The 140,971-nt window shown below is 42.3% G+C and overlaps 11 protein-coding genes across 19 annotated transcripts in view; 7 read left to right on the forward strand and 4 right to left on the reverse strand.

Moving 5' to 3' along the window:
* Positions 1-9,488: 9,488 nt before the first annotated feature.
* nubpl (nucleotide binding protein-like) lies at positions 9,489-13,311 on the reverse strand. The gene is made up of 11 exons (XM_076146618.1): positions 13,143-13,311; positions 11,835-11,979; positions 11,704-11,738; positions 11,481-11,571; positions 11,263-11,302; positions 11,077-11,167; positions 10,865-10,958; positions 10,702-10,787; positions 10,432-10,552; positions 10,213-10,295; positions 9,489-9,855 (listed from the first exon to the last, which is right to left on the reverse strand). Exons 1-11 carry the CDS (start codon positions 13,269-13,271, stop codon positions 9,793-9,795), a joined length of 978 nt encoding a protein of 325 aa, XP_076002733.1. The 5' UTR covers positions 13,272-13,311; the 3' UTR covers positions 9,489-9,792.
* A 969-nt stretch (positions 13,312-14,280) lies between these two features.
* On the reverse strand, positions 14,281-15,898 carry slirp (SRA stem-loop interacting RNA binding protein). Its single transcript, XM_076146705.1, has 4 exons — positions 15,742-15,898; positions 15,266-15,324; positions 15,000-15,107; positions 14,281-14,552 (listed from the first exon to the last, which is right to left on the reverse strand). The coding sequence occupies exons 1-4, from the start codon at positions 15,806-15,808 to the stop codon at positions 14,484-14,486; spliced, it is 303 nt and encodes a 100-aa protein (XP_076002820.1). The 5' UTR covers positions 15,809-15,898; the 3' UTR covers positions 14,281-14,483.
* Positions 15,899-16,008: 110 nt separating this feature from the next.
* dtd2 (D-aminoacyl-tRNA deacylase 2) lies at positions 16,009-17,193 on the forward strand. Its single transcript, XM_076146703.1, has 3 exons — positions 16,009-16,302; positions 16,550-16,619; positions 16,796-17,193. The coding sequence occupies exons 1-3, from the start codon at positions 16,189-16,191 to the stop codon at positions 17,122-17,124; spliced, it is 513 nt and encodes a 170-aa protein (XP_076002818.1). The 5' UTR covers positions 16,009-16,188; the 3' UTR covers positions 17,125-17,193.
* A 114-nt stretch (positions 17,194-17,307) lies between these two features.
* LOC142995593 (uncharacterized) lies at positions 17,308-25,928 on the forward strand. 3 transcript variants are annotated; one of them, XM_076146701.1, is made up of 19 exons: positions 17,308-17,524; positions 18,709-18,832; positions 18,962-19,098; positions 19,176-19,345; positions 19,563-19,755; positions 19,871-20,112; positions 20,296-20,381; positions 20,770-20,831; positions 21,132-21,370; positions 21,456-21,645; positions 22,030-22,089; positions 22,182-22,302; positions 22,471-22,612; positions 22,766-22,930; positions 23,170-23,263; positions 23,760-24,415; positions 24,768-24,885; positions 25,036-25,105; positions 25,204-25,928. In XM_076146701.1, the coding sequence occupies exons 2-19, from the start codon at positions 18,709-18,711 to the stop codon at positions 25,527-25,529; spliced, it is 3,195 nt and encodes a 1,064-aa protein (XP_076002816.1). In that variant the 5' UTR covers positions 17,308-17,524; the 3' UTR covers positions 25,530-25,928. The 3 variants fall into 3 exon arrangements, with proteins under 3 accessions (XP_076002816.1, XP_076002815.1, XP_076002817.1); XM_076146700.1 differs by lacking the exon at positions 17,308-17,524 and adding an exon at positions 17,531-18,015; XM_076146702.1 differs by lacking the exons at positions 17,308-17,524; positions 25,036-25,105; positions 25,204-25,928 and adding an exon at positions 17,531-18,015 and having other exon boundaries at positions 24,694-24,860.
* Positions 25,929-26,652: 724 nt separating this feature from the next.
* LOC142995543 (uncharacterized) lies at positions 26,653-29,877 on the reverse strand. Its single transcript, XM_076146619.1, has 4 exons — positions 28,960-29,877; positions 28,314-28,517; positions 28,023-28,233; positions 26,653-27,928 (listed from the first exon to the last, which is right to left on the reverse strand). Exons 1-4 carry the CDS (start codon positions 29,672-29,674, stop codon positions 27,676-27,678), a joined length of 1,383 nt encoding a protein of 460 aa, XP_076002734.1. The 5' UTR covers positions 29,675-29,877; the 3' UTR covers positions 26,653-27,675.
* A 439-nt stretch (positions 29,878-30,316) lies between these two features.
* yipf6 (Yip1 domain family, member 6) lies at positions 30,317-33,818 on the reverse strand. The gene is made up of 2 exons (XM_076146646.1): positions 33,262-33,818; positions 30,317-31,946 (listed from the first exon to the last, which is right to left on the reverse strand). The coding sequence occupies exons 1-2, from the start codon at positions 33,598-33,600 to the stop codon at positions 31,599-31,601; spliced, it is 687 nt and encodes a 228-aa protein (XP_076002761.1). The 5' UTR covers positions 33,601-33,818; the 3' UTR covers positions 30,317-31,598.
* Positions 33,819-34,164: 346 nt separating this feature from the next.
* snapc1b (small nuclear RNA activating complex, polypeptide 1b) lies at positions 34,165-38,196 on the forward strand. The gene is made up of 10 exons (XM_076146689.1): positions 34,165-34,331; positions 34,799-34,955; positions 35,138-35,278; positions 35,410-35,511; positions 35,659-35,814; positions 36,912-36,965; positions 37,086-37,148; positions 37,315-37,450; positions 37,775-37,843; positions 38,071-38,196. Exons 1-10 carry the CDS (start codon positions 34,168-34,170, stop codon positions 38,103-38,105), a joined length of 1,077 nt encoding a protein of 358 aa, XP_076002804.1. The 5' UTR covers positions 34,165-34,167; the 3' UTR covers positions 38,106-38,196.
* Positions 38,197-39,945: 1,749 nt separating this feature from the next.
* On the forward strand, positions 39,946-69,825 carry syt16 (synaptotagmin XVI). 2 transcript variants are annotated; one of them, XM_076146644.1, is made up of 7 exons: positions 39,946-40,017; positions 49,061-49,234; positions 55,022-55,237; positions 60,720-60,967; positions 62,738-63,196; positions 64,876-65,065; positions 65,175-69,825. In XM_076146644.1, the coding sequence occupies exons 1-7, from the start codon at positions 40,005-40,007 to the stop codon at positions 65,486-65,488; spliced, it is 1,614 nt and encodes a 537-aa protein (XP_076002759.1). In that variant the 5' UTR covers positions 39,946-40,004; the 3' UTR covers positions 65,489-69,825. The 2 variants fall into 2 exon arrangements, with proteins under 2 accessions (XP_076002759.1, XP_076002760.1); XM_076146645.1 differs by lacking the exons at positions 39,946-40,017; positions 49,061-49,234 and adding an exon at positions 54,413-54,521.
* Positions 69,826-78,839: 9,014 nt separating this feature from the next.
* On the forward strand, positions 78,840-94,130 carry LOC142995552 (sphingosine-1-phosphate phosphatase 1-like). The gene is made up of 4 exons (XM_076146636.1): positions 78,840-79,646; positions 80,155-80,562; positions 88,686-88,775; positions 92,583-94,130. The coding sequence occupies exons 1-4, from the start codon at positions 79,164-79,166 to the stop codon at positions 93,132-93,134; spliced, it is 1,533 nt and encodes a 510-aa protein (XP_076002751.1). The 5' UTR covers positions 78,840-79,163; the 3' UTR covers positions 93,135-94,130.
* Positions 94,131-102,875: 8,745 nt separating this feature from the next.
* Positions 102,876-105,506, forward strand: wdr89 (WD repeat domain 89). 2 transcript variants are annotated; one of them, XM_076146766.1, is made up of 2 exons: positions 102,876-103,080; positions 103,603-105,506. In XM_076146766.1, exon 2 carries the CDS (start codon positions 103,628-103,630, stop codon positions 104,777-104,779), a length of 1,152 nt encoding a protein of 383 aa, XP_076002881.1. In that variant the 5' UTR covers positions 102,876-103,080; positions 103,603-103,627; the 3' UTR covers positions 104,780-105,506. The 2 variants fall into 2 exon arrangements, with proteins under 2 accessions (XP_076002881.1, XP_076002880.1); XM_076146765.1 differs by lacking the exon at positions 102,876-103,080 and adding an exon at positions 103,087-103,308 and having other exon boundaries at positions 103,603-105,505.
* A 2,225-nt stretch (positions 105,507-107,731) lies between these two features.
* The window catches only part of ppp2r5eb (protein phosphatase 2, regulatory subunit B', epsilon isoform b), a 36,242-nt gene continuing 3,002 nt past the window's right edge, over positions 107,732-140,971 (forward strand). The window contains exons 1-13 of one of the 5 annotated variants that reach the window (XM_076146661.1): positions 107,732-108,132; positions 116,717-116,880; positions 134,328-134,524; positions 135,310-135,411; positions 136,652-136,744; positions 137,027-137,157; positions 137,329-137,388; positions 138,108-138,216; positions 138,721-138,774; positions 139,423-139,473; positions 139,570-139,689; positions 139,888-140,015; positions 140,434-140,535. In XM_076146661.1, the coding sequence (XP_076002776.1) occupies positions 116,724-116,880; positions 134,328-134,524; positions 135,310-135,411; positions 136,652-136,744; positions 137,027-137,157; positions 137,329-137,388; positions 138,108-138,216; positions 138,721-138,774; positions 139,423-139,473; positions 139,570-139,689; positions 139,888-140,015; positions 140,434-140,535 (1,304 nt within the window). In that variant the 5' untranslated portion in view covers positions 107,732-108,132; positions 116,717-116,723. The other 4 variants (XM_076146662.1, XM_076146659.1, XM_076146660.1 and 1 more) reach the window with 4 other exon arrangements.

Here is a 140,971-nt window from a genome sequence, read left to right on the forward strand (position 1 = left end):
AACACATTTCTGTTTTCACAAACCAGTGGCATGTACTAGGCTGTTGTCGAGGAGGGGGTGGGGGGAGAATATGGGGTAGCAGTATTAAAAAATACCCTTTTTGTCTTGTTTCCACTCAGTATGCATGGCTGTGTTGCAGGAAGGCATAGTTGATTTATATGTTTTTTGCACATTAAAGCATTGCAAAGGATTCAAATGAGGGATAAGAAAATAATAGATGGGGATGTGATGCTTCCAGTGTTGGGGAAACCTGATGCTTCCCAAGCAATCTGGAAACAAGCCCAGGCTGTTTTCAGATGAGGATACTAAGTGACAATAGTGTGTATAGATAGTGAGGAGAGTGTGTATAGCTAGGGAAGACAGTGTGTATAGTTAGAGAGGATAATTAGTGGCATTGTGAGGTCCTGAGGGAGTCCAGTGATGTAGTGGTGCTGTGTGACCGATGCATCAGTTGCGTCACCATTGGTCTCTGTTCTCCTGAGCAGGCCATTTCTCCTCCCCTGTAAATGATTTCACCTTGTTGAGTGTTTGTGGAAAGCTTGTACAAAATTGTGCAAATGAGGCGTTTTTTTTTTTTTTTCATTTCTAAGGCACTGACAAAATCTGACATTTTCACTGATCTTTCAGACAGCTAGAAATGGTCTTTCTTGACATATGGAAATGTTGTCATTATTTGATTCACATCTCCCTCTAACTGCAAGGATGAGAGAAAAACACCTACGACAACACTGATCCAGGAATGCAGTGAAACAACATCACAATAGTCGTGTTTAACAGTGTTAAGATGTTTCAGTGTGTTTAATAGGGGTGCCCTGTGTAAATGAAGCTCATAGACTTGTTCAGCACCTGAAAAATGCACATAATATCCCACTTATGACAGCAGATGGGAGGCAGATCCATGTCTTCTCCTGGCTTTTAGAGATTTCGTCAGCAGAAAAGGATGCACCTCATACATTGTACAAGCACTTGTAAATGACAGATATTTTTCTAGTGCGGTGCAGTCTGCACTTCCCCTCGGCCTCTACATAATGAGCTGGGCACGTTGCAATCCCAGAAATGTGACTCTTGTGTCCTAATTATGTCTTGTAACCTCCCTTACTAAAATAAATGCTGAGTATTTGGAGGAACCAAAATATCCAGATTTTACCCCAGTTAATAAAATATTCTAAGAAGCTAAAAAACATTTTCTAAATAACATAATTAAGGTCACAACCAATCTATGCTCAGCATAGTGAATTAAGCACAATCAAATTAGTCAATCAGAGTGTTTTGCGAGATTTCGTAGCACATAAGAGTCTTTTGTGACTTCATAGTAATCATGGCATTTTATTATTGCTTCCCCTCAAAAACAGCATGTGTGTTATTTTAATGAATGAATTTTGATTAACTAATCTCCCACACACAAACATCTGATGGTATTTTTCTGCTGCTTTTTTAATCTCCATTTTTGAGTATTTGCCACAGAGGAAGTAAAAAAAAGAAAGAGCAGCAATAGTGCAGCATCTACACTTCTATAATTACTTAAGTCATTCATCTGGCTGGGCAACAGTCTAAACAGAATCATTAGTTTACCCATCTAAGCTGCTTAACTTTTTCAGAATAAAATCAGAGTGCTGCAGGACATGTAAACATAGAGAGAAGGGAAAGACACATTTGTGTGTCTGACCTGTATTAAGCTCCCATGGAGGCTTACATTTCCTCCCCCTGGTGGTGTCCATCTGCTGCCAGAGTGAACCAGGTGTGTGAGTGAGCACACAGCATCACCTGAATCCATTCAAACAGCAGGTGGAGCAGGACTTGACTTTAACCCTGCAGTCTAAAATCTATACAGGTCACAGGTTGAAAATATAAGGATCAGACTTCTTAAGTTATTTCATTCACGTTCATCTTCTTGGAATGACCAGTGTTCTTTTCAAAACATGTTACTAGGAACTACAGAGCATTAAACATTGGAGCAGAATTAGAATTAACATTACTAATTAAATTACTAATGAAACATGAATGAATGTATGAAATGCATCCATCTGATCCACAGCAGGGTCAGCTTGTGTTCCTACATCTGCAGGTGAACCGGTTTCTCAGGTCTTTGTCCATCTTCATGGTACGATGATGACATTTCTGAGCTAAATAGCTTATTTGAACATCTTAAATGTGCTTACAGGAGTTATAGTATGTGTTCATAACAGTTAGGCACAGTTCTTCATTACATTGGAATATATTTCAAGGTGACAAAAATAAATAACTAATCTTATTGTTATTCACCCTTAGATTCAAAATTGGATACTTGATGGTTCGCTGATACACATGCTAAAAGTAAATAAGGGAAATACTGGCACTAATGGTTTTTTCCTCATCAAGCCCAGGACATGGCTCATTTGCATATTGTTAACGCCCACCTGAAACAGCTCCTTCTAGAAAATGACAGACTGGAGGGAAGGGAACACGCTGCAAAAGCTGTTTGGATGGACTTCTTTTTTAATCAATAAACTCCATGAACTCTATGTGCAGATCAAGGGGAGCTCTACACATTTTCTCATATGGGCCCCTACTTTTTGAATCCTTTATTGATCCCTATGTAACTGAACACCAGTCTGGATCACTGGATTGATAAATACGTTCACATTATGAGGTGAAATTCTCAATTGTGATATTGCAACATTTGTCATCGTTATGAACAGACATCTGCTCCAAACTGTCCAACTATGTCACGTCTTCAGAACAAAACACATCATATTTGTGCAACAATCCAGACTATCATATCAGCATTCCGCCATTTCGTTGGCTTTCTAATACTAAATAGTTGGGATTGAACAGAAGCATCTCCCTAAATATTAATTAACAATTGGACATTGGGCTGTTGACTCACTGAATGATAATGTCAGGAGTCAACCCCTGCACACTGAAGCACAACATGTGAACAACCCAACGTAATAATTGGTTCTGACTGTTCTCACTTAAGACACATGGCCCCCAAAAAATGAACATGAACTCGAGGCAATCCTGCAAAAACTACACAGAATCAGCCCCTCTTACTAACCTCGCTTTCCCCTGAACTGCCCAGCCACTCACCCCAAATACCAAGGGGGATGGTTGTATCAGATCCTGTGTAGCAATACATTTATGATAACATTCTGAGCTTTGAAACGAGTGCCTCCAAATATTGTGCTTGATGCTAAACACAGCCTCATCCAGTCTGATATATTCAATTTCCTGCCCCGTACCTCTTCCTCCTGTCACAGAGATGCGTTTTGTTTGCGACGACAGGGCGGAGCACAGAGTCTCGCCAGATTCTGCTGCTCGTTCTGCACGTCACATTCGATCACAGTTGCTGTCATCTTCATCTCTGAAGATAGGAGCAGTATGATGGAATTATGGTTTGAAAGGGTAGATGGACAGAAGTGAAGAGACTTCAAATATACAGGAATGGGGCAAGAAGTAATGCGTTAAAGGAGAGGGAGAGTATTTACCCACGGTGGTATTACTGCCTTTTCATCTCAGAAGAATACTATCAGAGTACTTTGTAAATGCAAAAGTATTATAAATCTATGTGTAACAGAGTCATATATGTATTGTATATATTATATTTTTCTATTAATGTTGTTCAGACCTGACTTTAAGCCTCCATATGTTCCACAAATTGTGTGAACACTGTTTTTCGGGAACCTATTGACCTCCCTGACATTTTCTTATTTCCTGTGTATTCCTGTGGCAGAGGAGTTGATGGTGGTGGGATTTTTTGGGTTAGGGTTTGTTTGTTTAATTCAGAAATACACTGAGCTCCTCTCTAAGAAATGCCAAAGTCCAGTCTGTTTTTCTACGGAACATCACACAACCCAGATGCATAAAGTCCACTGGCTCCATATGTGTGTCCTGTATCATGTTTTATGTATTCAGCTTAAGTGGAGTTTGACATCACAGGTCTTCTTTCAGAGACGTGTTGCCTGTTTAGAGGTTGAACCGCCTTGCTGTTGCGTGGTGCAAACATCAAACATATGTTCAGTCTCAGATGTATTTTTATTCCTCCCCAGCACACACACACACACACACACACACACACACACACTCACTCCCCTTGTGTACAGTGAATAGACCCTTTTAAGGGATTGTGTCTGACCACTTCCTTTATTCTCCCCACTGAAGGCTAATTGAGGTTGTGCAAATTAACAGAGGGAACTGTCAGACAGCATGAGAGGAGGGGGCTGTGGGAGGGGTGGGGGTGGGTCTATGGCGGTGAAAATAAGTGCTTCCTCCTCAGTGGTTCCCAAAATAACCGGCGCCCCCGTGGCTTGATCGCCCCACTCCTGAGGACCGGGTATCCCAGCTGTGAGACTGGCTGTCATTGTCACACCAAACACACACACGCAAACACACAATCCCTCCTCTTCTATTATGTATAGATAATATTATATACTAATATTCCACACACAGACACATCCAGCAAAGACACACACACACTCATTCCTCTTTGGTTTCTTTGCTTAATTGCTTCATTTCCATCTATCCTTCCAGTCCTCTTCTTCAAACAGGGTTTTGGCGTGGATGTTTTGTGTACAAATGAAATGCTTTGCTGTGTCTTGAATCTGTGAAAAGCACATTAAAATCAGAGGATTATTAATGCATTCTGGAGCCAAACATGCCGTCCAGTGTCAAAGCTCCGTCTCAGGCGCAGGTCAGGACTCCTCCACCGGGATGTTAACGCTGAGAATGGAGCAAACTATCAGCTGAGAAGTCTCATTCAGAGCTACAGAGAGAGCTTGATTGCCCTCAAAGGAAGCTACAACATATTGGGTTAAGGGTCCCACACACAGTGATACCAGACAGTGCAGGAAGAACGTTTCTCTATTCAATTAGGCTAAATGATTGATTACAAGATTGAAGACACCTGTGACATTTATTAAAGAAAATACATTGCTTGACTACAATCACTACAACGATCACTACAATCCCAATATTAAATATCACTTCTAAGGGATATCAATAATTTTGTCCAGGGTTGATTTGATTTGTTTTATTATTTAAAATAATATTCTGACATGAGCTTCCATACAGTGGGATTAAATATGTTCAAAATCATACTAATTTTTTTTATTGGTACTGTAACACTCTTAGCCATATCTGTAGCATATCTGCAGATATGGCATTCACTTATAAGGTATGTAGAATTAAACCATATGGACCCCTGTACTAAATATGTATCTTTAATCTACTCAACATGACGTTATAGGTTTAGCTTAATATAAATGTGGTCACCGTGGCCTCAGAAAGTGTTTCAAACATCTGTATTGTTTCATGGATTGCTATCCTATAGGAACTTCTGTAATCAAAATTCAAGTTAAAAAGGAGAGGACAACTATTTGACTTCACAGCCATACTGTATGTTGTCATGGTGACCAGTCTCCCAATTCTGTTCTTTTACTTAGTTAGGTTATCTTAGGCTCAATAATGCCATGCTTTGTTCTGCTATGTTGTGTTAGGTTGCAGTTTGTTAACAGAAATTGTCTATGTCACTTCTTTTTTTGCCGCTGTTTCATCTATTTTGCCTGTCAGAATGATTGAGTCCTAGTTGTATACCCTATCTCTCTCTCTTTCTCTATATATATCTATATCTATCTATTACTGTCCCCTTGTACCCATGAGCAGCCCTGGAGAAAAGTAGTACCTGCAATTCTCATTTACATGCACTGACACTGACAGCTTGTTACTGGTAAAGCTTTAAGATTGACACCAATAAAGTATTATACAGCCCTGTTACTTAGTCTCATATTCAGTTTGCAACAATGTAATAGTACACAAAGAAATGTATTCAATGGCCGTGTTGTCGGTCACTGTCTGTCAGGTGACCCAGGGAGCGAAGATGTTTTTCTTCCTGTCAATCACTCAGTCATATGGAAGCCTGGAAATGAGCGGATGGAGCTGCACAGCCATGGTTGGTGAGCGCGCTCAGGGCTCATCCCTGCTTCAGTGCAGACAGAGTCCTGAAATGAGCCAATAAGACAAGTCTAAACCAAGAGAAAACAACCTAACAAAGCTGCACACGGTTTTTCAATGCACACTGTCCATTAAAGACACAACGAGTGCATCTTAACCTTTGCCTCTGATGTAATGTTTTGGTTAGGGTTAGGGTTAGGGTTAGGGTTAGGGTTAGGGTTGGGGTTAGGGTTAGGCTTTGTAAGTTTGTTTGAGTGATAAAAGGATAACTCCAAATGTTTTCAACCTGTTTTTTTTATGACATTTGTGGTAGAGCTGGGACTATTTTGATCCACATCAGGCTCCAGATGCAGATAGTGCATAAATGTGGGCATGATCAGAAACCATGAGATCAGCTGTGTCTCAATTCAGGTTACGGAGCCTCCACAGTCCACATTTCTAGACAGAATAAAGAAAAGCAGCCTCCTCTGACCAAACTCCTTTGCAGCTCCCTTTGTGAACCAATCAGTTGTATATTGGAGCGCTTGGGCAAAGCTCATCAGCTCATGAAGTCTCAGGAAATATTACTCAACCATTTTATTACCATATCTTACACTGTATTTGTATTCAGGTCATCGCGTCAAGTTGTTCTCTACTAAATACACATCACTTGAAGTGCAGCATGGCAATGTTTGGATTTCTTGTCCACCATGTGTCAAATTAAATATCGCAACTCATATCATATATCACAATGAACATAATGTGACTTTAAGGCTTGAGGAGGACTTGCCCAAATACACCATTAGCGATCCCTTACCCACATTCAGTATCCCTAAATAAGGAGACTGATTAGTTATTTACCTCATGTGTCAGTCATAGTGTAGACAGCCCGTTTTTGCAGTTTGTATAGATGTCTGCAAATAGCGATTTGGACACAACCACAGCATTTGGGAAAAGGAAATAAAGTTTTTACCTGATCACCTGAACACACAATATCAGCTATGACAACTATCGGCTGGGTCCATAGTTTTATATGATGGGAGGAGTTGCACCTGACATGCCTGAATCTACCATCATGGGTTTTCTACTGCAAAACCAAATACTGCAGTCATTAGTTGAGTAAAACACTATTTTGTAGCCTTCAAGCCTTCATGGCAGGTGAATCTGTTGTCACATCAGGTTCACATCCATCAATTTATCTGGATTTGCCCAAATTGTATATGTTGTACATTCAATAGAATAGTGTGTTTAAACGCAGATTCAGTTTGAATCTCAAAATTGTGCCCGGCTTTCCAGCACCATTTATGTTTGTTTCTTTTTTTCGCAGCATGTTGATGCTAGATGTGACAAATAGAAAAAAAGCCTCCCTGTCTCCTATCAGCTTGCTCTGGGTGGATTTCAGCTCAGTTCAAGCTGTCATTCTGTCTGTCTGTCTGCTGCAGAGGCTGGTTATCCTTTTACTTTCTGTCACAGTCACTGACTCTGTGTTGCTGCGCCTCTCAGTCAAGCTGCCATCACCATCAACCTGACACCCAAGGGTGAGGGGTCATTATCATCAATGCTCCCAAGGATCACTTAAATGAACTAATCAACTCCCTATAATTCAGTCAATTGCAAAAACTCTGGCATTTTGGTCAAGAAATGACTGAGTTTGTGGTATTTATCAAGTTTCCATCAACTGGTGGTCTAAACAATTAAATATTAATCATAATTCTTATTGGGATCCTCAAGAGGCGTCATAGAAATGTGGCTCATCTTATCTTTTATTTTATTATTTATTTATTCATTATTAAAATTCTTAATTTGACACAGGCTTTCATACAGTGGGATGAAATATTATCAAAATCCTAATATGGGGGGATGTGAGACCTGAAGAGTGTTTAGGAATCACTGTGTCAGATTGCAGGATAAAAAAAACAATAAATAACAAAAAAAAAAAAAAAAGTCAAGAAGGCAATGACAGCAGAGTGTCAGCTAACCCAGAGTGTGTTTTTGTCTTGTAAAGATCCCTCTAATTGGATTTCTGCTCTGTGACTCAGATTTTTTTTTTTTTCCTCAGGGGAATATAGAGAAGGTGAGATCTTTTTTTTTTTTATTATCATTGCTGTCAGAAATGGTTTTATGGAAATAGGTTGTGGGATCAGGAACATCGGGAAAGAAAGAAACAATGAGACATGGACTTACGGGAAGGTAGAGCGACAGAGAGAGTGAGAGGGGAAAGTCAAAAGGTGAAGGGAAGGCATGAAAATGAAAAGACAACAGGCGGAACGAGAGGACGTAGATTTATGAAAATGGACTACAGAGGAAAAATAGGAAAAGAAAGAGAAATAATCTAATTGATGGCTTTACTCCATCATTTATGTAGAATATACTGTAGCCTACATTTAATACCATATCTCCATTTGTAACATATTGATATTATTGTTCCAATTTTCTGGGAACAATATTATTTTCTGTTCACCCGTATCTTCGCACACATTCACACATGGGATTTGAACAAGTATTGGCCACACCTAAAAGGGATAAGAACGCAACAAAAAGTATTATGTAATAAATCCTGGTTGGGATTAGATATCGGTTCAGTTTGTACACCTGTTAAATAAATCCAGCATAAACTAAACACTCCTGATGATCCCTGTGTTATGTCAAGGTTTCTGTTCTAGTCCTCTTGTTGTGTTCCAATGATGATGATGAGTCATACAACACAATAGTGTGGGCTACACTGAATTAATTACAGCTTGCTCCAAGGTTTTGGTATCCATCACCATTAACCTAAAAATGTGTCTTAATTAACTAAACAAAACGTATACGTGCTAAATGTGTTCAGATGAACCCTTGTGCGCGTCAAAGCAAATGGAAGCAGGATCGGACAGCAGACACGGACACGTCATTTAGAATGAATGGAAAAGCACATTTACATAATAGATCAGTGTCTCTGCCCTGTTGGACTGAAGCCTGAAGTGAAAAGGGTAATATTATGCAGCTCAGAACGCCACTGAACAAGGATGAAGACATGACACATTAGTGCCCTCTAGTGGCAGCACAGTTCACTCCTCTCTCAATGCAGCTGTCTGATGATGGGTTTTACTTTTCTTTGCAACTCATCAGGAGACTGGCTTGTTTTATGGTTCATTAATTACAAGTATGCCAGCAGATGAAAGGTCACAGGGTCATTCAAATCCTATGAGGTCATCCCATGAGGTCATCCTATGAGGAGCAGCATGGCGCATGAATACATTTATTGAATTTTGTGGCGGTCTGCATCGTCACTTTTGAATTCAAAATCAGTTGGAAATTCTAACTTTGGTCGACTGACCTTCACACATCATGAACACCGGGATGAATCCAGGACTCCATGATTCATTAAGTGCCAAAATAGAATTTCGCAGATCATTACAGACTGATTCATTAACATACTACATATCAACAAACTAACTCCCCAGTAATGAATCATAATCTAGCATTTGATTGTTAGTTATTCAGGAGTGATATGTATTCAATTCATTCATGACCAGCAGTTATTTCCTGACTCTTGTTTTTAATAAAAGGAGAGGGCAAATTATTTTCAGACACACAACTCATAATTAAAGATATGCGCTTTAATTGAGACTTTTGGTTCAATTACATATATCACAGAACAAAAGCAGTGTCATTTATTAATGTACTGTAATACTGCATTGTGCGTTTAAGAGAGAGGACGTTTGTGCGTGTGAGATTATCATACTTGTTTAGATCACAAGTATCTAAGTGTAAATATGTATTACAAGTCCATGTCAGTGTTTCAGACAGTGTGACCATGTGGGTTCTCCCAGTTTGCTTCCTGTTCGTCACAATGATCACTGTCTTTTCGTTGGAAGCTAGCTAACAACTGCTAGAAGCTGAAGGTCAAGAGTGGACTTCTTCTAATCTTTGAACCACCATGGATGCCACCTTCCTGTACGCCTCGGCCTGAAGGAGGAACACACAAACACAATGTATTGGATTATAATTTAACACTTGTGCTGTCACTCATAATCCAGTTCAAGAAAATTTGCAGTTTCTATCAGATGATCTCGGGTTCTTCTTTCTTTTCTTGTTTGCGTTTTCTCTCTATGTACGAGTGGAAACATAGACCGACACACACACACAAAGTCTCTCTGCTCTTTAAACTCACCTACGCTCCATCAAACCTCTCATTTTCTGTCTTCCTGTCTGTTGTTGTTACTAGACTCTTAGCACTGTGACCTTGAGTATACATATAAATGATGATGACTGTGATTCGATTGGAATAGAATAGAATGTAATTGAACAAAAGAGGACAGAAACCTCTGGGCTGTCAGGAGAGGAGATGACCACAGGCTGTCCTCTGTCTGATGTCTCTCTGATGTTCAGATGGAGAGGAATGTCACCTAAAAGTCAAAACAGGCAGAGCAAATAGAACATTGAAGGTCCCACAAATCAAACATTCCCTGCACAACCTTCCCCTTCCATCTTTGTATCTTTAATAACAACCCAGCTGAGTGATACCGGTTCTGATCCTGTTACCTAAGAATCTGACTCCCAGGGTGTCAGCCAACCGTCGGGCCCCGTCTGAGCCAAATATGTGAGTCTGGTGGTTACAGTTGGGACACTGGAAGACACTCATGTTCTGCACCAGACCCAACACCTACAGAACCAGAAGACCAACACAAACAGAACCAGCACAACACCAACAGGAAGGAACAAGTGTGAGAACAAGTTTCACCGTTCATTAAAATGAATTTGATGCATAAAAACAAACACACACACACACACACACACACACACACACATTACCGGCACATTGACTTTCTTGAACATCTCAGCTCCTCTGCGAGCATCAAGCAGGGCGATGTCTTGCGGCGTTGACACAATGACTGCACCTAAACCACAAAAACTCATTTTTACTCAACAGTTGTATCGTTTTCTCTCTCTCTCTCTCTCTCTGTGGGATACTGACCGGCGACTGGGATGTTCTGGCTGATTGACAGCTGGACATCCCCGGTGCCAGGAGGCATGTCAATCACCAGATAGTCCAAGGAGCCCCAGTCCACCTAGAACACACACACACACACACACACACAATCTGTAATATCTTCAACTTAACATTAAAGATTAGACGAAAAATCATCAGCGTCCTCATCTACAGCCACAGTTTGGCAAAGTCCTGACCTGTCTGAGCATTTTTTCTATCGCTGACATCACCATTAGCCCCCTCCACACGATAGGAGCCACGTCCTCCACCAGGAAACCCATAGACATACTGGAAAAGAGAGAAAACAAAGGAACAACCTAACATAAACTTTCTTCTGATTTTTTTTCTGCACCAAAAACTGTCATATGATGTCGTGGCCTCACCAGGGAACCCCGTAGTTAGTGAGCGGTCTCATCAGATTGTCTAGAAAGATAAAAAAACAGTTCAGTGAGCCGTTCTTTGACAGACTCAGTGGCTTTGAAGCATTTTGTGTGCTGCTCTGTTTCTGCTCATTTTTGAAAAAAAAGGAGATTTGAGTGTTTAATAGCTGATCGGGTTAGAGGTGTGAGAACATCTGAGAGGGATAAGTGATTGATCCTACTGTCAGTCAGCTCGGGGTTTCCTTTGAGATTCATCAGCTTTGGAATCGATGGACCGTAGATGTCAGCATCCAGCAGTCCCACAGATTTAGACTGAGAGAGAGAGAGAGAGAGAGAGAGTGAGAGAGAGAGAGAGAGAGAGACGGAAGGACAGATAAGGACATTCCTGTCTTTGACCGGTCAAAATAACTGAAAAAAGGAAGATGAAGTTAAAGACTCACTCACCGGGTCATTGGCTGAGAGTCCAAGAGCTAAATTCACTGCAGAGACGTGAGACATGAATGTTTTAATCTCTGACTTTCCCGTGACTTTCTGAGTTGTACCTTCACATGAACAGGACACATCACGTTGCATACCTGCAGTGGTGGACTTTCCCACGCCGCCTTTACCCGAAGCCACGACCACAACCTGTTTGACCCCTAAGATGGGCTTCTGTTTGGGGAGACCTTTGGCCATCTGCTGCTTCTGTCTCTCCTGCAACGCCTTCTTGTCCACTGTCCTCTGGTATACAAAATACAAGTAAATTCACGTCCCAATTCACCGTTTAACTTGTATTTTAAGAATGAAATCATTGTATCAGCGAATGAGCCAACGCCACCAAGATGAAAAGTTGATGGATCATTGTGTACAGCCAAGATATCAAAATGTTTAGAATATTGTCCATATGGGAAATGTAACCTGTATGGATTATTCTGCCATGGTTTAATGCATGACACACATTAAACAACTATTGCACCCAGAACATGTCTTCCTCTTTGCCCTGTAGTTGCCATGGATCCTTACTTCTCCTATTTCGCAGTATGTCCACAACTCATCCATGTTCAGATATTGTAGAAGTCATGACTTAACTGTGTACTTGCTATATAAATATGTTTAACAATTCCTACATATTCGCCAATTTCACCTGTGAAAGTATTTGACAGTTGGACAATTAAAGACGTTCTACCTTCATAAGTACAATGTGAGAGCTGCCTGACAAGAAGATTATCAGTTAAGCAGCCATCACAGTCATACCACATCAATACAACTCTTGTAATATGTACAAATAATAATAAGTATGTTTGAAATATTTTAACAATTGAAAGAACCATTTTATATATGTTGATTTACACAATAATTAGACGTCTGCATGCATTACATAGTAAAACTATTCAACTGGGAAGCAATATAACCTATTGTATTTAGATAATTTTATTATTGTGCTGATGATATAGTAAAATGGGCAATTGACCTGATGAGGTGGAGATTTTTCACGTGTAGTTTTGAGAACGTCAATTGTCCTTCGAGAATTGATCCAAAGCATTTGAGAAATATTATAAAATAACAATAATAAAGCAACAACTATTAGGTACAAGAAGTAATACAAAACGTCCGGTGTACAATTTCAAAATAAGTAGCCAAGTAATTATGATTACTTTCGTGTGTGTTGAAACGACGAAAGTGGAGACTAGTGATTTAGTACAGAATCTGTATTTTAATTATACCCTGCACAACGTAATAAGAAAGACATTCATAACAGCTGATTCAATTAATTTTGATACACATTGTTTTCTTTTGTATGAAACATAACCTCCGGTCTTGTACTCGCTTTCTGCTCTTGACGCATCAAACAACATGTCGCCCTCGGATACACTAACAGTTACGGAGGAATTGTGTGTTCTCACCTGCCAGCGTTTAAACTGTAGCTGACACGCATATCCGCTCTGCGTGTCTGTGCCTGATCGCAGCACTGAAGGTTTATTCATGTATTTCCTCAGTAAATGCGACAGTCTGCTGTAAGTAAACTGAGCCATGGTTATGTATTCTTCTTCGTCTCCTGAATATGTAAACGGTAAAAAATAGCTTTGGGTGCATTAGCGCCTACTGTTGGAGTGGAGTGTAAGGGTACTTTCCTTTTTTAAGCACTTATTGAGTCGATATGTATGTCAAGTCTTTAATCCTGAGCTGATAAGAGTAACTGATATTGGTTTTTATACGTTGTACCATTCTTGCCATATTCTGCCATCATTTCCCAGGTCCTTAGGCTTTTGAATGGACTCTAATGGAACCCTGTGCTTATTACTTTGCTATTTGCTAAACTCACCTTACAGTCTTGTGACCCAGTTCATTTATCTGTCTCTTGTCTGGTGTGTCTTCAACCACATGTATTGACATAGTGACAGAATATAAAGCAGGACATAGACAAACTTTAACAATCATAGGCACAGTACACAATACATTCTGCAGTCCTGGGCATAATAAAGACATCATGGATGCTCATATAAGAGACTAAGACAGTTTACGTTTACAAGTATTACTGCAAACACATGGGAATCACTGTTCTCAAAACGACCAGAATAGCGGCACAATCACGTACAAAAAGGTTCAATATCTTACCTGCCTTGTTTTGTTTATTTTAAAGGACAAACCCTAATTGACCCTTTAACATGTTTTCCTGTCTTTTCAAGGAAACTCTCATAAGGTTCTTGTACTGGTTACTAGAAACATCCATTTGTTCTAGTGACCAGTCCTCTGCACTGCTACAATATGTACCAGTTCCTAAACATTGAATGTACAGTAGACACATTTGGAAAACTAACAACACAACAAGTCACATCGTGATCACAGGAAGAGTGAACTGCAGTGCTGCCGAGGTGATGGAACTTTGAAGATCCACGCTCTGATTGGTTTAGACTCAAAGAAGTGACAGTGCTCTAAACAAATGTGTAGCCGACTCATTTCTCATTTTTTTTGTTTTTATTGGCTCAACAATGCAAACATATTTAGATTGTATTGTGTGTGACAAGATATACAGCAGTACAGCATCAGATATACTGTTTATATGGATTCTGTCATTACTGTTATTGATGACAACTTGACATGCTGAAAATTAGGCCCAACTGACTGAGCGTGCACAATATAAAAAATAGAGAGGAAGAAAAAAGCAATCCAAGTGAACATGGATGTGAAAAAGAGTTCACATTGACGTTGTTCCCATACACAAAAAGAAACAATACGACACAACTTCAGTCCACTTCACTTTCTTTGTTGTCCCTCTGCTCGGCAAAAGGTTTTCTGTTCCTCTGAACCTGCAACTGAAAACAAAAACAACCCGTCAGCACATCTTATCATATTTTGTATTAGTTTCAAAACAAAACAAAAATTCAGAAATGGATCATTTCAAGAAAAAACATTTGTTGAATTTATTTTCTCAGGTGTGAGATTGTAATAGTTTATTTTAGTTTTATATGAATTGAATTGCTTTGAGTTCTAGACAAAGGTAATTTTGAAGTGAGACCTGGGACCCTCAGACGGCAAAGGGTTACTTTTATATAGTTAACAACTAATGGAAGATGATTGATGAATAATCAATAAAGGTAGCTTTACTCCACATTTAGCATTATTATTACTTTTACTATAAGTATTAGATATTTTGAATTATTTTTGAGAAGTGTGCAAAACCAAACATGTGTTCCAGGCCTCCATCATGCCCCTATCAAAGTATAAATAGTAAACGATGGTGTGTGTGTGAGATGGTTTACCATGGCCCCCTCGAGGACATGAGGGTCTTTCTGCAGTGCATTGCTCACACCTTCCTCATTTGAGAACCCAATCCAGCAGCAGCCTCTGTGGAAGCCTGTCTGCTTATTCTGACAACACAAAAACAGTCACACACACACACACACTCAGCATTAAAGGCCCACACCATAAATTGATTATCAAGATAACAGTGATTATATATGCTACAGACGTGTAAGAAGGTAAAGAAAAAGCCTTTAAAACATTATAAGTGTGACATTGTACTTACAAATGGCAGTGCACACTTCTTGACTTGTCCAAACTGTCCAAAGTATTCCCTCACCTCCTCTGAAAGATGCAGATTAAAGTAGTTAATACGCTGTTGCAGCCTGTCACGTATAAACAAACAGTGTTTCCATGATGTTTAGTAGAACTTTAATGTTTTGTGTGCACATGAACATAGTGTGTCCTGGATGACCTATAGCGACCATGTTGACTTGTGACTGAAGCCCATAACACTTCGCTTGTTGATTTGGTGATGACTATGTTGTATATATGCCGTAATATCGGTGTGAACCCCGCTTAATTTATTTAAATAAATTGCAATATCCGTCACAATATCATTCAGGCAAAAGGAAGCAGCTCACGTGCTGACTGGTCCTTCTACTCCATCGGTATCCTCATATCACGACATCTTTTCGGTAGTGTGTGTGTGAGTCTTACAGCCCCAAAGAACGTGTAAAAACGTCATAAATGTGGACTTACTTGCCGCTAAGGTCCAAGGGATTTTAGACACATACAGCTCGAACACCTTCTTAGCCGGCGCCGCCATGTTTCCTTCTGCGATGCGCACTCTGACCTTCACTATGACGCGACGTTCACGCACAGATTGGGATATGAATGTTTATAATAATCTATAACTAAATTCTATATGACAGTAGTAATGATGTAAACATAGGCACCGTTTCTAATATATATGCTTTTCCTATTAAAAGATAGAAATATAAACATAAAACAAAAAATACGATAGAGTCCTCGCTTAAATTTTGCGCAGCCTTAAGCGCAGGGATATGACGTGAGGCGGAAGTAAGGTTGGAAGGGTTTGTCGCGCTTCCTTCTGTTTTCCGACCGAATTTATTCTCTTTTTAACCTGAATGGTTTCGCTTTTGTCGTTTTAAAGGATAACACACACATTAAAAGACTGAAAACTAAATGACGGATAAAGACTCCTTTACTCCCGTGGCTCGGACGGTGCTGCAGCAGTGTTTACATGGCAGACTGCAGGTGAAGCCGGCGGAGGAAGGAGAGGAGGCTACATGGGTCCAGGTAACACACACACACACACACGCACACACACACACACGCACACACAAAGTAAAAGTTAATTATTACTTAAAGATAAAGATAAAATATCATATATCTAGACAAAAAATAGTACAACACACAAATGACAACGTATGCAATTAAAACAAAATTAGAGCAAACAACCAAACTTAAATGTCAATCTTTTACATACAGTGGATGCGGTAGTTTTTAAAATTATATTTATACTCTGGTGTTTTTCTGTCCTCAGATCAACAGAGGGATGGTGATCTATATCTGCTTCTTTAAAGGAGCAACTGATGACACCCTGCCAAAGATGGGTTAGTGACCTTTGAACCTTTTTACGTGGACATTTTAACTCTTAACTGCTCTGCCATTAAGACCTCCATTAATGAGATTATTGTTTGTTTTTAAGGAACAAGTTATCAGTGGTACAGCAAAATATGATACCATCTCACCTATATGTGATGCTGAGTCTTCTCCTTCTTCTCTGCAGTGTCCACACTTTTGAACCAGCGGCTGTGCGAGTCAGACTCAGGAAAGATGGTTTCTGTTTTGGATCTACCCGGCAGCCTGCTGATTGTTCCTCAGGCCACTCTAGGCGGGAAGGCTAAAGGAAAAGGGATGCAGTATCACGGAAACATTGGCAAAGAGGACGGACTGAGACTCTATCAAACCTTTGTGTCTCTATGTGAGAAAGAACTGCTGGCCGCTGCGTCGGCTCAAACTGACACTGAAGTGATGGTGAAGCATGGGACGTATGGAAACAGACAAGTGCTGAAGCTGGACACCAATGGCCCATACACACATTTAATGGAGTTCTAAATACAACTGGAGTGATGGTGTAAAACACATGGATATATAGAATAAACATTATGTGCAAGGATCCTCAAATTTGGTTATTAACCCTTTGTATAAAATGTCACACACAGAAAATACTTTTTATTTTGACACATGAAAGATGCTGGTGTCATTTTCTGATAGTTTTGACAATAAAAAATCTCTTCAATGTAGGGATATTATTTGAATGTGTTTCTGATACAAATCCACTGGGATGCGAATCAGCGCCTGACAGCCTAAAAAAGTATGAGAGGCGTTGTACTCCGATCCAGCAGGGGGCGCCGAAGCGTGTTTTATTTTGCGGAAGCTGAGCATTCAGTCAGCTTGGGTTACTGCAGCCTTTACAACCTGCTCCAAGAAAGAGTCTGTCAAGTTAACGGAAGATGTAAGTGATTACTTTTCCGGTTTAGCTATTTTATCTCAGAATACAAACAATTTGGCAGTTAGCCCACAACGGGACTGTGCCGTCTCTGCGTAATGTAAACATATCATACTATTAACTTCGTGTATTTAACAATTACGTCTATAGACTTTACTCTATTCTATGGGCATAAGTCTTAAACGTGCATTTTTCCACTTGGCCGCGCGATAGTCAAACTTGTTTTGAAAAATCCTCTACCGGAAAATAAAAATATTGTCCTGCTAGCTTGAATTTCCTTTCGGACAAATGCTACATTTAGCCACCGATTTGTTCTGAAATGCAATAATTTGGAGAGTTAATCCTTGAATGACAGTGAAAGAAATAAACTGATCGATTTTCCTCCAAAAGATTCAGTGGAGCACAACGTTTATTAGCTGGAGCTTTGTGGAAAGTTGTTGACGGTGTAACGTGGATTTTTGTTCACCGACGCAAGTTGTTCTGATGTTTGCTGAAAGGTAGGAACAGTTTAACCAACGACTGTCAAATTGCTAACAGTATAATCGTAATCCATGTGTGAGAGAGACTTTGTATTTAATGTATGTTATTAAAATGTTTCGGTCAGGAATTTGTTCTGCTATCGATTTTGTTTTCCCATTTGAAATGAGAAATGGAATTTGAGAGGGTCTAATCACAACTAATGAAGTTGTGATTAGACCCTCTCAAATTATAGTAAAGGCGTAAATTATTAAAAATGAATGCCTGTTGGTTTAACATCTAAAAGCTTTGTATTCTTACCTCATCATTTCAGTTTTTTTTGTAAAATAAATCTGTTCTCTGATAATTTCGAAATTCAGTATAGAAAGCTCTAAATCATGCTTATTGTTATTGTTATTATTCATTTTCCATTATAATTTCCTTCCAACTTCACACGCATTGCCATCCAATTATGCTGGTGGAATTTGACCTCCAGCTACGTTAAAAGTTCTTTTTACTTTTTGAAGTTGTATTTGCCCTCACTCACGTCCTGAATTGTCAGTCTCAGAACTTATCAATCAACCCTTGTATACTGTCACCTCTCTCTCTCTCTCTCTCTCTCTCTCTCTCTCTCTCTCTCTCTCTCTCTCTCTCTCTCTCTCTCTCTCTCTCTCTCTCTCTCTCTCTCTCTCTCTCTCTCTCTCTCTCTGTCTCTCTCTGTATGTATGTAACAGATGCCGGGGTTTGACATTGTGAACAGAGTGGAGGTTTTCATGCGCACAGGCACTTTTCCCTCCGATGCATCGAAAACCTCAAAGAAAGTGACCAGAGCTGCCAGCAAACACTTCATCTACAAAGGTTACTTTCTATTTATGTTTAATTTAGCTTATTCATCCCTTATTGAATCAAGCAAGACAATCAGGTTATCAGTTAAAGAAGCAAACAGACAAGATGCTGAGTGTTGTTGCTTCCCCCTTTCTGACACAGATGGCTGTTTGTGGCGTAAGTACCGCGGCCGTCTCCTCAATGTTGTCAGGAGCGACGAAGAGGTGCGCGAGATCATGACCCGTTACCATGAGAACAACGACCACGCTGGCCGGGTTAAGATGGTGAAGCAGATAATGGTGAGTTAAAAACCAAGCATAAGCTTAAAATACCCCTCATTATAAATGTGACGTTACAAACACGTTCTTCTCTACAGTCCATGTATTACTGGGTGGGCGTCACGGAAGCGGTGAAGATCTGGATCAAAGCCTGTCCCGTGTGTGAGGGCCGCAGCACCGCAGAGCCGCAACCGCCGCCCGTCCACTTCTGCCTGGCGTATGGCTGCGACTCCTCCAGTTACGTCCACACGCAGCTCAGCTTCCACAGGTCAGACTCACACAGCTGAACTGAGGCAGTAACTGAACTGTGACCTCATGAATAGAATACAGATCCCCTAATTTGAGTTCACGTCTCCAACTCAACACTGAGATTGAAATGTTTGTTTTCCTTCTACATGTCCTGTCTAGTAGAGCCTGACTGGTACATACAGTATGTTAGGTGATGTACAGTCAGGAGGCAAACCCCGTCTTCCTCTGTCCTGCAGGTTTCCAAAGGAGCCTGAGAGGAGGAGGAGGTGGCTGGCGGTGGCTCAGAGGGACGAAGGCTCGCTGCGTACCAACTCCTACCTCTGCTCCCGACACTTTGAGCCATCCTGCTTCACCCTGAAAGACGGCCAGTTGGCCCTGACGCAAGATGCCGTTCCCACCATCATCCCTGTTACTGCTCAGGAGGAAGAGGTGACCAAAAAACATATACTTCATAAATGAAGATCAAGCTCTCCATCTTAGCCTCTTTAAACTGTTACATGTATTCCCAGCCAAGTCCAGATTTCCATTGTGGGGCTTTTTCCAGGTGACTGATAAAGATTTCCTTCACCCCACCACACTGGAGGATCTCATTTCAACATCCGCCGCTTCCGAAATCACGGAAACGTCTGCGTTTGAATCCTCTGAAACTAGCACGCAGCTGCTGGAGCATCAGTACTGCCTCCCGTCCTCCGATCCCGAATCTAGAAGCTTCCACACAGAGAGGGAGAACAGGAAGAGGAAGTCTCCTATTGAGCCCAGTTTCACAGTTTATAACCACATCGCCAGGTACGCAAGCACTCATCAGACATTTTCAATCCTTGTGGTTTAGAATAGCTCAAGAGTGCGTCATTGTACAAAATATTGTCACAGGGAAGATAAGCTTATGGCGTTATAATATACAAGGTGTAAGATGTTTTGCAGATTAGTGTTCTTGCTGTTTTCAGTAAAGTGATGTTGATGTTGTCGCAGGTATCTGAGCCACAGAATCTTACCCATGCACAGCAAGAAAAGCAGATTCACCCTGAAGAGGATGTCCAAGCGCTTCACCCTGATAGGTGAGAGAAGACAGAGACGGCTTCCCTCCTCTTTTTAGGAACCTTGACCTTTAATTCTCCTTGGCATCGAAGGCGTCGGGAAAAAAAAAGATTGAATAAGAGAGACAGCGGTAGTTTTGGCACATTCCGCATTTGTCTGCCGGAACACGAGGAAGCTCCATTCTACTTGTTTTATATCTGTTTTGTTTGTGTGTATTTGTGTATTTGTCCTCTCCTTGTGGCTAATTCTGTTGCGTGTATTGTAATCTTTACTGTCAACTTGAAGGAACATGGAAAAATACTTGGTTTCGTTTTTGAGGGGACGGAAAGTAGCTCTGCTCTAATTAGCTCTAAGGTTTGGACTTCATTGTGTTGAAATCACTCGGAAACCTTCTCTTGTCTTTTTCAGATGGAGTGTTGATGTACGCTCGGGTCTCTCCTCCTGTCAGAGTCCCACGCAGCAGAGAGGAAGTATGGAGTGAAGCCGTACTCTGGCCATTTGACAATTTCCAAATGTCACTATTGTCAGAACCTTTACTTTCTGAATTCGGTCACTGACATTGTTTTTTGTAACATGTAACAAATTGTTTCCCAAATAAAACTCTACTAACTGTTAGGTTATCATGATGGCAACACCAATTTTTGTAAAACAAGAGCTTTAAGTGAGTTTATTAAATTGTAATTGAGCATCTGTGAGCATTGTGCAGCTGCAGCATCGTCAAGTTTGCAACAGTTACATCCAAAACCGCCCATGTTTCCTTTTAATCGCAGGTGAACTCCATCCTGCAGCAGTTCCATGACAACCAGGGTCACTACGGCCACGGCATCTGCCAGCGGGCCATCACCAAACACTTCTACTGGGCCAACCTGAGCCGGGACCTGGCCCGCTGGATTTCCAACTGCCTCACCTGCGTCAACAAAACCAAGAGGAAGTGGCTCCGCTGCAGCGTCTACAACTGCACCAACTGCTGCGGGCCGGTGGAGAGAGGCCTGGGCCTCACCTTTCACAAGTACGAGTCCATTACAGCAAAACCGTGTCGAGGACTGTGTACGTATATCTATCTGTGTATCCGTCCAACTGTGTCTCACCTACAGGTTCCCTCTCCATAACCCTGCCCTGTTGGCTCAGTGGTTGAAGAATGTCGGGCGAAGCAGCTGGCACCCTCGGCTCTGGTCGTCCGTGTGTTCGGCTCATTTCACGGACGACTGCTTCGACCGCAGCGCAGACAAGGCGGCCCTCTGCCCGGACGCCGTGCCCTCACTCTTTGTCTACAGTGACCCCGGGGTAAAGATCCACAGCTCTTTCTGGTCTTGCGGGTTTGTTGTGTCGATGTGACAGTCTGAGTATTGAATAGAAAGTTTCAAAGGTGTGCAGGACGTAGTTTTAGTCGTCGTCGTACAAAAGAGAGTCTGAAATTGAGTAGAAGCGCTTTTCTGACTCAAGAGCTTTCAATTCTTTACACGCTACGACAAACATCTCTCACGCCTGTTTTCAGATTAGTGTGAAGATGGTGACAGCTCAGAGGTTCAACCAAACTCTTGACAGTGGAGGTGTTGTCCGGATCAAATAACATATAGACTATAAACAATACAATTTGGCTCTCTTGATGAAGTGAATGTTCTATTTTCGAACCCGACCCAACTTGATTTCTGTCCTTCCCCCACACAGGCTCAGTCCAGGAGTTCGGCCCACCCTGCTGTGGTTGAAGAGGTGGGCACTCAGGAGCAGGTACTGATATTCCGGATCTCGTTGAAAAGCCAAACATTTGCTTTTACTGCTATGCTTTTATAATGGAATCATCTCTCTTCCTGTACGAGCAGATCTATTTTGCCAAGTACGACGCGGTGGAGCTTTACCTCCGCAGACGCACTTACCCTCCAGGACTGAGCTACGTGGAGAAAAACACCTTCAGGAGATTCTGCAAGAACTTCACCATTAAAGGTTTGAAGGTCAAATACTTCTCCACACTCTAAACAAACTACTTGAATCAACCCCTGGACAAATAAGGAGCTCTGCGTCCATTTGACTGACGAATACAGAAGAGTTTGCAGAGGCAGGGTGGAGATGTTCAAACTCCAGCACCTGACAGCGTTTTCCCTCTTTTGCCAGATGACCAGTTGCACATGGTGAGGGGAGATCGGGTTCGTCTGGTGCTGAGGAACAGACAGCAGGTGGAAGGCGCCATGGTGGATTACCACAACGAACTCAACCACCTGGACGTCAACAAGTGTCTCCGACTGCTCAACGAAAGGTGAGTGGAGGGGAAGTTGGTTTCAATCGACGTTAGAGTGGAGGGGACTAGAACGATCCCACACGCCTGGACTCTGCACTGTCCTGTGTTTAATGGAGCACACCCACACACCCACACACACACTCTGATCCTTCGGCTGACCGACGTCAACAGATTCTTCTGGAAAACCATGAGGCCTGATGTGGTGCGGTGGATCGAAAGCTGCTTGCAGTGCAGCAGGAACAGGAAGAAGAAAACGGAGGAGCAATCTGAACCGGGAGGACCACAGCCGCTGCTGGAGGCTCTGGGATCCCCACAGATACACAACGATGTAGACAGGTGTGTGTGTGTGTGTGTGTGTGTGTGTGTGTGTGTGTGTGTGTGTGTGTGTGTGTGTGTGTGTGTGTGTGTGTGTGTGTGTGTGTGTGTGTGTGTGTGTGTGTGTGTGTGTGTGTGTGTGTGTGTGTGTGTGTGGAGAAGGAAGAGTAATGGAAGTAATTGCAGTCCTAACTCATAACCCAGTTGGAGCAGGAGTTGTGATTTCATTCATCTCTCCCTCTCCTTCTCTGTCTGGCCAGTGAGAATGAGGATTATGGTGATGAAGACAATGAAGATGGCGGGAGTGATGGTGACGAAGAGCAGCAGTCAGTATTGCATTGCAGAGACAGAATGGTATGTTTGTTTAGCCAGCTAGTCGAGGCGCGTGCGCACACACACACACACACACACACAAAAACACACACACACACACACACACACACACACACGCACACTTACATTACATTTTGCCAAGACACAATTTAAAAAGAGGGCATTCACCAACTTTGTACTTTCAGCTGCTATGGTTTCATCCATTACTGTTAGATGTGTGTGTGTGTGTGTGTGTGTGTGTGTGTGTGTGTGTGTGTGTGTGTGTGTGTGTGTGTGTGTGTGTGTGTGTGTGTGTATTTCTCTCTGCTATGCTTCCATATATGAGATGTAGCAGGCACACAATAGCACATACAAAAATGGACACAAGCTCTATTCAAGCCTAATAATGAACATAATAAATAACTAGATTTCAAAGCGGGTGAACAAAACAACAGAAATAATGATATTCAGTTAATGCCGTGTTGTTTCTGAGTGCTTTATTGACATTCTATCTTCTTTTTTCTATCCTGTCCTCTAGCCTGTAACTACCATCATCCCCCAGACCAGAGATCACAACTCCCAGCCCAGAATTCCCATCCTAATTCATCTAAAACCTCCGATCAAAGCTCATTCCCGAACTGCCTTCATTCCTCAGCCCAGAGCTCCTAACAGTCCCATCATGGCCCGGTTCTGGCCTCTCAGAAGTGTCCCCATCCAGACTTTTAACCCCCAACAGTCCCAAATCCAGGAGACAAACTGCTCTCATGTTCAGCTCGAGGACCAGCCGGAGGAGGAAGAGGCCCAGTCTCAGGTCCAGACCGAAGCAAACAGCTGTCAGAACCTGCAGGGCAGCGCCAGAACACACGTCAAACTCAAGGACGTACCCAAACAGCCCAATAACCAAACTCGCCTCAAAACCAAACTCTCACAAGAAGCCGCCGAGTCTCAGCTTCGACCTCCGAGTCCAGACAGCGAAACGCAGCCGAGGCCGAGTCAACCTCAGGGCCGTCGTAGGAGCCAGCGCTCCCTGAAGAAGAGGAAGAGGAGCGACCCGGAGGTGGATCCTCCCGTCAAGAAGAGCGCCAGCAGTGGCCTGGAGCCCGTGGAGGCCCCGAGCACCAAACAGTGGCCCATCTTCACCTTCGCTGGCTCTGCCTCATCTCAGACGACCAAACCCTGCCCCAAGGCGGACAGGTGGGTGCTTTTGAAGTCACTGCTTGTTTACGCACGATGTCATAAAATGATCAGATGATGTTATGATCGTTCCTGGGTTGATGCTTGGACCTGTTTCATATAATTATTCTGTGTGTTATTGTATGATGAGAGGTTAAAATGGACAGCTTGTTAAACCGTAAGGGCTTGATTGATAAGTTCTGCACCTGATGCAAGAGAAAGAGAGCAAAGGCTTTTAATCGTTTTTTCTGGAAGTATTGAAATTCTCTTTGTTTCATGGCTCCACTCTGCGGTTTTAGCCGTAAACCATCGCACCAGTGGTAGTTTTGGTTGTTACTGCACATTAATACCGTGTCCGTGCCCGTATGAGCAGCTGTGCTCCCTGTCGACGGCCCAGCAGGCTGCAGGCCCGCGTCGTCATCCAGCAGTGCAGCCAGGCTAAGGTGAAACTCAGACCTGCCCTGGATGGAGCAGAGGCCCAGTGGGCAGAGGTGGGTCTGTCTTGATGTGCATGTTCATTGTTTTGGTTTCTGAATCTGTTTCTTTTGATGGAAACCTTTTGTTAAAATGTATGTGGATCTTCAATGTAGCATCCCAGCGAAGACAGACATTTTGTCCTTCACCGTCTTTGTCGTCCTCAGATCCAGGAAGGAATGGTGGTGTACGTTTGTTTTTTCCGTGGAGCCACACAAGACACAACTCAGAACATTGGTAAGGTGGCATTCTCTGGTGAAGTCCTATGTTAAGATGAAATAAAAGCTAAATCTTCATAATCTAAACTCTTTACATCATCATCTCCTCCTCCGCAGCTCACACTCTGCTGAACTCCAGACTTTTCCGGAAAGCCGCCAGGCAGATTTCACTCCTCGACCTTCCCGGGAGCATTTTATTCGTCCCGCAGGACTCCCTGCTCGGGGAGTTTGTACCAGAGAAGCGGATGCAGTACAAAGGGGGATGTGAACCCTGGTGGGGGGCCCAGCTGTACTCCGGCCTGGTGTCCGCCTGCCGCGAGCTCATGGCCATGTCGGCTAAGTGCAGCGAGGCGTGTGTGAAGGTGGAGCAGGGAATCTACGGCCAGAAACAAGAGATCGTCCTGAATTCTCTAGAACCCCTGACACACCTGCTGGAGTTCTGAGGTACAGCAGAACTTTGTGTGTGTGTTAAAATCATTGTCACCATCATTGATCACAGCCCACAGAGACGACTCGTGGTTTACGGAGCCGACTGGTCAACTAGTCTGTTACACTCCTACTTGGTGGGGAGGCTACAAAACGTTTCATCAGTGTGAAGATTTGTTTCTGCGGTTAGGGAAACTTGTACACTGCTTATTTTGGCTTTTGTTTAATGACTTAGAACTTCAAAACAAGCGGCAGTTGTACAGTCCACGTTTTAGAGGAGCAAACTGATCCATACGATGTATTATTTCTACGTTTTATCTACATTGCATTCATTCAGATGTTATAGAGACGAGGAGAATTGTTTGACCTACAATGCGACATTTTCATGACTACTTAAGTAAAGGATTACTTACGTTTTGAATGAGTCATACTTATTTGTTTCGCCCAATATCACATCCAGTTACTGACAAGGTTTCTAGGCCCACACATCAGAGGTTCCTGCCCCACTCCTAAGCTCTCTCAAAGCGTCACATATAAGGAGAAAAGCACCCAGGTATGCTACAAGGAGACGTGGGTGGGGATACAAACAACTTCCAAAAGGACCGAAGAAATTCATTAATACATTATAATAAGTAATAAGTTAATTTATTCACATATTGTCCGATTGACCAATTAGTTTCGCTCTTCGACCAAGAAGCCTTTGAACACTTCGTCTGTGACCAAACCTTCATGCTGCCACCACAGTACAGCTCACATCAATATGTCTGTAAACACACCTCAGGGCTGGAGATGGCGCCCCACCTTTCCACAGTGCAAACTCAACAAGACATTAACAAATCAAATCTTTCATTGGACAGAAAATGTCCAAGAGCACTTTAGAGAAGCTACAACATCCGTAAATGACTGTTTTGTATGGTCGTCTCTCTCTCTCTCTCTCTCTCTCTCTCTCTCTCTCTCTCTCTCTCTCTCTCTCTCTCTCTCTCTCTCTCTCTCTCTCTCTCTCTCTCTCCTCTCTCTCTCTCTCTCTCTCTCTCTCTCTCTCTCTCTCTCTCTCTCTCTCTCTCTCCTCTCTCTCTCTCTCTCTCTCTCTCTCTCTCTCTCTCTCTCTCTCTCTCTCTCTCTCTCTCTCTCTCTCTCTCACACACACAGACAGACAGACAGAAAATGTTGAAGCTGCTGACTCAAAGCAATCAGCTCCAAATAGAGGCTAACTGGGCTCTGTTGGAGGAGCAAAGAAGAGCCAATGTGTTTAAGGAGGAGGAACTCAAGTTACAGAGAATACAGCTTCGAGGAGCAGGGCCAAAGAGCGAGGGCTCCTTAAAGCAACAAGGAGTGACGTGCAGCTTATTGACGTCCGGAGACGAAGATGAGACGACGTCGGGAAGCAAACCAGACGGGTGTCGAGTCTCCCAAGCATGTAATTGCTTAATTGTTCACAGGTGTGGCCAGAGGGCAGTCAGGACAAAGGTTGCTGCCCAGCTGAACCAGATGAGCTGATTGCCCCAGTGAGGGAGCTGAGAGTGAAGTGAACAGTGTGTGTGTGTGTGTGTGTGTGTGTGTGAAAGAGAGACGAGCATTGAGGTGCATGGTGTTTGTCTTCTGACTGTAAGTATTAAGTTGACCTGTTAAGAGAAGACGGAATACACTGAATTTAAGTTGGAAAGCAAAGCCTGTGTCTTCAGTTCCTGCACCCCCTCTTGAGACATCACCGTATCAAAGTGATATTTTCCGCAAAACTGATCGGAAAACACTTAAACTCAGATTTATCTTCACTTAGTTTGGCCTTAAGCTCAGCTCAACTTTGAGCCACGCCTTTTCCCTAATCAGGCCTCTGAAATGATTCAAAAGAAATGATTTGCGATAATAAACAACTCACTCACTCTGTGGTTGAAATGACTTAAGTCGGCCTTAAGTGAGGGAAAACTAGGAGAAATCTTCTTAGCCAATAAGAACCACTGCTCCAGTTTGATATCTCTTCTATATTTGAACGGAACACGTTTTCCTGTCGTGTGTGTGTCTCAGTGAAGTCACTCTGAGGTTTGACATCATTTTGGTTTCACAGTGTGACCTTGCCTCTGGCCCGGGCTTTGGTTGTGACTCCATCTTACATCAGAGAGTACAAAGACCAGTACCTTTCCCTGTTCTCAGATCCCCCCCACCTCATCAGTCTCCCTCCCACACACAGTCACACTCGCGCAGATGGTTTCTCTGCCGCATCGTGGTGATGACGGAGAACCTGTTCTCCGACAGTTCCCTTAGTTGGTTGATCAGTGCCAACACGGCCGGGCTGGGCCAGGGGTGACTGTTCAGGTAATGCCTCAGGATGTAAGAGCGTTCCACCAGAAGCTCCAGCCGCACCAGGTAGCGCAGCCGGTGGAGGTTTAGGAGGTCCTTTTCTGGTTCTCTGCGGAAGAATCTGAGGGGAAAAAACGAGAGAAGCAATCAATGTAAATAAAGGAAAAACATTTAAACTAAAAAGGAAAGTCAATTCCCAGTCTGATTCTGCTTACCGTATCCTCAGTGTCCTCAGCTCAGGGAAAAGCATGGGGATTCTCCGGCACAGGCTGCCACAGGAGCGGTTCTGCTCAATGTCAAGGTGCTGCAGCGCCGGGACCTTTGGGGCGATGGTGTCCATGTCTTTCAGTGTTATGGCAACGCGCAGTGTGAGCCGGGTCACACTAGACGGGATGGTGGTTGTGTAGACAGCAAGAGAATTACCGCCTAAGAAGAAGAGAATACAACCAGAGTACATGGGGGGGGGGATAATCCAGATCTTAAGGAAAGGATGACGATGGACTCACCAATGATGCTGAGTGTTTCCAACTGGTTAAGAGAACTCAACCAGGACTTGAGGCGACACTGGATGCCTTCTCTGATGTATCTGTATCTGACAGTGAGCGACCTGAGGGAGGTCAGGCTCTTCAGGGCGGTTTCAGGCAGGATGGTCTCCGGATAATCCACCAGCTCCAGATTGATCAGCACTGGGCCGCCATAACGGGACGCTCCTGAGGGACAGAGCAGCCAGAGACATTCATCATATTATTTCATCTACACCTGGCATTTTTTGCGGTTATCACATTGAAATCTATGCAGTTTGAATTCTGCTCTTAAAGGTGACTGTTATCAATACAGCAGTACAGTAGAGAGTTGATCCTCATGGTTTAGCCTCAGAATTCAGTTAAGAGTTAACTGGAATCTGACAATAAATAATATGATAATTATTAGAAGAGCACGCTGCATTTGGAAAGGATGAATTCGTTTTGGTGAATCAAACTCCTTTTCATTTTATAATAAATACATTTTACAATATTATCACAACAACTACAAATGTCATTTTTAAGTCATACACACAATAATATACAATTACACCATCGTTTGCATTTTGTTTTCGTAATGAAACTGTCGCCCCAGGGTCAGTCATGGTTTAGATGAGGAGTGTCGGCTCACCTGGATGATCCGGGTCCGGGGGGCTCATGTAGTCCTCCGGCAGCGGCACATGCGGCTCCCCCCTCATCCCCCAGGAGAGGTGCTTGAGCTTCTTCAGTTTGAGCAGCAGGTTGTGGAAGACTCCGCGGGGCACCGGCCGCACCGTGTCCAGCCCGTACCCTTGGCCCTGCGGGTGGAACAGCAGGTACCGCAGGTTGACCAGCTCAGACACGCGGGTGAGGAACTCCTCCGCGCAGGGGAGCCGCACGTTGCACACGCTCAGGTGGGTCAGTCCGTCCCGCAGCTGCTCGGTCAGGCTCGGCCCCACCATGGGCTCTTCCCAGGTGGCGTCGCGCACTCCGACCTCCCTCAGCTCGGGCAACCTAGCCAGGTTCTTAAAGTATTTCTCCTTGTATTGTCGCCCGCCGTCCACGAATACAATGGCGGTGAGCGACGGCAGGAAGGTGACGAGCCGCCTCCACTCTTTACGCCGGAGGTGTCTCACCATCACCCGTGTGAGCTTACGGTCGCGCAGCATGTACCAGAAGCCGTACGTGTAGCGGCGGAGGTCCGAGAGCACCACCGTGTAGTTCCTCCACAGGGACGGGTGGTCGACCAGCTTCTTCATGGACCTGCAGCAGGTGCGGACTATGTGTTTGTCCTCCATGGAGAGAAAGCTGAAGATATAAACCCAAATTTCTACCGGCAGCTGCGGGAGCTCCTCCGACACAAACATGCTAAGACGACTACGGCTATCAGCTAACACTCCGTCCGCTTCATGAGAAGGGGGCAGCGGGTAAACGACACTGTCTTTCTGGAGACACTTACAGAGCCTCCACGCTGTGTGACATCCGTGCAAACAAACACCACCTAAGCGATTCCGTCCATCTCTGAAACGCTTCGCGCGGATGTAAACACAGCTGCACCGTTCCACGTAATTTTGACGTCGCATTGAAATGACGTCAGTTTTTTTGAACATTTTGTTAAAGCAAAACTTTATTCAGAATCCGAATCGTTTTTCATTGCCTGGTAGGTTTTCACTTACAAGGACTTTGCTTTGGTGTATGCAATAAAGATATGAAGAGAAAAATTAATAAATTAAATAAAATAAATATTAATTTGACCGTACTATATAGAATAAAAATAAAGAGCTTAGCAATTTAATTCAAACAACTGTGTGATGTTTACATTATAATCAATTCAATTATGTGTGTATCTTACATGACCTGTCAGTAAAATAGTGAACAAATACAGGACACCGGTTATTTCATGTGAAAATGCTTATTGTCAAACTCATACAACATTGACACAAAATTCATTGATAGTAAAACGGGACTAAAGCCTGGAGGTGTCCAGAATAAAACCAAAACAGTTCATATCGCTGTTGATGAAATAAATTTTATTTCTTAGTGTATTTCAGTATCATTCTTTCCTTTAAAGTAAAGTGTTACATATAAATAAAATAAATCAGCAAGAATTGTCCCATGTGTTTAGGGAAGAGGACAACGATTGGAAAAGAAGTTGATTTCATGGAAAGAGAAACCTTGAACATTAACACCATCTATCTACAGAGCAGGGGTCAAAGGTCATCAGCCTGGTTTGATTCTGGTGGGAAATGGTCACCTGGTCTCGTGATTAGCAGCCTGAGAAAAAAAAGGTAGTGAGAGATATCACAGACTAGGATGTCTCTCAAAATAAAGACCAGCTTTTGCCAGGATGAAGGAACACACCAAACTGAGACAGAAGCAATCAATACTTTGATAATAATCAGCTGTGGAACAAGCTGCTCAACACGTCTCTCCTTCGGTCTTCTTTTCTTTTTCATTTCCTGTCTATTTTCTCGGACTGTCTGCAGACAAAAGCTCACAAAGTGTACGACAATCACACATTTTATCTTAAGAGATACGCTCAACATATTAATGCATGGAGAAGAAAAATCACAGTTGAAGCATTCATGGGTGTAATTAATGTTGTAGAACATAGAAAACAATAAACTCTCCTCTCCTTGTATTAATCACAGACTTTATTTCTGCATAATTGTAAAATGTCAAGACATAAATTAAAGGATAAAACTCAGGAGTGCACCATGGCTGACTCCTGGGTCCATTTCTCTTTTCTGACATCATACTTAACCATTGACATCTGGGCCCTTTTCCATTGGCGGCAAATTTTTCAACACATTTTTTTCTTCTTTATTACCACACAGTTTGTCTGCCAACGGCAAAGAATACAGAATGTAGGGTGTATATACTCTCACGGCACTGTCTTTAACACAGACTATCAATGTCCCCACAGTGACCAGGAGGAAAGAAAAGCGGCAACCTTGGTATTTGCTCCTGTCTCGTACATTCAGTTTTGCCATCAGACTGTGTTGCGCAGAGCTAAATCCACATACTAGCAAAATATAAACATATTGTCTGTTTCACTCTCCATTTGGAGCAGAAGGTTAACTTAACTGCAAAGTGTCTGAGTGTCGCAGAGCCACCACCCCTAAAATAGCCATTAGATTGTAGATGTAAAGGCTGAATCAGAGGCCTAGAAACACCCACAGTCAGTTCAGTAGTCGTTCTTCTTCCTTCCAAAGGCAAATAATGGTGTGCATTTGAGTTCTAGAAAGATTCATTCCAACTCAAACCCATTTCCTACATGATGTTTATCCTTCACTGGGATGATGAAAATGTCAGAATCATCCAGCTGATCACAAAGTAGAAGAGGAAGACCGGGTAGACGACCAGTGCCTTGCGGTTGGGTGGTTGGCTGTCGGCGAGGAAGACGGTGGAGGCGAAGGTGGACCAGCCGAACGACACCGTCACCACAGCCAGCCGCACGGCGAAGGCCACCTTCTCTGAGCCGCTGAGCAGGACGAGGCGGCACACGGCCATGGCTGCTGTCAGAGGCATGATGCAGTAACCGAGCACGCACAGGCTCTGGAAGAAGGACAGGGTCCCACCCAGCAGCTTGGAGTTCACAGTGATGACGATGGAGCCGAACCAGACAATGACAAACACCTGGGGGGGAGAGGAAAAGGCATCAGCATATTTTACTTTGAAACCAGCTCATAAACACAGAAATACATCACATCATAGATCCACTTTATGCATAACACTCTGACTGAGGCTCCAAAGACTATGATTCACTGCATCTGGGTTGATTGACAATTTCTGATCCCAGGGCAGAGAGATCTTTACAGAGGAACAGTACAGCAGTGACTTACTTTCTGTCAGCAATGACATAATCAGCCCATGTTGGCCTAGATCATCTTGTACAACTCATAGAACCCAAACGGATGCAGCTGCTGTGCAAATATCCTTAAGAATTATATTACTAACAAGACAAACTACTGGCGGCAGAACATTGTAAAGCTGCTGCGCATGAGGGGAGGATATTTAATGAGGGACAGGTGTGTCCCAACGCTGGCCTGGTTTGGGTTCGGGACAACCTTGACTCTGTTTCCTCTGCGGTGTGGGGCCACTGTGGTTTCTTTCCAGAGGATGGACGCATTGGGGAAGCATATCTGAACTGACCAGGTATCCATCTGCAACGTGTTCTGCATTTGTAGCGTTTAAGGAGAGTATTATTAAAGGGAGTGGTGTCTGTGTGTTGTACCAATGTTTGTTTTACAGTGTTGACCTGGGAGACCTGTCGTGTTTCTGCTGTCCTTTTTTCTTTGGTTTGGTTTTGGATTTAGTTACACTTTAGTCTGCCTGGGCCTTGTGCGGCCCATGGACCAGAACAACTGGGCCGGCTTAAGTTATTTTCTAGGTCTGTTTCCTTTCTAATGTTTGTTTGTGTGTGTTTTTTTACCACTTTCTTGAGACACTGTCTGATCTATGAAGAGTCTATAGCTATTCCACAAATCAGACTGAGACCTAAATGATGTAATGAACTGCTGGGCCTGCCCAAGTGTGGGGTTTGGTTTGCTGTGATCTGAGGAGTGCATATTGTGCGTTACAGTTTGCGAGCTATCACGTGTTTGAGGAAAATGTTCAGTCAGATTAATTGGGAAGAGCCACAGATCTGATGGACAGTGGGTGTATCAGACCCTAATGAGTGCTTTTTACATGTTATATTTTGGGTAATAACCTTTGTGAAACCTGTCTCATGGCCTATATTACACTACAGTTCTCTGAGTTATGAGAAAAGTTATGTTAATAGTTAGTTGAGGCCTGTTATACATGACAAGCACATGAAAAAAAACTTAATTTTCAACCTGATTTGCTGTAATTCGTACCTGAAGTCTGTATACTTGCAAACAATCCAACACATATATAATAAGTATGAAATGTGTGTGGTTTATAAAGACAATAAGACCAAATGAAGTACCTCAGCGAACTGCGGGCCCCCCTGGTTGTGGCTGTCCGCCGCTCCCCCCTGCAGCAGCAGGGCCAGCGTCACGCAGAGCAGCAGCGGGCCCCACAGGTCCCAGTCCCGCAGCAGCGCCGAGCTCCGCTTTGGGTACAGGACGTGGATGAACTTGTTCCCTACAGCCCGCAGGTCCCGCAAGATGGTTTCCTTCACCGGCTCGTCTAGCGTGGAGTACTCATCGTCCCGCCGGGAGGAGCTGAGCGGTACGGAGATATCCCCCTCCACCGGGATGTCCTCCGAGATGGAGACATCTGACAGCCCAGCGAAAGGTCTGCTGGCCTCATCCACTGCCGCCATTTTCCTTTCTAGAGAAGCTTTTTTCAACGACTAGAGGGTATCCAGAGAGTTTAGACGACGTCGACAAAGCCCATTTAGGTTGTTTGGAAATAATAGAGTTTAATACTTCCTTCCGAACGCGCCAATTAAATGTAGTTTTATCTGGTCCAGTAGGCCTGGGTGAACGTCCCCGACTCCACGTCAGCTCTGAACCATTTGTTTACTTCCGCAAACTGCGATTCACGCAAATCCGTTTGGTGCGTTCAGGGACCCATACGTAAATACGGATTGGCCACAACACATCACGTGTGCAACATTTTGTGACAGTTCCAATAGGATGCACGATAAATATGTTTACACAAAGACATGATTAACTGGTTTTAAATCAAAGGTTATCGCAATAGAGCTTTTATAAGCATAGCAAGGTGGGGTTTTACTTTACTGCTAGGTAATACTATTTACACAGAGTCCGGTTAGCCGTTTTTATACACCTCCGACTTTACAGTAGTCATTGAATGCATCATCGGAGTCGCCGGCACTTGGTGACGTCGAAATAACGCGACAGTCGTTTTTGAATCGTGTGTTTACATGATGGAAGCTGGCCGTAAACGCGTCGGTGAGATGGAGTCGTATAGAGAATGTGTTAAATCAGACTGTGAGCTGCTGCTGACGCGCTTCAAGTTGACTGAGTCTGTCCGCTTCGAGGTTTTCTCCAAAATCTGGAAAGACATGAAGTTTTCTCACATTTTCTGGTAAATAAACCGATCGCTTATAATGCAATGAATTTTTGACTAAAATCCTAATGAAACAAATCATTGTGTTGTCTCTTTTAATGTTCCAATATCAACTAAAACCAGCGTTCATTCTTCATGTAATTTATTAGAGGTCACATTATATAAATAGAGTAATCATGAGCTAAATGCAAGACTAATAATACGTTGGTTATTCACACATTTACATACAAACCCGTACAGATAATCTACGGGCATTGCTAGTTCCAAATCTCCTTGGAGTAACTTTTGAAAATCTGAATTTGTGAATTGTTCAACTTTATGTTTATAGCGCCAAATCACAACAAACGTTATCTAGATGCACTTAACAGACATCGAATCCTTCAGGTTGCTGCAGGAGAGTCTGTTCACATTTAGTGTAATAATAACTCCAGTTTGTATGTGAATGCAGCTGAGGAGCATCTTTCTGACTTGTTGATGTGTTACAGCGGCACTGAGAGACAAGAGAAGCGAGGCTTCAGTCGCCTGGCCCTGGACACAGCCTGCAGCTACTTTCTGCCACCTTTCAACTTCCAGATCAGAGTGGGAGGTCTTTACTTAATGTACAGCCTGTTCTGCTGCCAGGACGCCTCACCGCCTGAACAGGTTAGACACACTCCCACCCACCCCCACACACACACACACACACAAACACACACGCACACCCATGTTTTATTCCATAAGGACCAGAGATGCATACAATACATGAATTGTCTTAAAGGGGTAACAAGTAAAATTAAATGAAATAATTTTCCAGAATAATAAAGTAATTCTGTCCTTGGCTGCAGATCCGTCTGGCCCTGAAGGACTGGGAGGACATGAAAAAGTTTGAGAAAGACGCTCTGGACGCTTCGCACATGGACGTCATCTTCATCCTCAGACAGCTGTTTGTTCACAAAGCTTTCCAATTCACCGCCATGCCCACTCTGGTCAGCATTTATACTCATACTAATGAACACATTTGAAAAAAACACCAAAAACTTTAAATTATAAATGATCTTTGTTTACCTTAGAATTTCTCTCATCTTCTGATTGGTCCTATATCCCCTCCTCATGCTAGCTGGCCTTCAGGAAGCACAAGGTCAAACCCTCAATGTTGCACGAGGAGTTCATAGAACGACCCTCTCGCCCACAGGAGCTCATCAACATCAACATGCTGGAGGTGAGGAGGGATTTTGTCTTTTAGATTTCTTTGTGCTTGTTGTTGTGTTTGTGCTTTTTGTAGTGTGTTAAAGCGGTGGTCCAATGCAGATGTTTTCAAATGAAACTTTTTTGGAGTGTGAAGTCGTGTTGTGTGTTTCACCTGCAGGAGCTCTCAAACATTCATGAACTCTACGAGAAGCAGAAGACGGCCGTGTCCCCCTCGCTGGGACATCTGGACTCATCTGTCAAACTGATCCGTGAAGACCTGGTCCCTCAGCTCCGCAGCACGGTGATGGATTTCTATAAGTGGCAGCAGCAGAAGGTGAGATTGTGTTTTGGTCCTGTAGTGGGGTTTGAACTTTCAAAGTTTAAGGATTCCCACATTAAACTTTGGTTTGGTCTAAATGAGGTAAGCATGTTATTGTATACGCACAGGTGTATCATGCCGCCGTGCTCCAATGTAAGAGTATGCTTATGTGTGCAGTGACATCAAAGTACAACATGGCAGCTCATAATGTGCCTCAGTAGTGTGTATGGGCCCCACGTGCCTGTATGCACTCCTAACAACGTCTGGACATGGTCCTGATGAGTCAGTGGATGGTTGATCAGGGCATCAGTGAACCCTCGGACAATCTGTGGCACCAGATGCATCCATAAATAAAGTCCTATTGGTGGTAACAAGGTGTGGAGACGTCTCAGTGATTAGCTGTAGTAATTGGACACACCTGAGTTTAATTTCAAGTATCACTGCAACGGGTCTAAATACCTGCTGGATGTGATAATTCAGTTTTTTTCATGTTTAAGCAGTTTAGCAATTAGCAGTTTTTTCGTTCTGTTTTTGACATGTCATTATAGCAGATTGTGTGTAGATTGATGTGTGAAAGCAGGAATTTCAAAAAGATTTCAGCATAAGGGTTAACATCACAAAATGTGGGGAAAATGGAGGGGCGGGGGTATGAATAAAATAATGCAAATATTTACATTTAAACAGCTCAAATTAAGTTTTTGAGTAATTGTTGCTTATTTAGGGCTTAAATTGAGTATAATATTTAACCATTTAGGCTGGCCCCTATCGTTCAAGTATTCAAATTCTGTGTTTGTTAAATCCATATTCAAGTACAAAATTACTAATCTGAATATTCTTGGAACCAAGTCCATTGCTTTCCAAACAATCGGGGGTGTGGCAGCACAGACGAGTGTGACTCACTGTGAGCCCCAGGCTTGTGTCTCCTAGCCTGTGGTTCTGTTGTGTTACTGTTTACGGTGTATTTGAGTTTGTTTTGCATAATGCACTTGGACCAGACCTACTGTTTCATTTTGGTGGTTACATCATATCTTTTTGAAGCTTTTAACATGTTCTTTTTGCTCACACTGTGGATGTGATGTGATGATATGTGTTGGTTGTCTTGTTTATATCAGAATGCTCCACCTGAAGATGACAGCGGTGAGGGAACATCGTCGTCTCTACAGGAGGTCAGTTTGAACTAGTGATCAGTCACACTGGCCGCCGATCATGAAAATGGCATCTTTTGTTGCCATTTGAAGACATACGGCCATAGAGCAGCTCTAACCCTGTTTTTTTTGACTCCTCAGTGCTCCAGACGAGCCGATCTTCTCTCCTCTATCAAATCCAAAGCGTTCGGCCTGGCAGCAGAGGTTTGTGTTTCCGCTTCCTGTTTCTACAGCTGTACCCCTGCACTGTGCGTTACTGCTGCTAATAAAGTGGTTGAATGTAGAAAATCAAATGTCTTGATAGTAATTGTCATGTTCATGCCCGTGTGTCTGTCTGTGTGTTTGTGTGTGTGTGTGTTGATTCTCTCAGGCCTGCAAGTCACGTCGGCACCGTCAGGTGGAGTTAGATTTGGCCACCGAGTCTGGCCCCGCCCCCCTATTAGGTCATACGCGGAGGCGCAAACCATCACTCAAAGCCAGAACCGATAAGAATGTCCATATCTCAGGTAAGCCCCTCCTCCCCTGGTAAGCCCCTCCTCCCCTGGTAAGCCCCTCCTCCCAGCCCTCTTCAGACTCCTGTTATTAGTCGTAGTAGAGAAGATAGAGTTACTGTTATTTCTAAACTCGTGATGTTGGAGCAGTTGACCAGGATGCAGTTTGATTATTGACACATCAGCAGTCAGGCATCATGTATAATTGAAGAAGGAAATCCTGCTCTGGCTTTGCTTTATTGTCACTATATAATATACGGCGATATATACGTGCAATATGCAGTTGTGTAGCTTTTGTGTTGTGTGTAATCAAACTATTGATCCTGACATGCTTGACAGGTGACGTGTGGAAAGACGCTTTGACGACCACCAACATCCATCATCTCAGCTCACTGGAGTCGGTTGAAGGTACGAGATCGTAGGGAGAGTGACGCATAACAGCTTCTTTTATATTATTATTATCATCTAAATTATAGCTGGGATCAATCATTCAAAGGGATGAAAATGCTTCCAATATAAATACTTTCTATTATTTCAACATTAGATTTTACTGCAGATGTCACAGTGACTTTACATTCTATTCCTGTTAGGTTACTTGTTGTCATTAGAGGTTTCGTTCTTCTTTCTCTGTTTAGAAAAAACAAGAAAAAGGGATGATTCCAAGTGTTGATGAAGACGATGCAGCAGTCCTCACCTTGCTTCCTCACTGGATCTGCTGTTTGTGACTTTTATTGTGCTCGATTTCAGGATGATGGATCTCTATCATTACATTACATTACATTACAATCATTTGGCAGACGCTTTTATCCAAAGCGACTTACATTACCACCCTGCGCAGAGGGGGGAGCAATTGAGGGTTTGGTGCCTTGCTCAGGGGCTCCTCGGCAGGGGCTCGAACCGGCGCCCCTCCGGTTCCCAAGCGGAAGCACTACCCACTGAGCCACTACCTCCTCATTCTGATGAAAGGGCATTGCTCCTAGGAAATGTTTTTTAAATTCACATTTTATTCTATATGTTTATTCTCCAACTTTTAAACAGTTGCACTACCGGGTCATGCTGTTTGTTAAGAGAACGTGAATGTTTTTACATTTTTGAGCCATGTTTGTAGCCTTTTTGAGGACTCATTACATTACATTACATTACATTACGATCATTTGGCAGACGCTTTTATCCAAAGCGACTTACATTACATTACCACCCTTCGCAGAGGGGGGAGCAATTTAGGGTTCGGTGCCTTGCTCAGGGGCACCTCGGCAGGGGCTCGAACCGGCTACCCTCCGGTTCCCAAGCGGAAGCACTACCCACTGAGCCACTGGCCCCTCATGCGGCAACCTGACACAAACAGAGTAAATGATTGTACAAACCCAATCGGTGTTCTTAAACATGTATTGTTTCTGTGAAACTGGCAGGAAATCCATCCAGCACCATTGGCAAGGAAAATAAAAAAGTTAAATCTTTCTATGCAAGCCTCAGAACTTATTATTAACCAAGGATCTACCTAAAAATAAATACAAAGTTGAGTGTTAACAGGATGAGACAAACTGTCTAACACTAAAGGGTTAATTCCCCCCAGTGCCAGTTGTGGCCTGCAGGGCATCTTGTCATTTTTTATCATCTATACTCCCATCATGCATTTCCTTACCCTATTGCCCAGAGCACAGCCTCCCATCCTAACATGACCCCATATATCATGTTAGATCATTCTAATACATTTGCACTGCGCCTGTAGCCATTAGTGTACCAACGTCTTCACCACTATCAAAGAAGTGTGTGAAGATTTTGGTTGAAGTCAGAGTCGTCGCTGGTGTCTTGTAGTCACAGCAGGATTACACAGTATCAAGCAGAACTTGAACATACAAAACAGGCGAGTTGTGAGCTGCATCATGTTACTGCAAGTGCTGCGTCAACATCGGAGATGCCAACATCACAAACTAATGTTCTGAAAAGTAAGTACAATGATGTGTATTTTAAACAGATAGATACATTTATTATGGAAGTAATTGCAGAATATAATGACGCAACATACAGCTCTTATTACAACAGGAGAAAAGTGACCAAGATACTGTAATAACTGATGATGACTGTACTTGGTGTTTGCTGAGGTGAATCATATACTGTATCTGGATTACTTAATGTATCAGACTAGCAGCAGTGTAACTTCTATAAACCGGTAATAAGTGTTAAACGTTGTTAACCAACATCTGGAATAACCTTGAAATGTTGGAATTGGCAAACTATGTATTGCGTAATGTTTGTGCCACAGGGAAACAGGTCTATATACATTTTATTAATATATTCTATGTATATTTAAACATCATTTTCAACTTTGACAAATAAGAAATTACCGTACAAGATTCATCGTTAAGAAACAACATTGTTATCATTAACTGAATAGATTTAAAAGAAAAAAAGGAATCGCGACTTTTGTTTGTCTTGTGGTTCACCTGCAACCCGGAATCGCAGTATTTCCCACAGTCAGTGAAAGCAGCATTCCCCCGCCGTTGCTGTAGCTTAGTGCGCGGATCAGCCAGCCGGTCCAGCTGTGACGGGGACGGGGACGGACGCGGCCATGGCCTCGGACAGTAAGTACCGCTCTTCCGCTCACCGTGTGACCGTGTGTCAGGCTCTATTTCGCCGTGTTATGCGCTGCGGGGGGAACCGCTGCTGGATCCGGACCTCATGGTTTAATTTTCAGGGGGGGGCTCAGGATGATGAGCTAGGTAGTCAATGTAGGCCACTTTATCAGCTTTTACATCCTTTTCTGATTTTTTGCTCCTCAGGTTGTCGTTATTTTTGGAAGCTTATTAGTTCCCGGGTTATAAGGAATCTATGGGATTAGCCTTCAATATTACTGCAGGGACGCCTTTTGTTTTTATGGAGTGCTGACAGCTGTTTTATCATAACATGGTGGCCTGTTTTTACACCACAGTTATATTCCTGTGATGTACATGATTGAGCACATTAAATGTCTTTATAATACAGTTTCGGTTAGTGTAATAACGTTAATGCTATTAGAGCTTAAGTTGATATACTTGCAGTTGCTTGTTAAAGACATGTCGGACTTCATCAATCTTCTGTTTCGTCTGGAAGGATCCCCATAGTGTCTAGTTACAAATCAAAGTAGATACATTAAATGTTATATGAAGGATTTCAGATAAAAGAATGTAACATTCATGCAACACCGTCCATCACGGAACAAGTCCTCTTTTCCTGTGTTAAATATCTGCAGTATTTCTTTTATAATTCTCAAAAAGTTATAGCAAAGTCCTCTTTTGACATATTTAAGTGTCTAGTTGATGTTATAAATATGCAAAACACACACAAAAGGTTGTCATGGGGTAAATAACATGTTGCTCATGAATCATCACTCAGACATTATCGAAGGCTTAGCGAGAGTTATCTATGTTTAGATGAACAAAAATAGTTTAAATTCACCTTATATAATATGTTGTACATAACACATTATTTATTATTATTTATTATTGATCATTTTTGACACAGTTCATCAAACATCACACAATAAGCCACAGGAACCCAATAACAACAATAAAGATCACATTTCACTTTGCTATATAGAAGTACACTTAAATGATATCAAACACAACCATCTGCACTCTTCTTCCTGTATACAGTCACTATAGTGTGTGTTGTAGTAGTGAGCATGAGTGTGTGCGAAGCCGTTTCTGGTTATTGTGGCCTAGTTACAGACGGGTCGGATGTCTTATTCATGATTCTCCCCCAGCAGTGGGACCAGACTGTTGACTGACAGGCTGAAAGAGAAAACATGCTCTTTACCAGGACCTATGAGTGATACGAAATGTTTGTGTGTGTGTCTGTGCTGATTTGCTGTATCAGGAAATGGAACCCGCCTTGTTATCTATGTCCTGTTTATAGAAGTAGTGGTTGTGATGGCAAAGCTGTGCCACCACCCACCCAGTCTGAGTGACCAATGGGAAACTCCGACTCATGGCCTTTAGCATGGCCTTATTTATCAAAGAGCTTAACACGCTGATCTCAGCCATGCAAATCGTTCTCTGAGGCGTTAAGTGTTCTTATTTGTCGAGTTAAAGTCGTAGTGGACGGCGCTTTGTAGGTTTGTTTTGTGGTTTCCAGTATTTGTTGATTTTTCCAAACAGGTATTTTAACATTCCAGCCAGCAGCAGCACAAATGAACTACATGTGTTGTGTGTGGGGTTATATGCTTGAAAATAGAAGCACATGTGTTGCCCAATTATGTTATTGCACAAACCAACTGAAACCAACAGAAAAATAAAACTTCAGTTAACACTCTGACCAACCAACAATCAAGCTGTGTTATTAATTTGTCAGTTATGGCAAGGGGCACAGTTTAGTAGAAAATGGTTCTGTTCCAATCACCTGAGCTCACAAAAGTCTCACAAGTTGCTTAAAGCCACAAATCTGCTAATTTTCATAGAATAACTCATTAGTGTTGGAACATTCTCAGTTCATGTTGGAAACGGTTGTTGTTTTAGTGGTGTTGGCCTTTATTGTCTGCACTGTAGTAGATGAAGGGGCACTTTCAACACCTTCCTCTGTTGTTGTGACTGGTGATGGGGTTCAGGAAGGGGAAGTTTGCCTCACCCAGGGGGACAGGAAGGGACCATCTGATGGACCCTTCATACAGTCTGAAGAGAAGTTTAGACATGATTTCATTTAGAGGAGAGGGTGGACGAGAAGAAAAGAGTGTAGAGAAGAGAAAGGAGAGGCAAAAGGATTTGAAAGAAAGAATAGAGGAGAGCACAGAGGGGGTGAAGCCATGTCCAGTGAGAGAGGAGGTACAGAGTCTCCTCCAGCAGCTCCAGGAAGCCGGGGGGCATATGGTGTGTGAGCGTCCTTATTTTATAGTCTTATTTTATACATTAATATTCATAGAAGTATGTACCTGCAATATCCATGACAAACGAGAATATTTTTCAAATGACATTTTATTGGGACTTCTCGCAGATCATGAAAATAATGAATTTGAATTGAGAATTTATTTATTTATTATTTATTTATTTTATTTATTTTTTCTACTGGTTCGTTCAGGCAAAAATGCAGAAATAAATTAAGGTTAAGTTCTGAAGCACTACTTGTCTTGAAGTAGAACTGCTTCTTCTTGAAATTCATTAAGACACAACTAAAAATGGAAAGTTATTGAGTTCTTTCTGCAGCCTAGAAATAAATCCTTCAAAATCAAAGAGAACACGGCATAGAATGTGAATATTTAATGCCTATTACTTTTGAAGATCTTAATTCATTTGTGTTAATTAAGGGTCTGGAGGCCGCATGGTGACTTAGTAGTTCTCCCTATCCCCTCAAAGCGCGTTGGCACTGGGTTCCAGTCTGACTCTCGGTGTGGAGTTTGCCTGTTCTCCCTTTGGCTTTGTGGGTGCAGAGACATGCAAGGGACATGAAATGGAAACACTCGTCTTTGAGTGTGAGCCAGGTGATAGATGCATCCAGTGACTGCTGCTCCCTGTGACCTTATATAGGAGAAGCAGCTATAGAGAATTATTGGGTGTTCTGACTGAACAGATTGAAATATTGAGGCATTTTTGCTCATAAAACAGTGGACCAGATGTTTTCGCCTTTTCTTTAGCCGAGCAGCATATGCAATTGAGAATAACATCTCTATTCTAATTTTTTTTTTTTTTTTTGGAATAATTTTTATTCCAACTTTATGGGCAACAGTAAAAAAAAAAAAATCCAATTTAATGGGCAACAGTGTCGTTACAGTTGGAATGCAACTTGTAGCCAGCAGATGGCGTTTCAACATAAGTATTTTCAAGATTTGCCGTCTTCTAGTGTCAGGATCTCCAAATCACTTAAGCAGGAGTCTCACATGACTCATCAGCGTAACAGTAAGTGATCAAGTGCCGGTAGATTTTTACAGATTGTCGAACTAAGATATATACATAAACTGTAGTTAGGAGATTGGAATGTTTATCAATTTATTATTTCTATTTTTATAATTTTTATTCTATGATTTTATTTTTATTTATTTTTTTATTTATTTTTACATTATTTATAATTGGTCAAATTCTTCTACATGAAGCTAATTTGACACAAAACATCCAATTACGCAATCGAAAAAAAACAGACTCTGCCCTACATCTGACACCAACATGTCATACTTTTTTTTTTGTAAGAATATGGATGTATGATTGTGTATATAATGTCCTTTGAAGTTCTCTCATCAGCACCTAATAATCCTGAGAAATGTGATGATGACATTTCTTTAGATCTATCTACATTTTCATCCGCAGCCTATTTGTGGTGCGGTCATGTCATGAGCTCTTTCACTGTTTTCTATCTAATATGTTATTTATGCTGCAGCAACATGACAACAACATAATTCAGTGTCGCTGTATGAAAATGAATACAAAGCCATAACAAAGGGACATTTCTATGTTCTCTCCACTTTGCGAACATCATCTGCACATCCAGGTTCTCTACAAGTGAAATCATCTCCTTCCTTTCGTTTTTTTCCTTCTTTTTATCCATCTTCCCTCCATCTCAGTCTCTCATCCTCTCAGCCAATCAGGACTAACAGACAGATAGCGCCATGGTAACATGAAACCATCTTCGTGTGGGTGGGAAAAGGCACACTCATTATACCTTAATAGAGCTCCTGGGCCGTTTCCAGGGAAACCATGATTTTCAGGTGTGTGTGTGTGTGTGTGGTCAGTGGGTTTGAGTTAGAGTGAAAACATGACGTGCTGATGTTTCTGGGTTGATTCGACCTTCTATCCTGACAACAACAGCAGCAGCTTGGCCGTTTTTGTGTGTGTGTTTAATGCAGCGAGGTCAGTGAACGTCACATGTCATCCTGATACTGCGGGAAGGTTTTTAATAAGAGATAATTTTTCTTGGAACAGAGGCTGACGTTAACACATGCAGGGTGATTAGGTTCAACTTCACTTCACTCCAGAATTCTGAGCACGTGTTATTTTAACCATATGGCTCATACGCACAAAATCACAATTTAATTAATCAAAGCAATGCTAACCCGTTATTTTTGTGGCAAGATGCTGATGTCCATCCATCCATCTAGAGAATTACATCTTGAAAACTATCTGTCAGATTGCCATTAAAGCCGCATTAGTTGATTTTTGGCCACCTAGGGCCAGAAAATTCCAATAAGCCGACAGCCACAGAGCCCTGACGTACGAGCAGGCTGCAAATAATCCTCCTATGTAAACATCCAGCAGTGTCACAACACAATTATTCAATGGCTGCTATGTTTCTGTCCACCATACAAAACCACAGCCATACAGTATACGAGGCTTTTTGTAAGATGTTGACACCTTAAAAGAAACAACATGCAATCAAAACAAAGCAAAGACTATTTTTTTAGTGATATGCTGTTGTGGTTTACTTAAGAAGTTGAGTTGATTGTTCTCTTTCAGCGGTACGAAAATTACACAAGATGAATCAGGTCCTTAAAAACAAAAATAGCACTAACGGAGAGTTTTGATGATGATGCAGCAAGCAGTGTTGAATGTGAAACATAATTAATTCATTAACCAACAAGGATTAGTGATGCAATGTGACCGAGAAGGCAATGAGAGGCTTCAGATCAGACTAATGAGCTGAACAGATTCAACAAGCGGAGATAAAAATTTCACAGTCGCTAATCTGTGACGGGCTCAGGTTCTGAAAGCTTGTGTGTGTGTGTGTGTGTGTGTCTGTGTGTGTGAATACCAAATCCCCTGATTATTATGCGGATGCTGACTTTTCCACCCGGCTTTGAAGTGAGTAGCCCCAGAGGAGAGAAGAGAGCACTTTGATGTGAGTGTTAGAGGGAGAAAAACACAGCCAGTGAAGGCAACGTTGTTATTGCTCATTAACAAGAGACAGTGAAGAGGGTGAACGAATGCTTTGTACTTTTTTCTTCTTCTTTTATGGAAATGAATCAAAGGAGTGCCTGCTGTGTGTCAGTTCATTGTAAGGTCACTCATTAAAGAGGGTAATTAATCTGTGCCTACAAATTATTATTAGTATTAGTATTATTAACACACTTAAATGCTGGAAAGGGTTTACAAAGATTGATTGATAAGTTCTGAGCCCGATTGGTCCTTTTGCGAGATTTTTTTACAGCATTTGTTTATTGTAAATGATTTTGGAATAATTTAGGTCATCAGGGTTCTTTTGTGTCACTAATGTAATTTCTGGGGTGTTTTTGCACATCAGCAGTATTCCTTTTAGCTCAGCGAGTCTAACCTACAAATTCCAGAGGTCCCCAAGCCTCTGTGAGTTGTTCAAGATGGACAAACTAGGCCAATGTGCAGTAATTGTGCTTGCTGCCATCGATGATTGCGGCTTTGAACTAGGTCCGCTGATTTGGGCCCCTGAGATTTTCACCTCTTTCCAAATTGGGATGAAAGCTTTAGCTGGAATCTGTTTGGTTTCAAATAATGACATCATATCAATGAGGAAAAACTCACTATTACTCACAAACTACTTATTAAGATGGTCAAACAGTCCAGAAAACATGAACAGATGAAGGTTAGTGAGTTGAATTGGAGAAACTCTAACTAAATAATGTTTAGAGTTTTTACTTATTAATTATTATTGATTAGAATCGCCTTTGATTTCATCTTACTTGATCAATTATTCCGATAACCTAAATGCCAGACTGCCAGACTTACTAATTACAGTCAATTCATTTGAGGTAAGTTTGTGTGTTTGTATGTGGGCTCTTATGTGTGAGCAAGAAGTGAGCAAACAAGGGTGTGTGTGTGTGTGTGTGTGTGTGTGTGTGTGTGTGTGCGTGTGTGTGTGTGTGTGTGTGCAGCAGGTGTGAGTGCAGACTCTGACCCAGGTTTCTTCCTGTCCATCTGGATGCAGACAGTGGGAGGCTCTCAGTTTCCAACACTGAGCTCTGTGTCTGTCTGTAGGCAGCTGAGAGGGGAACTCCGTTTTACAGCCGCGCCTAAACACACCATCCAAACATTCCTTGCCAGTCTGTGATAAATTCAGCAGCAGATTTGTTTATGTGCATTTTAGTTTCATTCACAGAATTTTCGGTTTGATGCCATAACTTACTGACTACTAACTGCCATGAAGATGAAATGTATATCACCACAACTCCATTATTGTCTTTATCACGGGTGAAACATGAGATTTGATCACATTTGTATAACAGATAATATAAAACACAATAGAACTTGATACCATTCGTGTTCCTACTACCATATGATATTACATCATCTCACATCTAAACCACATGCCTGCCAGGATTAACCTTAACATTAACTTCACATACTGTACACGTGTGTATGATGATCACATCTGTAGCAGAGCGTCAGTGGCTGAAAAAATAGGCTGAGAGATTTGAAGTGAGCCGATCAAACACAGTTGGATCCACCTAACGGCTTTTTAGAACTGCTACTACTCATTGCTCAAATCCTGTTGTTTGGGGGGATTTGAGTTCTTGTGACAGGGAAAGGAGTGGATGGATCAAACTTGGAGCATCTGTTATACTCACACAAGATGCAGCAAATGACTAACTGCCGTGATCCAGATCTGTGTGCCAGTTCATTCAGAAGGCGACAGAAAGAATAATGATGGGAGAATGGATTTAATTGTTTAAGGGATATTGTTTGCTGTGCATTGTCAGGGCGGTCAGAGGGGCAATGGTGAAGCTGGAAACAGCGCCCCCTACTGTACCTGGTCACTGACCTTTCACCGACCAGTCACGGAGCGTATACATATTTCCCAATTCCCATCTCAGTATATGTCGAAAATTCCGAACTATCATTGAAAACATCTTCATCATTTATGACTGCATTGCACTCAATCATCCATCTCCCATCACCACAAAATGAAAAATAATAGATCCTGAAACTCACCCAAGGTCCGTGTGTGTGTGTGTGTGTGTGTGTGTGTGTGTGTGTGTGTGTGTGTCTGAAGCTGAGTGGAGTTGTTTACATTGGATCTCAGTCTTGCCTTGCTCCTTCAGCATAGAGTTGTAGCAAAGGGGAGAAAACCTTTTCAATTGAAGGCTTTTATTTATTATTTTTTATTATTTTTGAATTGTGTGTTTTGTATAACTGGTTAAGGTTATACCTACATTGTAAAAAAAAGACACAAAAAACACATTTACCTCTTCTTTTTCATTATCTCAGCTGACACTCAACTTGCTTGCCCATGCATGATGAGAAGTGTTCGCACATTTTGCTTTTAAAAACAGCTAATTGATCAGCTTTAGCGGATTATTGATTGTTATTTGCATTTCACTGCATCAATTCGCCCTGCAGGCAGGATTCACAGTGCAGATGTTGTGTAGTACTAGAATTCCATGTACCTCCTAGTATGATGATTGAGTATAAACCAATGGATGTTGTGTTGCCATTATAATTTTACCACAGGCAAACACACACACACACACACACACACACACACACACACACACACAGTCACGCATGGATATGTGTTTGGATCTTTTTAGTCGGGATTAACAAGAAAAGCGTGGGAGATTACACAATGTGTGAACTGAAAAAACAAAACAGCATTAAACCCTAACTCACATGCACACACACACACACATGCTCACATACACACACACACACCTACGCTGGGTCCTTTTCTTTTTCCAACTATCAGCAGGATGTGTACTCGTCTCTGTTAGCTCTCATTGATTCAGCTCCTCACTTTGAGTGTTGCCGTGGAAACGGTAGACGGCGGCTCCGTTTCTGTTCTGTTCTATTCATCTGTTTCCCAGCCGCCTGATTGAGCGTAAACCATGTATCACCTTTACTCTCTCTCGCTCTCGTTTTATTTTTCCCCTCTCGTTATCTTCGCTCTGCCTTTGTTTCTGTCTTAAAATGGTCTCTTTTGTCCCGAGTCTAGTTTTTCTCTGCCTCCTCATCCTCTTCTCCTTATCAACTTGCCCACCCTTTCTTCTCTTCCGCTCTGCTTTTGTCTTCCTGCTTAGATTACTGAGATGGCAACAGACACAAAATCAAAAAGTAAATTCCTCAAAGTAGTCCTTCATATTATCAACCCTCAAATCTTACAAAGTGTAAAAGTCCCAGACAGATGTGACCTCGCCTGTAACTACGCAAAATACTATGCAGCTCCTTGCTCACTCAGACTTTTGCCTTGTAACATAAAGCTCAGACATATGCTTTTTTATGAGTCCGCTTTGACGAATTAGTGAATAAAGTTGTACCAAGTTACAAGGTTGGGCTTTTCCTGAGTCATTCCTTACAGATTGCCGCCACAGATCTTGAAGCACAAAGATCCAGATTCACAAATGACACTTTCCTTCCTCCTTCCTTCCTTTTGTTTGTGCATGATATAAACATAACTTCTGAAGTTCCGCTTATGAGCAGACCATTGATTTTGTATCCAGAAGATATGCTCATGGTGAAATGTCTCCTTTTCTTTTCCAGAAGTTGCTATTATAATACTATACACTGCTCTTGAGCAAGGCACTAAGAGAAACTGAAATACTAAAGTATCACTCATTCTGTCTGTGTGTGTATCACATGTACCATGTGTACTTGGTGTCCTTGTGTGTGTGTGTGTTTGTGTGTATGTACCCAGGCTGTCTGTTTGTGTGGTCTGATCAGTGTGTCATTGTGTGTCCCCTCTCCCTCTCCCTCTTCCTGCCAGTCACGCCAGAGGCCATTGGCTTCCTGTCGGCGGTGGGTGTCTTCATCGTGGCACTGGCCGTCCTCTTCCTCTTCATCAACAAGAAGCTGTGTTTCTCTCGGGTCGGTGGCCTACCGTGTTTGGAGCAGCACGGCCACAGGAAGAAAGGACGACAGGGAATTCGTCAGGGGCTCGGTGAGTGACGTGTTTTGAGAAATCTTTGGTATGGTGATTGGCTCTCCACTGCGTTGTTGAACTCCAATACAGTTCCCACATTTAACAAAGGGCTTCCGCACCTACCTTGTACTTAACTTTGTCTGTCCTGAAACTCACAAACACTCAGTTGTGGTCAAAAGTTAACATACGCAAGAACATGTATGTCATGGCAGTCGTGAGTTTCCAATCATTTCTACAACTCCTGTTTTCCTGTGATAGAGTGATTGGAGCACATACTGCTTTGTCACAAAAAACATTCATGAAGTTTGGTTCTTTTATGAATTTATTAAGGCTCTACTGAAAATATGACCTAAGCTACTGGGTCAAAAATATACGTACAGCAACATGAATTATTCATTTTGGTAATGTAGAGAGTGAATCACAGCTGGTGACTTCTCTGAGCCCATTTAAATAGGGCTCATTTGATTCAAACATTAGACTCAGCCACAAACTCTACAATGGGAAAGTCTTGCGTACCGTCAAGCATGGTGGTGGGGGTATTGTGATCTGGACCTGTCTTGCTGCCAATGGAACTGGTGCTTTACAGAAAGTAAACGCAATAATAAAGAAGGAGGATTACCTCCAAATTCTTCAGGAGATCCTAAAATCATCAGGTAGAAGGTTGGGCCGTGGACGCAGTTGGGTGTTCCAACAGGACTATGGCCCCAAACACACATAAAAAGTGGGCTAGAATTAAGGTTTTACAATGGACTTCCCAAAGGCCTGATTTTAATCCCATTTAGAACATCTGGACAATGCTGAAGAAACAATCCATGTCAGAAAGCCAACAAATTTAGCTGAACTACACCGATTCTGTCAAATATTCAACCAGAAGCTTGCGGGAAGCTTGTGGATGGCTACCAAGCAGGTGAACCATGGTTTGCCAAAAATGTGTGATCTCAGCCTTCTTCTAAGTGAAACGTGGTTTAGTGAACTAGCTGTGAAAGTGGCCTTAATGTCCAAAACCTTTTTTGTAGAATCTTTTACTTTTAGTGTGAGATGTTCCTAACCCGTGTCCCTCTGGACAGTGTCTTTATAAAAGTAAATATTTAGACGTAGGACAGGATTATATTCAATTCCACCTATGCATGTGCTTGCACACACTGATAATGAGCGGTGTTAGTGGGCCTGCTTGTGCATTGATGAGCTTTTTATGAAAGGGACGGGGGAACAGTGACAAAGGAAACGGTAAGTGAGACCATTAAATGAATCTCACCATACAAGATCAGTTTCTCCTTGGAACCTTCAATCATTCTTGGAAAACTGACATTACTGCCCCTCTTGGTCTTTTTGCACGTGTCGTATCTTGTGAATGCGTGCTTTAACCCTTGAGGATATGCGAGAACATGCGTAGAAGCCATTGTACACACACGTATGCACGGTGAACGTCAAGTATAATGATTGACAGCAATGTGGATGTAAGTCAATGAGGTTTACAAATGTCTCTGGCTTTGTGTGAACATAAATCCTCACTATTTCAGTTTATAAATCATAATAACTGCCGGTTCAGACAGGTGTTTTTTTCTGGTATGTTCATGTCCCGTCTCTGTTGGAAAGAGAAGCGGTAGAGGAGGAGTGAGCGAGCAAAGAGGACTGAAAGGTGTGAATGAGGAAGAGAACGCGGAGTAGATCTACACCTCCTCCTGCTGTGTGACTCCACGTAAAGTGGAACAGAGAGAGAGAGAGAGATGAAATGTGTGTGGGCAAGTGTGTGCTTGTGCAGTGGTTTCTGTGGGCGAGAAAGAAATCAGGGTCTTTGGATCTTCACAATACACTATTAATATTATGAAACCTTGAAGAAAATATAAGAAAACGGACATACAATGTGGTCAACTTACATTCAACACACTACATAATGTCTCTGTGTGCTGCATTTGGTTAGTCTCTGTGTGTGGTGATGATACAAAGCAGCAAGCTCACTCTGACCCTGATCTCATGGGTTTATACAGTTTCCTACAATAATATATAAATAAATAAGACACACTTATTAGCAAATTCAGATTTTTGACTGCTTCCTACATTTGTATACATATCATGTCAAATACAGTATATATATTAATATTTCATAAACGTTTCATAAGTTTGAGTAAGCAGGATAGTAAATAATCAGGTAGTACGGTAATTTGTCTATGAATGAACATTTCCCAGTAGTTTGTTGTCTTGCTTTAAGATTGGCACAGCGTAGTTAAACGGTAATTACCTCAGCTTGCAACATCACACAGGCAAATCTATTTTCAGTCCTGCTTAATCACTATTTACACAAGCCTGCAGAGAACACTGTGCCGTATTAGAATGTAGTACACCTACAACTTCATTTCTTATTTGTACAGTTGTTGTTTTGGTAGTAATTACAAATTCTTTCCAGTCCTACTACTCCCACAGCCTGTTTACCGCCGAAGCAAAAGTCAATATTGAACTTCGTTTCATGTTAAATAATCAGTCGGGTGTTTTTGACCACTTTTGCTCATTAGATCATCGTCGTGCATAACTCACATTAATCCAAAGCGCACCACCTGCTGTCAGAGTCACTTACTTTTTGATACATAATGAAAAGTCCTTTTTCAGAGAGTAAATACTTCCTGTATGTACACATCATACTTAAAGCATGACATAAAATCAGTACATAATACGCAGTTGTGCCAAAGTCGTTACCTCCTTCATCTTATTAACTAATTCCACTTAGGCTGAGGGAGAAAAAGAAAAGAGGAAGGATGAATATTCAAACGCAGCTCCTGTCCCACTAGTCAAACAGTTTCCAGTTCAACAGTTTGAAGAGTGTGCCACCTTTGTTTGTCTGTGCGTCACCTGCAGCAGGAGGAGCAGCAGCAGGAATCAGCCACTGCTCTGTCGCTGGTATTTCAGGTTAGTTTCCTGAACAAACACCACATCCTGTTTGGAGTCCATTGAAACCCCTCACTACTCTGCAGGTTTCCAGGTGAAGGTAGGAGCTCCTTAATCGCTTTGACGTAGAAGGTAAAGGATTATTATGATACACTTTCGTTTCTAGAGTTTAAAAGAGAAAATCATCCGCTTGTCAATGCGGCCCTCTGCGTTTAATCATGCTTTTTTTTATTATATGATTGTGTCACTTTGAACACACCCTCTGTTAGGACAACACAAGGTTGCATTGCTTTCCACTGTGACTTAGAACATTTACTTAAATCCTGCACCTTACATTACGCTGTACTCTACTGGAGCTCTCTACAGGTATTAAGCAATAGTGACTATTTTAGATTGTAGCAATTCTACCTTTACATGGAAACAGGCTGGTAACACCCATTATGTTGCTAATCAAATTGCACGATGTGTCGTCGCTGACCAACTCAATGCTCCTCAATGAAAATGACTCTGGATATTGATTCAGTATATAGACTGAAACTCACTGTTTGTACATTCATCAGCTGCCAAATGATAAAGTCTGGCCTCATCTGTATGCCTCTGTGTGTGTGTGTGTGTGTGTGTGTGTGTGTGTGTGTGTGTGTGTGTGTGTGTGTGTGTGTGTGTGTGTGTCACTTAATGTAAAAGCTTTACCAGAGAAGTGTGAAGGGTGAAGAAGACAGAATATGGGAATGAAAGGAGGAAAAGACAGAATGTATGAAGGGAAAAGGCAGAAACTCCTAAATGTAAACACTCAAGTGAAAGTATCTCAAATGTTTGTGTATATACAGTACTGCAGGCATTGTTAGCTACTTTACACCTCTGATAGTGGAGTGTGTTTGTACTAGGATGTTTTCACTTTGACCTACATAAATGAAATTATGTGGGAGGCCTCATAAGACATACTTACTCTCAAATGCTTACACACACACACTATACAAACTCTCACGCACTGTGAAACTCTTGCACACAGACAAATCAAACTCACATAAGCACTATCAACGCATATTCACTGTTGCTGTTGCTGTCACTGCTATCAAGGCTCAGGTTACAAGGAGTCTTTAGTTCAAGTCAGTGTGAAATTTATTCCATTTTGCTACTAATAAAATACATTGTGGTGTGATTGATATTTTTTAGAAAGAAAAATGTAGTCACTGCTTATTATTAATGGAGTAGTACAATACAGCCCTCAACACATTGAAGCCTCTCTCTCTCTCTCTCTCTCTCTCTCTCTCTCTCTCTCTCTCTCTCTATATATATATATATATATATATATATATATACACTTTCTTTTTTTAATCCTTTTTTTTCTTAATATTCTCGCCAATCATTTTTTTTGTAAATTATTACTGGCAATAATATTTTTTATATGCAGTGGCAGTAGTATCAGTTGTGTTGCTGGAAATGTGTCAGTCAATTTTGGTGGAATGATTTATTATTCATTTTAGCAAAGTGCATCAACAAACTGCGTGGTTCGGTCATAATGAAAATCAGAAGTACAGAGCAATAAATCAAACGCGCCCTTCCATGTGCTGTGTGTGTTTAGGAAGCAAAGGTTGAGATGAAGACGCTGTCCTGCTATTTGCAATAATATCATCATTAATATCATAATCATATAGACACTGGTAAATCATTGTTGTTGCTGTGCCTCTCTGTGTGTCTCTCTCTCTCTCTCTCTCTCTCTCTCTCTCTCTCTCTCTCTCTCTCGTAAAGATTGGGCTCTATCAACATCACTTTACTCTGAAAGCTTTATCCTCTGAAGTTAACAGACCCATCAGTTTATTCTCGCCCACTCACAGAAACACTTCCTGCTCTATGGGTAACCATGGTGACTGCTCAGGTAGAGACTATTTTGTTCCTGGTGACCTACGAGGTGGAGCTAGTTATTTCATCGCTGCATCATTTAGCTGTTGCTAGCCAGTTACAGTCAGTCCAGACCCCATGTAGTCCTCTTTCCAACCACATGTTGAATGGGCTTTTAGCTCTGGTTTGATCCAGTATTCACTCTGCATTTAGCTCTGATCTGGTCACCACTTGTAGCTTGCTGTCTTTGGTTTGCTTGGTGTTCAACTCTCTTGGTGTTCACATTTACTTTGGCTCTTCTGCTGGGGAGGTAACACCAAGTCTGTGAGTTGAAAGAGGCTGCCTGTTGTTGCTTTTGTATTCTTATTCCTTTAGCAGTCGAGGTTGGATTTCTGTCTTGGATCTGTGCTTAAATAAGCGACCTGACTCCCTCTGCTGGGTAATGTGACTTTTACTGTTTATGTCCATTCCAGGCTACTGTAGCTCAAGACGACACAAGGGGTAGGGAAGAGGGGCAGTACCAGAGACATGTGTGGAAGATCATTTCTATCCAAGTTGTTGAAGTTCCTACCAGTTCCCTTTCGAGGTCAATAAAGGTTATATATCAATTACAAAGAAGCTGTCACTGCTCAAATTGTCAAGCATCAACACTTCCAGCCTACTACTGCAACTACCAAGGTAACTGCTGGTCATCCTGCAATCTAGATCACAGATTAGAATACGCCAATATGCCAGACGACTGCATGCATGGAAACATAGCTTTTGTTTGTCTCAACTTGATGGGAGTTTGTGTCTCCTGAGTAAACAGTATCTGCCTGTTTATGTGCAAATCACCATCAGCCACTTGTTAACTTTGGCCATTAGATGATTTAGCTGATTTACTTTGGCCTGAATCAGGTCAGATGTGAGTCAGGCAGATGTTACAGCAGGGCACTTTGAGCAGTGACATCGGCATCGGTTTTTTTCTGGGTCTTTCACAAACAAATGATGTGTTCCTTCTGTCTGGGTTTTAAGACTTCTCCTCCAGCATGCTTATGTCTTTCATCTTTGTCAACCCCTGTTTTTCTGTGTGATCTCTCCATCTAGTGAACAGCTACGGTGATGATGCCACCAGCTCCTCTGACAGCGATGCAGAGACCCTGAAGCAATTTGAGATCTCTGTGTCACGTTCTCTGAGTTTTCGCAACACATCAGCCAACGGAGGGGAACCGCAGACTCAGTCGAGCCAGCCTGCATCAGGCCGCCACAAATTCACCCGTTTCGACCAGGAGGAGGGCAATACTGAGCCATCGGACTGTGAAGGTTTGTCGCAAATATGTGGAGCACTGTTAACTACAGTGAACAGTGTGTTCTTTGGGGTGTGTTGGAACATACAGAAGTTTATTCTCTCAGAAATGTGCGTATTTTTCAGTGAAAATCAGTAAAGAAAGACTACAGTGAGCCATATTTATTAGATAATAATTACCTGAATTTCACATCTGCGTTACATTTCCTTGGGTGGTGACATAATTATCTAATCTACAAAGGGACACACACACACACACACACTCTTTTATGATGACTCACCTCACCCTGTTACCATGGTGAGCACTCTGTAGCCATTGATCAACGGTCTGAGCAGCTTTAATGATGATGAATTGGAGTTAATTGCCATTGATCAGTTGAAGGTACAGCCTGTTCTCAAGGCTTTTCTGTCTGATGAAAGGCCAGCATCGGACAGATTTCACAATATCATCAATTCACCGCGGAAGCCTAAATAGCCTGCTTTTTTGAAGGTCTTCTTGACTGAATTAAATGGTACACAGATGGGAAACCACGGAACAGGAAAATAAGATAATGTTGTATGTCACATCATCTCAATTATGATTTATTCCAATAGTGACTGGTTTTTGCGAATAATGTCACTACCAGTGGGGATTGTGAGCTTTATGGAGGTTGTAGTTCCAGAGTGAGAACCAGAGTGAGAGAGTATGATTATAAAATAAACATTTATAGATAATGGCTAATCCATGTGCAGTGTAGCTTTTCCAGGAACTTACTTTTTCCCCGCAAATAGCTGTGTAGCTTGGTTGAGAAACTTTAGAGCGATGCGAGGGGAGTCAATGACGAGCACTTTTATTATTTAACTGTTGCCGACCTTATTCACGCACACTCGTACTGAACTTAACACACCACTACCGGCATCACCACCCAGTCCCTCCAGCTTTTCGTCATTCTGGGATTGTGTAATCCAATGCAAATTCAACAATACGCCGCATTTTCCACAATGCTGCATAATTTCCTATTTAACTGCATTATTTCCCATTTCCACACACACATTTTACAAGTAATGCAAACAAATTGTTGGTAACATAGACAGTTGTATAAACAATGAATAAGAAACGTGTTAAAGGCAAAGGTGGGAAATAACGGACATTAAAGCTTTGTTTCTTTTTTTGTCATATTACATACTGGGAGAGTCAAGTGGAGAGCAGTTAACTGCAGTGTGTAAAATAATAAATGAACCTAAAAGATGTCAATCTGCATCACTGCTTCCAGTCCCCTCGCTTAGAGTAATGGAAGATGCAACATTGTTTTTCCTTGATATTGAAATTGTTCAGGCTTCTTTCCATGATTCCATGAATCAAGTGATTTGCAGAAAAATAAGTTATTTTTTACGGTAAATGTACACATTTTCAGTCATCTGTAACCACAAAATAACAACTGAACTGCTAAGGGGCAGACATAGAGAGTATGCTGTCCTTAAAATCCCATCCCAGCTGCAGCCTTTAAAACGTGCATTTCAAACATGACATAGATACAATCACAGGGGAACATGTAGGCGCTCAAACGGCTATATATATATGCATATATGCAGCACTCGTGATAGTGAGAAAGTGAGACTCCCTACTCAGCCCCTCTCTAACATTCATTCATAAAAGTGGCCAGGTGACATACTGTACATAACGACTCATATATGCATGCAACATTACCATAAATGACCCAGATAAGCTCAACGCAAATTAACACTCCGGCTCATACAGTCCAGACCCCAATTATAATTATAATATTATAATAATTATACCTTACACACAAAATACAAATGATCAAAATACCTAAAGGCCAATTTCAAAGTCTATTCTTTCTGCATATATTCAAGCTTCTCTAGGCCAGAGGTTCCTAGCACTTAGTTTAGGTTGATAATGGTCTTTACCACTATTCTTAGTACAGGCCAATCATGTCACGGTTTAACAGAACAGAGGACCAAAGCGCAGATTAACAGTTTCAAAAAGGATTTATTCAGATAGGCATCCAAAGAAGCAGGCTGTGGGCGGCGTCGGGGACAGGTAGGGTAGGTCTGAGGGCTAGCAGCGAGAGACGAGGTTGAGGGCAGGCGTAAATCCGAGGGCTGGAGACGCGGGTGGAGACGGGAGGTCAGGTGCAGGCGTGGGTTGATACACAGGTCAAACTAGATCAGTCGAGGAGTACTGTCACGAGGATACAAAGGAAGCCACGAGCGATAACGAACTGACAAAGAACACGCAGAACACAGGGGTGTATATACCAGACAGGAAGGAGGCAACGAGACACAGGTGAACGACATTAGGGGAGGCAGGTAATCACACTGACGGGGAAGCACAGGAGGATAGGAAGTGAAGACGCCTGAAACAGAGACAAAATAACACAGGAAGTGGTACATGAGGTGACAGACTGTGACAAATCAGGGCTGCTCAGCACTTATTGTAAGTCTCTTTGGATAAAAGCGTCTGCTAAATGATCGTAATGTAATGTAATGTAACCATGGTAGATAAGGTCACTCATACATGCAGTGTAGTCACCATGGAAAACAGAGTCCTTCTGACAACTCCTCTTTGGGCTCCTATAGCAAATGGATCTTCATCCATGCTTTGGATCACTTATAGATTCCAATGCTCTTGACACATTCAACAGAACTTCAACATCAGAACTGATCTCTGGTAAATGTATATCATGTAAGAAAGGCCAAGGAGCTGCTTAATGCAGCTTTTGACAACATTCTCTTGCGTCCTTTCCTAGATTGGACCTAGGACCAATTTATAATCATGAGCCTCATTCACACATCCAATCTTTCGCTTCCTGCATGTGGTCATGTGTGAATGGGAGCAGGGATCAATATTCAGGGAAATCTGTGCCCCCAATTTCCCACCTCTGCTCTGTGTTCCTGGAATGACTGCATGTGTGAACGAGGCTGTGTTGTGAAAGAAAGTTGTAACATTGCAGGGAATGCGGTGTGTGCCCTTATTCTCCATTCAGCCCTACATTTGTAAGGCAATGTCATAGTCAACACTTTGGCAGTCGTTATCGTTTCACACATCATGAACTGCATCCGTTGCGTCACAGTGTCGTCTCAGGAAGGGAGCATAAGCCTGCAGAAAGCTTCCCGTCCTTTGATTTAATTATTGGCCATGACAGAGCCTTTCCCATATGGGCTGATGCAATTTTATGCAAATATCTGAAATGCTTTTCCAGTAATGCCTTTGTCTTGCTATAGCCTCTATCTGAGACCGTGGTGTAGGTTGATAGCTTCTGACAAGTCCACTTGTCTGCCCCCTGGTGCACTACATCGGCACAATACTGCAAAGGATCTCCATCAAACAAAATATCTCTTTCTTTGCAAAGTTGACATTGGTTGCTGCTTAACCAACAATTAAATGATTTCATTTTGCCTTCCCATCATGGATAACAATGGATCATCACCAGCAACAGTGGAAATATTTGCCTTTTGTGGCAAGTGAGCAGTTTGATCTGAGACTCTTTAGGCTCAATAGGCTCTGGGATAAGTGTGTTCTGGTGATTTGAGCATATTTCATTTCCTTTGGCTTTGAACCTATTGAATCATAATCCATACTAATCCTTGATGACACTGGCTTTCCATCTGTCTGAGGTCCATAAGGAACACAGGAATCCGTTTCCACATTGAGCCTTTAAGCACCTTTTCCTCTTTTGGTGAATAGGATTCCATGCAACTACATTAACTAGAGGCTGACAATGAGTGGGGAGGCAGTAGTCGAGTGGGTAGAGCTTCCGCTTAAGAACCGGAGGGTTGCCGGTTCGAGTCCCTGCCGAGGTGTCCCTGAGCAAGGCACCGAACCCTCAATTGCTCCCCCCTCTGCGAAGGGTGGTAGTATAATGTAATGTAAGTCGCTTTGGATAAAAGCGTCTGCCAAATGATCGTAATGTAATGTAATGTAATGAGTTATTGACGCCCTCAAAACGCTTACCTTCATTGACGGAGCAATTTCCACCTCAAGTCCAAGCTGCTCTCTGTTTCCTTATTCGCATGTTTGCTTTTCGATAACGTTTTACGAGTAAGAAGAGCAGCCGTCTCTTCCTCAGCTTTACTATGAGCAGAGGTCATGGAGGTGCTACAAGCTCTAGATTCCAATCTTTTCCCCCATTCCATTAAACGATTAAAGATGTCCTGTGGTCCTTCCAAGTCCTGCCAGTTTGAAAATATTTGCCTTACGTTGTCAATAAACCCCTGTTGACATTTACTGATGCTTGTGAACCACTCATTTTGTTTTATTTGTTCTTCAGTTGATATTAAAGGCAGCAGTGACCCATGAAATGAAATCATCCAGCATTTACATTTAAGAAAAAAATTCAACTTACTATACACTTCCCTCAGAGAAAAAAATAAACCCTTTATTTTATTCCCCTTGAGTCTGCGTTCTTTCTGAAGCCTTTCAATTTTACACATCAAAGTTCTTTCAGGGAGAGTGACCGTTCTTTTTGTATTTTCAGTTTCATTTCCATTTGCAATTGGACCAGCCTTTGATTCATTCATTACCCTGAGGTAAGAGGTGTGCACACAGTGAATCATGAAATCCACATAAGCAAATGATCGTTGATCCGGTTGCGACATCCATCAGTAAAAGTTGGCAGACCTGACGATCCACTTCACATCCACAATAGTATAATTGAAACTCGGGCAGCTGTAAACTTGAACAGAACAGAAAAGCAGCCTTAACATCATTCATGACAATCGGCAGCACTTTCTCTCTGTGTCTTTTCTCCAGCAGCTACACAGCATCACAACATGACTGTGACTAACTGAATCACAAACAAAACAGATTTATTTTCGCTGCTGTCCAGCCACTTTCCCAGTCATTTTACCCCAATGATCCAATGTCGTAATCAGCATTTTAAAAAGAAGAAAGCATCATCCAACACAAACTTCATTGAAGAATCTGAGTTCATACCTGCGTCTGTTGACAACAAGTATCGCATAGAAGCATACTGTATACGCACGTGCACACACAGACTACTGATGATGAAGCTCCCTTCTCAGCCCCTCTCCACCATTCATTCACTGAAGCAGGCAGGTGAACCAGGTGTACGTATGTGCAACACAAATTGCCTCTGGGACTTCCACAGTTTATACTCTTCATTTACAGATAAAAAGCAGTTTCTTTTTGAAATCATGCTGTAATTGTTCTGGGCTACACTGGAGACAGAAATACTGGTTTTCACATTATGTCAAACATTGTTTTTCATGTTATTTCCTAAAGTTTCGCGTTGAAATAGCTTAAATGCTGTTAGCTAGCTTAGCTCACAGCAGCTTGTAATGTAGCTAGCTACTTTACTAAGAGATAAGCTTGGCTGCAGTTTAATGAACTCATATTTAGGGTGCAGGATTCTATGATTTGACCTCTATTTGTCTCATTATGTTGTTCGTCTTGGACTAGAAATGTCACTGAGATTTAAACACAACCACCAGAGGGCGTCACACTGACTTTCCTACCTTGTTATTGTCACCCTGCAGACATGGAGGCAAAGACAGGGTTCCAGGACCCACTGTCTGCTGTGACATCCAGCACCATGACTCCCACGCCCTCTGTGGACGCACCTGTAGGGATGGAGCTATCAGCGCCAGAGGTCTCAGACACTCCCACCCCCAGTATAAACCAACATGGTGGCATGGATGGCGCTGTGGACATGGAGGCCACTGTGGACCAGCAGGGCGATAACAAGAAAGAACGTACAGACAGCTCCTCCAACTGTAGCCCTGAGGTACTGCAGCATGACAAGAACATATACATTTAAGAGTCGCAACAGAAATGGAGGTTGTGATATTAAAAACAGAACAGGAAAGACAAAGATGTATTTCAGCCCCACAACACTGTTTTTTCTATACTCTAGATTCCTTTGTTGTGAAATACTGGGTAGCTTGACCGAAGTTTCACAGCTCTGTGCATATAGAAATGGCCCCAAAAAATTAAAGAGGGAAAAAAAGGCAGGGGCTACTTATCAGGGTCAGCGATCTGACCGCAGCCAGGCTGTTACCCATCAGGCTTGGCTGAGGTATCATTCTTCAGTGGTGAAAGGATTATCGCTCCATTCTGCCATGTTATTCTCTCAGCAAATCAAACATGGCTTATTGAAGCCGTCGGGTTTTGTGTAAATAAGTTCATATTTCCTTTGCTTTCCATGCTGCATTGTCTAACAAACAGAAGCTCATGAATACTAATCAGGGGGTGTGTGTGTGTGTGTGTGTGTGCGCGCGTGCACATGTGTGTGTAGACTCTAACATCCTCTCAGTCACCAAATCACACTTTGAAATTGGGAGCAATCTGTGCAGTAAACACCTCCCACTCACTTACCCATACACACACACACACACACACACACACACACACACACACACACACACACACACACACACACACACACACACACACACACACACAGAGTAGAATTACATGGTGCTACTGACATCTCGAAATGCTTCATAAATAACAAATGAGGCTGCAGAAAAACCTGGGTGAGCCATGCTGTAACATTCTGTTTATACTGTTATATAACAGTACTATGGCTGCTAACAAATCTAATAATACTACTACCTCTACTGTGACTGCAAGCACGGCTTTTGGAAATAAGCCTACTGATACTAGTGTAAGTACTAAATTCACACTCATGCAAATGTCACCCACTATTGCGAGTAGCAGTACTTCTACTATTATCATAGTGGTCATAGCAGTGCCACAATAAGTAGCCTTACTTCCTATTATTACATATTCTATACCAGGACCACTGCTACTACATTCACGTCTGCTGCAACTACCAAGACGTACTAGTAAGAGTAAAGTAGCTGAGTGTGCGTCAGGTGAAGTACTCATTAGATACTCAGTGCTGATTGGATAAAGCTGTGTGCAGTGCGACCGTGATATGCAGACCTCCTGACCTGCATGTTCAATATACTGGTGCTGCAGATCTGTGATTATCTTGTATCTCCTGTGCAGTTGCCATGTCAACGCTGACACTCAGCCTTGCTCTGTCAACATACGACACAATCAATGTTGTGTTTGCTGACCGTACGAGAGGCTGTGCTTGGTTGCACTGTGGCTGGAGGAGAAAGGCTTTTTCTTTTTGGCAGGCTTTCTCCATGGACATGACATATTTTTGCCAGAGTAACCCTCTTATGACTTTCTGTTAAATATTTAGTTCTAGATAATCCTGCTATTAAGCCATTTTACCTGCCCAGAATACAAACCAACTTGTGTTTTATTCATTTCTTTATTCCGATCTAGTGATTTGCTTTACTTTTTCCAGATCCTGACAGTTATTTCTAGAAAACAAATATGTTGAAGAAAGAAATTATTATATACTTATCCTTGATGACACTGGCTATCCATCTGTCTGAGGTTCAATCAGTTATTACACCCAGCTACTTTACTCTTACGACAGTATGATAACATTTTATTTGAATAAAAACTTTAAAATGATTTATTGAGACCCTGACAAGTGACAAAACCACTGTTTTTACATGTTGTACCTTCTCAGCAAGAACAGCCTCCGCAAGATGAGATCCCAGATCCACTGGAGGCCTCTGACCCGCATGCGGTCTCCAAATGTGGTGACCTGCTCCTGTCTCTGGACTACCAGCCAAATACAGAGAAGCTCCTGGTCACTGTGGTTGAAGCCCAAGGCCTTCCTGACAAGGCCCGCAGTGGCATGGATGCTTGGCAGGTTCATTTGGTCATGCTGCCCTCCAAGAAGCAACGCTACAAGACCTCGGTGCAGAGAGGCTCACAGCCGCTCTACAATGAGACATTTCGCTTCTCGCGCCTGGAGCCGTCAGAGCTGCAGTTATCAGCCATCCGGTTTCGGCTGTACGCTCCCAGTGGCAGGATGATGAGGGAGAGGATGATGGGGGAGAAAGTGCTGCAGCTGGGTGTGCTCAACAAAGATGGAGGCACGGTGAAGACAATGCTGGTTCTGGACCCCCGTAGTAACCTGAAGGTCAGTTTGATAAAGTAAAAAAATACTGACATAAGGATGGGAGTTTATCTGAGGATGTAGGTGGACCACCAGGTCACCATTACTGTTTGGGGATCTTGTTTGTAAACCACTGCAATTATGTCATTGTGTATGTCCATGAAGAACCTTTTAACCTCTTTTGTACATGCTTTGTTGAGAAATGTCAAAAAGATACTGTAGAAGCTGCTAGATGCTGACATATACAGTAACAACAACCAGATCAAATTCTATAAAATTGGTCTGGCCGCAAACAAGGGAACATACGAGGAGCCAGGAACGGTAACGAACTGACAATGAACACATGGAACACAGGGGTATATATACCAGACAGGGGAGGAGACAACGAGACACAGGTGAACGACATAAGGGAAGGCAGGTAATCACACTGGCGGGAAGCACAGGAGGGTAGGAAGTGAAGGTTATTATTGTTTAACTTTTTTCGAAGGGAGGCAGAGAGCCAGAGGGAGAGAGAGAAAGGAGAACTTAGACCCTGAGGCAAAATAGACAATATATTGTTCAAGTAAATTGAAACAGAATCAGGTGAAAGCCAAGGCCGCCGAAGGTTGTGAGAACATGGCACAGAAGTGTGGACGCAGAGTCCAGGATGACATCAGTGATGTTTATGCGGTGATCCCATAGGTACAGTTTTTACAGGATGATGTCGAACAGGGGTGGAGGCAACTACAGATGGCATTATAGGGTGTGGTAAAGAGAAAAAAGAGCGAAAAAACATATCCCACTCAAAGACCCGACCCATCCCTACAGTCACACAACCCCACAATCATACAGCCCCATCCTGGCCCACCTGGGATTTAAAATAAAAAATAAAAGAAACTGTTCGGTGTTCAGGTATTCAGTAATCGTCTGGCATAGCCTGTAGTGAAGTAGGAAAGAAATGGGTAGTGTGACCCCTCATAGTGAACTTGATTTTCTCAAGTTCAAGAAAAAACATGTCAAAGATTATATTCATAACCAACAATAATCAGGTATAGTCACAACCGTTTTCTACAGTCCAGAGGTTATAAGGTTATAACCCAGAGTTCCAATGGGCTCTGCTGATGTTTCTTTGTCCTTGTAAAAGACGAGCTGTGATAGGCAAGCAAGCACATTAATCACATGGGAATTATAATGTGCTGTTTCCAGCAGAAAATAGGATATTTCGTTGCTGCCTTAGAGGAAGATACAGAAAAAAAGCAAATGGAGGATTGCCTTTAAACTTATCTGCAGTGTGGAATAATTTATGACCGACAATACTTGATAGAAAGATGATAGAAATGTGTTTTTATAATCAGTGAAATGCTTCAGTGCTTTCAGTTTGGAAGTGAGGAAAGGGAGTGAGAGTCAGTCAATGTCCTCTTTCTGCTTTTGTGTCCACTTCAGGCTCCACTCATCACTTGTGACAGTAATCAGAAATTGATCTTGAAATTTTGTTTTTGTGTTGGAGTTGTAACAAACCATCGTAACCAAGAAGTATTATTCAAACAATAAGGGCCAGTTTCTACATAAATTCCCTCAGCTGTGTCTTTATCTACATTGTTTAAGCTGTGTTTAATCTTCCTTTCCTGTGGAGGTGTGTAAATAAATGAACAATACAAAGCTGTAGGGAGTAGATCAGCTAATATGCAGCAGCGTGTGTACAGTATATTTGTGTGTCTCCACAGAGTGCGGCCTCCCAGCTGAGCCTGTCTGCCGTGTCTCAGAGCGACAGCGCCTCCTCCACTCAGTCGCTGACGCATGGTGGTGTCCCAGAGCTGCTGGTTGGACTGTCCTACAATGCCACCACGGGACGCATGTCTGTGGAGCTCATTAAAGGCAGCCACTTCCGAAACCTGGCCATCAACAAGCCTCCAGGTCTGAGCAGAGACACATAACCATGTCCTCCATACAAATGAAACAACACATATACAGTACATACGAATATAAACCTTTGCTCTTCTTCTCCTCTCCCTTTCTGATCCAGACACTTATGGTCGTCTGGCGCTGCTGAACTCGATGGGACAGGAGATCTCTCGTTGCAAGACATCAGTGCGACGAGGACAACCCAACCCTGTGTACAAGGAGACCTTTGTCTTCCAGGTGGCACTCTTCCAGCTGTCGGACGTCACACTCATGGTCTCCATCTACAACCGGCGCAGCATGAAGCGCAAAGAGATGGTGGGGTGGATTTCTATGGGTCAGAACAGCAGCGGCGAGGAGGAGCAGCTGCACTGGCAGGACATGAAGGAGGGCAAAGGACAGCAGGTCTCCCGCTGGCACGTCCTCCTGGAGGCGTAACGCTACCTGGTGTACAGCATTTAGCCCGGTCCAAGTCAAAGCCAAAACCTCTGCCTTGTATCTGTTTATTTTTTAGTTCTAGCAACACGGAGGCTCTGGTCAGTGAGGCAGCACTTTGGTCCTGAGTGTAAAATGCCAGAACATATACAAGGAAGACAATCAAAATGATTTCAGATCAAAATGACCACTTGTGCAAACCTTGCGCTACATTCACATCTTTTGGCTATCTGCCAGAGAGTAATTCATTCCTATTGACAACAACAACATTGTCTGATGATACGTCAACTTAGGGGTGGGTTTCACCATCATATAAAGTGTTAAACCTTCTGATTTACATTAAACGGATGCCTGCTAGCTAGTTAGTTCACTAGCTTGCTACCAAACAAGATATCAAAACAATCCTACACTAGGCCCCGGTGACGCTAATGCAGCCTGAGTGTGTTGAAGCCTGGTGCGCATTACAAACATGTTGTGGCTGAGATTTTGTTAACACAGAGGCGCAGCTGTGGTTTGGATTTACCGCTTGCCATGCTGAAGGAGATTAGTGTGGCCAGAGAAGGTGGGAAAGACAGCGAGTCAAACGAGGTCACTGGCGTAGAGGCTAGCTAGCACGTCTACTACATAGCGTGGTGGCCATGCTAGCTAGGGATGCTATGGTGAAAGACTGTACAGGCTTTGAACCTTCCTCTTTTTCTCACTTATGGCACCGTGATGTACATATACATTGGGACAAATGCGTTGGTGGTTTGAGTTGCGTTGTTAGTGATGTGAACATATAGCATTAGGCTCACTTTGTGGCAAATAAAGCAAACTATGTTGAGTTTAAGAGCTGATCAGATTTGATTGATTGATAAAATGACCCTTTCAACCTTATTCAACCTTAACTAATCGAAGAAATGACCGAGTTTCTCTAGTTTCAAAAAATCTACATCATGAAGCATTGCAAAGAAATTCCGAGAAAATAAATTAACAGAAGGAAAAACAAAAAGGCGATGGTTTATAATGATAGGATTCAGCAGCAGCTCATTTATATTCAGCGCCCATTCATATTCTGCACTTTGATTCACTGTGTTGACACGTGCTACTACAAGCAGGAAGACGAGCAGCTGGAGACTCTTAACCAGCTCTGGATGATGGGAGCATGAATGGTGGATCTGGCCTCGACTCTCTTTCCTCCACAGGCCAAAGCTCAATTCAACACCCATCAACTCTGAGCTGAAAGGGGATTTAAATATCTCGGTGCAGCTGTTAATAACATGCCATGAATAACCCTGGAAGTGCATGTGAGTGTTTTTTCCCCTCACACACTCTCTCTTTCTGTGGTAATTGGTGGTTACAGCTGTGTGATGATGCCATTGCTCGTTCTCCAGCCTGTCTGAGCATCATTGAGTCATAAAGCGGCAGTTTAAACCCGGAGGGGGATTATATGTGTTTGTGTAGCTCGATAGTGCAGTTCCAAACCCAGCGGGACTCCACACCAAGAATAGAGATGTGTTTGGAGGGTTATCTGAACTCGGGATCATTCACTCCATTGGTTTGTTTTGATTTTTGCAGGTGACACAGTGCCTATTTTTCGAAGAAATTAAATGGTAGGGATAGTGAGGTAGTAAGCAGTGCTTTTGGTAATGATTAATGCATCATTTATAAATCAGTAACATGTCATTTATATCACATCCTTTTTGCCAGGCTTGGAGGTCAAGTTTGTATAGCTCCAAATCACATACAATGTCTGAAAGGGCCTTTATAGGCCCACACAACAAACAATTACATCCCAGCCCAAAGATCTCTAGGAAGACGAGGAAGACATTATTAACATTTAGGGTAAAATTAAGGAATTTGGGAGATGCAATTTTCTATTAAATTCTGTTATGCCGAACTTTCGCCCACCAATGACCTCTAAACTGCATTAATGCATTCTTTATTAACCATTAGTGACACCTTATAACCACAAAATACACGTTAGTAAAGGTGGTATCACAAGAACTGAGTTAAAAATTGAAGATTAGTGTTTACGTCAATACTCATTGCTCCCATTTATTGGTCAATGGAAATTTCATTTTGTAAAGCCAAAGTTTAGATTTTGTCTTTTCTTAACTTCATCATTATCACCACACTTCAAACCACAAATAAATTACAATTTAAACAATTTACCGATCATCAGACTCCAGCATTTGGTGAAATAGCTACCCAATGATTTTTACACCATAAAGCTTCTGGATATTTAAACTTCACTAACAAGTTCACAGACAAATGGCAAACAAATTGTCAAATTAAAAATGTTCTTGTACTTTATCTTCCATTGACAAAACTGATATGCTTCATGACTTGGTTAAGTGTCAAGCACATATGAATGATGTACTGATAGGGGTACAGGTGGATGGACTCCCTGTATATCTGTTAAATGCCAGAATGTTGGGCTGTAACAGCTGTACGGCTCATGTTTAAAGTGCACATATGTAATAACTAAAACTTCAGGTATATATTTTGAAGCATTGGCGAAGAATAGGAGTGCTGCAAAGACCTTGTTGTATAATATGTGGCTGTCACCTGTACATTTCCTTTCACTGACTGGAATGTGTTACATTTTCACTTTAGAGGGACAGCACAACTCTTAACAATTCATTGAGGTGATACACGCAAAGGCTACTGCAAATTACCTTCAGGACCGCTGATAATGTGAATGAGCACAGCTGCAGTGTTAATTTGCACTGCTGCTAATAATTACATCACGCTGGGCTGTTAAAGACACTGTTTTGCATGCCAAGTAAGCACTGAAGGGAAAAAAGTTCTTTGCAACTAAGCTTAAAGTGTTGATCAACAGCAACATTAGAGACTCGTACATTAGTAGGGAAATTGTTCTCTGATTTTTAATCTCCTTTTGATGAGATCATCGCTGTGATCAGATAAACAATCTAATACTTACTTGGCGGTTTCAGTCATGACACACTGGACCGGACCTGATGTCACGTCATGGGTCATATATTTGCAAATTTGCAGGCTCACGCTGCACAAAGTCTCTAAAATGAAAAACCACACTAGCAGCAGCAGAGGTGAAAATAGCTTTTAACACCTCAAAATATCCTGCTTCTCCCAGGTGTTTAATAACACAGTCGGCTCTAACACAGCAGTCACTCGGCAATGATAAATTTCAGTGTCCATTTGTAGCAATTTCTATTCCATTCCCTCCTTCTATATACTTCAGTCCTACATTGGAAGACGTAAAATACACTTTAAGCCTCCTGATAAATGACAGGTGTGTTGTATTTATGAAATGCATGTTAAAGCACAAGTAACTGCATAAAGTCATCTGAGGATGTACAACTTCTGTTATCAATAAAAAAAAAATCAGTCTTGACCAGTTTAATTTCCACAGGGTGGGTGGAAAAAGCATGTGAACTGTTAATATTCAACATCAGCACTCCTATTCTACAAGCTTCATACATGTGAGTGTGAATAGTGATCTCAACTATATTTACTGCACAGACTGGTTTATTTTAAGCATGTTACTGTATATAATCTGTAATATCTATTCTATATTTTTAAACTAGTAAATGCTTGATGTGTCTTTTTAAGATGAGATATTTCACATGATTTCTGTTTGGTATGTACGCATCTGCATGACTCCGATTGATGATCCCAAGTTGTATCTACAGATGTAAAACAATCAGTGCTGGAGATGTAATACTGTTGTAAATACTCTGATGAAGTGCCTGTTATGTTTGCCTTTAGGGGAGATGAAACATATCTACCCAAACGAGGAGATAATCCAAACTTGCATGAAACCTTCTTGTTGTTACGTGTGAATGCTGTTGTGGGTCTGCGTGCATTGAAGGTTTTACTAAGCTGCCAATGCCAAGGCCTGAACCAGGGCTGGAGTCCAGACCAGCTCAGTCAAAGCTGACCTCTCTCAACTTTAAAACCAGATATTATAAACCAGATCAGGGCCCCGTTTCCAGTTGATAATTTGTCTTCAGTTTCACAGCAGAGAAACACCTTCACCTTCTTTCACCTGATATTAACAACTCCACTCTCAGATGACTCCTCTTATACGATAAAAGCAGGTTTACTGATCACCAATGACTTAATATTGAGTGAAGACCAACTGCGGGTATAAATCCATTGACCTGGATGACAGAGACCTTTCATAGACATGTGTATAGGTGATAACTGAGAGTAGGAAGAGCTGAAGAGGAGGGTCACACCAATTTGAAGCTGCTGATGCTGTATTCCTCCAGCCCTGGTCTGGACGTTGCATGCTGAGCCCCTGTGGAACCCAGAAAGCACTTTTTGTATGAATTTTGTTGTTGCCAATAAAACATGGATACCTGCTGTGGAAACGTCTGTCAGCCATCTGTCTCTCTCTCTGGGTTCTGTACCTTTCCTAACCCTCCTCTGGTTAGATGTCGTAATTCTATTAGGTCTTTCTGTCAAAAGAGTCAACAACTAGAACAGCACTGACAGAGTTAATCATTGTGGTATTTTGTTTGAATCTTTTGGACAAAATGCTCAGTGAAAAATTTGGAGGACATTAAAGTAGATTTGCGTATTGTTATGTTTCTGCTTATTAGCTTCAGCTTGGACTATAGTGAGCAAACACACATCTGAATTTATTTATTTCATTTGAACTTTTTACCTTTTCACCTTCCGTCTTGTTTCCTCAACTCATCTGAAATAAGTACAATGTCTGGAATAATGTTTCCGTTCTACTAAATGGTTTGAGTACCTGTGGGGAGGATGTGAAGTGATCGAGTCATCATCCTCACCCTCATCCTCACAGTGGCTTACAGAGTCTCCTAGCAACAGGGAAACATCTGCCTCCATAAGGACCAATGAGCGGCAGCGGGGAGCGGCGTGTGTTGTGTGTGTGAGATATTTTAGGAGCCTGGGAGAGGTGAGGCTCTCTCACTGAGGAGGAGCTGCGTTCACTGGCTAATCGGAGTTCGTGGCACTGACTGAGGCCGAGCTGGAGCGCCCGTAAATCGGATTCCTAACGGTAGATGAGACGCTACGGAGCGGACAGGCGGGACTTCACCGAGTCGGAACGGGTTATACTCACCGGGATACCGACCTGCCGGACAGCGTCATTTGCCGGTAAGAACGGATTTGTTCACTGCTATATGAGCCTGATATCTTAAAAGGTACACCGGGGAATAACTTTAATCAAATAATTGAACCCTGAACTTTGAAGTTATAGTTATTAACTGTAATCAAACGAATGGCGGGAACAATTACCAAGTTATTGAAATAAACAAATAAATACCTTTTAATAGCTCTAAGAAAAGAATAAATATGTGATAAATTCTCTGACCCTAACCCTAACAACAAATGTGGAATAGAATTGAATAAAATAAACATTGAAATGGAGTCTGTAGACCAATCGGAAGCTGATTGTTTGACATAAACACTACAGAAGGAGACACAGTTAAACTTACCGTGATCAACCTTCAACAGTCTTTAACTAATGACATTAATAATTAAGTAATATGCTTAACTCCAGTAAATGTACATTGGTGCAGAATCCTCAGAAACTGATTTGGAAGTTATCACAGCATTGATTAACCATTAAACATCTTTTAATAGGAGAGGACAAATGTTTCAGTGATGAAAGAGCAGATTTCTTGTCCGATCAAAGAACTGTGATTTTGAGATTTGAGCAAACAACTAGTCGGTCAACCATTTCATCCACATTAACCAAACCCCTGATAAAATGCTTGGTATTGATCAGCCATGTTGCTACAAGCATCGCTAAGCATCGCAAATTATGGAAATGTTTGTTTGTTTGTTTGTTTTTTATCCTAAATCGGTCCCTCAATGCTCCTGAATCTGACTGTGTTCATTTATCGGTCAGCGTATCTTCATAATATTTATCAAACGTTTTCCAAAGACAGCATATTTAGCAGAGTCCCCCCCTTCCTCTGCTGGCTGTAAACTCATTTTCAGAGAGAACGCAAGAGATAAAAGGAAGATGTGTGTACATGTGTGTTTCTCTGCACGTTTGTGTGTGTGTGAGTGTATGTTAGGGTATTATAGATCATATTATTACAAACACAAAAGGGGAACTTTACCATCAAACATTCAGACCATCGGGCTCCCCTGAAGCTGTTGTGACTCATGATTAACATCCAAATGCATGAATGATGTGTAATGATGGATGCTGTGTGGGAAGTGTCTGTGTGTGTGTGTGTGTGTGTGTGTTTGAAACTGGAGCATGTGTGCAAAAGGACAGTTTATCATAACCGTCATTTGATGCTTTAAAACCAAGCTTTAATGCCCTTCATATTTATGTCAAAGTGAAATAGAATTGGACCCCCTGACTGAATTCACTCAGATACCTCCACCCGCAAAATCACATCAAGATGCAAAAGCATTACACATGATGTGATAACGCTGTCACGTGTGAAATTGTAATTAACATTTTCACGTGGTAAACCTTGTTTTCTCCTTTATGTATCGTCGTTCTCTTGGCATTAATACATAAGTGATTGTGAGATGTGCTCTGTGATTTCTCTCCTCCTCCTCCTCTTCCTCACTCTTCTCTCTGCAGGAGTCTGAAGGTGATGTGGAGTCCCAGATTGACTCAGTGATCAGACCTCTGGTGAGAGAGCTCAGCATCACCTGTGGACCATCAGCATCAGGTAATGCACAGCTGTCTGCCTTCTCTCTGATATGTCATTCACAGACAGCAAACTCCTGCGTCTCCACAGGTGCTGCAGTCTAATATTCTTCTACAGATTGGGAACATATTCAGCAATCCTTTTATATGAGTTTGTTTATTATGAGCTTGACGTATCTTACATTCATGTGCTGTCAGATATGTTGCATGTCTAAGTGGTTTGAATGGCATGAAAGGAAGTCAAAGTCACTAATAGGAAACATATTTTCTCTGTCATTCTGCTCTTTGACATTTTAGCTGTGCGTCGTTAAAAGCAAAGAGTAATCTTGTTTCAGTGAGACGTGCTGTTGTGTGGATTTTATTCTGTATTTTAAATCTGCACTGTTCGACAATAGCAAAGGAAAGCGTCAATAAGGATGTAAATGAAAGATGACATCACCTATTCTTTCTGTGGAGCTTTTGGTTGTGTGAGTTGTGTACGTGTTGTGTACCCCTACCTGACACAAACTCACTGTTAGAGTCAAATATTAATACAGATCAGACATAAAAGATAAAAGATCACGTCCATGTATGTTACAATTCCTCACGCAAAGGCTGTGTTTCCTTTTTCACATTGTAAAGTTCAATGCCATCACTTGTGTTCAATTGCTGTCTGTACTTTAAACTGTCAACATCCATCAATATAATGTCTTTCTTTCTTTCTTTCTTTCTTTCTTTCTTTCTTTCTTTCTTTCTTTCTTTCTTTCTTTCTTACTTTCTTTCTTTCTCTGAACGAATGAAAACGTAGCATTCCCCATCAAGATTGTTATCAACATCTTATGTTACTGTTAGGTAGTTTAGACAAACAAATGTTTTTATTTATTTTTGTTGTATATTTTTGTTGAAGCAAGCATTTGACATGACAGTGCACATACAGTTATGGGACACATTGGAGATCATTTTTATACAGAAAGAGGGGGAAAGGAGAGAAGAGAGAGAGACAGAGAAAAGAAAAAAGGTTGCATATTTGTTATTATTATTGTTGTTTCACTTTTTTCGAAGGAAGGCAGAGAGCCAGAGGGAGAGAGAGAAAGGAGAACTTAGACCCTGAGGCAAAATCGGCAATATATTGTTCAAGTAAATTGAAACAGATACAGCAGAAAGCCACGGCCGCCGAAGGTTGTGAGGACATGGCACAGTAGTGTGGACGCAGAGTCCAGGATGACATCAGTGATGTTGATGTCTGCATGATTTTGATCATATTTGCATTTTTGGTGAAATGCATGTGATAAATTAAATATTTTGCTGTACATATGCAGTAAAATGGAACAGTATGCAGTAAAATGAAAGAGTATGCTACAAATATGCAGTCAAATGAAAAAGAATGCAAAAGATATGCAGTAAAATGAAACATTATGCTGTAAATATGCAGTAAAATGAAAAAATGTGCAGAAAATAGCTCACTTTGGACCTTAAGTCCTGCAAGATTTTAATGTCTACCTGTTGTTTTCTTTTTTTTTACTAAGTCAGGGAAACTGCATGATTTCCTGTCACCAACATCGGCTATAACTGTCCTAGAAATTGGTTTCTTATCCTTTATCGGATTTTCTGATTAATCTTGGTCCTTCTGTGTGCTGCAGTCCCTTCCCTGTGAGAGAGACCAACCCATTCAACAACGTCGAAAGTTGCTTACTTCAAGAGGAAATATGCGGAGGAGGAGGATTTACACAGAGGCTTACATGGATATTTTCAAAAAGTAAAAACCTTTACTTTTCCTTTTCCCCATTTCTCTTTGTGTTCAAGTCGACCTTCAGTGGAAAGCGTGGGTCCTGGTTCTGTTCTTTGATGACAGACCCTGATCCATATGAAGTCTCTATTGATTAAAGCTGTGGGTTTTCATACTGTCTTCTTATTGATTTTACAACAAAACCAAATGTTCCTTTAGTGATTCTCAGTTCTCAGCAGTGACACTTCCTCTTTTGTTAGTATTTTTTAATCTGACACTCAACTCAATTCATTCCTCTTACACCAAAAATATTCATTTGCATCGTAGTTAAACCCAATTACCTAAAACTCTTCATTACATTCAGTAATGTTTACTCTTCCTATGGTATCTGAACATGGAAACTACAGTATGAAGGCTGGGGATCAGTGGTTCATGTGAGAGAAACACTGTGGTTATGGTGAATGAAAGATTGATCATGTGTGGTTAAAGCTGCAGTCATTTGGTTTTTGGCCACTAAAGGGGTTCTACAGTCATTAAAAAAAACCTGGAATCCTGGGATTTGAAAATATTTCTTTTCCAGACCTGGAAATGTCTTGGACAATGACAAAATATCCCTGTTTTCACTCATTCAAAATACCCGAAAGAGGAAGAAGAGACGATTCCTTTTAGTCTTTTCTCGAGTGATTACTGATTTTGCAACATTTTCAAGACCAGGCCAGACTGGCAGCACCGGGCTTGAGTCATTGATTTGTCTTTATATATCGAGGCTGAAAAGTAAAAACCAATGCAAATGCTTCTGTCAGCTCATAACCATTCGAGCAATATCAGCTGTTTGGTGTTATTTGCTCACTGTTACTGGCTCGAACCTTTGAGCAATCTTTATAAGTGCACAAAGCATCACAGAGACGCTTTTCCTCAAACGTTGTTGATGTTTGTGATTCATGAAGTAGCAGTCTACACTCACATTCACTTAACAAGTTTAGAATGCCAAGGCTGTTGCTTTACTCATGGATAAGGAAAGTGAATTCCTGCCATTCGGGCGAGAAACCCCCCAAAATGACCATGGATGAAACATCTGCATCATAAAGTGTTATATTTACAAGGTGTAACATTCCAGACATTGCAATGTTCTCACAAGAAAGATTTGTGCTTCACAGGTATGTAATGTAATGTAATTCTTTCATGAGGGCTATATGTAACATTGGCTCTCAATACATTTAAGTAACATTTGTTGCCTTGCTCCTTCTAAAGTAAGTCATAATCTGACCTCCTGACCTCTGTTCACTGGTTGCCCACAGCACCTGATATTGCAGGAGGACCGGAGCTGCATCCTGAAGCTGTCCTTGCAGAAGCTGAGGTTCCTGGAAGACCCAGAGGCCTACCTGAGGCGCTCTGTCCTCATCAACAACCTGCTGAGGAAAATACACCATGAGGAGGAGGAGTTGCTGGAAGCTGATGAGGAAGAGGAAGAAGATGAAGTAGAGGAAGATGACGAGGAAGAGGCAGAGGTCATCAGAGGAGAGAGGAGGCAGCAGAGGCTGATGTATCCAGATAGGAAGCGGGTGAAGGTGCTGGTGACAGACTGCTGCTCCCCGGCGTTTGGCCTGGAGGAGCTTCCACATTACCGGTTGATCCCCTGTTACCCATATGGCCTGAGAAGCTGCCCGGGCCTCGTCCAAAACCACCAGGTCCTTCTGTACAACCTGGATGACAATGGATGACTCTGCAGGATTTGCTGTCCTGTCTCTTTTCAAATCTCAGAGGAGTATTGTTCACTCCTGTGACAGTAAGTGTGTGGACATGTGCTGTTTGTTCAAAGTCACCAGATTGATGAATGGCACTGTTTCCCCTCGTTTTTCAAAAAAAAAAAAAAAAAAAAAAGTCACTACATTAACTCCTTTGCTGAGTAAAGTGCTAGTTGTGCTAATGAGCAGGATGTCACCGTCTCTTAGAGCAGCGGAGGATTAGAAGAGAAGAGGAAATGTCTTTTCTGTCTAAGTTCCCTACGTCTTTTGACCGGTGTCAGTCTTCTTCTGAGGTCCGACTCTGCACTTTACTTTACAGGTAAATGTGAGACTCCATGCAGGACTTTGTTGGCGTTGTTTTTGTTGCACTGCAAAATGTGCATCTTAACACTTCATTTAACATCACTGTCCACTGAAAATATTTTGGAGCCATGCTAGGAACCATGTGTGTGTGCATTGGAATGGATATGTAGCTGGTTTACCTCCACTGATCAAGGGAGTTGGACCTGAGATTACATGACTGCCATGATACAGAGTTTTGCCAAATCATTGTCCTTGTGTTGAGTCAAGTTTAAGGAAGAAACCTCTCTGAATAACGACATGGTAGAGAAATTCTGTATTTATTTAATGAAACATCTACAATAACAAATGTGAAAATCGACTCTGAATTTGTTTTATTTATTTGCAAATTTGTGAATACAATTGAACAATTTAATTCAATAAGGCACCATTAATTCAACGTCTGCCAATAGCAGAATTCAAAACCAGCAGACAAACATACAGCCCACAGGACTGAGCTCATCCAGTACAGTGTAGGAAGTGTTGACAACAGTTGCATACTAACACGTTCAGCACACATTAAGAATCATTATCTTTACTCTGAAGTCCAATATTCACTCTGGCTTTTCCTCTGGTTTGGTCTCCACCTATTTGTGAGATGTCTTCTTCAGCTCCTAGTTTGCTTTATATGCTGAGTCATTTGTTGTCAGTCAGGTTAGACAGCTGCTACAGTTGTACATCTGAGGGGACATTTGTTTGCAGCAGACAAGAGTCCAGCTTCAACATGTTTAGGGAAACAAACAAATAAGGCAGATGTCTGGAATCATGAAAAGGATTCTTGAAACAAGTTGATTTGTATTAGGAACAGTTGGAAATGTCTCACTGTGTTGGCAGATTTTAATTTGATTCCAGAAAATAAGTGACCACAGATCCTCCCCCAGCTTCTTGTTACTGTCTTGTTGATTTAAAAAAAAAGAAAAAAAAGTTCAGCTATTATAGCTCGTGTGCAGCATGAGCGTATTCAGGGATTACATCCTTCTTCTGATGCACTGTGTGAAGAAATGGCTTTTATCAACAGGTGCTGATACGCTTCTGTTCTCTTTTAAACAACTCTGTGACTTATGAAATATCCTCTCTATCATTAATTGAACTATGTGAACTGTTATGTTGTCTGAAGACTTGCAGTCTTTTTGTTTTGTTTTGAACAAATTCTCAAGTGTGTTTACTGTCTCTTTACATTTGATGTCATGTGCTCATCCAGTGAGCTTTATGAGCTGTTGTTTTGCAGCTCTTTGCTACCCCCTGTTGGTGAAAAGGAGGATGATGGAAGGTCAATCATTGCTCTTCTGTTACGAAGTTGTTTAACTCTCTGAAGTCACACATATTGATAACAGTTGTTTTTAATTACCCATCACTAATAACAGAGATACATCTTCTACGTCATGAAAGAGAAGTTGTTTATCAAAATTTCAATTTTACTACAATTCAGAGTGACACAATCACATGCACTGCTCATTCAGTCCTGTAATTTTTTTTTTTTTTAAACATTTCAAAATATTAAAGATCAAAATTAACATATTCCCTTCTAAAATTTCATGTGTGATTTTATTTAAATAGGGATGGCATTATGTTGGACAAATATGCTGTGTAGAGAAAGGAACTGATTTTTAGGTGGTAATCAAAAACCAAATCTATTTTTTTAAGCAAAATAAAACAATGACCTGAGACTTCAGTAGGGTAAAAACGTGTTCAAGTCGCTTATTGTTTTAAAGATGAATTTCTGATTATAGTACGTCTTGAAATGCTTGAAAATCCAATTTCCCTCTTGTTAGCTCAGCAGCTTCATTTAACAATTTGATGATGAACATACTTTCATCAAATTGCTTTAAGATATTTCGAAATAACAAGACTCAATGTCAGCTGTATTCACTGTAAAAAGAATAACCTTTCAGAGTTATTAACAGCTGTTAGGGATTATATCAGGTTTCCATGGTTATCCCTAAAACTTTTTTTGGTATTAGCTCAACTTTTCAGGAGTGTTCCACTTGTTTCAAAAGTATTCCTGATTTTTCACATATACAGTACATATTCCAAATGTTCCACAGCTATGGGTTTAGGGAGCATTCTTAACTTTTTAAGGTAATCCCTGATGTCATGAATACAATGGTTTTACAGTAGAAGTTTGTGTCATTCTGTCTTTGATTGTCCCGTCTCTGTCCAGACGTTTTATTGGGTTGTATAATGTGCATTTTTGTAACAATCTCTTAAATGGAAGCAAACAAGAAACTGAAGGCAACTGTTAAAGGTGCATTTGTTATTTTAAGAAAAGAATTTATATTTTAATGAAAATGCTTATTCCATATTTAAGATAAACTATTTTGACAGAGGGCCATTCAACTTTTTCAGGCAATCGATTATCAAATAAAGTATGTGAGGTGACAATGTTGGTGTTTTTCATTATCTATCTATCTATCTATCTATCTATCTATCTATCTATCTATCTATCTATCTATCTATCTCCAATGACGTCACTGTGTCTGGATATTGCGCGCGAGCTTAAGTTACCTTCACTTACTTCTGCCTAACTCAGCCTTTACTTACGCAAATTGTAAATGGATGCGTTACAACTGCCTCCAGGCTGCAACCTTATTTGTTGACTTTCTTTCAATGATCGATTTTTTTTACCTGGATGAAATATTGTTAAAGGATTTTGACAGGTGATAGAACAGGGAAGATGCAAACCAATCAAAAAGGAGAAAAATAAGCATATAGCTAAGTGACTTTTAAGTTCATTATACATGATTAAATTAATGTGGCGAAAATTCAATTACCAACAATAGTATTCAATTGTTTTTGTTATGTTTTTACCCTGTATGTTTTACAAGGTATGAGTTAAAGTAAATAAATAATTCAAACAGGGAGACATAACTATAGTATTTTCGCCACATTCGTTGTGTTTATGATCGCGTCATTATTTTACCCACAGCACCTCAAGGCATCACCACAGCTGAGCGAGTCAGTGTCGTGACTCTCCGTCGATCTGTCAGTTGGCGGAGGATACAGAGAGGTAGCGGGGCACCGACACATCCGGATCACCTTAAAAGATCTATCCTATTCGATTTGCTTGTCATTGTCTAACTATAGTTGTCCATTTTGAGAACCACTACTCCTGGTTAAACAGGTTTGGTGTTGACTTCTGAGCTCTCTCTACCATGATGCACGACTTAGTTGGCTAGCTAACGTTAGCCGGGCAGCTAGCGTTCATCACCGTGGTCTGGGTGAAAGTAGCAGGGTCCGTCTTCCTTCTTTGCGCCGTGGGATTTACTATCTAACATGGGGAAAACTAACCGTGTACTCAGTATGTTTGACTACCTTCAGGACCCCCACCTCGTCGCACGTTTTCAACATATCTGCGGGGTGCGTGGGTCGTTTACAAGAACCGCTTCTGCGAATAGTAAAAGTAACAGCGGCGGCAAGGAAGCGGTGCAGGACCCGGTTCACTCTCACAACAACACGGCTCGCCATCATTTCGTTAATGGGGATAGCGAGAGTGAAAACTACGCCGTTAAAGGAGCAGGAGAAGGGGGGAAAGTCGCGACGACACGAGCGGGGGTCCGGTTGAGGGCTACCGGCAACGGAGATCCAAGTGAAAACCCTCACAACAACGGAACCCTGCTCACTGTACCGGGCGACCATGGAGAGACTGTGACGGCTGTTGTTGGGAGCAACGGTCGGAGCCCAGCGGCGGAGATGACCGCGGGTCAGCGGGGCCACAGCCCCAACCGGCCAGGGGAGTTTTCGGAAGAAAAGATGAAGGCAAGGATACTTATAATATTGAATTGAATAATAAAATGATAACACTAGGAAGAGCAGTATGACTATCACCTCGTGGTGTTGGTGTGTACTGTTCAAGTCTCGTCTATAGATTCACAATCAAATCCAAACAGGCCTGAACTGCATAGATATTATTGTATAGAATGCCAACTTATTGTACCGTTCACGTTAACACTGTATGCTGTGAAATAAGTCAACTTTAGTGTGCAGTCCAGGAGATAGCCCTGCTCTCTGCAATGGTTATAAAGGCTTTGGTGCTGGCAGGTAGTTGTGCAGCGAGGAGCCTGACTGCTTGGCGAAAAGCAGCATCATAAAAAATAAATTGTCAGCCTGCAATGATGTGCTCACTTCAGACCTGCCGGCATCGTTTTCTGGGACGGCAGAAAAAGCACGGGTTGTAATTCCTGTACAATCTAGTCTGTAATTCTTGCTATGTTTTCAGCTTTTAATTGGGCTGACTTTAACATTGTCTTGTTTTCACTGTTAAAAGGCATCTGAGGAGCTCGCTTCCCTCAAGAGCAGCACAGTCAAACCACTGCGGAGAAACTCCCTGACAGGCGACGTCGGCCAGGAGTTCCTGATCAAGAACAAGTTCCTGTACTACTTGTTCACTTTTGGAACCGAGTTGGGCAATGAGAGCTTCTACATCACCTTCTTCCCATTCCTCATGTGGAACGTGGATGCCTTTGTGAGCAGGAGGTTGATCATGGTTTGGGTTTGGGTCATGTACCTCGGACAGTGCACCAAGGATGTGATCGGATGGTCCCGTCCTGCCTCCCCACCTGTGGTCAAAGTGGAGATGTTCTACAACTCTGAGTACAGCATGCCTTCCACCCATGCCATGTCGGGCACAGCCATCCCATTTGCTTTGTTCTTCATGTCGCATACCCGCTGGGAGGTAAGACATCATAAATCTATCTCACTATACCAAAGAACTATCATAATGCTGACTGATAATCCGTCTTGGGGTTGGCAAGATGGAGAACTAGGTTGGAGCCACTTCCTTTTCTGTAAAATGAAAATGAAAAAAGTTTCCCTAGTGAAGTTTCACAACACGCTGTGTTTGTTCCCCAAACAAGAGTTCACTTTAATTACAAAAAGAAATGTTCCACACATTAAGCCAGCATTTCAGAATCTATTCTTTGGGAAACCTTGCATCATACTTTTAGGGTGTTAGTGTTTTAGTTTAGTGTTTTTATTAGATGTCAAAATCCCACTACATGGCTTTAACAGTAGACGTAAACAGGACAAGAAACAAGAAATTTTAATATTGTCAGGTCTACATCCCTGTTTTACGCCTGATTTTTTACATTTCAGCTTTTTGCTTTAGTGCTTCAATTCAAAGAAAAAGGAGCAAAGTTCAGCATGGCAAAAAATGGGACAGGTGAAAAATGGAGAATTTGACCCATACCTGTTCTAAAGGCATTTCCATAACCTTCAATTACTCTTCTCACCTGTCACTACAGATTTAGCTCTGCTGTAGAAAGAATCACAATTGAAACCTGTTTTACAAGTTGCATCTCCAGCCCTCCTTTCCTGGACCAAAACAAATGAGGGGCCTGCCTCCTTGTCCATTTAGCAACGTTGTTTGGGGAAAGGAACGTGACTGGGTTCCATTTAGTGTTGATGGTGACTCGTTTGTGATCAGTGCAAAAGTACCCAAAGTTAAAAATGCCAATTATATTCGTCTTAAACCCAAATTTCTACTGTACCATTGCGGTAAAAGACACACTCACCCAGGCTCAGCAAGGTGCTGAACAGCCACGGTCTAAACTTAGCCTGTGACCTGGTGAAGGATCTTATTAACACCTACAGCTGGTTGCCAGTCTTTGTTGGCTCATCACTTTGTACCATGTGATTATCAGTATAGTCATGAATCAGACTCATAGTCCCACGTAAGCAGAGTAAGTGCAGTTGAATTATAGAGAAGAGTCTCAAGTTCAGCTCGGGTTTCCCTTCAGCTTTCTAACCTATTTCCCAAAACTGAGAAAATCTAAGTCTGAACAAAAGTATGAAAGATTCACTTATCTTTCCGTTTATATAAATCAGACCGCTCTCGGCAAAGTTCAGCCGTCCACCTTTGACTTATGTTAAACAGTACAATTCAGTGTGTCAGTGTGATGGACCTTTGCACCCTGAGTAAAGGCAAACACCTTGGATGCAATAGGCTGGTGACATGCATGTTACATGATTGTAGTTATCTTAAAAGCCTGACTGGAAGGGGAGTGACTTCAGTCTAGTAAGCGAAACAGTTTCTAATATTCTAAAAACACTTAACATTTGCGCATTCATATGTCCTGGAGATATGTTTTCATTTGAATCAGCTAAAAGCATCATCGTTCGGAGCCGGCTGACATTCAGTAGCTTTCTCACGGGCACTTTGACAGACACAGGTACTTTTACTGTGACGGGGCTTAAACCTATGACCCTCCATTTTTACACGACCGTTTCTACCCAACCTGCTGCACTTGAACAACACCGGCAAATGTGCTTCAGCTTTTGATACAAGAGACCCAAGACGTGAGGCTGCTATATTAACAATTAATGAAAGGTTGGCACGGTGCATTCAGTGACAGAAGGCAGGGTGGTTGTACAGCTCTCTGAGCATGTTCCTGCCCTCTTACTGTTGGTGCTACAGTGAAATAAAGACAGTGAATTGAGACACAGACATTCACAGAGGCTTCCTACGTGAGCAGTAAAGCTTCGGTCCTACGTTTTTCCTCTTCAGAAGAGAGTTGGAGTAGATCTCGATGCATCATGGGAACAATATGCATTCTGATGAAGGAATCTCGTTTTAACAAATCATTCTCTGTTTATCGTTTCCTCATCTTCTTCTGTCCACTAAGCGGGAACAACATCTCATTGTGCTCAGTCAGTAATAACCGGCCATATGTCTGCGTTGTCCAATCGTCCCATCGTCTTACTGTATGTCCAAACTGCAAGAAGCAAGATTGAGACAAGTTGCTGGAACTTTATTGATTTTTTTACTGAACCGAGCCAGCAGGGCGACTGATTTTCCCTTTTTTCCTTCTCTATTATTCGGATTTTGTGTGTTTTGAAGGAGTGCAGCTGGTGGCTCTGTCAGAATCAAATACATCAGTTCTGTCCTAACTTTGTCGTTCTCCTGACAAGTCCTGAAACAGTCGATCAAACAAAAAATGATAATGATAATAATTGAAGATTTAGTGTGCATCTATATGTACTAAGTGACAGCATGGGAAAAATACTGACTATTGGCCAAACTCTCAAATTTCAAACAAATGACACACTCGGAAGCTGTGTGATATAAGGTCCATCAGTACAACAACTTCTCAATCACAATCAAAAGTGGCGTAAGGCCCAAAGTATGTATAAGGGAATTGGAAAGCTACTTCAGTGTCCGTGGTAGATTCTACAGACTTTCAGCCCCATTTATCTATTTGGCAGCAGCACTGAGTGTGATTCTCCAGCGCTGATTGAGACTTGGTAACTCTGGTAACATAGATAAATGCTACTATCACTGCTTTGCTGTGTTACACTTCCCAGTTTCTCATGATGCTTTGTCACATTATCTACATGGTAGCTAGAGTGTGGGATTAAAACAAAGTGAGGGGTTTTTGATGAGGAAAATGAACTGTATGGCGTTTGAGTCATATTAGGGGAGTGCCGAGGTGGGACTGATTTATGACTGTGCCTCCATCTGTCTGCCATGAGCAGAGATAAGAGAGGTGACCCCTGACCTACAAGGGTGGGAGTCTAAGATAAGACACTGATTCACTTCTGCTTCTTTTCCCTCGCTCCCTTTTTGTACACTCTGTAACATCACACCAGTCTTTGCCAAATGTAGGAAGCACAAAATGGGAATCTCTCTCCAGCGCTGTGTAGAGTCTCTGTGTGTCTTAGGACAACAAAACGATCTCATTTCAAAGTTGGAACTACTGCTGCTTCCCTGTTTGTCTAGCACTATAGAAGACATTGACTTCTCTCTGTCTGTTGGATCTGATGCTGGCTTTCTCCTCCCATTAGTTTGGCTTTTATATGGAATTCTTCAACTCACTGCACTTCCCTTTTACAGTTAGTGATCCCTAGCATTTTCATACAGTGGAACTATGAGGATCTTCTGATTTGCAGCATTAGCCTTGCACCCTCAGTTGTCCATCTGACAAGAGGCTGAACCAAGATGATGACTCACATGTAGTAGATCTCTCAAGGACATCCATTTTACTCAACTCGCCGGGGTCCTCTCCTGAAATACCCATATCTCTGTGCCTGGATTCTTTCAAAAGCCTTTCCAAAATGCGTCCAAAAACAAAATATTTCAAATCTCTCTCTTTGAAGATCTTTATCATGAGGGTCCTCTTTCAAAGTGTGACGTCTTTCTCGAGGAAACAACCTATCGGTGTCAATTACAGGTCAGAAAGGTCATTTGAGATGCTCCCCTACCTCACAAGCTCACTAAAAATAACATAATACCAAAGAACAACACAGGTTTTTGTTATCCCTTTGCCTTATTAGGTCACCTGTATATCACATATCCATCTTACTTTCATTGTTACTGTTCTCTTTTGTGTGTGTGTGTGTGTCTTCTTTTCGTTTCTTCGCCCCTGTATGTATACAAATAATCTCAAATTGTCCCATAACTGGATGATGTCAGAAGCTTTCATCAACATAAATATTCAGCAAAAACAAAACAAAGTGTAACATATGCTAATCACCCAACAGCAGCGGTTTGTGTCATTGCTGGACATTTTGACCAAATGATTTCATAAAGTGGTGAAAAATGTTGCAAAATCTCCAATTGCATGTCCATTTGCACCCCAAGTAGTCTAGCCATTATCAGTCTGGACTACGCTTAGACTGATTCAGATCTTAGTCAGACCACCTCATGCTTTAACGCGGTTGTATCTTAGTTTCGGTATGACTACTCATGGATGGCTGTGCGTGTGAACCTAGCTAATGTTTGATGGGTGTATTTTATGTCTTGCTGTTGTGTCATAGCTTTGGTGGAAAGCCTTGGGAAATAATGTCTTGGGATTTGCTGAGTAATTAAGTTCCTGCCTTAGTGGCACACAGCATGAAACAATTAAAAATTATACCGGGTGATTCCCAGGTGACTGCCAGATAGTCTAATAGAACATCTATGCTCACTTCCTTATGTTTATTTGGATGTCAGAGGTTACTATCCATCCTGCTAACTACACAAGGATACCAGAACCTTTAGCCAAATACCAGAGTTTGTCCCCAACATCCCCTCCCAGTCTTTGTCGTCTCCCTGCTGAAATCACTGCCCTGGCGGAGTTGTCTGAGCAAGGCAGGAATTTTAGAATGGGCTGGTTCCTCTCCCATTCTACCGCCGCCTTCCACGGCCAGTAACTAGTGCCAGATGTCTCCTTGGAAGATACTGGTAATAAAAGAGATCACACTCAATGGCAGAGAAGAGATTAGGCATGGTGAGAGCAGATAAGGCTGGCAGGAAAGGGATGGAGAGGCAGAAGGATGAAGATGAGAAGACGGGTTAGGGTAAAGTAGACGAGAAGAGAGAGAGAAATCGAAAACATGAAAATAAGGGGAAACAAGCACCATGGGCATCAACACAATATATAATACATAGTGCTCTTTGTTTTGTAGTTTTTGTTTTGTTTTGTTGTGCTGTTGAGCCAGAAGAGAAAACCCGACGTTTGTGTGGGACTTCCTCCCTCACAACAGGAACTATTGGAACACCACAGTTCTTCCTGCAGGCTGAATGAGTTTTACATTGCGTTTGCATTCAGACTCTAAACAAATGTCCAACAGAGTCTAAGAAGGTTTTGGTGAAATTTGTTTCTCAAGCAACACACACTGAACAGTAAAACAGGACTGCAATATTTAATCACTTCGATCAGTGGTTCCCAAACTTTTTCTTTCGCGCCCCCCCCACCATATGTCCCTCCCAAATACATCTCTCTCGAATTCAGTGTGTGTGTGTGTGTGTGTGTGTGTGTGTGTGTGTGTGTGTGTGTGTGTGTGTGTGTGTGTGTGTGTGTGTGTGTGTGTGTGTGTGTGTGTGTGTGTGTGTGTGTGTGTGTGTGTGTGTGTGTGTGTGTGTGTGTGTGTTGCACACAAGACCGAGTGGATTCAGAGGTCAATAAGCAGTGGGCAGTCAACCGCAAAGAACACAACGCATCCATAGAACACGTGGTGGCTGCTGTTGTGGCCACCGTGCAAACATGGCTGTGAGAGCCGGTGACACACGCTCTGTTTGCACAATGGCAGTCCAGCGTTGACAATATTCTTCCAAAAATGTTAAAGGTGTCCTTTTTCAGCAGGCTTTACAGCTAATTTAGCACTCTCCTCCCTCTCAGCTCCCACTACCCCTTTATTCTGAGTTTAAATTCACGTCTTCCCCCAGCAAGTGGAGTTTTTTTAGAGGTCTTGTTTCTAGTTATCTCATTTCACACTTACAGTAGGTTTAACTGCTACCACGAAGGACTTGTTTGCTCTCGGTTGTGGTCTTTCGCTGCCCGATTCCCAAAAGGCCGCCCCCATTTTTCTCAGAAGAGAGCAAATTCACTTTCGCTTTCAGGTATTCAGTCACGTTGATTTAGAATGTGGGTTCATTCATAACATGTCAGCTGAAAATGGTCTAGTTTTGCCCCTGGATTTCCGTTTTTAGGAGCAAAAATGTAGAATATGTGGGCGATTTTGCCCTTTGCCCCCTGTTATTTCCTACACTGCTCATTATTGAGGCCTAGTGGTTACAAAGTCTCTCTAACTGTAGACTGAAACCAGACAGTCACATATTTGAGCCTTGTAACAGTTGTTTTCTGTCCTTGAGCAAGAACCTCTCAACCTCACAAACAGTTACACCAAAGAATATAAGAAATAACAAACCATATCCCCCTGTTATGCTTGTATGTGCTGCCACAGGTTAGTTTGGTCTTAAACATTTAAACTTAATCTGCTGTACGAGGTTTAATGAGTCATTTTAATCTGGCGGGCCCATGGTTAATGAGGACCACTACCACAAAAACATTCGAGGTTGTCAGCACTGCAGTCGAGCTTTGGAAGACGTCCCTCCCTAGTTTGATACATAGAAATGTTTCAGTTTCATATTTAGTCACTTTGTCTCCAGCAATTCCTTTTTTTGCAACCACGGTTATTTCTCTGTGACGGAAAACAACAACATCACACAACCGCTTTGCTGTTTATCAACACACTGTTTGATGTCACTATTGACTGTGTGTGTAACTTAATGAAGCGAGAGAACCCCACAACAGTTCTAAATGTGATTAAAAGCTTACTTGACTTACGCCCAATGAATAGTTACAGAACATGGGCGTTCTTTGAGCGGGCAAGTATGTGTAAATCGCTGAACAATCATAAAGCCCCATACTGAGTGCAGTATTATGGTACATTATGATGGCGTCATTCCTCCCGCAGGGTTAATGAGGGCTGGGAGTGGTGATTTTGTGTGTGTGTGTGTGTGTGTGTGCACTGTAATATAATTCTGGACTGTGAGAGGAAATCTGAGCCCTCTGAACACACAATGAAGAAAACTACAAGCTGTGCCGTGACGCATCTGCCATCTCTTTCTTTCCCTTCCATTTAGTTTCTTTTTCTTTCCCCCTATCTTTATGGTTGCAACAAAGGTGAAACAGTACCTGTTGTTGTAAATGCCTGCGTTTACTCCTAAATGTTTTATAATGGCGTGCTCTTTATGTCTTTAGATGCTATCTTTAATAAAAAAGTATTTGGCAAAAGGAAGTGTGAAATTGAACAAGGCAAAGTGATAAAGAGATAGTAGGAGACTCACAACAATAATGAGAACTCTGACAACAAAAAACAATGCATTCAACCCTTCACTTCACTGTTTTAGGAATGTTTCTTTCTTAAAACGACTGCAAAACATTAGTGAATAGGCCACAAGAAAAACTCACCGTGTGTCTAAATAAGATGCAGCCTTCTTGCACTAACAAGCATAATTGGAACTAATACAGCGCCAGATTTCATGTGTCAGTAAGAGCAAGTACAGTGTATGTGTCAAAAGAGGTTTACCGGGTACTGGCTTGGTCATGCAGGCCAATTGTCAATATGTCTTGGCTCAATAACAGCTAGTTTCCTTTAGCTTCTGCCTGAGCCCCACTTTACAACAGGATGTTTAGTCTTTTGGGATGTTTCGTGATTCAAATTTCATAAGATAAAGCTGGATCTTGTCAAAATCAACGACTTGTAGACCAAAACTGAAATTTTCACACACATTTAGGTTACAAAAGTATCTTTGAATTTCGACTGAGCGTTGTACGTCCTGCTGACACTGCTCAGACAGGCTGATAACATGTTCTTCATCACGTGGCTTCAAGTTTGAGCTTTCAGTTTTTTTGCTCTCATGGATCTGGTTTTATGTCAGGTCATTCAGACAAAAATTTAAAAAAAAACAGCTTTTTGTGGCTCAGACCGATCACGGAACAATAGTTCTCTGTCACACGATAGCTCTAAGTTGAGATGTTTTGCAGTGTGACCTTTTCCCTCACTCCCAACTCCACTCCTCGCTCCCTCCCTCCTCTCTGTGCTACAGGCCATGTACATCTGATAAAGAAAACAGCAGATTTGTTGAACTATTTATGAGGTCCTCTGGGTCCAGTACACATAAGCAGATAATCATATTCAGAACATCTCTTCAGGGTCAGCTGCAGCATAACATCATTTTACAATAGTTTTAATCAGTGGTTCCCAAACTTTTTCTTTTGCGCCCCCCTTTTATAGATCAGAAGTTTGCCGTTCGTATTTTTTCGTTCAGTTTTTATCATAAATAATAATCAGTGCACCGACATTAAGACAGTATTTAGGGATTTAGTAACTTTGAATTGTTATTTTTGATTAATGGAACATTTTAAGTCACTGGACTCTAAAGCTATCATGGTCGTTACTATTGTTATCTTGCTCTGGTTGGATTTACTCTGAGATTTCACCATTGCAATAAGTAATAATGCTGCAAATGTAACATGTTGTTGGATGTCTGTGCTGCCCTGAATTTAACATACATATTTGATTTCACCTCAACAGTACCCATTCACTCTGGGATTCAGCTTGGCTCTTTGCTGGTGCCTGTTGGTTTGCCTTAGCCGACTCTACATGGGCATGCACTCTATCCTGGTAAGTCTACACACATACTTAATCACACGCTTCTGTGTGTGTGAACTCAATACCGGATCCATCGGTAACAGAATCTGAACTATGGCCACTTAGCTCCAGACTTGATCCGTCTTCAGGTTCTGTTTCGGCAACACATCCACAAGTGTAACCACAGCAGGACACACAGAACGGCTCACCGAAAGTTTATCAGGTCTGACCCAGGCTACGTGTTATGTAATGTTTGTTATGTAATTATGTATTTATTGTATGAGCTTTGAAAAAACCCATTGTGCATTTTTTTTGTCCCTCCCATTTGTGTTTGGCTGGGTTTGCAGACAGGGTGTGAAACAGGAAACCTTCAATACTTCCATTCAGTTAATCAAGAAGCGGATTCTCAGCCAAACAAAAGGCAAAGAATTTGATCAAACTTGAGAGATCAACACACACACACAAACTTAAAATGTTGTTGGTGTTCTTAGTTTCTAAACACACAGCACATGGTTGGTAAGAAGGTGGAAGTAGCGAGTAATTCCTGCCAGATGTTAGACAGGAAAGTACTTCTTTAGCAGCAACCTGGGTGTTTAAGTCAGAGTGGATCCAGTCATTATAGTGTGCTGTTTCATACACGATTACAGATGGTGTCCTCCTCTCATTGATTTCATTGTAATGTAGTCTCCGTTTTCACAATCCTAGCAATACTGAGAGCAGTCAGAAGGGTTCTGATCGAACTTTTATCATTTTATTTTTGCAGTTGTATGTTTTGACGATTGACTCAAGTTCTTCTGATAAGAGTTGGATTAGTCACACCTCTACTTTCCACCTCTAAATCTGTTCTGTGGTTGACATGCTGAGGCCTGTGCTCAAGGCAGATGTTGATTTTTAAAACCAATACACAGCGGTATTACGCCATCCCGTCCTGAATATTACAGAATATTCTACCTGCAAAAACTTGCTCCCCCTCTGCTCCCCTTACTGTGATAGATTGAGTTAGTCTGCAGCAGGGCTTTGTCTGGAAGAGATGTGTGTGTGTGTGTGTGTGTGCCGAACAGGTACTGTCATGTACATGATGTAGTAACACCATGTGCTCACCACAGGTAGTAGGTTTTGCTGAGTCTGGGTAGCGATGCAGCCATGGCATTGGGGACTTACTCGGTCAACAAGGAGTCAGCAATTGAAAAAGATGTTGCCAATAGTGGACTACTGTTAGTAAAATAGTAAATTTCTTTAAACCCCCTTGCTATACAATCTGTCTTTAAAAGGAACAAGTGTTACATTACAGAAAGAGTCTATCTACATTGAATGAAGTCGAGGCTAGGCCCAAGTACCATTTTTAAAGCTAGGTATTTGCTTAAAGCTGTTCCACTTCCGTTTCTAATGTGTCCACCATTACAACAAACAAACATTTGCGTTCCATAAATTGTTTGGAAGCAAAGTAGATGTGTGAGAGTCACTCAACCAAAGCGTCTACATACTTCATTGTAGGATAGGAGATACTTTTGTTCTCTACTTTTGAATACTGGAACAGGGCCAGCCCGGTTGCATAAACATTTACTTGCAAATAAAAGCCCGGAGTCTGGATTTAGATTATTATACCCCATACTCTAGTGAAGTTGTAAGTTGAGAAACTGTGTAACTGTGTTTGTGACCATTGGTGGGCATTTGAATGGCGTTTGTATGGGGTAATGTCACTGACTGGTGAATGTCTTGTCTATCTTAGAACAGTGTTGGACTTGGCTGTCTGTCACTAGGGCAACAGTCGACGTTGTAATGCCTGTACGGTGTCGCAGCGAAAGATGGAAGGGTGGTGAAGGAGCACAGCGGTGTGAGTAATGCCTCCTGCTCCTGCAGACATTACAGCACACTGGCATTCATCCCAAACAAATGTAACAAAGTAATTCCACATCATAGATTTTCTTAAAAGGCTTTTGGTGGCTGCCCACAGGTTTGTCCTGGTTAAGACCTCCACCTCAGGAACCACACGCACATCTGCTGGCCTAGATTAGATATTAGAAACGTCTATGCTGCAGCTGTGACCCGTACTTGGATATTAGTTATTTTAATACTGCTTTCCTCAGCTTTTGACTGCATCAATATTCAAATTTGGGTCCTTACTTCTACTTGTCAAGAATGGCATTGTAGATAACCTTTTCACTCTCTGTTCTAGTCCAACAGTATGGACTCTAGAGGAATAAGCATAAACAAAGTGACAGACGTACATTTTGTTTGTTCTAACCCCTGATCTGCAGCTCTACAAGGCAGAGAGCTCATTTCCACCTGATAGCAGAGACTGACTGATGTCGTTAGGCCTAAATGCTCTACAGCAGGCCTGGGAGACGGTTATGTTTCAGGAAACACATGGAGAGCCATTTGCGGTCTGCACTGCCAAGCCCGCCGGGCACTTAACGCGCTCTGGAAATCATCACGCCCAATCAAATGACTTCCTCCTCCTTTGTTCTGCAGGAAAAACTCAGACATTAAACTTTTCTCCTGACAATTGGTGTTGTTGACCTCTATACACCTTGTAAAAGGTTTGCAGAGCAGCACACTACTTCTGTCTGTTACTTTGAATTTAGTTTTGAAGTTATTGATAGTGTAGAGAACTCATTTGATGTGAGCCATTACATGTACAATCATATAATGGATGCTGATAGCCGCTTCAGTTTAGTCATTAATGATTCCGGATAAATTGTGAGCTCCCTCTGGGATCAGAACTAGCTTAGATGCTCCATTAGCGGTTCAGTTTCCACTTAGGCCACCCACATTTTGGCCTTCAAGGCATCATGCCACCTTCTTGTCCTGCTTGTAGAGCGTTTCAGAGTGGACGGCTCATTGGGTAGCAATTCCCTTCACTTCCCCACACACAAGTCAGGGAGAAAATGACAGACCTGGAAAAGCTTTCACTCGTCACGTGTCTGTCATTAGGAGTGTTGATAAATGTATGCAAGGGCAGCAGTTCATTGATAGCGAGGGTTCCAGCTGGTTATCTTGTAGTTGCTTCACCCTTAAATCCTCTGATAGTAACACGTGGCCTTGCAATGGACGTTGACATGAGCTCTTCGTTAGAATGCAGCAGTCAGAGCTTGAGCTGTGTCCAACATGTGAGGGCAACTCTTGAGCACTGTTTAATGACTGACTGTGAGGCTAATGTGTTCCACAAGATAGATTTAACTCAACATTGAAATGCTGACCGGAGCCTGACCTGTCACGCGCAATGGAAGTGTACTCAATGGAATCGGACAACAGCTTGATGTTAAACTTATTTGGAGTTGTGGAAGAAACTAGTGTTGAACGTATTAGAATCCTGCTGTCGGTCTCTCGTCTCATTGTTGTTTTGTGTGTTGTATGTGTGTGTTTGTGTCGTATTGACCCGTCCTTAAGACCTTTAGCGAAAATTCCGTCTATCTGAGATCATAGCTCTTCACCTCCTCCCAAGCCTCAAACTAAAGATTTGAGCAAAAAGAACATTATGTTACCTTTTTCCAGCTGTGGGATAGGACACGACGTGACGCAACATGATACAATGTTATCATATACGATACAATGTTCATGGTGTAGCTGACTGCACTGCCAAGAGTTCAGTTTGAATTCTGTGGAATGTTTTTATATTGATTGCGATTGAGAGAGAGAAAAAATTCGACTCTTGCTACTTGCTGCTCCTTTCTGAAAACTTAAAAGAAAGTGTAGACGGATTTGTTAACAATACTTTTATACCGATTCTCATTGAATCAGCAAATGTCTTCTCCCCTGTTGCCTAGGAAACCAATAAGCTTCATGATCAGCGGCCACCTCTCTGACCTGACTGTCATCCCCTTGTTTTGTTTCCTCCAGGATGTCATAGCCGGCTTCCTGTACAGCGTCTTGATCCTGACGTTCTGCCTACCAGCTTTGGACCTGATCGATAACTTTAACCTGACCGCTACCTACGCCCCGCTCATCATCATCTCCCTCCATCTGGGTCTGGGCCTCTTCTCCTTCACCCTGGACACTTGGAGCACCTCTCGGGGCGACACCGCACAAATCCTGGGCACCGGCGCCGGTGTGGCCCTGGCCTCCCACGTCAACCACTACCTGGGGCGGTTGCCTGATCCCCCGCTGGACCAGCTGCCCTTCTCAATGCCACCGCTCACCTTTTGGCTGGTGGGCGCGGCCATGCTGCGGCTCGTCCTGGGCGTGCTGGTGCTGGTGGCCACGCGGGCGCTCATGAAGGCCGTCACTATCCCCCTGGTGTGCTGGGTGTTCAGGATCCCCAGCGGGGATGTGAGGAAGGCCCGGCAGCATATGGAGGTAGAGCTGCCGTACCGCTACATTGTCTATGGTACAGTTGGCTTCAATGTGCTCTTCCTGGTTCCTCTGATCTTTAGCTACCTGCGGCTCTCCTGATCGGATGCGTAGTTCACTCCCTCGTCAGTCACTGGGGTGGAGCAGCGACAGCTACATATGCAGCTATTACTGTTATCAGACCAGTTTGCCCTACTTGTCCCATCTATAGCCTCTTTCTCAGCCGGAAGCTTTTGCGCTGTTGACTGCACTCGGGCGAATTTAAGCCTAAGCACTGATCTAAATGCAGTTTCTCTCAAGTTTGGCTCAGGTTAGCAATGAGGAAGGATGAACCACTTCCCTCCTACATTCTAAAAGGCAGGGACCGCTGAAGTTTTCGTCCTTTTTCCTCGCTATCAGTTCTACCTGCCACTTTGGCAAGAAAGATTTCTATTCTGTTTTTAATTTCAATACGAATCACCTCTGATTCCAGGGGACTGTGTAGCTTTAGAGCCCAACAAGGACTCCTACTGCTCCCCAAACAGCTTCATTCATCTGGAACAATTTGTGTGTACGTGGTCATTTTGTGTTGTATCAAACTGTGTGGTTCTTTTTCAGAAATTAAGTAGTGCTCTTCCACTCTCTCACTCTTTCTCTCTCTCTCTCAACTCTCGAAGCAATAAGATGCTTATGATTTTTATATCATCAATCCCTGTGTTGAGAAATGTCCGCCGTTGACCTTTGACCCTGTGGAGTGGACACCCCTGTGTTGAAACTTGAACATTTTGAACTGTCCGCCCCGGAACTTACAGACTGTGTCAGAACTGGTTGGTTTTTTTCGAGGTGTTCAATCGCACATGTACAGTATTTTTCTAAAGCGCACATCCTGTGTTTGCTCTGTGGTTAGACAACTACAGTTTGTCTTCTGCTCTGAGATTGATTACTTTCCCTGAGGTGGAATTGGGACAAGAGCAATGACTGAGCACATATGAGCCCAAAGGAAGGAAGAGTCACTTTTTTTTAGCGGGAAATGTTTTTAATAGTCTTGTTTCTGTAAGTTTGTCAGAGTGACAGGAAGCTGTGGGCTTGCTGCAGCATTTCTACCCGCAAAAAAGCTGACTTCCACTTCCTGCGCAGGGCAGGATGAGAAGGTGGTGTCAGGAGGGAGGCAGCTGCGGAGTTAACGCTGCTCTCAGCAGAGAAGCCACGTGGATCATCTGATGGCCCGCAGTAGATAACAATGCACACAAAGGCACATTTTACATTTTATAGTTTTGTAAAAATGTATTGTATTGAAACTGATTCAATACATAAAGCACCAGAATTTTGCAACTTGCCTTAGGCTTCTTTTCACCTGAACGCCCCATCATTTGGGTTTCCGGCACCATGAAGGAAACGTTTGCGGTTTAAACTTGGCATTGACTCATTTAGCTTCGACGACAGTTTACTCATGGACGAGTCGAGAAAATGCAAACAGTCTGCTAATTATTTGCTGGATTTCTTCAAAGTAACAGTTAGATTTACAGGTTTTTACTGTTTAACTGTTGCCAAACCTTCCCTCTACTGCAGCTCAGTCATTCACATCAACGGTCCATCATCAGCTTTATCATGATAGCCAAAAATGTCAATCATCCTTCAATACTATAAAGAGACCTGTGAGTTTGGATGTTTAAGATACGATCCAAAACATGCGATATTATTATCATCTTACTCTCAAATGAAGACACAGGACCAACCTGTGGCTTCAGACTGACCTGGCAGCTGGAGAGGTAGCAAAGAAAAACTCTCAGCTCCATGTGACTCCAGTGTTTCTGTCCTCTTCCTCTCTAAGCTCTTGACTCCCTCTCCACACACTCTTCCCTTTACCCAGCACTTCTTACAGGTCCACCCCACCAACTCAAATTTGATTCAGAGGTGGTAGTTAGATGTAAATAGGAGTACGGTCTAAAAGTTTTTAAAAACTTTAATGACAACATATTTGATACAACACACTTAAAATATTTTGCAAGTAAACTTTTTATATTACCATTGAACATGTCAGTGGAAAGGAAGTATTAGAATACTTCAAAACAAATACAACAAAAGTGTAGCTTGATGAAAAAATATTGTTGAACTTACAATGTATGTAAAACATTTACATACATTACAGAAAACGTGTCATTGTTTTCTTGAGCATGTTACATCAAAGAAACTGCTGCTGTTGGACGAAAACAATGCAGATCTACATGAAATAATATTGATATTCCCGCTCTATCCACAAGTAGTAGTAGTGGTAAACGGCAGCAAACCTCCCAGGCAGTGCTAAATGATCACTTTTACTCTCTGAAGGATAACATCATCTCATCCTAAACCCTAAAACAGGAACGCCACGTCCACACGTTGGCAGCCAGAGTGTGAGATGTAAACACGCGTCAGTGCAGAGCCGTGCTCTGGGACATCAAGCGGAGAGGAAAAACACCATGATCCATGCAGTCGGCGCTCCCAGTGAGGACGACTCGTGTTTACTCTCCCTGCTCGCCTTTCCTTCATCATCATCTCCTCTTTAACCAGCTGAGACCCAGACACGAGGCCAACAGGTTTAAGTTAAGCACACTGCTGTATAAGGTGTTGGGAAGAGAAAATGTAATGTCCACATATGAGGACGCTGCGTCTCAGGAGGTTAAAACAACTGATGGAATGGAAAACGATGAAACAAAATGACAAAAACACTTTTACCACCGGTTCTTTTTCTGATCTTGAAAAAATATCACAAATACTCTTTCCCTTAACTCCAGGTGAAGGCTTCATATTGATTCACAATGATTGACAATTACCCAGCAACAATTTCAATAAATGGTATGAAACACTTAATCAAAGGAATTAAACTGTTGAAATATTGAAAAGGTAATTGAGACAGCTGTTGGTGAAGACAATGTTGATGTTTTGGTATTTTTGTTGTGGAGCTGTAGTGTTTGTGTGTGTGTGTGTGTGTGTGTATGTTTGTAGTGAGCTGTTTTCTTTGAGGCAATAATTTTACATATATCTTTGAAGGTGTGTGTGTGTGTGTAAAGAGGAGAGTTTTCTGCCTCGCTTTATTTTAAACCACTGCAGCAGTTGTAACGCGAACTGCCTTGCTCGAGGGCATTTTTCACTCAGCTGGTCGAGTGTTAAGCTGCTGATTCCCCCCCGCGCTTGGGGCTTGAAGCTCTTTTAAAGTGAAGAAGAGCAAAATCACTAGAAGTTTTGAAGCAGCCTTTTAAACTACTGCATCATTGAGGGTGTCTCCATGTTAACCATGTTAGCCAAGGTGACCTCTGTGGTTGTAGATGGTACTGTCCAAATACAAATGCACTGTTCCCAGAATGCACTGTTTCCCCTGAGCTGGGCAGAGGACGGTGAAGTTTGCCTGGAATGTGGATCTGATTGGGTATTTATAAAGCAGCAGGATCAGTGTCGAACCCGGATGTTTATACCTGTATAAATAGATCCAGAACTGTTCCTGAAAGCTTTGTTATGATTGGAACTTCGTACCAGTGACACGTGAGTTTACCCGCATACACACCCAGTTAGACACACCCACCAACAACAAGGCCAAGGTGGGTGAACTAGAGTTTGCCACGCATGCTTTGCAGCCTGTAGGTGCAGCCAGAAATACAACAGAGTGGGATTCCTGAGTGAAAACAGGTTTTTTCACTCAGTGTGATCTGTGGGGCTGCATCAAGGCACGGTAGCAAATAGATTAGTGTGTTTTATTTGCACATTAAAGCATTGTAAAGGTTTCAAAACAGAGCCTAAATGAAGATAAATCTGAAATTGGAATTAAATTGGAATTTTAAAAAAAAATAAAATTTAAACACATGATCCTCTTCTTCGACTTCCTCAAACGGCTCAACTTCGCCTGAATGACCACTAGGCTGTGATTGGTTTGTCACAAGGCGTCTGCCAAGCTGTGATTGGTTAGCGTGAAGAAAGATGAGCTCCCTCCTCTGTCCGGCTCGTTTCACTTCCCTGTGGCCTTAATGTTTGTTTTGTTTTAGTGCTGGTCTCTGAATGTGTTTCCTCTCCTGTGAATAGAAGTTTATTCCTGTTTGTTTTTGTTTTGATTGAAAGTAAACAACAGTTTGATTCAACATTGGGATCTCAGAAACAAAAAATAAAAACGTGTTGATTTATATACTGTGACCAACTGCGGCACCAGTTCCCCTATCTCTCTCTTATCTTGCCTTCCAGCTTTTAAAGTTGGAATGCTTATTCAAGACAGTTATCCTGTGTATGAGTACAAATATATACAAAAGTACTGTTTGATTTTCTTATCCAATGTGAGGTTTTATTTACTTGGGTTGGTTCATTGTTTAACAGGTAAATCCACACTTAATCACAGAGAAAAGTTTGAACATTTTTCACATCTTGCCATGCCCAGTCAGGGTCATCACCACTGAGAAAGGCCGCAACAAAAAAGGCCTTAGAAGATTCCTCTTGTAAACTTCACAAGAAGCCTGGAAAAAAAGGTGGTCAGTTCCAGGTCTTGGGAAAAATTTGGGAACTGGAATTTGGGAAAACAATTTGGGAACTGGAATTTGGGGAAAAATTGGGGGACTGGAATTTGGGAAAAATTTGGGAACTGGAATTTGGGGAAAATTTGGGAACTGGAAATAGATGTCAAAATTACAACAGCACATTTTGTAGTCAGACAGCTAATGCCGAGTGATGTTTGACATGAAGAAATCCTTGATTCCTAGTCAGGTAATATCTAGAAAGGCACTCAGTAAAGTTGTCTATGTGATATTTCAGTATGGTAACATTGTTATGAAGCAGATTAAGCCGTAAGCCTTAAAGCAAATGAAGTGTCAGCTGTGCGTATTTTTATCCTGGCAGGACATTTCCTACAGCTGGAGGATAAATTGGGGGAAATGAGATTGATAAACAGCATGAAGCCAAATTTCCTGATGGTGATTTCTATTGTCCTTAAGGATGCTCTCCATTCTTTCCACACACATTCACAACAATCACTGAACAGAGAGTGATGGATTTGCTGAAGAGATTGTGTAGCATGTACTAAACTTGTGTTTGTTGAGTTACAGTTTGTGAGTATTCAGTTCATTTAACTGAAATCAATTCATTTGGTATAGGGCCCTTTAATTCCATATCATCAATCAATGTCATTTGTTATAATTCCAAATTTGTTCTTGCACCACCACATCCCAAAATATAAATTCCAAATCCCAAACTGTACTTGTAGGTGTCCCGCAATTCATTATAGATCTTCCAAACTTAGAACTTTTTCTAGAGTTCTCAAGGGACATTATGACTTTGGAGGCACTTGGCGATGTCTAAAGTCATGTTTGTGTGTCGTGGTGTTATTGTTTTTCTTTTATTGTAAATTATTTGATCTTAGAGAAATCTCTTTGACGTTGACCAAATACAAAGCGGCTGAACTGTGTCACTGTAGCTCTGATCCTTGCTTCCTTTGAGTGCCTTGTATTGTTCTTCAGGAAGACGACACTCTTAGCTCGTGTCTTATTCTGTCATACATTTTCAGCTTTCTCCTCTATCCTGTCTTGTGTTGCCTACTTGCTATGTTCCTGCATAAAGGCCACAGTATAAGAAGAAGAAGAAAGAAATTTTAAGGGCAAAAAGACATCTGGAAAGGTTCAAAATGCAGCAGCTTCGGCTCTTTCAGTCCTTCTCCCATCCACCTCCTGGATATTATTGGTCCAAGTATCACATGGCCGGTTGAGCTCTGATGTTTGGACTAGTTACGGCTCGTGGTGGGAGGGTGGAAATTTAACTCCAGCCAAATGATGATGAAATGCTGTGTGTCCTTTAGTTAAGCTGCAGTTTTTCACCTGCCTTCGCTGATTCTGAATGAGCTGCTGTAGTTATCACTGGAGTTACTTTGTTCTAATTGATTTTCAAACGTTTTCATATTGCATTCATTGAACTTTATGGGATGAAAATGAGTAAATTAGTCCTTTTTTTCCCCCTAAAAACCAAATCAATCTCTGTTCTGTAAGATAGTGAAACATGACGCTCTGTTTTAGGATACCAAGCCATGTGATCTTATTTGCTTTAATGTTTTAACACTGGCAATGACATCCTCTGAAATGACTACTTACATACCATTTAGTGATTTACAGTCATTAAAGTCTCTGATTTTTTTCAAACAACAATTATCTAATGTTGGGATCAAACCCTTGCCTGTGCCTCTGCTTGCAGTGAATCATTGTTGTTTTGTTAAAGCTAGTTTCATTCCAGCTGTGTCCTGATTGGACAGATGTGAGGACCATTTATGCAGGTTCAGATTTTTTATTTTATATCTACAAATTACATTGTTGGATTTGATTATTAGAAATGAAGCTCTGTTTTATCTGTGTGAAATAAAATGGTTAAATTTGAGTTTTTTATGTTTCATTCTGAATCTATGTGTCAGAAGTGCCACGGCACAGAAACACTGGATCCAAATGCACGACTCGCGAATGGGTTCAAATAACAGAAATATCTTTTACTCCTGATAAACAAGGCTTTACAAAAATATGCATGAGGCCAAAAACTAGACTTGACGTGATACTTGGACTTGACACTCAACTTAACATGACTTAACAAGAATATACATGACGTTACGAGACAAACAGGCCCAGGACAAGGGGAGACATGGACTACTATACATGAGGTAATGAGACACAGGTGACAACAATCAAGGCAATCAGGGCAGACGATCACAAGACATGAGTGACGGTACTTAACATAACGTGAGACAAGGACCAGACATTAAACACTGAACATGAACTAAACTATAACATGGCGAGACATGACACTATGTGAAGTATTTATCTATGTCCATATGGAACAAACTGAACACACGACGTAGGAAGACTGACTCCAAATCAAGCTGTGACTTCAGAAATCCCTCATCCTCATTTAAAACACAACATCTCAAAGAGAAATGTTTTCCAGTGAATGATTCATTCCTTTTAGACTTTAGATTCTTTTGGTCATACAACACAACATATTTTTCTATGTATGTAAGCATTTCAAAGAATACATTTCAAAACATTCTAATTGTTATTATTAGGCTTTTTATTTAGCTCCACCTACTCAGTCTGAACATTTGGAAGTATGAACATGGTGCAGAGGAGCAGAATATTACTTTGTTCTTTACCCTATATCTTCTAACTCTCTCTCTCTCTCTCTCTCTCTCTCTCTCTCTCTCTCTCTCTCTCTCTCTCTCTCTCTCTCTCTCTCTCTCTCTCTCTCTCTCTCTCTCTCTCTCTCTCTCTCTCTCAGCCAACAAATGGGAGAAAATGCCACATTATAGGTGGGACTAAGTAAACTCGTGTCAGCTGTTTTAGAACAATTTCCAAGTTGTAGAAAACAATATTTCCTAGACAACACAGATGTAACATTAGTCCTGGGAAATTACAGAATTGACCTAAGATGTATTAAGTCGTTAAGCTGTCATATGCACTGCAGGCTTTCTACAGGCTTTATGTTTGGTCTGATTTGGCAACACAAGTTATGTTCAGGTTAAAGGGTGACAGCATTTGATGCCACAACCCAGCTGGTACAAAAAACAACAATGTGGTACTTTATATTCTGCAGATACTAATGTGATGTAAATCATTTGTGGAGAGAAAGTGGGAGTTACATGTTTGTCAATGCATGACACAATGCTGATTTAAATGAATTCAGTTGATGTGTGATACTTGATTTGTCATCTTGGATGCAATTCACGCACAAATCAAATTCAAAATTGAAAATTTTCTTGCACCCCCTCTTACATATCACACACACAAACATATGCATTACAGGGCAGCCATCCTACCAGATGTAGGTTGAGTGTCTGTTGCTCTGTGTGACACAGATCTACGTGTAGGTAGAGTTAACAACGTTTTCACAACGTTTTTAGGTTTTTGCATTGCTGAACATCTCTCAGGGCAGCCATTCTACGGTGCCCCTGGAGCAGTTGGGGGTTTGGTGCCTTGCTCACGGGCACCTTGGCTACTTGATCCACATGGGGACTCGAAACCGGTGACCCTCCAGTTCCCAGGTGAGTCTTCCTACGGACTGAGCTACTGTCGCCCGCAGTATGTGCTCAGAAGTTATGAATCAAACTTTGTAGTTACTGCAAAGTTGAAGTGTTTATTCTTTGCAGACCGTAGCTGAGCTGAACTTTGGTGTTTGTTATACTTTCAGGCACTGAGGAGAAGACGTTTGATGCATCATCTCAGTGCTGATGTGGTGTGTTACAGTGGTGTTTTCCACTGAGTTCTGCCAGTGCTTCACGGCACAGAGAAGGAGTCGGAAAGTGCAGTCTGGATCACACATTAAAGACATTTCTGAGTTTTTCTGAGTCTCCTCCAGTGAAGCGTGTCGTCACAAAGGAAAGCAGATGGACTGTGGGTCTGGCTGAGTGAAGCTTTTATTGGAAATGCCAGGGCCAGAAACTCACTGGCTAGACTGAACCAAACCACCTGCTGCCTCTGATGCTGGGCTGGATTTCAAGAGAAGTTGTTAACTTTATGTCTATAGCCCAATATTTATAAACAATGTCTCAAAGGGCTTTACAGGCCCACAACATCAGGAAAAGTCCTGACCCTGCCCAAAGCTCTTTGGAAGACAAGGAAACACGAGATTCCCTCTCTGCGAACGGCGAGGTGTGCCATAGGAACTTCCAGTGGGATTATACAAAGGTACAAAAAAGGCATTAAACATGGCCTTAAATATGTCGGTCATTAAATATCTGGTTTCCTGAGCAGAATCAAACCCCAAGCTGCAAAAATAAAAATGATATCAACACATTGTAATTAAGTTGAACCACTTGACTTATTTCCTACACTCCCCTTGGCTAAAAACACTCAGTGATCACACACTCTCCTAGCTAATGCAAAAGTAAATGAATGTCATTCTATTTTAAGGTAGGAGGCAGCAACTCTGAGATTAATCCATCTATCTAATCTAATTTGCAACTCTGGAACTTAACTTGATTAGACATTTAGTGAAGTCATATTGGTTGTACACATACTTTTACTCATTTGACTCATTTCTTGCTGGTCTTCAGCCTCACACACACCATGGGACATCCCCACAAATATACAATATGAACATTGAATGAATTCTGAAGCTCTGTTATATTTTGGTGCAAGTGCTGTATTTGCACATCAACTGCATTCAGCTCATAACAAATTCTTGTGGCGCCTAAGAGTCTGTGAGTCATACAAGATGGACAAACAAGGCAATGTGCCGGGCTGGCTGGCTGGCTTTGAAATTTCAATTACTGTAATGGAAGAATATTATGAGCTACTTCACTACGAAACGACCCCATTTACTGTAAACAGTGCTAAACTGTGTCCCCTGCAGCAGAAAACACAACAATCGTTTGAAACATAGAGAGACAACAGGACATGATATACATTTTATTACAAGAACAAAGGTTTTATATTGTACTTTAATGTACTTTATTGTTGAAATGGCAGATTTCAACTCTATGGAGGCTTGAGCATGTGAGGCCACTGTGCAAAGTGCTGTAACATTAAACTCCAACAGAGGGCATGAAAGAGCTTCAGAGCTCTATTTTAAAAACTGCAAATCTTTTCTGTTGCATCTGGATGAAAGAAAATATTATAATAGACTTTGATATAAAATACTAAAATCAGCTCAATCAGGCTAATCTTGTCCAAAAAGGATTCTATACTCATGTACTCATTGGTTCAGCGCACTCCCCTTGAGATCCATTACTTGGAATAATTCTATTTTTGCTACTTTCCAACACATTAAGAGGGAAACATTCAATCCAACACGAGATTGACCTACAATCGGATTGTTTGCAAAGAAAAACATGTCTGCAAATGTACCCAACCTGCAGAACGTAAACCACCAATGGACCGGAAGACTGGAAAGTACACAGAACCTTTCACAGGAACAATTTCTCACCGTGAGCAGGAAATACAAATTGATCCGGCTCAGTCTCTTAGTTGAGTCTATTTTCTCTTTATTACGACCCTTTAATAATGTAGGGTAAAGTTTAATGTGCGCTACAATCGATTCGTTTTCGGCGGAACCATTGATAGAAAACCCACGTTCCGAGCGAGCAGTGAGTACTGTGACACAGCTTGTCCCGTCATCCCCCATGCGTGTTCCGAGATCGGAAATGTATATTGGGGTTGATATTGTGTTATTGAATTATCTGGATGTAATGGAACTTAATTAATTTTTATCTTTACGTTTATTTTAGTGTGTTTGTACATGGTTTATTAAGATTTACGCACTAGTCACACGTATATCCAGGCCCGTTCTGATTGGTGAGATTCCAAGCAAAAAGGTAAGCTGGCCAATACAAAACACAGAGCAATCCACTGTTCGCCCAATAACCTCTAATACTCAATTTCAGTGGTTTGGCTGATCTCATACTGTTTTGTTCTGGTTAATTCAGCACAATTAACGACAGTGTATTTGGTTTAAAGAGACTAGACCCAGACATGGTGTATTCGATGTATTTCAAATTTCATACTGATGCCCCCTTGTTTGGTAAAACCTAATTTTTATTCTTTAATATGCATTTATTGTGGCTCACATACATGAAATGGTTCGAATTTTGATTTATTCTTTCTTGTAGTTGATCCCTGTCACTCTGAGCTGCCATGGACAGTATGGAGGAGAGACTGAGTGGTCTGTCCATCGCTCGACGGGCTCGTCCAGAGGAACCCACCTATCTGCTGGACGTGGCTCTGCAGCCGACTGGCCTACTGGCTGTGTCCTGCTCCGACTACACCATTCACCTACACAACAAGGACACTCTGAGCCCTGTAGGAGAGTATAGGGGTCACAGCGGGCCACTGTGTGGGGTCTCCTTCTCCCGCACCTCCCCTGATCTGCTGTTCTCTGGTTCTGCTGATGGGACGGTTCGGGTGTGGGACGTCCGTCGTCCTGGGACAGATGCAGTCCAGGTGTTCAGGAGCGACCCCTCCCACAACTACTGCAGCTTCGACCTGAGCTGTACTGGCCTGCTCCTCGCCGCCGGGACCGAGCAGGTGGATGAGGAGGACAGTTTCCTGATTTTCTGGGACACGAGGAAGACGGACGGTAAATTTATGGGCGTGTACTCGGAATCTCACAGCGATGACATCACACAGCTGTGCTTTCACCCACGGGACAAAGACCGCCTGGCGTCCAGTTCCACTGATGGTCTTGTCAATGTGTTTGACCTGAGTCAAGGCACGGAGGAGGAGGCGCTACAGGCCACCTGTAACAGCGGCTCCTCAGCCGGCTCGGTATGCTGGTCTGGGCCGGATTACACCCAGCTGCTGTGTCTGAGCCACGATGAGGGCCTTCACCTTTGGGATCTGGGCCAGCTGGAAACTGATGAGCCGCTTACAATCTTCAGCACCACCGACGCCCGCAACCTGACCCCACTGGCTGATGGGAGCGGTGTGGATTACCTGGTGGGGGGGAGCTGGCTGGAGAAGGCACAGAAGCTCCTGGTGGTCAGTGGGATGAACAACGGCGATCTCCATCTGATGGAATGTGACCACAAGGGGCTCCGTCTGCTGCGGAGCCTGGAGGGAGGACACACCTCCACGGTGCGTTGCTTCAAGTGGGACATGGAAGGGGAGGCCCTGGTCACCGGGGGAGAGGATGCTCAACTGCTGCTATGGCAACAAGGAGGGGAGGAGGTCACAACAGGGCAGAGGGAGAGCATGAAGAGTGAATCAGCACTGAAACTCAAATCCAGGCCACACAAAAATCATGGCTACCAAAGGGAGAAGAAGGAATCAACAACAGCAACCGAGTAAAATCTAACACAATGAATCAGATATTTGACTGCACTGATCTCATGCTTTGACATTTTATTCCAGAAAGAAAGAAAATTAAAATGGGATATTTTGTACTAGATGTTTTATTCAAAGATTATTTAATACTCATTTTTTGTTCCCATGTACTCAAATTGTTGTCCTTTCCTTCTCCCCATCTTATAGTAGATGAGGTCATCTAGTGGTGAGCCAGCTCAAGTGACACTTTGTTATTATGAAAGGAGAAGAAAACAATGGAGAGAATCTAAATGTTCTTAATCATACAGTATAACAGAGTTCCTTGAAGTAATTTAGAGACGGCAAGCGCTGAGGATCATGCTTGTTATATCTGGAATTAAAGATATTTGCTACAACTCTTATGCCAAACACAGGAAACACTAACATTTAAATATATTTGTTGATTAAGTGTTAAAAACGGTTTGTAACAACCTTCTTACTGCAGTTTATAATGCCAACCTGACTGGCAACAAGATAAACTCATTGATTGGATAAACAACTACAATACAGCAAATCTTTCAATAAATGAATAAAAAAGTTATTTGTGTAAGCACAAAGATATTTTTCTATCAAATTTGGAGATTATCAGTGAATATTTTTGTATGCATCTTAGTGCAAGTGCAGCCACAAAACATGTTGTGATGGTGTTTTAAACATGCATGTCCTAAAACAATAAAATGGTTTTAAAGTGTTACATTCACAGTGTTGTTCATTTGAATTATATGTGTTATAATTATAACATAGTATATGTAACATCAGCAATATAATGTTTTCATTGTATTGTGTATATGAATTAATGAAGACCAGGCCTTTTTGTGTGGAGTTTGCATGTTCCAATGAAGAGTAACAACCTCAGTTCCATTATTATTACAACATCAAGTTTACACACAGTATGCACATTTACATTGAAAGCTGCTGCTGGCAGGTGTTGTCTGACTGTCACCCTCATAAATGCTTATTCTTGAAACCCTATTTGTCTTATCTCTGATTTACTTATGATACAGATTTTACTTCAAAGTTTGATTGCACAGAATTTTAAATTATACTGAGTATAAAACCGTGAATGCAGGTTTTATCTCAAATTAATAGGTACAATTTCACTTTTGAAAAGTCTTCAGGGCCTACACAGGGTACAAAAAAGTTCTTAGTTGTAAAATACTGGAATGATTAAAGGAACTAAGCCTCCATTACTTAGATATATTGTGCATATAACAGCTTTATCTTTTACAAACATACGGACACGGCTAAAAGTCTTCGTACCCATAAAAAAAAATCACCATTTTCTCTAAAATAAATTGAAATTGGGGAAATTAACTGGCATTCACTATGCTCTGTTGCATATTTGAACCAAAATTTTCCTTTGGTTTTTAATGTAACATTTTATCGACCTGGACAAAATTATTGATACCCCGTAGAAGTGATACTATATCATTGGATTGTAGCGATACTAAATGTCAAGCTCTCTCTTTTCTTTAATTAGTTTTAGGCATCTTCAATCTTATAATCAGTCATTCAGCCTATTCAAATGGAGAAACGTTCCTCCTGTGCTGTCTGGGTTCAGTGTGCGGGACCCTTGACTCAATATTTTGTAGCTCCCATTTGAGCAATGAAGCTCTCTGAATTTAGCACTGAATGAGACTTCTCAGCTAATAGTTTGCCCCATTCTCAGGGTCATTATCCTGGTGGAAGAGCCCTGACCTGCGCCTGAGAGAGCTTTGACATTAGAATTTTTGACAATAGAATGCCTTGATAATCTTCTGGTTGTATTGTATTGATTCCAAAAGCAGCAAAGCAACCCCATATCTTAACTGATCCTCCTCCATGTTTCACAGTAGGGATGATATTACTTACAAAAGCTTCAATTTTGGTTTGTTCTCCCAGTTTTTCTCTCTCCTGGTTCTGCTTCCTTGGAGCACACACAGACAGGCTGAATAACTGAACATAAGACTCGATACAATTATTTATCTCTTCTAAGGGGTATCAATAATATTGTCCAGTCTGTATTCATTTGTTTTATAATTTAAAATAGAATGTTACATCGCAAGTCAAATGCAAGATGTCACACCTCTATTAAATATGGAATAAAGAAAAGTGGGTGCCAATTACTTTTGTCAGTTTCAACTTAATTAAGTACCCTAAAAATAGGCAAACTGCCTCGTAGTGTGCACTGTCACACAGCCAGACCAGCAAACAGTTTTTTTTTTATCTCCAGGCTATGAGACGTTTAAACTGAACAGCTTTACACAGATATTCCCTCATATTTGCACTGTAAACACATTCTTGCAGCGTACAACTCTATTTAATCACTGCACAGGCATTTCTAAATAGTTTACAGTTTTTATGAATTATATAGTTATAACTGTATTTACATTTTTCAACAGCCTAGTTTCTCATTTCGTTGAAAAAACGCTGATCACGGACATTATATTTTTAATGCACATTTTATTTTTACAAACACAGCAGAGTGGGTCGTGTCCCCCTGTCTCCCCCCCGTGCTTACGCCCCTGGACATACACTACCACTGTATTCATAGTGAACCCATTGTAGTTATGTAACTGCTGCTCCTGCTTCTCTCTCAAAAGTCGGTGCTTGCACTGAAACGCGCTGTTCCTCTACGAAACGGTGCCTCGGCATTGAGAAAGGTTTCGATTAGGAAACGAATCACTACACACTGAAGCTGCCATCGAACAAATAAAAGTAAAAAAAAAGTGTGAAAGTTTCGGGTAGGGCCTTGGACAGGTTTAGCCTCATTCCAGGGCGCCGCTCTGCTTTTCTGCACACATCTTTCCTCTTCCTCTCCACCAAACCCACACGATCCACAGCCTTCATTTCCCGTGCTGGTGATTGACGTGCGCTATCCACCAATCGCAACGGCTCATTTCACTCACGCCAGCCAATCGCCGTCGTACGTTGCCCCGAGGGCCGTGCAGCAGTTTAAGTTGCATCTGTGTTATGTGTGCCATGGTCTGAGCCTAGCAGTGTTGACAATAGGGTGAAAAAGAAACAACCCGAATTAAAAACGAGCAAAGAAAACAGCAAAACCCAGGGGCTCGGGGAAACTAAGCGCTTTCAATAGTAACGGGAATGTAACAGTGTTGATCTACTCGTTGTATATAGTCGTATTTTGTTATTAATGGGACTTTGAGGGTTATTCGGTTGCAAGGAAAAGGTACTCGTGGGTTTGGCTGTTTCAGGCCAAGATTTTCCTGCTGCTCCGCCGCTGCTTGGAAAGCTGTGCACCGAGCTGGAGGTTAGCCCGACACTTAACTGATAGATTCCCCCAAAACATAGGACATCTTCCCCGCCACCGTCTACGTTGTGAACCGCAGAGGATCAAGGTAAAGTACAACCAACGGAAGAGCTCACAGCGGGCTCGGCTCGGGACTCGGGACGGTGTGTGTGTCTCCCTCCCTGCCCTGGTCGGTGTGTCACAGTCTGAGCCTCAGCTAGCTAACGGTAGCAGCATTAGCACTGCCCCTGTATTTACATCTGGGATGATGGCTGATCGCCCGAGCCCGCCCAGGTAAAGTTCTCCAGCTAACACACGTGTTAAACTTTAATTTAATCCCTGTCAGTGTTTACATACCATACTAATTGTGTTTCATTTTGCAATATGTACAGATAGCTTGTGTCTCCAGTGAGCTAATGCTACATGTTCAACTTGATGCTAACCCGCGTTAGCCGTTGGTTAGCATTAACAGTAGGTGGCTAAATCAAACGTATTCCTCAGGGAATGCTTTGCAGATTTGACAAACCTCTGGATTCATTTAATGGAAATATCAGTGGAATGTTTTGGGGTTTGAAAGTCGGACATCTAGCTAACTGTGTTTGTGTTGAATGGAGTTGTTTATTCACACGTTACCGTGAAGCTAACGTAGACTGCTTGCTAACGGCTAGCTGCACTAATGTTAGTGAGGATGTCGCGCTGTCAAGTTTTTGAATGTTCTGCTGCTGCCAGGCCCGACATGACCAAGCTAACGACTCTGCTATCACCATGTAAAGCCTAATTCTGTAATCTGCGAATTCCTCACACTTCTCGATCGTTGTAAATTTGACAAACAGGGCTTTTGATTTGCGAGTTTACGGGATTTTTACTCGGAAATGTTGCTTTTCTCGCTAGATCATCGCTTGTTACATTCTAAAACAGGACCAACTCAGGTGCCAGATGTTGTATTAGGACCATAAAGTCTTTAAAATCCGTCCTAAAATGATAGAAAACTGAAATATAGACAAATACTCTTTTTCCAGCACACATCACATGATAGCAGGTTTAATTACAGATCTGTTGTAATTACTATCTTTAGATTAGGATTAGTGTGTAATCTTCAATAAAACGGGTTTCACATTTTGCTCTAATCAAACCATGGCGTGTTTATTTCAAAGGCTCTATTAAATCAAGTTTCCCACTTGTTCAACCTTGATTCTACATTTTAAATACCGAAACAGTATTGACAGTTAAAAACCCCCAACTTCCTCCATATTCTATATAAACGTGTAAACACAGAGAGGCCACATACATCTACGCATCGTACGTCTGTATCTGGAGAAGGGAAATCTTCTCTGTCCTTGTTGATGTTTGTGAAAGCGATATTATACTTGTGTAAACAGAAGAAGGCCACTTTGGAAGCAGCGGCTCTGAAACCTCCGTCTTCTGTCTCGCTCATTACACCTCGATGTCTCTTTATCTCACGTGTTTAAGTGTCTCGATCGCTCTTTAAAACCACTTTTTGAGACTATTTGTGATCAATCCACATGGGTTAGTTAGTCCAGATTGTATCGGTAACTGCGTAATATGTGGTGGTAATCTGAAAGTTGACTTGTTTTGCATTGAAACACAACATAGAACAATTTTGAATATCTGTCATTTATTACTGTATTTTCATGTGTAGACAAATATAGATTGAGCTTTGTGTATTGTGGGTATACACAGTCCTAACGACACTGTTGTGACATAAATGGAGTGGTAGGAACTTTGTAGTTGGTGAAAAACGTAACATCACTACCTACAACTCTTTGTTCTCGAGAAAATACCCAAACAAGCTCTTCTATCAGGAATCCGGCATTTAAATGTTTCACTTTTTGCCTTACTGACCTTTGACGTATCTTAATGGCCGCAGTGCACAGAGGCAAGGTGTGGTGCTTTCAACACGTCGGAGTATTTGTGTGTGTGAGGCAGTTTTGGTACCATCACGCTGGTTCATCTTCAAGGTGTTCCAAAGTCACTGTGTGTGTTGAGGGCAGGAATAAGCAACACAGCCCAGATGGAGATATCTTAACATCCAAAGTCCTCCGTGTTTATGGTGGTGGTGCCTCCTTCTTATCAGCTGTGTGTATGTGTGTGAAATTGCTGAGCTCACTTGTTCTTGACTGCGTGTGTGTGTGTGGTGTAAATCTGAGGAGTGAATCATACCAATTAGCTGTGCTGTCAGATTGAAGCGTTCAGTAGCAACAGGCAACTTTTCCAAGAAGCATGAAAGAAAATGAATTGATTTCTATTTTGCTCATCAATAATTTGTAATTAATTCAATCAATACTGTAGAACACTTGGGGGTTTTGTCTGTTTCATTTAATTACTTTGGACTTTGAAGAAATCGTGATCGTTTTTGTCATGATTGTTGACATTTTGTAGGTAAACTGCAAACTCCTAAGGACCCATCAGGGTGAGTTCATCTGCCTTTGTGCGATGGCCTTGGAACACTCTTAACTATACGACCATGACTCCAGCCTGCCGCAACCCGGCACAGGATGAGTTTGTATAGTGGATGAATGGATGGAACTTGGATAGAGTGATAGGGAAATTATAGATTTGTAGCATTTCTGTTTTTTCCATGAGCAGCTGGAGTTTAACATTTAGTCACGCCGTATCTTCTGGTGGTTCCTTGTTCCATTCAATGAAGCTCCCCAACCTGTGATGTGTCCGATGCGGGCATTAGCTTATTGGTCGACGAATCCAGGCTTTGAGGGCTGTTATTGAATCTCCAATCATTGTTTTCCTTTTCTTATGACTTTACAACAAGCTGATGATGATGACGATGATGATGGTGCAGCAATTGTGTGAACATCTCTACATATGTCCGCGCTGCTGTGTTAGAAGCTCAACAATGCAGTAGCAACCTATGACAACACGGTATCACTTAAATGTGTCAGAAATGTTTTCTCACCTGCAACAAACTACCGGAAAAGTGGATCAAGACCACTTTCTTTGGAGTTCACTTGTTTGGTGCGGACCCTTGAAATAGCATTTGTTTTGATTTTTCCTCAAGCTGTGTTGATTTACTCCCTCAACCAGGGACAAATTGTCCAGAGAGAGAAGTGACTAACATGTTCCGTTTCTTTATTTGCCCATACAGCGTAGTTAAAAACGTCTCGGTAACATGACGCTACACACTTGAGCTCCGATATGTAATCCCATCGCGGGCGTCGGAGATAAAGATGTTGCTTTGCAAAGCAGTACCTTACTTTGATTGTTGCTCTGCATTATAGCAGCGTAATCTCTTCTAGCTGTACAATTTCTGTTTAGCATATCTCTTAAGCTTATATTCTATATGTCAGATCATACACGTCTGTGCTGTGGCGATATTTCTGCTTTAAGCGGCCAGACCTTTTTACAAACTCTCGTATTGTACAAGCTAAGTCGAGAGGGTGTGGACCTCTTCCACCATTTAGGATAAGGAGCAGAATGAAAAGTGCCGTACACTAAAAGTACATGTTTTTTTACATTTAAAAAAACAAATAATAGCTCTTTCTGTTTTATGTCATTTTTGCGATTTAGATGCACTTAAATTTCTACTAGTAAAGTACAATCACGAGTTGTATTTATGGTCTATCCGTTCTCGCAGACAGCGTATACAATAAGGGCCACACATCAATCAGACCTATCCCATCACGTATCGTTATCTCATCAGCAAATACGGTATCGTACTTTCGACATACCGCGCTGCCACGTTCCTTATTTAGTTCAGCTTTCATGGGTACATCAGTTTCATCTAACCTTCCTTCGGTTCTCTAACCCTGTCGATCCTGTGTAGGGTCTCGGGGTCTGGAGCCTATCTCAGCAGGCCTTCCCATTTCTCTGCATTAATGTATTGTGATGTCAGGCTACACTTGTTTCCAAATGTTGCATCATAGTGTATTTCCTGTATGTATGGAGCAGTTCTAGCTAAGGGATGTGAACTGTGATTGTATCTACCTGTTCACACGGCAAAGACCGTTACCACCCAGACGTCAGATGAAGTATTCAGCCGTTCTCAGTTGTAGATGGCTGGGATTTGACTTTGGGGGTTCGCCAGTTCAGGCTACAAACCTCGATCCTTGATTATCTTATTTCCAGCCGTTGCCTTTTGTCTGCCCCGTGTGTGTGTTTTTGAACACGGCGGTGTGCGTTTGTTTTCGTCCCGCGCGTCAGCTCTTACGCTCTGCACCGCCACTGCCTTTGTTGACTTGTTGACTTCCTGTTGAGCAGTGGCTCCCTCCCTCCTTTTCCTTTCTTTCAGTCGCTTCCCTCCCCTCCCCTCCGCGCTCCTTCCTTCGCGTTCTGAAACCCCCACCCCTCATCCTCGAGCCCGTGTGGATGTGATCTGTTCTCTTATGTAAGAGGCACGGGAGGGGAACGGCTTTGTGCTTAGGTGCCATACGCCCAACCAGCCAGCCGCCGTCTCGCTTTTCCTCGTGTCTAACAGTGGCACTTGAGCCGTTTGCCATTAGCTCGCTAGAGAAACAGAACACCGGGGCAGAGAGAAAGCTAGAGAGTGGGTGGGGTACAGATGGTGGTAAATGGGGATTCCAGCGCCCCTTTGCACAGGTAGGTGACAACTTCTAATCAACCCTTTGGACACCTTTTAGGATTTCTTTAAAAAAGAAACCGTTCACTGAATTATTTTTAATTATTAAGGCAGCGAAAGCATCAAAGGACAGACTGCTCATCATCCAAAAAAAAATCCAGCGTTGCCGTTAGTGCTGCAGCTTCAGCAGCGTTGTCAAGGAGGCAGGCAGGAACGGAATTATCGGTCACAGACTAATCTTACCGGGATGAACGTTGAGATTTTATTATTCAGTATCTACTTGTTTTAAATGCATCGGAAAGAAGAAGAATCTGATTACGATCAACCCACCAGCCTCGTAACTCCAGGACGGTTTACAGGAATAGAAGGAATACTGTCAGATGGGTACAGTCGGCACAAGCGTGTACGTCAGAGAGCTCTACCCGTTGTGAGCCATGAGGAGATACTCTGCGTTTGCCTCCCCAGTGCTCTTAGGCAGCAGGGACAGACGCTCCGGTGTCAATTGTCAAGTTTTCTCTCGTGTTTACACCGAGGCTTTCTATCAGGATAATAGACTGGAACTCACTTTGTATGACATTTTAATAGTCTTGTGTGAAGATTTGAAAGGCAAAACTATTTCGGGAGCAAGCACTTTCCTTTATGTTGGGAGGAATTCTTGGACATTGTGACGGCCCCAGAGCGGGAGTTGTTCTAGTTCTTGTAGCTTCCTTCAGTCGCTATTAAATCCTCAAAACAAAATGACCAAATGCTTGATGCTGAACCAAGCTGCGCCGACAGTATAGGATCTTCAGAACATTGGCAGGTTGCTGGCCAAACCGGCTGCCGGAGAACGAAGCTCGGTGGATAAGATGGAGCAGGGGATGGATGTATTTTCCGGATCATTAACAGCCGCGTGTTTACGAAAGAATAAACAGAGCAATGTGACATAACTTATCAAGTCACAGAGATGTCATGATTTGGTGTGAATCTGTGTATGAATGTGTGTAGTATGAATAGAGAATGAATGGAACGGAATCTCTGCAGCTTAGTTCCTACGGCTTTAAATGTAGCTTGAAACTTAGATTGTGTACAGTGTGTGCGTTTGGGGAAAAATGTGGAGGATATTGTAATTGCTGGGTTTGTCTACGTTTTGGAACTGCACGGAAATGTTGAAGGGAAAAACCGGAAAAGTGGATTATCCCGTCCTGATGTTCACGTGTCTCTTGGTCGACTGTAGTGTGTCGGTTATGAATCGCGAGATGATTACGGTTAATGTATCCAAACTTTCCTACTTATGATTCCGTTGTCAAGACAAACTGATATTTTCTCAGTTGACAGTTTGCTTCTTTTCTTCTTTCTGATCATAATTCAGATCTGCAATATGAAGGACAATGTCAATGTAGAAGTTGACAATCATAGATCACCAGTTTGTAGATCCGGGTTTTTTTTAAGGGGCTTTATCTTGTATGAGCTATATGCATGAACAAACCGGCGTGTTAAACGCTCTTGCCGTCAACGCTGTCCTTATCCTCAGGCAGCTGAGTGAGTGCGTGCGTGCGTGTGTGTGTCCTGTGTTAATGTCCGAGCCCTGTTAGACATACTGTGTGTGACTTTGACAGATCAGCAGAGGACTCTGGGTACAGCCCTGCAGTGTCTCATCCCCATCTTATCTTATCTTACATAACAATGTTAGCTGGAGCTCTTAATTCATTCCTGCGTGTAACACAGCAGGGTCTCTTCAAAATGAGCCTGTAAAAGTTCCAGCACTCTTTGATTTAGTTTTGCACGCCCGCCAACATATATGATGATAGTGGAACGTCGTACACACTCGGGGCCATTTTATTAGAAAAGCCTCTTACTATCCAGTGGAACAGCCCCGCTATAAATCCTGCCTTTGTGAAGCTGATAATGCTCCATTTTTGTTTGTTTTGTTTGTCACAGTGCTATAGATTCAACTCTGTGGCCAAGTTGGTATTGCTGATATCGTAGCGCATTGTGCTAAAAGGTGTTTCGAATAGTTTGCCCCACCCTCATTTATGTGATTTTTTTTTTTTTTTTTTTTTTTTTTTTTGGTAGGACAAAATGGGAACACACAGCTGTGTTCTTCATCATTTTGTTCATTCTACTTCCATTATATCCGTCTCTCCGTTGTGAAGCTCTTTAGTTGAACAAAAACGGGAATATATAGTTGAATTCTTTATTCAGTTGCGGTCAAGCCACTCGATTCTAAAATCGGAATGTTAAAAGGTTAAAAATGGAACCCGGGGCACGAGTAAGTAGGTGGCGAGTGTGATTGTCTGTTCGCATCCATCATATCAGATTTGGGACATGTTGATCGGCCTCCTTACCGGCTTTGTGGTCAGTGTGGATGTCCCAGATCTCTTTCACGCAGTGCAAGACTTGCGTTAGACGGAGTTTGGCACACACCGTAAAGACACATTTACATGTTGGCCTTTTACCACCGTGTCGGCATGCGTGTTTTTGCATGCCGTGTGAGAATGTGTGTCTTTGTTTTGAATACAACTCCAGTTGATTGTGACGCAGTGTTCAAATTGTGTGGCAGGGATGTTAAGTTATTTGTTAGTTAGTTTGTGTCTGAATTTTTACTTTTCCAGGAGTTTTCAAGGAGAGCAATAAACTTGAATAATGAATTTGTTATGATCCAGATTTTGCTGGAATGCAGAATTTAACCTCCCTGCGTTCTTATATGAGGACAACACATTGTTCCTTCCCTATACTTTAAATAATAAAAAAAAGTAATTGTGCTTTACTGAAACCTGTTGTCCTCAGGTCTGGACATTGGTGTGTTTATACTTGTTAGATCCCACTTATCCCTGATCTCAGGAGGTTAATTCAATGCTTAGTGTGAGAATGTTGAAGCAGTTCTTCCCTAAACAGAAAAGTTATTTTTTTCCTCATCTCTGTTCTTCCCTGCGACAATTCCTCATTGGAACAATCCTGAAAGCTGCAGCGTGTAAACATTAGTCCTGTGAAGTGACCGACTTGTGTTGTGATTACGTCTGCACTCGCATTTTTTGTGCGGCCGTCTCTGGAGTTTGTTCAGTCGGAGCTTTGAGGCGTAATCGGCAGCGAACACACAGCAGCGCACGTTTCCTTCGCTTCCTTCCACTGTGGCCACATTACTGAGCAGTAGAACCGTCTCCATTGTTGTGGGTACGTTGTGTGTGTGTGTGTGTGTGTGTGTGTGCGTGTGTGTGTGTGTGTTACGGTTGGCTGGTTGTGCATTTGTGTACTGTAACCAGGCCTCGGCTCCGGCCTGGTTACAGTCATGCTGGGAGAATGAGGCTGCGTGCTTCCGCTGTGCAGGTTTTCTTGTGAAACTAATGGAAGATGGAAGCTGAATGATTAAGGAGCTAAACAAAAACCGCCAGAGGATGTTTTTCCTTTTCTGTCGCTGGCTAACTAGAAAGTTGTGGCTGTTTCAGGATTAAAGCCAAACTAGGATGCATGAATATTGCTGAATTGCACTCACTATGTTTACATACATGCTATTTAAATAACTGACCTAATCTAGGACTGTTGCTCGCCGTAAGCTTACATGAATTTATCGCCCTAATCAGTATAATCAATAGTTTGAGGTTGTACTCGCATCATGGGACACTTTATACAGTCCATATGTCTAAAGAAGGATCTGACCACCTTTACATGTTTAGTCCTGAAATGGTTAATACAGTAGCTGAGGAACAGACACAATTTGCGAGCCGATCTGTGCAATCAGTGAACTTGTGTTGCTCACTTTAAAATATTTCTCAATAATAAAGAGATCGATACTAAAGATGATCTGTTGGCCCTTCATTGTTGTGTTTTAGCTGAGGGATATAGTTTAGCAGGAATAAATGAAACTTCGGATGATTTTCCCTAAACTAAGTACACAAACATTCCTAGGGCCAAATTAAAGACGTGGAATTCCGGCAATTAGTAATTACAGTGTCTTTATTGGTATTGGCTTTCAAAACCCACATTGGTTGAACCTCCGTCTCAGTTCTGTAAACACGTCAGCACTCTGCGGGTTGGCGTGAACCGAGAGCTTCCTTAAAAGCACGTCTAATGAGGCTCAGCGTGAAGCTTTCCTGGGTCTTCAGTCAACCTGCAGCAGCATTTCTCACCCTCACATTAACCCGTTGTGTGTCTTGTCTCCCAGCAGGGCTATGTCCTCGGCAGCCGCCACATCTCCATCTGTGGACAAAGTGGACGGATTTTCACGGAAGTCTGTCAGGAAGGCCAAGCAGAAGCGGTCACAGAGTTCGTCCCAGTTCCGCTCTCAGGGCAAACCCATAGAGCTCACGCCCTTACCACTGCTCAAGGGTAAGAGAATACGTGTGTGTGTGTGTTTGTGTTATGGGTTGCGGGGTAAAACCCAAGCCTACATACAAAATGTATATTTTTGTTTGTATCCATATCAAAACCTACATCTATAGTGGTAAAATGTCCCGATACACAAAGTAACCTCCAAATACCACAACCCCACTCTGGCCCTTAGCTAGCTGCTGGTTGCTGTATCAGCCGGAGCGATGTCATGGATCTGAGGTGGTTGTTCAGTAGGCTGTGTAGTAAATTCTTCGCTGCCATTCCCCAGCACGCTGCGTTTGTGCCAGAATGTGCTGAAAGAGTATTTGCATTTTTACAGAAGTCAGAATTTCAGACAGGAAGCAGAGGTTGTTCATATCGGCAGCGTCAACAAAGGAGCGGCAATACAGTTTTACAATCACAATCTTATATGATGAGGACTTTGCTGTTAACCTCAACGCGAGCCTCCTCCTCCTCACCTTCCACCATGGGATGCAGGCCCTCCCTGACATTCCTCAGCATCTCCTTCCCAACCTTGCACCAGACTGTGTGGATTTTAGTCCTCAAGCTGTGTGTGGCATCAACTTTGTGCTCATATTTCTTGACTTTTAGGACTCCTCGAATATGAAAAAACAGACTATCTTTGCGTGACAGTTCCTCTAGTCAGTTTCACTCTGTAATACATCACATTGTGGGTGTGAAGTCACTCTTTTTGACACCTACAAAATATAGATATCTAGATTTGTTATTCGGTAAATAGACGCATCTTAACTCTTGTTGTCCGGGATCGGTGCCGACTGTTGTAGGAAGCAGAGGAAGATCCTGCTGCGTTTTGTCACATTAGCCTCACCTTTCCCCGCAGCCGGCCTGTTCACACGCAGCCTCACTGCCACTGTGATCGTCTGCTTTCTGTCTTGCTGAGCTGTTCTCCTCCCAGAACTGTCATCACATCTTTAACTCGCGTTGAGAAATCAGCGCAAAACTGCCGTATCCAATCACTGCGGTTCAAATCAAACTATTCCCCTGGCGCACGCTGTCAGGAGTCTGGTTAAACAGGCTTTGTGTGTGTGTGTGTGTGTGTGTGTGTGTGTGTGTGTGTGTGTGTGTGTGTGTGTGTGTGTGTGTGTGTGTGTGTGTGTGTGTGTGTGTGTGTGTGTGTGTGTGTGTGTGTGTGTGTGTGTGTGTGTGTGTGTGTGTGTGTGTGTGTGTGTGTGTGTGTGTGTGTGTGTGTGTGTGTGTGTGTGTGTGTGTGCTACATGCCTAGACAGGTTGATGGCAGGGCTGTGTGTCTGTCACTGAGAAGACGGGGACTGTGTTTCAGCAAGTGTGAACGATCTCACACCTTAATCTAACTCTTTGTAAATACGATGTTGTGATTTATGACTCACGATTTGGGTTTTAGGAATCACAAATCCGGCCTTAATGGCTCAAATATGAAGGAAAGGAGAATTTTCACCCGGGTTAGTGTTCACATGTTCTGGATTGTCGGTGAGGGGAAAGTGATGTGGGGATGTTGCGATCATCGGCACATGCCATGACCCCTTTTAGGAGCGTCAACACATCCTGTCCAACCACTTCCTGGTTCCCTCTCAGGTTGAGGCACTGCCCTGCTGCTTCCCAGGTGGGTGTGTCCCCTATCCTCAACAGGAAGGCCAGATGTCCTAAGCCTTTCATGCTGGTTTGGGGCTCAGATTTGACTCTTAAGAGCGTGCATGTTTCAGACACAACACTCATCTGGCCGCACTTTTTGCGCCGCATGTTTCATGTACGCACATCTGGCCCTGTGAGGTTAACGCGGAGGTGAGAGTGTGTGCAACAGTGTGAATATGAAGTGAACGTGTGAAAGTGAAGCAGGGAGGTGAGGGGGGGATGCATGTTCAGTCAATCGGGCACAGATGAAGCCGACGAATGTTAAAACTGAAGGCTGCGTCTGTTGTTTCATTAAACGGACTATTTTTCTATATAGCCATTCTGCTGCTGCATCATTCGTTTGTGGACAAAGTACAAGTGCTTTTGTTATCTGTAGGATGTGCGAGGAATAGCTGCCTAACCACATTTACACACACACTGTCCTCCGATGTTTTTGGAAGCAAGAAACCCGATTATTTGCCGAGTAAACGTGTTACTTTAAGTACGAGGGGACCGAGGGGGAGTTAGCTTACTCTGATTATGATGTTTTCCAATTTTCCAATCACATAATCTAGTTCTGTTCCTCAGAGTAAGTTCACGTTGATTTACGCTCATTTCAGTCCTATTACGGTGTTCACAATACATTCAGGTATTTGCGACTGCTCTGTCCAATGCTTATTAATCTGACGCACAATCATTCCACCTCATTCATGAAGCTTCTCTGATAATTACCACAACCATATTATGAATTTGGGCAAAGGCGATCTATGGCAGCTAGCGTACCTCGGCCTTGAGAAAAGAATTCTAACAATCTTGCGCATGAATTTATCATTAATCAACTTCAACGGGGAAATTAAAAATATTGCTGCTATTTAGGATTCAGAGAGAGTTGAGATGATTTATGGGATTATGGGGGATTTAGAAATCCTCTGGTCATAAATGTGCAGAAATCCTCTTTACCAGTCCGGTCATGGAGTGAGACAGAAACAATACAATGAACGATTAAAGGAAACAAGTTATCTTTGTAAGGTAAACTAAACACTTTCGAAACCAGCTCCTGTCAGGAAGTCGGCGGGGGCTGCGTTGGAAATCGCTCAGCCTGTAAACTTTTGCACACCGCCGTCCGCAAGAGTGTCCTTTTGTTCATCCGAAAGCTGATGAATTTCATTTCCGCAGCAGAGCATACCGTGGCCTTCCAGTGGTTGAGTGTCTCGTTCATTTGTCTGGATTTCCAGTCAGGAAACCCTCATCTGGTCACAAGACGAACATCCCTGCCCTTTTAAAAGACTCAAACCAAGTGGAAGGAGGAGGATTAGGTTCAACTAATCAACCGTCATAGACTAACAGTGCCGAACTCGGACGACCACAGCACATGTTCACCTCGCAAGGACTTAAACGCCATTAAGCTGGCAGGAAGATGAATATCAGACAATGCTTTATCGTATTAATTGTAGGAGAATATTATATACCGGCATTCAGAATTCATCTAATTGTGGTGTTCGGGTTCTTATTATTATTTTCTCCTTTTGTACCTGGTGCAATTTGAGACATTTTGCATTTGAGTGGGTTCACGGAAACTCTCAGAAAATCTTCCGTTCTATTTTAAATGGAATTTCCCGTTGTCTATAGGACACGCACTTTTAATTGATTTTATAATGAAAAGCCTAACTTGAGTCCCCAAAAGTTAATATAAGAGGAATCCCTACCCCAACTGTCAACCACGTGTCATGTTCTCAGGTGGCGGACCATTCCAATTTTCTCCAAAGCCCCCCTTCACACATGTACTTAAAGTTCCTCCTATTGTCCAGGACAGTTGTATGTGAAGAATGCACACATGAAGCAGAATGCAGGATAAGTTGTTGTGGAAATTGACCTCCTCAGACTCGACTAACTTTCCTGTCTCACTGCTCGTGACTCGACCCGTAACATGTTGACGACAAGCGGGGAGTTCATGAAGAAGCTATGTTATTGAAAGAAACGTCTGGAAATTGGAGCGGACCGATTGAGAGATCTGAAATATTTGGTCATATCGAAGGATCCGTTAGAAATTCAGTCCTTTTCAAAGCTTTCTGCATCACATCCTGTCGTATTATTCCTCCACATCGTCCTCTCCGTGTTGACACTTGGCCCTGGCAGCCTTTGGGTGACTTGCTGCTACCTAGCAGCTTCGAGGGAGGAGCGCACCCCCTGCCTGACCAGGAATTTCAAGTTTAAGTGAGAACAAGACTGTAGCAGCTGTTGCCCTTTACTTGGCTGCAAGTGTGTAAGGGGAAGATAAGGAACATTCCAGCAGCAGGTCGTCCTGCTCTGTCCTGCTATACATCTGTGGGAGAGGATCAAGACTCGACCCTCTCCCAGGGTTTCCCTCCACCGTTCTACAGCTGAGGTGCAGCGCCCAAGCTAACCCAAAGAGAAACACACACATTTTATTGTAAATTTGTAATGATAGATTGTTAAAGCGCAGCAGGGAGAGGAGTAGTTTGGGTGCTGCATCGGGTGTTCTCACAGATCCACACACCTGTACCTGATCTGGTGCTTCTCTTATTCAAAGACTCTATGAATGAGAGACATCATATTTATCTCTCTTGCTACAGGCCACAGGTAGCAAGAGAGGCACGTAAGGCGCCATGCTAGCTCTGTTTATATAAGAGCCATACCAACAGTTGTGAGCGCCGTCTCATTTCTGCGTGGTAGATAAAAAAAAAAAAAAAAAAAGTGTTTAAACATAGTTTTGAGTTCCCCTTTCCTGTTTTTACGCTCTCAATTATATTCTGGGTGCTTGGTTTATTTGCAGCCTGCGCTCATAGCCGTTGAATTGATGCACCTTAATTTATGTGGACTAGAGCCAAGTACCCTTTGGTGTTTCTACCTTCTCTTGCCAACTCTACCTGAACATTTTCCTCCTGATATTTCACCCCAGCTACCCATTACTCTTAATCCCCCCCCTCCTTCCTCTTCCTGCCCCACCCTTTAAAACTACACTTTGCAAGGGATACATCTGAAAAAAACACACACATAACTCTAATTATTGTATAATAAGACTCCATAATCGAGTATTTAAATCGCCTAAATGAAAATAAAAGCACCCTATGCAAATGCCGGACCCCTGAACTAATTGTTTTGGTGGGTTTGGAGACGTGAAGATGGGGCCGACAAACAACGCTCCCAAGTATAGTAGTAGGATAAAGTAGTTGTAACATGTACTAGTGTGTTTATGTTTGTTTTTAATGCAATGTCATACACTTCCTTTTTACAACATGTTGTAATGGACTGACGTTGTAGAACTGGACATACCGGCACATAAGTCATCATCACACACATAATCACATACTCCCCCCCCCCCCCCCCTCTTCTTCCTCCCTCCCTTCCCCCAGCAAATGTTTTCGTCTTCATCTCAAGTGAAGCTCCAGACGAAAGTAACAAGTGCCGCCCCGGTAACGCACAGTGGATTACATAAATCCCTTCATTGGCACTGGGACTCCTTCCCCTAGACGTTTTAGAGGAAGGTGAGGAGGGAGCCGTTTCCTTAAGGGGAGCCCCAGGCATCAGGATGACGCACACTACAGGAAGTTTCACAATAATAGCTGAAACATTGTAGTGCACAGCAGTTTTTAAAAGCTTGGAAGTAGGCGATAACAGTGGAATGAAAAGTTTCGACTTTTGTGTCTTGACAAACATCTAAACCTGACGTCTTAAGTAAAGCAGGTGGGATAACTTCACACACTCGTAGTTATTCCACGGTACTCTCACGTCATCGTTAAAGGTATTTAACATGCAAGAACACGCTCCCCGTTGATTAAGTGCCTGATGACACCGCCAGATTAGGGTTTTGTCTGGGAAAACATGGGTTCAGGAGTTGGCTCATAACTAAAAACTCCTTCTTTGTCACAGTTAGTGAGTTGGTTATGAGAAAGAGAAACAGTACGACTGGCGTTTGATAGGGTTGTGTTGCATTTGTCTTTTTTTTATTCCTCTGTATCTGTTTCACGCGTAATGACACTGAAGCAGAGTCTGAATTCTGCCACAAGCAGCCATCAATCTGCTTGTTGTGAGCAGCGTGACATTTGACCCCTCCAGGAACACGTGTTCCACAGGCTCTCAAGTAGTAGTAAAGCTTTAGTTTGAATCTAGAGCCACAAGTCAATTTAGGTTTCTGTGTCAAAAAGGGCAAATGACTCGTGTGAATTCCAGAAATAGCCGAGAGCTATTTGCCAGGCTGCTTTTGAGCAAGGCATTGAATCTCCCAGTAGCAGTTGTGAGTGTAAAAGCAGAGTGCTGTTTAAACGAAACATATGGTCGTTCAGTCAGCATGTTCTGAACAAATACTGAACAAAAAGCTGAGGACTTGAAATGCAGGAAGCATCGCCAGCTGCTGAAAAAGCTGAGATTTATGTTTTCCTACTGCTGTAACAAGTGCACGCATAGTTTTTTAAGTTTTCTCCAAACTAATAAACATCCATAGGCACAAGGGGAAGGCGAGAGAAATTGCCTGTTAGCGCCCCGGTAACTAGGAGAGTTGGCATAGCAACTAAACATCACTGCTGGCTGAGCTTTGTGGGAATTGTCAGCGTGGTTGGAATCACACTGCCTGGATGAAACCGCCCAACATATCACCCCAGTATACTGCAGTGCTATTCGAAATGTAGAGTAGAGATTAGATTTATGATCAGGAACATCCTGGGTATCTCTCTTAATCTTCCTCTCCTGGTCCGGCTCTCTATCCTGACACGTGCTCGCCTGTGAGGCTGCTTTATAAGTCTTTATCCCAACTGCGGTGATGCAAGAGCCCTCCTGACATCCAACTGGATACACCAGGGTGCAACCAGGGGTCAATTGTTCACATCCACCTTGTGTAGGAGGACTGATCGCTCTCTGGCTTCCCTTTTCCAAAGAAAGGAGCGGAAGGCCAGCTACTGGGATGTACAATGCTGCACGGCCCACCCCCGTCTCGCTCTCTGTGGTCTCCTCTGCTCTGTGTTTGGCCAATGAAGCCCCCCCCTACCGACACGCTGCATCTATCGCCCTCCCCTTAGGGAAACCCGATCCATGAGGTGTCTCTTTACATTTTTCCAGCCCCGTTCGCTACAAACAACCCACAACAGGAACGTGGGTCCTGTGAACTTCTGTGCTCCACATGTTTGACTCGAATCGGCTCAGTTTGCAACTTTCATGAATCTGTTTTTGTACCGTCGGTGCCCAGCAGAGATCAGGAATCCTGGTGAAGTGAGTGATAGCGTTCATGTATGTGTGTATTGGTATGCATGCTAGCGAGCACAGGGGCACTGAGTGTTATAGTTAGCCTTTGCTGTCAAGGGCTGCTGGTTCTACCACCCAGCCCTCCCCGGCATGTCTATGTGTGAGGCAGATAGAAAGGTAGACTTCAAACGGAAAGGGGATGGTAACACAAGAGGAGTGTTTTTTACTGGATGAGTGAAGAATGGAAAGTTGAAAGTACTGTGTTTGATCCTTTGGCTGCACAGCGGTTAGCATTGTCGGCCCATGTTCGAACCCTTTTACGACCGATTCGGGCCTTTCTCTGTGATGTTTGCATGTCTCGCTGCCTCCCATGTTTCTTTCCGGTGCAAACGACATGAATGTTGGGTGTTGAATTATTGCTACACTGGAAGCTTTTGGAGAAAATACTGAATTGTAATTGGTCACTAATGAATTGATTGTCTTTGCACAGTAGCTTAGTCGTTTCTGGTAACATTGGTAACACATTTGCGTTGGAATCTCTCTTTCAAACTGCGATTGCTTCATAAAAACCAATTAGATTTCGTCCTCGATGGTCTCAGGAGGAGGAGGAGTTGTTGCTGTGCTGTGGCTTCCCTTCACTGATAACTAATAATAGTGAGAATACAAATGTTAGTTAGTAGGTCAGCCCCGTCAGTGGTGTTTGGTTTGTAGTAGAGACAGTGTTGACATTCAGGGAGGCAGATCCACTCCCTAACAGTAGAGATTAGCACGTGTTGATAGTTGGCACGTCTTTTCTGACACAACACAAACAGACACGTGCACACACATCATTTGGCTACGATGGTCCGACAGGGCGAGGTTGCGAGTGAAGCGCCGAGGTGACGGACAGGTAGTTGCTGGGGTTATGTTTGGTTGCGTTGTGTCGGGTGATGCTCCCTCGCCACAAGAATGCCAGCTATGCGAGTCCTGTTCCGCTTACCTGGGCTCATAAACACTCTGTCCGTCTGTCTGGATTCATTCTGGCTGATGCGCTCAATCTGCAGCTACTTGCGACCTGTCAGACCACTGTCTTACTTAAGGAAACTTTGACATGACACCTCAGCTGTCACACAGCGTAAACCTGTGACCTTTCAGTTATGCGTGGGTCTCCGCAACCAGCGCTGAGCAACACGGCGCTGTAGACCGACGTCTTACAAGTGACGCACACAATTAGCTTACATTTATGAACAAAACAGGGCAAAAATGATGAAATAACAGGAAGAAGAAGATTATTTGTACGTATATCAAAGTAATTCATGTCTAACAGAGACAGGAAAGATAGAGAGAGAATGTTTTGGTATCCGAGTTAAACCTGAAATCACGACAACTGCGTAATAACACAACATCTCAGTACTTCACATTCCTTCTACATTGCAGCCATTTCACAGCAGGTGATTGCAAGCAAATGGACGATTGGTATCAAGTAGCACATCATTTATGGTCAAAGATGGATGTATGTCTTAGTGTTTATTGCTTAGCTTTGGACCGGTGGGAAAAGAATGTAAAGAAACAAGTAGATTGTACATTATCCTTTTTAAGACCCGGCGAACATTGCGTGACCCACATGATGACCTAATACATTTTCATTGGTTGTTATCTAGTAGGCGATTCTGGTTATCTGGCACGAGCCGGGGCTGCTTATTGACAAAACACATAAAAAGCCACACTACCAGTGAGTATAAAGTTGCCAAATGGTCGGAACGGGTTGTTGCTGTCTTTGTGTTCGGCAGCCCACAGATACTAGAGTGAGATAAGAATTTGCTTTTTGCTATCTATGCTTCGCAGGCTTATCAGTATCACATTTACATATAGCATTAGCTACCTAGCACTGTGAGTGTATTAGAAGACAATTAGAAACAATGTCACACGGGTCGTTTATTGAGAGTCATCAAGACGCCATGCATATTGGCCCGGGTGGGAATGGAACCCTAATGCTTGAAGGGCTCGTTCTTCTGTGTAACATGGTTTACACATCAAGTTGCAGAGGAATGTGACTCCAACTGTTAAGCGCGTGGCTACTTCCAAGCTGTACTAAACTCATTTGCTTTATTGCGTCTGATCTCAAAGCTACTCTATAATAATAATATTGTAGGATCGCAAGGTACGGCCCCGCCACGCAAGACTACGTTCTTGTCAGTTGGCGACTGCAAGTGGAAAGAGTGTGAGGCGACACCCACAGTAGTCTGGATAATGAGTTTGGGAGTGAAAAGCCCACATTGGAGTTTTCACAGTGTATTAAAGAAGCTGGTTGTCCAGACCTGGTCTAAAATCGCTGATGTTTATGTAGCTGAGATGAGATGCCAGCTGTGATTGTAAAGCATGTTGTCTTTTGTGCCGCTGCGTTTAGCATAAAGCTAAATTTAACGGCAAACAAGTTCTCCGAAGAACAGCCTGGCACGCTCGTCCGCCTCTGTTTGTTTGTGTGACAGCCAGAGCGTGAATCGCGTGGCTGCCTGACAGCATATTCGGGAGTTGCGAGTTCAGGTTTTGTAAACGATGAGCTTGAGACGTTCTGTTAACGTTTAAAGTGTGTTTGGGAAGCCTATTAAAAAGAGAGACGCTGCTTTAAATGTGTTCATGTTAGTGAGGATGGGACATGAAGATGATGCAGCAAGAGATGAAGATTCAGTACCGAAGAAAAACACACATTATGACACGGAGAGGGTTTTTAGGACGTTTCGGAGCAGACCATGGTGTTCTTAAAGTTTGCACAAAGAAGGAAACCTGGAATCGCAGGGATTCTATTCCACCTCCATGAAACTGGGTCAGTCACCAGTGAATATTGCGATGTACATCAAATATCGCCAATGGATAGAAAAATCGGATTAATACCTTTTTGCCCTTCTCGTCCGTCCCTGCCATCACTGATTTTAAAAAATCTACCCGATTGAACCGTAGCACGCGTAAACACTGTTGTGTGTGTACCCGGTGTTAACAGCCACGCCTGGCACACATGAATACATTCAAACGAGTTATCCCGCTGATATAATTCCAAACATCAAATCGACCACAAACCTTGTGTGAGAGCTTCTAACAGGTGGAGCGGTCCCGTTGATTTTGCTAGTTCATATTTGCGACTATTCTAAAAAAACGGTTCTGATCGGAACAGTCACATGGCCGCTTTGTTTGAGGTCACACCTGATTGAACACGCCAAAGTGAAATTCAATGAATGAAATGAATTTGACAAGTTGTTCCTCTTACCTTTTATACTTGGGTCTTTAACACTTTATAGTCTGTGTATAGTTTTATACTGGACAGAGTCTATGGAGTAGATAAAGTCGAGGCAGCCCTTTCCTCTATCACATGCAGTCAAATGGCTCCTTTCACAATTTAATAGCGCAGTTTACCATAAAACCAGATTGTGTTTTGTGTGGGCTTGTTAATATTGATCTATAGAAACAGATAGAAAGAGATTACTAGTCCAAAAACACACATTAAACAAAACTCCATCCTCCTTCACATTAAACCGCTCGACCACTTTGACTCAGGGTTTTGGACTTGAGTGCAGTATTGAGTTGTTTTGCTGCTCCATTGCACTTTATTTAAGGGGAGTATTTGCATTTTTGCGTTGCCTCTGTACCTTCCACTGCCTGACTGTGATGTCGGTTACAGTAGCACAGAGCAAAGTTTCTCCAGCACAACGGTACGTGTTAATGATTGACGCCACTCTGCCGCCTCACAGGGACATGGAACATAAGAGATTGTGTAGTGAGGTTGTGTAGTGTTGCTTGTATTTGGCCGCTGTATCCATTCTGGACTTCTTTAGGACCAAATACATGTCAGAAACAGTTTTGATAGGATCTCCTTTTTTGTCACTCTGAGGCAATAAAGTCTCTCAGCTGTTGCATCAGTTTTAGCAAACTAGGACCGGTCTAGTTCAGGATGTGGTGTCATGCATCTTGTTTCATTTTGCATTTTCTCTTTCATTTCCCTGTTCTAGTCTGGGAAAAAAGGTTTTAGAAGGGTTCCAAGGGTTCAGAAGGGCTTTTCTATGTTTCAAGGGATGTGAAACCTAGAAAAGCAGCAAGTCCTTCTTTGCTGAATTGCTATTTTTATCATAGAAGTAGTAAACAAGTAGTGGTTTCATCTTGTCAGCTCTGATGCAGTTGGGGAAATTGTGAAGAAATGTAGGTTTTCAGTTATGATTTTGGTGCTTATATATTTCTTTCAATGGCCTTAGTCCCAGGGATTGATCATCTCCAAAATCCAATCAGTGGGACGATTAGTGATCCCTCTCTATTCTGCTGGCCACATTTCCTTAAAAATTCATATGCAATTATGAGAGATATTCTCAGTTTGGCACAGAGCAAGACGTAAAGAGGGACTATAGCGGCACAGTGACAGCAAAACTGAGCCAAACTAAACTTAATATGTGCGGCATGGTAATCATGTGATGTGCGTTTGTGTATACATACGGATGTCGCACAACTGCCTGTCTGCGACTCAATAACTGTTCACCAGTTGACTGTGTGCCAGTTTCCCTCGGTGGAGATTTGCAGATCACTTCATTTGGTGGTTTGATGACCAAAACGGAACAGATGTTACGACTATCAGCCTGTAATCCTTTGTCGTGTTCGGCCTCGATAGCTTAAAGGCGAGCAGGGACAGTGGACCACCGGATAGAACAGGAGACGAGAGACGCAGTGTTGATTGTCGTACATATATAATACACAACCTACATCACTCACCTATGCAATGAAGCAAGCTACAGCAGTATTTTGTGCTACTTTTTACCAAACGTTTTTACCCAAGAGGACGATTACAACAGAGATGCAGTGTCGGTTGTATTTCAGGGTATATAAATATATTTTGTAGGTCAGTTTAACCATCGAGAAAATAATGTAACATCAGGAAGGCAGGATGGGAGATGATTCTGGGACACCTGAATGCACCGTGTAGCCCGCTGAAGACATTTAGGCTCGTCAATGAATCGCAGAAGAAGGAGGGCGCCCTGCTTGATAACCCCAACGTGCCAGCTGTCTGCAACTACTAACATCGGTACAATCTTCCCGTGTGTGCTCGCACAATGGATCAAATGGTATCTAGAGTTTATTGAACCTGATCATCTGGACTCATCCGGTGGCTGCTGTAAAAGAACAGCTGACAGCGAGGAACTCGAAGGCGCAGTGGAAAAGCTGGCAGGTCTCTAGGACGCCAGAATTAGCTGTTGAGACACATGACGTCATTGTTGTAACTGTTAGCGTGATGACATCAGTGTAGTAGGCAACATGTGATGATGCCACTGTCCTCTCTAAGGACGTTCAACCACAGGAAAGCTACAGTAAAATCAGGAAGACGGGAACTGAGGTTACTCTCGGACGTCACAAAGTGTTTATTGAATCTCTTTTGCGTTTATTTATATTATTGACACTTGTTCCTTTTGCAGAATCTTTACATTTTTTTATTGTTCCAAAGTAAACTTGTTAATAAACACACAGTTTGTGTTTTATAAGTTGAGTGTGCTTTTGTGTATTTGCTTGTCCTGTATTTAAATATTAGCTGCAGTTTCCCTTCACTTGTTGCGTGTGTTCCACCTGCTAGAGGCTTCGTCTGAGCCGTAATAAGATGTAACGTAAGGACAAGCGCGGGTCTCCAGGAGATGTTAATGATTAATCTTTAAGGAAGTCCAACTATCTAAGGAAATACCTGAACATTTGCATACCTAACAGAAATGTAATCTCATCATTGCGGTGTAACTTTGTCATCAAGGCCCAGAAAAATTAGCTTGGCAATGAAGAGGTTGCTCTTAAATCAACAATATGTGCGTCTGTACCAGGGTGTGTCTGACAAACGGCACCCTTTCCTGTATTAGTAAGGTTAATTAGCAGCCACCAGCAGCGAGGAGTCCAAAGGTCACAGAGAGGAGTAACTCCCCTATCAATAACTCATCATGTCTATGATTATTGTACGGTTTATTTCAAGTTGTTTACGCCTGTTCTCCTTGCTGTCTGACATGATGGAAAACGGTTTGTGTACATGCAGTATATAATATCTTGGTACATAACATCCTACAAATTGACCTTCAGGCCAGTCACCTGCCGAGCCCATCTGTTGGAGCTGCTCACGCTCTCTCCTGCAGTAACTCAAGCTCGATCCGCTAGTCACACACACACACACACACACACACACACACACACACACACACACACACACACACACACACACACACACACACACACACTGCTTTTAGAGATGCGGGGCTTTCCCCTTACACTGCGTGTGCATGTGCGGACTGTTCCCATGAGTGCCTCCTCTGTCACCTTACACCTTCCTACACTTGTGTTTCCACTGAAATTCACTACTGGGCTCCTCACAGCACAGCGCTAACCAAGAATAGTCTAGTATGTGAGTGAGGAAGTTTCAGTTTGCGTAAACAGTTTAGACAGGAAACTGTTATTTTTTTTATGTGTTGTCTGGCCCGTGACAGTCACCAGTCAATATATTTATTTCTTTTTGGGAGCAAACACCTGGATTTACCTCCAAAATCTGCCGCTCTGTAGTCGTCTTTTCAATTTCATTAGCTCTCAGCTGGAGTGCTGTAATTAATGCTTGTTTGCATGATTCATTTTCTCTTTTTTCTTGAAATAATCTTTTTAACAGGTTTATATTAGGCTCATGGTCTTAAGGCAGGCTCATTGTTCTATTGATGTAATTAGTCATTTCTACTACCAATACAACTTCAGATTCTTAGTTAGCATCGTCTCCACCAGCGTCTCTTGTTGCACACCTGCCTGGCTTGGTAGACGGGTTCTCCCTTTGCCTCATGTGAAATTCCCTTTTCCTTGTTTTCACAGACTGTGTGGGCTTTTCAGAGACTTTTCCCTTGAGCCTGGTCAGTAGTAGATGCAACTACAGTAATGGGAAATGCTCCACTGGAACCATTGTCTCTCTGCCTCCTGGGCAAGCAAGACTGACCTATTGGTAAAGACACGTGGTCAGCCACAGTCCCCACTTGATTGATGTGAGCCCATTGGCACTCTTGGGCTTATTGTAACATAGAATAAGCTGGACATATTGAAAACTCTAGTGACTATGACTTATAGTTATCAATCTAACGCTTGTATATTGGGGCGAAAGAGGTAAACTTGACTTGACCCAAGCTAAATTATACTTGGCTTATAAAAATAAAGTGCTGTGAAAGGTAAATGTTTGTATATTCCTGATGTGTTTACAAAGAGAAACTCAGTTGTCCCTGTTAGAAAAATCTTTGAAACATGTAAAGGGTAGAAATCTCAACCATTTTGGGAAGTTTGCTGTTACGTAATTAGCCTAACTCTGAGGAGTTCCTATGGTGAGCCTTCCAACTGCTCTCTCTCTTTTTTCTCTCTTTCTTACTGGGAGTTGTTAAGCGTTTTTTTTCCATCATTAATTAAGCTGCCGCGGCTTCTATCTTCCTCTGCCAAGGGAGCCCAGATGAGATTCTCCCTGGAGCCGACAAGCACAGTGGGCAGACGGGCAGAGGAAGAGGAGAAGTAGGCTGAGGCTGAAGCCGTAGCACCCAAATAAGTGTGTCTACAGGCCGGGCCAGCACTCATAAAATATCTCAGAATAGTAGCGTTGATATGAAGCCAGTTTACATCATAAGAAATAGTGACACGTTTATAGTTCTGTGACTCGGTACCACCAGTCGTCCTTGATATTGACTCCTTTCTCCGAACACAACACCAAAGCTATGCCAGGCAATGTTTCAACTTATTAACACGAACATCCTATTGACTTGTCAAGGTGAACAGTCAGTGTTTGGCGTTTGAATGACACTTTTCTCTCCCTTGCAAGTCCCGGGGAACTAAGAGTGTGTTAACATGCGATAGTAATTTGCCGTTCTCCTAAGTATAGATGCCATGTTTCATAATGTTTCTATATAATGTTTCATATAGATGCCCCCCTAGCGAGGAGATGCTCACAGGTGGCTTCATACTGCGTGCCTGAATAAATCAGTTCAATCAGCTCATTTAAATTCGGGGGGGTTCCTATGATCTTTTGAACAGATCTAACCACCTTAATCAAAGTTCAAATATAAGTGCATGTACATTCTCTAGACGTACAACCAAAGATTCTATGTTTATCCAAATTTGGGTTTTAAAAAAAAACGACACCCGAGTTTGAGAATTGCGAGTCTGGAACAACAAACGTGTGTGTGACTGTGATGTTTGACTGGATGTTGGAAAGAAAATGCGGAGCTGGATATCAAAATAAGCAGGATCCATTGATTGTTGTTCTCCCTCCGTTTCCTTTTGAACTATTTGGGAAGTTGGCTCCGATCGTTTCCTTGTGTAATTAAAGTTAAGGCTTAGGGACAATCTAGTCTTTACAACTGTGCCCACTTGAGCTTGAGTTTGGTATATCTATGCCCTTCTTGCTTTATGTCTTATTATTGTGAAGACAGGAAGTACTAACAGTCAAATCAGGTGTAGGAACTGAGCGGCACAGCGAGAGAACTTGAGGCAAATTCATCTTAGAACCGCAGTTGAATGACTGTATGGCTTAGCCTCAGGCCGCTCATTGTGCTGATGTATGAGCTTGGCTGAGATGACTTGCGTGTGTGTGTGTGTGTGTGTGTGTGTGTGTGTTAGAGCTTTTTCTCCAGGGTTCCTCCCAGTGATCACCAGTATATATGAAGCGTAGTTGTAGTAGTAGCTGGGTTTCTATTGCCTTGTATCTCTCTGAGAATTGATTTAATAAGGATTTTTTACCTCAAATCTCCTTGTCTCTTGCCAGCTGGTGGCAATGAATTGATTGGGCTACAAATGCCATTCACAGCTGCCCTGTGTTTACATTTAATTGGCTACCAATCAAGAGACTTCTGGAAGGGTCCTTATCCAAACCTATTGAGCCCTAACCCAGTGGGTGTAAGACTTGTGTATGGCCGTACCGCATTTCACCTGGAAATGAAAAAAAACACTCACTGTAACCACCAATTCACAGAATCTGTATCCATTACTGTTAAGGAAATGTTATCTTTATTGACTCTCCAGAAAAACCACTCCCATGTGTGAAACTTCTCCGGTCTAGTTCTGTTCTCTCGCTCAGTCTTACTATCCCTCTCTCTCTGCAGAGGGATTACTCTGTCCTGTGTCATCATCTGTCTATTAATAGCTTCCTTTAAGGCCATTTGCCTGCTCCTATAGCGGCCCTGGGCTCCACAATAAGCTGACCTTCACTCCAGCAGCCAGTAATTACTGTAATGAAGTACAGTGTTAAACTGTAAAATAGGGAATGAGGCACAGGGGAGCATGCACACACACACGGAGACTATACAAGAACCCAGCATGCACACTTATGGACGCAAACAGTATGTATGTGCACCCATAAGATAACACACACACACAAGTAGGGAGTGTGTGTCATCAAGAGGAGCCTAAATGTATTCAAATGGCAGCTATTTTTACAGCTGCGTTCCTCCCAAGGGTCACCGCAGGGTCACGGGGATGCATGCAGACATACACACTCAGCAGTAAGGATCCTACACGTGGTCATCCTCACAAATGAGCAAACAGAACCGCAATATGTGTGCAAACAGGCAAGAAACAAAAAGCCCTGACACATTTCTGTCCGTGCAGCAGATAGATCCCTCTCTGATTGGTCCCCTTTTCCAGCTGCAGAACACCTGACCTGTCAGTTCTCAGCAGGACAATGAATTTCCCTTTAGCCTCTGGTAGTGAATAAAGGGTCAATGTTCTTATCTTACAACTCTGTAAGTGCTTTGTTTGTTTTTCTACCGTACAAGTCGGTGTTGCATGTAAGCCAGTCATCATTACAGGCTACTACTATTCATTCATCTAGTTGGTTTAAGAATGATGTTGAGCTGGTGTTCATAAAGGGTGTGTGTGTTCATCACGCACGGTAGGAATCACGTCTGGAATCTTCTTGAAGACATTCCAAGACAATTAATGTTAATGCGGAAACTCCTTAGCTATGTATGTGACGGTACAGTTCAGAATTGACTCCTTTGTCTCGCACGCTCTCTTACACACTCGCTGTGTCTCTTTCAAACACACACCCGTGCTCATCTCTTACATCATAGCACTGTTGTGGGCCGGATGTGGTTTGTTAATGCAGTAAGGCTTCACCCGAGTTTGATGGAGATGCGGAAGTTCCTTTGCTGCTTCTTGACTTTGTTCTTCCTTTTTATACCTGTGTTGCATCATCTCTGCTGCTTTTTATCTTGGTCCCCTTTATTCCTTTCTCCTTGCTTCCCAAATCCTTTCCTTTGCCTCAGTGTTGCTCCTTCTTTGCAGCGGAGAGGTGATCAGCATAACAAAGATCCCAAGATTACAGCTTTCTCGGCTTTTTAGCTTTTATGAGATGATTTACCATAGGTGGTGAGAGGAGAGGAAACGTAACGAAGCCCAACCTGCAGAACTGAATGGATGTTGGAGTTACACACACATCTTATATTTCTCACTCATATGTCTCCATTCGTGTTGTTGTTGTTGTTGTTGTTGTTGTTGTTGTTGTTGTTTTTCTCAGGCCACAGCGGGTGTCAGATGCATCTATGTCCTTCAGATTTATTTCTACAATAATTAAACTTTTCTCTCTTCATCTCCCCCCCCCCCACCCCCCCTCCTCTCCATTTTGTGTGTGTGTTCCGTGTGTTCAGACGTGCCAGCGCCGGAGCAGCCGGAGCTGTTCCTGAAGAAGCTGCAGCAGTGCTGTACTGTCTTTGACTTCATGGACACGCTGTCGGACCTCAAGATGAAGGAGTACAAACGCTCCACGCTCAACGAGCTGGTGGACTACGTGACCGTCAGCCGGGGCTACTTGACAGAGCAGGCCTACCCCGAGGTCGTCAAAATGGTGAGCAGAAGTGAACACATTATGGCCGCTCATTCACAAGACTCAGGGTATTTACTATACAGTGTACTATATATACTGTGTCACTCTTTACTCGGGCCCTGGCCTAGTTTCAGGCCCCTCTGCTAGTCTTTTGGCCTGAAAGGACTCTTGAAAGGACTCTCGGTGTTCCATTTCTATTTCCGTGTTCTGAGCAGCACCCAGCACTCACCCCTGCAGAACACGGCGCCCTGAAATTAAGTTTACTCTTATGCTGACTTCAGAGTGGTCTGTTAACCAGAAGTGTTAATAGTGTTTGAGGTGTTTGATAATGGATGCATTAGTAGAACGAGGAACAAAGAGAAGCCGTGTTTACCGGCAGTTTTCCGATTCAAACTTAACCGTTGAAATTTCACTCTGCGGAATAAGTGAGGCAATTTAAAACGCCTGAAATGGATTTATAGCTTATATAAATATGAGACCCCCTTTTCCATTGAGAATATACTTGAAACCTGCTCTTGCGTCATCTTAGGAAGGTAGACAGTGACAGATGCTATAAGACATTGTCGTGATTCCTTGTTGTCTTGTCGTTGCCAGTGTAGGTTTAATAACTGCCTGATTATCTGATGAAAAATATAAATTCCGCCTGGTAAAGGTCGATGCCGCATGTTGATCTTAAAAGTTTGTGATTCTCCTCTCCACTCTTTAACACTCTGCAGTCCCTCCACTTCACATACCAAGCTACACGCCCATGGAATTCTTTTCATACTCTCCATATCTGAATATGTCGTGTGTGTGATGTGTTCCAGGTGTCTCACAACATATTCCGGACCCTTCCACCCAGCGACAGTAATGAGTTTGACCCTGAGGAGGACGAGCCCACGCTCGAGGCCTCCTGGCCGCACTTACAGGTAAACTCCACTGATAGTGAGCGTGTTGGACCAGTTTACTCCATGTAGCTCCAAAGCGTCCTCAGTCCCTTTGTTCTTGCTTTCTACATGTTCCGCTATATTAAGACAGGTTTCTTTTCTCTCAGGTTTTACTCGTGTCATGCAGGATTTTCTAGTCTTCACTTACTAAAGAGTGTCAGTGCTATGTCTTGTATGGATCTCTACTTGGCCTGCTTTGTTTTAAGGATCCCTGTTAGCTTCCGAAAGACTGATGCTAACTCTCCCCACAGTGCTACAATGCAACACAATGTTATGAAAATCTCCATTAATTCTAACATATAATTCAAAGCATCTCAGTTTATCCTTTACATATTTAAAAAAAAAAAATAAAAATTATCTGTTGCTGAAAGTAGAGCATTCCACGCTACCTTCCCTCTGTACAAAAGCTTTTGTTTTCTAAATATTGTTTGACGTTGGACGAGGTACGAACAAGCTCCTTGACCTTAACTGCCTTCTATCATGACTATGCCCCGTGCGCAGGATACTTTTATAGCACCATGCATAAAGATTAAATGTTGCGTTGGGGTTTATGGTTGTGCTATCATTCCCAGGATGCATTTGGATTTATAGCAGATTGGGTAAACGTTTCTGCATTCTGTCCAGGGAGCTAAAACCTAGGACAGGTTGAAGTTTACATTGTGACTTATGGCGTAATGATGCATTGTGGTCTATTTCCTGTACAAATTGAACCACTCTTCCAGTGAATCCCTGTGTGTGTTCTTGTTGACCATGACGTGTAAAATGGCAGGTCGAGGTCCAGATCTAGAGCCAGGCTCTCTTGTCTCTCACCTCCCCTCCTCCTTCTCTGTGTGCCTGCTGCTTCCCAGGACTCCTTTAGAAATGAGATGCAAATCTCAAGGAGAAGCTTCCTGGTAAAACCGTTTTTGTTTCTTTTTTATTTGCCCTTTTCTTTCCAGACACTTTTTTTTTTCTTCTGTCAACCCCTCTGTATCAAACCCAAGACCTTTAGCTATACTCTGCTGGTGACCACTCCATGCTGTGCCATCTGTGACCTTTGACCCCTCTGACCACGTGATTTACTCCTGACTTGTCCCAGTGTTTCCTGTATTTATTGGAAAGGCGTACAAGTGTTCAAGTGGGCCAGTGTCAGTTTCTGGATCTTTTCTGATCCGATCAGCTTTTTTGACCTGTCCCACCTCTCCCTCCGCACCAATCCTTTCTGTTTCTCCTCTCCTTCCAGTTGGTATATGAGTTCTTCATTCGGTTCTTGGAGAGTCAGGAATTCCAGCCCAGCATTGCCAAAAAGTACATAGACCAGAAGTTTGTCCTACAGGTGAGTGACTCAATACATTACAGGTCAAATCTTTTGTTCTTTCAGTGCACATTGCTTTATCCTGTTCTCCCTTTTTTATTGCTGCCATTATCTGTTTTGGCCTGACTGATTTTCCTTTTGTTTTCTTTCTGTCTTTCTTAATGTTCTGTGTTTGTTGCTTCATTCTTGTCCTCTTGCTTCGTTGCCTTTCTTTGTGTTCTATATTTCGGTATTGCTTTCCTTTCCTCTTCATCTTCTTTCTCTCTCCCTCTTCCTTCTGTCTTATTTCTTCCCTCCGTTCAGCTCTTGGAGTTGTTTGACAGCGAGGATCCTCGGGAGAGAGACTACCTGAAGACAGTCTTGCATAGAATCTATGGCAAATTCCTTGGGCTGAGGGCTTTTATACGAAAACAGATCAATAATATTTTTCTACGGTAAGAATCGCAACCCTTTCACACTGTCGCTCACCAGCAGAAAATGTAGGCTCTTATAAAAGTGTTGGGTAACTATTCATTCTGAATTGTCATTCCTCTCTCTCTCTCTCTCTGTCCACTTCTTTCTTCCTCCTGCCTTTTCTTTTCTTCCCCTTCCTCTCTGTTCTGCAGTTTTGTTTATGAGACGGAGCACTTCAACGGGGTGGCGGAGTTGCTGGAGATCCTGGGGAGGTATGTGAAGGCACATTTACATTCTGCTCTGTTAGCTGATGCTCTTAGCCGGGACACTTAACACTGAGCGAAGCAGCAGAGGAAAGATTAGCTGCAATATCTGCCAAGTCATTTTGTCCATCCTCACAGGGAGAGGTTTTATTTTTATTTTTTTAACCTTTTTATTTATAGACATCTCTTTCAAAAAAAAGAACACGGCAGATAAAAAAATTCGGATTTTAACGCAGAGAGACTTGAAAGAAGAACTTCCTTGGCCGATCCATTTTGAAAGTTGGCCCCTTCCAGCTGCGTCTGCTGAACTGTAGCCAGGAGCTCCCGCTAAGTTGCTCAGCGTACAAACAGTCATGATAGTGCTGTTTTTTGTTTTGTATCAGAAAATTCAACATCGTTAAGTTTCTAACCGTTGGCTCAAACAACTTAGGTGATTTTTGAATGCGTCACCTCGGGCTTATTTTTGTCAAACTTTTGGTAAATGTTCAAACCTTTGATAATGAATGTATTCAAAAAGTTTCAAAGGTAAAAACTTAAATGCAGTAAATGTACAGAAAGCCAGAACTGATGTCGATTGTGTTCAGCTCCCTGCTCATGATTTCCCTAATAACCAGCTTATTCTTTGTGCGACTCACATTCATGCGACACCCGCTCTCATACGACCCTAATGAATGTCACGTGTTTAAGTATAGTATTTATGTTTGTGTTTTCTCTATCCCCTCTCTTAGTATAATCAATGGTTTTGCTCTGCCATTGAAAGCGGAGCATAAACAGTTTCTGGTCAAAGTGTTGATCCCCCTTCACACTGTCAGGAGTCTGTCCCTCTTCCACGCACAGGTAAATTGCTTTCCAAATGCCACGCAATTTAACTTACAGAACGTTTCACACCAAGATGTATGAACTGATGGTGGTCACGAACAACCGTATGAAGACTTAAAAGATCTTTTCTGTGGGAGCCTGCCTGTATTTTGTATTTGTCATGGCTGGACTTGCCTATGTATACTTGCCAAAACATGCTGTATCTGACAGAGGCTCTATTCTTTCACCTGAGGTCCTCCACATTATACCAGAACAGGTTTACAGTCCCAAGGCCATTTCAAACTCATACAGCAAAACTATAAAATACTCTTTTCTGCTTGTCCTTGGCAGCATTGTAGTGTACATCACCATGTAATACTTGGACACCTTTTGCACCATTTGCATTTACAGTCGCACATTTTATTATCAACCCTAGTTGTAACCTTTGACCTTTGGAAGACGTAAACATGCTTATTTTTGTTTGGTAATAGGTTTTATATTGATCCGTTCTAACCTTGGCGTTGCTCTCGTGTCTCTCTGCAGTTGGCGTATTGCATTGTACAGTTCCTAGAGAAAGACCCAACATTAACAGAACCAGTGAGTATCAACAGTTCATTTTTGAGTCGAAAATGAAAAGTGCATGGATTGATTCAGCTGCAATGGTTGTCAAAGAAAAAAAGAAGACTCGTGGACTTCTGATGTGGCCGGGGAAAAGTTCATAGCTGAGGATCTTTAAGGAGGACGATAGTAGATGGTTCTATAATGATGTTTTCAGAACTGTAGCTCATTTGCTTTGGTCTGTTGTATCTTCACCGCCTCAAACACTCATTGGTCCGAAAAGTCCTAGGGCAAGAGCAACAAAATCAGAAAAAAAGACTTAAGTTGGGATAAGTAAATATCATTGAACATTGATGGGATAGGGATGCGTTCCTAGCCTATTTGTCTGAATAAGTAGTAAGCGAGTTTGATATGTTATGACCTCAGCATCTGTCTCCACTGTTACACACTCCATACTAAGGACTGAATACAGTTGAGACATAGTTAAGTCTGCAAAAGCTCAACTTATTTCTCTAATCAAAGTTTAAAGATGCATGTAAAGATACTGAGGCAGATGGATGTGGCCCATAACAAGAGCTGCTTTAACAAACTATAGCAACAAGGTTTAGCATACAGGGGTTGACTGACGGACCTAAGGATTCTAAGCATTAACTCTCTCTCTCTCTGTCCCCTCCTCTACCTCCGTAGGTCATCAGAGGCTTACTGAAGTTCTGGCCAAAAACCTGCAGTCAAAAAGAGGTGATGCTCTTATTTCTGTGTGAACTCTGTGGTGCCAGCCTTTGATCAATTGTCAGTGGAGTAACACTTTTCCCTCCCGTGGGTCCTCCCGTCCAGGTGATGTTTCTAGGAGAGCTGGAGGAGATCCTGGACGTCATCGAACCCACACAGTTCGTCAAGATCCAGGAGCCACTCTTCAAACAGATCTCCAGATGCGTCTCCAGCCCACATTTCCAGGTCACTAGTGATTCACCCACACTGCCTCGTGGCTCTCAGTGCTCATTTCCCTTCTAGACTTTGCATAAGTTGTTTGTGTTCCTTTGGTTTCAGTGATGCAAAGTAGACTCTTCAGTTGTTCTGGTTTTTAAAGGATTTGGAAGGATTTGTTTGACAATCAAGCTGGGTTTGTGTTGACAGCGTGTCTTATGTCCACAGGTTGCAGAGCGAGCTCTGTACTATTGGAACAACGAGTACATCATGAGTCTGATCGAAGAGAACTCCAGCGTCATCCTGCCCATTATGTTCTCCAGCCTCTACAGGATCTCCAAAGAGCACTGGAACCCGTGAGTCTTCTTCACAACTGTGTCCCAGTGGTGTGTGATGGAGAAGGCTCAAGTAAAATGAGTTTGATTTCTTGAAGCAAACTCTTAACCACATTAGTTCCCACACCACATTGTTTTACTGGGATATTCTGGTTGATGTGCACTTTAATCAGCAGCAACTTCCATTTTGTTGCGCTTCATGTTTCACTTTATACATTTCTTACACACTATTTCACAGGTTTTGATTCTTTATAGTCAATGCTCCCTCACTTATTATTCAGGGTTTTTTTCTTCAGTTTTGAGTGTGTGACTGCAATCTCTTCACCTTCCTCATGATTCTATAAGCCTGATGTGTTGTGTTGAGCTTTGAATGAACACGCTGCCTATTCTCTCTCTCTCTCTCTCCCCCCCTCTCTCTCTCTCTCTCTCTCTCTCTCAGGGCGATAGTGGCACTGGTCTACAACGTACTGAAGGCCTTCATGGAGATGAACAGTCCTTTATTCGATGAACTCACAGCCACTTACAAGTCAGACCGCCAGCGGTAAGCGTTCGTTTACATTCACGGCATCCAGCTAACACTCTTATCTGCACAGGAGAGTGTATGGAGGATGAATGAACGAAGTGATACTCTCTGCAGGCCTCCGGGGAGACGCTTAGCACATTAGTGATATGCACACACCCAAGCTGTCTATGCTCAGGCACACACACACACACACACACACACACACACACACACACACACACACACACACACACACACACACTCTCTCTCTATTAACTAATATGATGATTATTGGAAGTTATAATAGGAGCAGCACTGTTAGCAGCTGAAATACAAAAAATAACAAAAAAAGTCGCTACAAATGGAAAGTTCCCTGAAAATTAAGAATGTTCAAATAAAATCCTCCCTGCCCTTTAAGCTGTTACCCTATCACCATGAGTACTGTTGGCATGTAGAACACAGTTGTTCAGCATGT

The sequence above is a fragment of the Genypterus blacodes genome, unplaced genomic scaffold (genome assembly GCF_046128005.1).
Source record: "Genypterus blacodes isolate CSIRO-AG114 ecotype Tasmania unplaced genomic scaffold, CSIRO-AGI_Gbla_v1 ptg000033l_1, whole genome shotgun sequence".
Classification (NCBI taxonomy): Eukaryota; Metazoa; Chordata; class Actinopteri; order Ophidiiformes; family Ophidiidae; genus Genypterus; species Genypterus blacodes.

What these genes read in the sequence shown, in the direction of transcription:
- nubpl (XM_076146618.1), bottom strand. Translation starts at nt 13,271, where the DNA reads ATGGCTCAGTTTACTTACAGCAGACTGTCGCATTTACTGAGGAAATAC. An exon ending in TAGAAAAAATGCTCAGACAG is followed by an intron (nt 10,959 to 11,076) that starts GTCAGGACTTTG and finishes TGTGTGTTCTAG; the next exon opens with GTGGACTGGGGCTCCTTGGA. An exon ending in CCTCTCCTGACAGCCCAGAG is followed by an intron (nt 9,856 to 10,212) that starts GTTTCTGTCCTC and finishes TTCCTCCTTCAG; the next exon opens with GCCGAGGCGTACAGGAAGGT.
- slirp (XM_076146705.1), bottom strand. Translation starts at nt 15,808, where the DNA reads ATGGCGGCGCCGGCTAAGAAGGTGTTCGAGCTGTATGTGTCTAAAATC. An exon ending in CCCTTGGACCTTAGCGGCAA is followed by an intron (nt 15,325 to 15,741) that starts GTAAGTCCACAT and finishes TGCATCTTTCAG; the next exon opens with AGGAGGTGAGGGAATACTTT. An exon ending in AGAAGTGTGCACTGCCATTT is followed by an intron (nt 15,108 to 15,265) that starts GTAAGTACAATG and finishes TTGTGTTGTCAG; the next exon opens with AATAAGCAGACAGGCTTCCA.
- snapc1b (XM_076146689.1), top strand. Translation starts at nt 34,168, where the DNA reads ATGATGGAAGCTGGCCGTAAACGCGTCGGTGAGATGGAGTCGTATAGA. An exon ending in CATCGTCGTCTCTACAGGAG is followed by an intron (nt 36,966 to 37,085) that starts GTCAGTTTGAAC and finishes TTGACTCCTCAG; the next exon opens with TGCTCCAGACGAGCCGATCT. An exon ending in CGTTCGGCCTGGCAGCAGAG is followed by an intron (nt 37,149 to 37,314) that starts GTTTGTGTTTCC and finishes TGATTCTCTCAG; the next exon opens with GCCTGCAAGTCACGTCGGCA.
- LOC142995593 (XM_076146701.1), top strand. Translation starts at nt 18,709, where the DNA reads ATGCCGGGGTTTGACATTGTGAACAGAGTGGAGGTTTTCATGCGCACA. An exon ending in ACGCAGCTCAGCTTCCACAG is followed by an intron (nt 19,346 to 19,562) that starts GTCAGACTCACA and finishes TCTGTCCTGCAG; the next exon opens with GTTTCCAAAGGAGCCTGAGA. An exon ending in TTACTGCTCAGGAGGAAGAG is followed by an intron (nt 19,756 to 19,870) that starts GTGACCAAAAAA and finishes GGCTTTTTCCAG; the next exon opens with GTGACTGATAAAGATTTCCT.
- yipf6 (XM_076146646.1), bottom strand. Translation starts at nt 33,600, where the DNA reads ATGGCGGCAGTGGATGAGGCCAGCAGACCTTTCGCTGGGCTGTCAGAT. An exon ending in GGGGCCCGCAGTTCGCTGAG is followed by an intron (nt 31,947 to 33,261) that starts GTACTTCATTTG and finishes TCTCCCCCCCAG; the next exon opens with GTGTTTGTCATTGTCTGGTT.
- syt16 (XM_076146644.1), top strand. An exon ending in GGGAATTCGTCAGGGGCTCG is followed by an intron (nt 49,235 to 55,021) that starts GTGAGTGACGTG and finishes CTCTCCATCTAG; the next exon opens with TGAACAGCTACGGTGATGAT. An exon ending in ACCCCCGTAGTAACCTGAAG is followed by an intron (nt 63,197 to 64,875) that starts GTCAGTTTGATA and finishes GTGTCTCCACAG; the next exon opens with AGTGCGGCCTCCCAGCTGAG.
- dtd2 (XM_076146703.1), top strand. Translation starts at nt 16,189, where the DNA reads ATGACGGATAAAGACTCCTTTACTCCCGTGGCTCGGACGGTGCTGCAG. An exon ending in AGGAGGCTACATGGGTCCAG is followed by an intron (nt 16,303 to 16,549) that starts GTAACACACACA and finishes TTCTGTCCTCAG; the next exon opens with ATCAACAGAGGGATGGTGAT. An exon ending in TGACACCCTGCCAAAGATGG is followed by an intron (nt 16,620 to 16,795) that starts GTTAGTGACCTT and finishes TCTTCTCTGCAG; the next exon opens with TGTCCACACTTTTGAACCAG.
- LOC142995543 (XM_076146619.1), bottom strand. Translation starts at nt 29,674, where the DNA reads ATGTTTGTGTCGGAGGAGCTCCCGCAGCTGCCGGTAGAAATTTGGGTT. An exon ending in CCCGGACCCGGATCATCCAG is followed by an intron (nt 28,518 to 28,959) that starts GTGAGCCGACAC and finishes TCTGTCCCTCAG; the next exon opens with GAGCGTCCCGTTATGGCGGC. An exon ending in GGAAACACTCAGCATCATTG is followed by an intron (nt 28,234 to 28,313) that starts GTGAGTCCATCG and finishes TCTTCTTCTTAG; the next exon opens with GCGGTAATTCTCTTGCTGTC.
- LOC142995552 (XM_076146636.1), top strand. Translation starts at nt 79,164, where the DNA reads ATGGGGAAAACTAACCGTGTACTCAGTATGTTTGACTACCTTCAGGAC. An exon ending in TGTCGCATACCCGCTGGGAG is followed by an intron (nt 80,563 to 88,685) that starts GTAAGACATCAT and finishes TCACCTCAACAG; the next exon opens with TACCCATTCACTCTGGGATT. An exon ending in TGGGCATGCACTCTATCCTG is followed by an intron (nt 88,776 to 92,582) that starts GTAAGTCTACAC and finishes TGTTTCCTCCAG; the next exon opens with GATGTCATAGCCGGCTTCCT.
- wdr89 (XM_076146766.1), top strand. Translation starts at nt 103,628, where the DNA reads ATGGACAGTATGGAGGAGAGACTGAGTGGTCTGTCCATCGCTCGACGG.